The 143,759-nt window shown below is 46.8% G+C and overlaps 4 protein-coding genes and 1 pseudogene across 4 annotated transcripts; all 5 read left to right on the forward strand.

Moving 5' to 3' along the window:
* The first annotated feature begins 12,592 nt into the window (after window positions 1–12,592).
* On the forward strand, window positions 12,593–13,546 carry LOC146356407 (vomeronasal type-2 receptor 26-like). The gene has a single exon (XM_084830097.1). It carries the CDS (start codon window positions 12,593–12,595, stop codon window positions 13,544–13,546), a length of 954 nt encoding a protein of 317 aa, XP_084686223.1.
* Window positions 13,547–39,120: 25,574 nt separating this feature from the next.
* LOC146356408 (vomeronasal type-2 receptor 26-like) lies at window positions 39,121–40,046 on the forward strand (annotated as a pseudogene).
* Window positions 40,047–60,673: 20,627 nt separating this feature from the next.
* Window positions 60,674–75,468, forward strand: LOC146356409 (vomeronasal type-2 receptor 116-like). The gene is made up of 5 exons (XM_084832618.1): window positions 60,674–61,222; window positions 63,385–63,612; window positions 63,980–64,106; window positions 69,417–69,585; window positions 74,442–75,468. The coding sequence occupies exons 1-5, from the start codon at window positions 60,713–60,715 to the stop codon at window positions 74,449–74,451; spliced, it is 1,044 nt and encodes a 347-aa protein (XP_084688744.1). The 5' UTR covers window positions 60,674–60,712; the 3' UTR covers window positions 74,452–75,468.
* Window positions 75,469–75,943: 475 nt separating this feature from the next.
* On the forward strand, window positions 75,944–77,624 carry LOC146356410 (vomeronasal type-2 receptor 26-like). Its single transcript, XM_084830098.1, has 3 exons — window positions 75,944–76,002; window positions 76,409–76,527; window positions 76,720–77,624. The coding sequence occupies exons 1-3, from the start codon at window positions 75,944–75,946 to the stop codon at window positions 77,622–77,624; spliced, it is 1,083 nt and encodes a 360-aa protein (XP_084686224.1).
* Window positions 77,625–79,129: 1,505 nt separating this feature from the next.
* LOC146356411 (vomeronasal type-2 receptor 26-like) lies at window positions 79,130–98,236 on the forward strand. Its single transcript, XM_084830099.1, has 6 exons — window positions 79,130–79,329; window positions 80,613–80,739; window positions 83,629–83,920; window positions 93,408–94,223; window positions 97,072–97,299; window positions 98,174–98,236. The coding sequence occupies exons 1-6, from the start codon at window positions 79,305–79,307 to the stop codon at window positions 98,234–98,236; spliced, it is 1,551 nt and encodes a 516-aa protein (XP_084686225.1). The 5' UTR covers window positions 79,130–79,304.
* Window positions 98,237–143,759: the final 45,523 nt, after the last annotated feature.

Consider the following 143,759-nt stretch of genomic DNA (forward strand, 5'->3'; position numbering starts at 1 on the left):
TGGACTAGATGGACTCTTGGTCTGATCCAGCAGGGCTGTTCTCATGTTCTTATGTTCTTATTTACAAGGTTAGATTTGCTGCTCCTTACAAACATACAAACTAGGGCTGTGCATCGCTTTGGTGCCGAATCCTGAAGCAAAACATGGTGCTTCAGAGGTGCCTCATTGAGATCCCAAGTGGATCAGACCAGCACTGAGGTGGTCCAAAGTGAAGCAGGTCACCGCCAAAGTGCCTCTGTCTGCCTTAGAGATTTGGAGCTACTCTGATGCCTTCTGAAGCCCAGACAGCCTGTTTCTAAAAATATCAACTTGGAAAAGATCAGGGAAGGGGTGAGGAGAAGGGAGGAAGGGAGGGGGCAAATGGTGAGCTTAAGTGAATGGCATCTCTAGTTGCCAAATGGGGGCTGAACTTGACCTAGCAGTCTCCAATCAGTAACAGCCATCGAAGGATGGTGGTATATATTGGAGATCAGACTGTGTTTGTTTCATTGAGAGAGAGAGAGAGAGACAGAGAGAGAGAGACAGAGACAGAGACAGAGACCTGGCTAGAGTTGGTTAGTTGGCTAGATATGTGTGGTGTCTGTGTGTGCTGTATTGCAGCTTTGTCACTCTTCTTATTTCCCACCCAGCCATTCTCAATTCAACTATCCCCTTTCTTTCTGTTCTAGATTCGTTATTTAAAACCCCCAAACCATTTAAAAAGTGCTTTAGTTTCCTCCTTTCCTTGCCTTGTTCTTTGTCTCCCCACCTTCTAAACTCAACTGTTCTTATTAATTTTTCCCTTTCTTGATTTCTAGATTAGTTATTAATTGTTTAGTAAAGACTACTTTAGTTTCTTGCCTTGTTTCATCTTTGTAGTTTCTTTCTTTCTTTCTTTCTTTCTTTCCTCCTTCCTTCCTTCCTTCCTTCCTTCCTAGATCATTTATTAAAAAAGAAAGAATTTTAAAAGAATTTTAAAACCCCCAAACCATTTAAAAATACTTTAGTTTCCTCTTTCCCTTGCCTTGTTCATTGACTCTCCCCCACCCTGGCCTTCTAAATTCAACCATTCTTATTAGTTTTCCCTTTCTTTCTTTCTTTCTTCTAGATACAAAGTACTTTAGTTTCCTGCTTTGCCTCCTTTTTTGTAGTTTTCCATTTCTTTTCAGAACCCCTCCCTCTCCCCACCACTCTCTCAATATAACCCCTTTCCCTGTTCTTGCCCCCACACACCCTTCTCAATTCCTGTTTTCCTTCCCTTCCCATTTTTGAACTCTAATAGGGATGTACAAAAGTTCTGCCATGGATCTTGGGGAGGCCGAATGCCAGCGCATTTGGCCCCCCGAAATCAGTGGTGGAATGGCCTGCCAACCCCCGCCACCCCCCGCCACCCCCCTGGGATGAGACTTACTACGCTATTTGCGTTCCCCTTATTTGCGTTCCTCATCTGGGATGAGATGCTACGCTATTTGTGTTCCCCTTATTTTCGCCGTCTTAGTCTACATAAATGTTTACGTAGACTAAGACGTGCCAAAATAAAGAACGCAAATGGCGGCGGCCATGGCCACCACCATTTGCGTTCATGTGCTTTTTTTGTTTTTTTTTAATCAGCCACGATAGGCTATGTAAACATTTACGTAGCCTATCACGGCTGACTGCAGGGACGCAAATGGTGGTGGCTACGGCTGCCGCCATTTGCGTCCCTGCTAGCCAGCGGCTAGATGTCCGGCTGCTGGCGGAGCCGGCCGGTGGCTCCGCAAAATCGCTGCGGAGCACAGCCAGCCAGCCAGGATTCCAGGGGGAGGGACAGAACGCCTCCCCCCCACCATCAACATAATCCGCGGAAAGGTAAGTCACTTTCGTATATCCCTAACTCTATATATTTTCCCTAAAAAAATACTACTAATAAAAAAACTTTTCTTTGCTTGTAGGTAGTTCTGTATTTGCTTTTCTTTTGCTTGTGTGTGTGTAGGTGTGTGCTTGTGTCATAGTCAAGCAAACAGTGTGTGGCAACGCACTACACACAAGTCCACATTTCGAAATACAGTGGGCAAAACACTACACACATTAACATATATTATTTAAATTTAATACTACATCATGTGGCAAAGCAAGCCCACGATGAGGGATATCCGGGGTCTTGGCATGGGGCAGCTGCTGGGTGAGGTTCTGCAGGGACCCTCCTGTGCAACCAGTGAAAAATTATAGATCTTTACTTTGAGAATTTGTGTTGAAAAAAGCACATTTTACCTCCACCTAGCACAAAAAGAACTCTGGCAGCCTGTTTTCCCAGGTAATGTGTATTCCATTCAGCCAAAGATGGCCTGAGGTCATCTGCTGTGAAGGTCAATAAAGTAGGACTAGGGGAGAGGGGTTATTTGCACTTCAAAGACACCTATACCAGAGATTAGGGATAGTGACCTCCTAATAACCACTGAAAAACAGAACTCCAACCTTTGGCATGAGTTTCTGAGAACAGCAAATTTTATCTGTGCCTAGCACAAAAAAACTACTGGAACAAACTGTATGATGTTTGGCAGGTGGAATTCCCTCCTTGGGAGCTGACAGATCCCCAAATTTTATGCACTTCTCTGGAACAAGTGACAAGTTACAGCTCTTTGCTTTGAGAGTTTTTGTTGAAAAAATAAACATTTACTTGCACCTAGCACAAAAACTACTATCCCATACTGTCTGAAATTTGGCAAGTGGACTCACCTCCATGGGGGCTGCAAGGTCCCCCCAATTTCATGAATTTGTTGTGAAAACTGTAAAAGCTATGGCCATTTCTGTTTTCCAAGGCAAGTCAGCAGGAAAATTATAAATTAAAAGAATTTGGATATCTGAATTTCGCTTTGGCTCTGAAACCAAAGCAAAGCCAATTGGGTCCAAAGTGGTCCAAAGTGAAGAAGGGCTGCTACGGAAGATCTGAATCAGCTTCTAAAGCAAAGTGGGGGGGGCGTGCTCAGCCCTAATAAACCATTCTGTGAGGAATGGCTCTTCTGAGATTTAAATTGCCTTGAAAGGGCCTTAGATGTATGGAAGAAAGTAAATAACATTTTGATTCCATTGGATGGAGGATGACAGTGTGACTGATCTATTTTCATTCCATTTATTCTTTTGCAGTTTGCTAGATCCAAGGTACTGGCACATCCTGGCCTTCTTGTTTGCAGTTCAGGAGATCAATCAGACTCCCAGGCTCTTACCCAACGTCACCCTGGGCTATGATGTCTATAAGTCTTACTTCGATGGAAGAACCACTTCGTATGCGATGCTCCAGCTGGTTGCTGGTGGGGAAAGCAATCTTCCAAACTACAGCTGTGGGAGAAAGCATCACCTGCTGGCTGTCCTTGAAGGAGCTGAATCTGACCTCTCCATCCTGATTTCAACCATTTCGGGCATCTACAAAATCCCACAGGTATGAATTGGGAGTGGAGAGGATGCCAGTGCATGGAAAAGTGAGCTGACCACTTGCTTGGCTTGGATTCTGCTTCTAGGCACCTCTGCCCATTGGGAAAGCTGGTCCTCTGAAGTGTGTGCTGGAGGTGAGTAGTGGCAGTGGTGGAGCTTTTGAATGGGAGCCAGTGCATCAAAAAGTGACATTGGAGGAGGACCAGTATTAGTTCTAGCCTCAGATGTTGGAATGGTGAGACAGTTGCCTAGGGATCGCAGGCTCAGAACCCTTCCAATGCAGTTTTCAGCTATCATGTCAATTACCAATTTAGAAATCTTCCAGGGTTCATCCTGACCTTCCAGGGTCCTTAAGCGTTTGTTGAAAAGATTACTCACTGCTGAGGTTTCACTACAAGATAGGGAAGTTGGCATGACACACATGACAACAGGGGAGAAGTTAAAGCTGGGGTAGGTAACATGCATACAGCCCCCTCCTGGTCACCGCCATGATTCTGCTGCTGCATTTCCCCACAGCCTGCCAGTCTGATTATTAAGCATGCCGGAGAATTCCGCCATGGATCTCGGTGAGGTTGAATGCCAGTGCCTTCAGCCCCCCGAAATCTGTGGTGGAATGAAGCCCCCCGCCCCCCCACCCCACAAAATGGGCCTGGAATGGAGTCTCCCTTTGTCTGCCGTTCCAGTGCTCCTTGAAGGGCAGCCACATCTGCAACCACCATTTGCATCTTTCGAATGGCCGTGATAGGCTACATAAATACTTATGTAGCCTATCATGGCAAAAAAAGGGAACGCACATGGTGGCGGCTACGGCAGCCGCCATTTGCGTTCCCTTTTGCACCGTGATAGGCTACATAAATATTCACATAGCCTATCACAGCTAAAAAAGGGAATGCAAATGGTGGTCGCTGTAGCCGCCGCCATTTGCGTTCCTTTTGTTTTTCGCCATGATAGGCTACGTAAATATTCACGTAGCCTATCACAGCTAAAAAAGGGAACGCAAATGGTGGTCGCTGTAGCCGCCGCCATTCGCGTTCCTTTTGTTTTTCGCCATGATAGGCTACGTAAATATTCACGTAGCCTGTCACAGCTAAAAAAGGGAATGCAAATGGTGGTCACTGTAGCCGCCGCCATTTGCGTTACTTTTGTTTTTCGCCATGATAGGCTACGTAAATATTTATGTAGCCTATCACGGGCCGGCGTAGGGACGCAAATGGCTTCTCTTACACAGGACGCCATATGCATCCGCAGCAGCCCGGCAGCGGCTGGAGGCCCCGCTGCGGGTTGGCCCGGCCGGCGGCCCCGTGGCCTGGTTGCGGAGCGGAGCCAGCCAGGCAGGATTCCGGGGGGGAGGAACGGATCGCCTCCCCCCACCTGCAGAACCCAGCGGAGCCAGGTAAGCGGGGTTTCGTACACCCCTAGTGATTATGCTGGGAAACATGATGTGCTCTTCCTGCACAGTTTTCTTTCCCAGCAGAATCACTTGGGGTTTGCTTACTTGTTTCATTCATTTAGATTGGTCTACTCTAAGTAGGACGTTTGTCGGATTCTAACCTTGGATTTCAGCCATGTGACTTGTTTGGATGATAGCGGTGGGTTTTAGCCCCTGCAGGCTTCCACTGGGACAATGAACCCCGCAGATACATGTCATGTCAAAACTTCCTGACTCTAAGAGCAATATGACAATGGAACCAATTACCTGGGGAGGTAGTGGGCTCTCCCACACTGGAGGCATTCAAGATGAGGCTGGACAGCCATTTGTCAGGGATGCTCTGACATGGATTCGTGCATTGAGCAGGGGGTTGGACTCGATGGCCTTGTAGGCCCCTTCCAACCCTACTATTCTATGATTCTATGATCTCCAGTATCAGAAGCAGTATGCCTATGTACACCAGTTGTCCTGCTCTGGGTTTCAGATGGGCACTGGGAACAGAATGCTGGACTAGATGGACCATTGGTCTGACCCAGCATGGCTCTTCTTGTGATGTTACCCACCCCTGAGTTACAGGCACAACCCCAGAGCCTTTTCTGCTCATGTTGTCAATCCATGGCTGTAACCCCTGAAAGAGGCTCAAATGGGATCCCAATGTGTTTGACGGGCTGTGGGGTGCCTGATCCTTCTATGAAACAATTGCAGCTTCATGGGCATGTCTGGTGGCACCAGTACCCTGTGGACCCACAAAGATGCCCACGCCTTAGCTAAAGGCATGGCCCCGCAGCTTTTCCTGCTCATGTTGCCCCTCGTTGGCCGTAATTCCTGAATAAAGGTCTAGTGTGTACCCAGAACAGTTTCAGGAACAGAGTTGTCTGTAGGAGGGCTAAATCTTCCCTTTGCGGAGGGCTCACTTGAGGCAAGGAGCAGGTTCACCCTACATCTAGTGGTGTCTTCAACTGTACAGCTCTGCTGAATTCTGCATGAGTGAAAGATTAGCATTCGCTCCAATGGGGAAAAAAGAAAGGGAGTGCTTTTGGGATGCTGTTGTTTGGAGACAATGTGGAGTGGATTGGGTTCCACTGGCAAGGAACCCAGTCTACTTCTTTGGCAACTCACACACAGAATGGCTGCACCAAGGAGGATCCTTGGGGAATTTTGAGACTGCACCTCAGCATATACCCCACACCAATTGTAGTGACAGACATTTTGTTACATATTAATAATTTCTGGTAAACAATTATTTGATCTTTATTTTATGTTTTTTTTTCATTATTTATGGTGCATTAAAAACAAGGTGTGAACAATAAAGCAAAATACAAACTGTGCAGAATAAACAAAATTAAAACCAGCAATGAAACAAAACTATACAATATCTTGAACAGATGGAGAGAGAACAAAAGCTAAATGCCAGTGTTTTTTGTTGTTTTTCCTTCCCTCACTAGATGAGTTATGGCTTTGTTCCAGATGTTCTTAACAATAAAACTGAGTTCCCTTTTGTCTACCGGATGGCCCCAAGGGAAGAAATCCAGTACCCGGGGATCGTCCAGCTTCTCCTGTTTTTCGGATGGACGTGGATTGGACTCTATGCTCCAGACACCGACAATGGAGAGAGCTTCATGAGGGCCTTGACACCCCTCATGATCAATAATGGGATTTGTGTTGCCTTCTCAAAAAGACTACCACGAAATATCTTGTACCAAATGTCTGAGAATGAACTACCTGTCCTGTGGCCAACAGTCAAAGTAATAGTTTTCTATGTGGACTCTCACTATGGCTTTTTTCCAATTATCATTATCCAAAGTACACTTGAGATGAAACAAAGTGGGGCAAAACTCTGGATCACAACAACTTTTCAGGACATCAACATGATCTTGTCTGATGAACCTTATTATTTTCCATCCCTCCATGGTTCTTTGTCATCCATAAGGAAGACCCCAAAGAGGACAAAATACGACTACTACGAACCATTTTCTTTAGCTACTAAACATTTTTGGTGAACAGCCTTCCACTGTTTCTATTCGCAGCATGTGTTATCCAAGAAAAGTTGGACAAGATGCACAGAGAAAGAGCAACTGGACATGCTGCCCCATGAGGAGATAGACAGGGCTCTGTCTCAGGACAGCTTCAGTACCTACAACAGTATCCAAGCTGTGGCACTTGCCTTAGATGCTGCATACTCATCCCGAGAGGAACGGATGTTGATGGTGGGTGGAGGAGGCAGGCCAGAACAACAAAGGCTGCAGCCATGGCAGGTATTGCCGTTTCCTTTTGCAACACCACCACCAGTGGAGGCTGGTGGCTCCTATTTCAGTCTGAGAATCCGCTCTGAGAATCTTTATTTATCTGAGAATCCACTCTGGGTTTCAGTCACAAGTCCAACCTCTAAAGGAGCTATCCAAAGTTCTGAACCCTAGTCCCCGAAATAGTTTCAGCACCTTGGATAGCTGCTGTGGAGTTCTGACTGAAACCCAGTGCAGATTTACTGCTCAATTGAAATAAGAGCCACCAGCTTTCACTGACCACCGCAACTGGCAAAAGATTCAGGATGAAAATGACTGAGCATCTTTTAAAGCGTGTAATCATGCGTACTGTGTGGCAATGCCAGCAACAAACAGACCTGATTTTGATCCCTCCTTTGCATTCTCGTCTCCCCAGGGAGTTATTCTGAGTGGTCCAGAGATTATTAATGCAGTCTCCCAAAAGGGTCTCCTGGACCCATCAGGAAAGAGTGGTTATCTTTTTTCTTTTTCTTTTTTTGAAGAAAGCTGAGGATAATATCATTGTCTTTGCAGTAAACTTGTTCTTGTAGGAGATTCAATTGGGGTGTTTGATGTGTCTTCCTGTTGTGAGATCCAATATTGTGCTTGATGAGGCCGGCAAGGCAGTTGCAGTGAGGCACCCGACCACGTGCTCTCTCACCCCTCTCTTCATGGCTAATAAAAGCAAGCTGGGGGGTAAGGGTGGGGTGGAATGTTTGAAGGCTCTCGACTTCCCCACTCAAGGAATGAGGCATCATCTCTCCATCATTTTTTTTAAAACCGCAACTGGATATATATTTGCTATTTCTTTACAAATGTATGCATGTATGCACATATGTTTGTATTTCTATACTACCCAATAGAGCCTTCTGGGTGGTTCCCCAAAATTACAAACCACAAATAGATGACAATAAAAATGCAATATAAAATCTTTAACATACAATGTATGCATTTTTTTTTTCAATTTAATCCTCCAAAACAGATACAGTAAGATACTACAGCTGATAAAAGAAACTAAGATAAATGTGCCATAGTATGTCAAAAAATGTCTGGGAGTAGAGGGCAGTCTTAACCCTGGCACCAAAAAGATGACAGTGTTGGTACCAGGTGGACTTCTGTGGGGAGAGTATTCCATAATCAGGGTGCTACCAGTGAGAAGAGCCTCCCTTATTGCCACCTTCTAAGCCTCCCTCAGAGGAGGCATTCTGAGGAAGGCCTCATATATTGATTGCAGTATCCAGGTAGGTTCAAGATGAATGAGGCCTTAGAATCTGTGAAATTCCATAGGGATGTACGAAAGTGACTTACGTGTTCACGGCTTATGTTGATGGTGGGGGGGAGTCATTCTGTCCCTCCCCCCGGAATCCTCAAATGGCTGGCTGTGCTCCGCAGCAGCTCTGCGGAGCAGCCGGCCAGGCCCGGCCAGGCCAGAGCCGTCCGCAGCCAGATTTCCAGCTGCGGAGGGCTCTGGGTAAAAAACAAAACAAAAAACAAAAAAAACCAACCAACCAAAAAACCAAAATGAGTTTGCGTTCCTTCTTTTTGGCCGTCTTAATCTACGTAAATATTTACGTAGACTATGACGGCAAAAATAAAGGGGAATGCAAATAGTGTAGCAGGCACTATTTGCATCCCTTTTTCATTCACCGTTTTAGCCTACATAAATCTTTATGTAGGCTAAAACGGCAAATCAAAAGGGGATGCAAATAGTGCCTGCTACGCTATTTACATTCCCCTTTATTTTCGCCATCATAGTCTACATAAATATTTACGTAGATTAAGATGGTAAAAAGAAGGAACACAAATGGCGGCGGCCGTAGCCACTGCCTTTTGCGTACACAGTTGTTGTTTTTTAAACCCACCCAACCATGATAGGCTATGTAAAGATTTGCATAGCCTATCTCATCATTTTTTTCTTTTTTTTTAAACCTAGCCATGATAGGCTACGTAAACCTTTACGTTACCTATCACGTCTTTTTTTTTTTTTTTACACACAAGCCTGGAAATGGCGGCGGCGGCGGCAGCTGGTCAGAAGACCGGCTGCTGCCACCACCACTGAAGCCGCCACCGAAGCCGCCGCCGGAGCCGCCGCCACCCGGAAGATCCGCCCCAGGTGAGTCTCGTCCGGAGGGGGATCCGTGGGGGGGCGGGGGGGCAGGCCGTTTCTCCACGGAGTTCAGGGGGCCGAATGCACTGGCATTCGGCCTTACCGAGATCCGTGGCGGAATTCTCTGACATCCCTAAAATTCCAGTGGAACAGAGTTTGAAAATCTGTACATCCCTAGAAAAGATATTGAGTATGTTTTCATGTTTTTTTAAATGCTGCCTGGTTTTTCTGTCATTCTAGCTTCACACATTTTTAAGAGATGTCCAGTTTTCTAATGCTTCTGTGAGTGGACTGCATCTGGATGAGAATGGGGAGCTGGAAGCTGACTTTGAATTCATGAATTGGGTGCTGTTTCCCAATTCGACTCGAGGTAGAGTGAAAATCGGGAGTATGAAGAGACAAGCATCCACAGAAAGAAAGCTCACCATTAACCCAGAAACCATTGTGTGGCCCAGGTATTTTAATCAGGTAGGGGGAATGCTTAGTGTCATATTTTGGGCTTGTGGCAACTGTTAAGCTCTAATAATATGAGGTTAATCCATATGAGTTGTCTAAGAGGGGTTTGCCCCACTTCCGCCCGTGGCCTGAAGCCCAAGTCCACCTCCATTGCCACCGGCCCCGTCACCATTGCCACTTCAAGAGCAGGAGGAGGAGGCACTGGTGACAGAGGAGGAGGAGGAGGAGGCCCAGGTAAGGAGATGGGGGTTTGCACCGGGGTGTCAGGGGGTTCCGAAGCTGGATTCAGCCATCTGAGTCCCACTTCAGGTTTGGGGCCAAGTTGGGTCAGGGTGCCCTGAATCAGCCTGAAGAGAATTGGGCCCACCTGAGAAGCAGCCAAGAGGCTTCCGAGATGGATTGGGGGTTCCCTGCTTGGGCTGCTGGATGGTGTCTAGACAGTCATAGGATTTTTTTTTTTTAATTTCTGGGAACCGCACTCCCTCCCCCTACCCCCCCCCCGCCTCATCCCTGGCACAGTTCTTCCCTGTCTCCATGCTTGTAACCACAGTGTGGAGCAGGCAAATAAGGAGCGTTCCCGGAGTCAGGGAGGGGAGGAGACCATGGAAGCATTGTTGTGATGTTTTCTGTGCATCATCCAGCCTCCCCAGAATCCCCCAGTGAAACAGCCAAAAGTGACTGTCCAGCCACAAATGCAGGGCATCCAGAGCATGCAGGAGAGGATCCTCTGTGCTCCAGTGGCCCTGCATTGGATAGTCTGTCTCTGATTTCAGAGGTGGCCAACTATCATGATAGGATTGCACCCTTAGTTTATATTGCTATTGTACCTGTTACAAGGGCTATGCACCGCTTCAACCCAAGGCCTGAGGCCTGAGTCGAAGCGGGCTGCTTCAGGTCACTTTGTGCCCCTTCCGAGGTGAAGCAGAAGGGGCACAAAACGACCCAGAGTGGATCGGGGGCTCTCCAAAGCAATCGGTGGGCTTTGGAGCTTGGGGGCCCTGGCCCAGCTCCCCCAGCCCAGCCCCTTCGGCACCTCCACGTCCTTACCTGAGCCAACTTCTCCTCGCCACCTCCTCCACCTTGCTGCCTACTCCACCTTCACCTTCGCTGCACCGCCGCCACCTTCTCTGTCACCGCTGCCATGCCACCACCGCTGCTGCTGCCTTCGCTGTTGCTGCTGCCTTGTCTGCCACTGCCCTCCACCACCATCTCCTGTGGCCGGGATGCGTGGCGACTCTTCTTGCAGGGAGTCGCCATTTTTAAAATGACAACTTCCTGGAACTTCCAGGAGGTTGCCATTTTAAAAATGGTTACTCCCTGAAAGAAGACGAGTCACCGCACGTTTGGGCCTCAGGAGATGGCGGTGGAGGTGGGAAGCGGAGAAGGCAGCAGTGGTGGCAGTGACAGAGAAAGTGGTGGAGAAGGTGGCGGTGGCATGGTGGTGATGGAGAAGGCGGTGGCTGCGGTGGAAGAGGCAGCCCAGGCATGGAGCTGTGGGGTTACACAGGGGCATCAGGGGGGACCCAAATCAGGGTTCACCATCCAAACCCTGCTTTGGGTTCGGGGATGAGGTGGGTCGGGGTCCCCCCAAATCTGCCCAAGTTGAATTGGGCCTGCCTCAGAAGCCGCAAAGCGGCTTCCGAGTGGGATTGAGGGGTCCCTGCACAGCCATACCTGTTACCTTTCAGTTTTGCACTCTGTGTTCAGTCTACTTATGTAGAAAAACTGGGATAAAATCTTGAAACACACAAATGAAACTGCCTAAAGAGCATCCTGGGATCACTTGGGGCCACTAGGGGTATAGATCTCATCAGGTCCATTCCAAAGTCTTACTTTCCATAGACACAAGTGCTCATAACACTTCTTCCTTTCTGCTCTTTCTCTTTATCACTAGACTGTGCCTCATTCCAGGTGCACCGAGAGCTGTCACCCTGGATATACCAAGGAGGTCCAGGAAGGAAAGCCACCTTGTTGCTATGCTTGCATTCCATGTGCAGAAGGGACAATCTCCACTCAGGAAGGTAGGTGACCTCAGAGGAAGGGGAGTTTCCTTGGGAAATAGGGCAAATATTTGAGTTTGTTTTTTTCCCTCAACACCACATTAATAATCAGAGGCTCTCTTCTGGATCCCCCTGCCATCTGAAATGAGATGACTGGTGACCAGATAGAGGGTGTCCTTCATTGAGGGACTGCAGTAATGGTATGCCCTCCCCAGGAAGGCTCATCAACTGTGAGGCCATTCTAGTGACAGGTGAAAATGTCTTTCTTCACTGAGAGAAGTTCAAGATGCAACATTTGAAAACCTCTGCCTCACAGCAACCCCCAACTCTCTGTTAATCAGACCACTCTCCTGTCCATAGTCGATTCACTCTTCTACTCCTTTGAATCCCTTCAGAAAATTTTTCCATGAAACATTAAGATCAGTAGACTTTATGAAAGATTGCTACTCAGGGTTTAAAACTTAGTGGACCGCTCTTGGAAGTAGCCAGACTGATGATGTAGGTGGCGTATTGGGCTTGGAGAGGAGAGGAGAGACCCAAATTCAAATCCTTATTCAGAGACAGGACTTACTGCCTTGGACCACTTGTTACGACTTAGATAAAAACAGGATAACCACATAGATAGTACCCTGAAACATTGTTTAGCTATACAAAGTTGCTACTCCATGTTTGAACAGAATAGGAAGCTGTCTTTATACCAAATCAATTCATCAAGTCCAGTTTTGTGTTATCTGACTTGCAGAAGCCCCGTAATGTCTAACAAGGATTTCCTGGCCACACCGCCTGAGATTCTGCTGTGAGGCCACAGACTGTATGACCTGAACACAAAGTAGGTCCTCTACCAGGGAACATAGATGTCTCTCCCTCCCCTGCTAAGAATTCTTGTTTCCCGACTTCTCCCACTTCCCCATCTTTGCTCAGAATGTAACAGAACACCAGCAGTTCTGTATGGATGCCTGATATTCATCATGCTGAAGTGATTTTCTTCTTTTCAGATGCAGACCATTGCACCAAATGTCCAGAAGATCAGCATCCAAACAAGGACCACAATCAATGTGTCCCCAAGGATATAACTTTTCTGTCCTATAATGAAACATTGGGGATCATTCTGACTTCCTTTGTCCTATTCTTATTCCTAACAACAGGTTTCATTTTAGTAGTCTTCATTAAATTCCTCAAAACTCCAGTAGTCAAATCTAATAACCGTGACCTCTCCTACATTATCCTTATCTCCCTCCTGCTTTCCTTCTTGTCCTCCTTCCTCTTCATTGGTTGGCCAAAGAAAGAGACCTGCCTTCTCCGACAAACGGCCTTCAGCATCATCTTTTCTGTTGCTGTCTCTTCTGTGTTGGCCAAAACGATCACTGTGGTGCTGGCCTTCCTGGCCACAAAGCCAGGGAACAGGGTGAAGAGATGGCTGGGGAAGAGTCTGGCAAACTCCATTGTCAGTTCTTGTTCTGGTCTCCAAGTTGTCATCTGCACCATCTGGCTGGGCATCTCTCCACCCTTCCCTGACTCTGACATGCACTCTCAGCCTGGACAGATCATCCTGCAATGCAACGAAGGATCTGTGATGATGTTCTATACTGCGCTTGGCTACATGGGCTTCCTGGCTGCCATCTGTTTCATGGTGGCTTTCCTAGCCAGGAAGCTGCCTGCAGCCTTCAATGAAGCCAAACTGATCACCTTCAGCATGCTGGTCTTTTGCAGTGTTTGGGTTTCATTTGTGCCCTCCTATCTGAGCACAAAGGGCAAATACATGGTTGCCTTGCAGGTCTTCTCTATCTTGGCCTCCAGTGCTGGCTTACTGGGCTGCATCTTCATTCCCAAGTGCTACATTATTTTACTGAGACCTGACCTGAATACAAAGGAGCATCTCATGATGAAAACCAGGCATGGCATGTGATCTTTAGTACTAGAGATGCGTTAGCATTTTGGTCTGACCAGGATTGGATAAGAACCATAGCTTCTGGTGGGGACAAGTCTGGAATGTATCCATGGCCTGTTGCTTTCCAGTGGGATCCAGGTAGATCCAGAAATACTGGGCAGCCTTCCTTGCACGGAGAGGGAGCTCTTAAAAAAATGTAACTTTTTACTTTTGGGGTCACATCGCTCTAGCAGTGAAGAATGGAAAGATGCCTGCACATTTGTTAGTTGAGGAGAGGAAGATGCACAGTTGAGGCCCATGGTTTGCTTTTTAAAGAAAACTATGGATTAGGAGGTTCTGGAGGGCTCCAGATCTGATCTTGAAAGAGAGACCCAAATTGCAGGGCCCAAGAACCTTCCTCTTTTTGCCATCTCAGAGCCTAGCAAGGGGAGGGAACAGGTGGCCTTCTATCCCCTGTGTTACAGTAGCATCACCACCACTGCAGAGGGCCAGAGTGGATTACTCCAGTCTCCAAACCAGCAGGGATGAGGTGACAAAGGGAGCAAACAGGGTCTCTCTGCTAACCCTGGCCTGGCTCCAGAGGCTGAGCAATTTGTGCAAAATGAGTTGCTGAACTACTTGAACACCTGAGGGACCAGCCATTTTCCTCGGGGCCACCATACCCTGCCCAAATCTACTTCTATCACTGTTGGTGTGACCATCAAATGCATTACTCAAACATATTTCTTCATTTGGAGACAGAGAGGAAGGTGGGCAAAGATCCCCTCAGGACCCTGCTTCAGCTGGACTGTTCCTCCCATCTCTTACAGGGCCTGTTACCATTTACTGCCCTCAGGAATGGATCATTATTAGTTGTTCTTTTCAGTATTCTTTTTTAGTGGTTTGTATTAATTATTTTTTAGGGCTCTGCACCGCTTTGGCCTGAATCCCAAAGCAGACCGGAGCAATTCGGGACAAACCGGTGCCGTTCTGAGTTGGATGGGAGCATCCCGAAGCATCCCAAAGTTGGTTGGAACACTCCGGAAGCACTTTGGGCTGCTTTGGCCTGATCTGGGCTGCCACCTGCCCTGCAGTTTGCAAACCCTGCTCCTTATCTAGACCCATGGGGTGCGCCAACAGCCACCGCGTTATTGGAAGGAGTTGCCATGGTGATACTTCTTCTTCTGGAAAGTAAATGTTGCATAGACTGCAGCCATAAAGGGGCCATCTACACATTTTTAGAGGCATAAATGGGAAATTCTTTATGGGTCCAGGTAAGGAGGAGCAGAGGGCTTGAGTGTCTGGGCAGGGGCTGGGTGTCGGGCTTGTGAGGCTGTGTGGGGAGGGCATTTCAGCTGTCTGGATTGCACTTCAGATCCAGAGGCCAAAGTAGGTTAGCTTGCCTCCAGATCAGCTCAATGTGGGTCAGGGATGATTCAGAAGAGCCTTCAGAGTGGGTCAAGGTGTCCCTGCACAGCCCTAGCATTTTTATCTTACTTGTAAGCTGCCCTGGCAGTAGTTTATCCTCCAAGGTGAGATATAAATGAAACAAAGGAAGGGGGAAAGGCATGCAGGCATGCAGGCAGGCAGGAAAAAAAAATCTGTTGTTGAATTCTGTTCCTGATAAAACAGAGATGCTGCATTACTTAATAGTTCAAACAGGAAATAACAAGAACAAGTTCAACCACCATAACATCATTGTGTTATGCTGCAGATCATTGAGGAATGTTTTGTAGATCTCTGATTATATGAATAATTAAGAATAAAAGCCTTGAAAAAGCACACTTGGATTGTTTTCCCTCCTCTGAGATCATCCAGACAAATAATTGTTTGCATTGTGCACAGGACCCAGCAGTCAAGAAACACACAGACCAAGACATTGACATCATGCCCTCACTAACAAAAAAAACATTTTCCCATTTCCCCATTTTAAAAAATGCATCCGAAGGAAGAGTTTAGTATAACTACAAAGCCAAAATATTGTATTTTGAATGCTTGTGGAGTCCAATGAAGCCGTTATTTTACTGAGCCCCCATATTTGTTTAATAAAACTGAAGATACAAAGACAAAGCTTCAAACTTTCTGCTTTCTCCCCAGAACATCCTAATAATGAGCAGTTTAACACAATCCTTTCCTCAATTATCTTGCAGGAATGGAATTCTCTCTCTCTTTTTCTGGCTATGGATTTAGAAAGCCTTATGGTTGGCCAACCAGGCTATCTGTAGGGGTGGACGAAAGTCCCTTACCTGTCGTCGAAGGACGTTCGCGGTGGGGGGGAGGCGCTTCGCTGCTCCCCCCGCGAAGTTCAGGCCGGGGGGGGAGGCTTCCCGCCTTGCCCCGGCCGAAATTCAGGCCGGAGGGGAGGCTTCCCGCCTCGCCCGGCCGCGAACGCGAAAGTTTAAAAAAAGAAAAGAAACGCCCCCTGATAGGCTACGTGACGATTCACGTAGCCTATCACGGCTAGATCTGCAAAGTCAGCCGTGATAGGCTACGTCAATCGTCACGTAGCCTATCACGGGTGACTTAAAAAAAAAAAAAGCGCGTACGCTAATGGCGGCCCCCATAGGGAGCCGCCATTCACGTTCCTTATTTAGTCACCGTAGTCTATGTAAACATTTACGTAGACTACAGCGACCAAATAAGGAACGGGAATGGCGGCTCCCTATGGGGGCCGCCATTATCCGTACGTGCTTTTTTTTTTTTTAAGTCACCCGTGATAGGCTACGTGACGATTGACGTAGCCTATCACGGCTGACTTTGCAAATCTAGCCGTGATAGGCTACGTTAATCGTCACATAGCCTATCAGGGGGCGTTTTTTTTTTCTTTGATTGGAATGGCGGCGGCGGCAGCCGGTCAAAAGACCGGCTGCCGCTCCCGCCCCGCTCGAACACCCGCCGAACCGCCGGCCAGACCCGCCACCGGGAGGGACATTCGGTGAAGGTAAGTCCTGTCCCGGGGGGGGGTGCGGGGGGGGGGTTCGGAGGATTTCTCCCTGAAACTTGTTCGGGGGGCCGAACATGTTGGCGCTCGGCCCCCCGAAGTTTCGGGGAGAAATTCTCCGCCATCCCTAGCTATCTGCCCATCCATTTCCTCTCCAAGGGCCAAAGCAGAGTGGGGCCTGTCCCAGCCCTGTCAGCCAAGATCCTTTCAACTTTCAGGGGGGTTGCAGATAGGGATGTCGCGGGTGCCCTACTGGGTCCAGGAATTCATCAGGCTCCCCCTGCCCGCAACCCCCAGACTGAGCCCGCCGAGATGCTGTCCTTGCTCGCCTCCCGTTTGTGCCTGCTCACGCTCTCCAGGACTCACCGCGATCCCGTTTGGTGAGCACCCACCATTTTCCTGTCTTTAATTGCTACGTAAAACAGGAAGTTGAAAAAGTGCACATATTTAAATATGTGCAGTTTGTAGCTGGGAAAGCTAAATAAGCGCAATATTAGAGGGTTCTTACATCCCTAGATGCAGATATCAACAACTCTGTTGGAAGGAGTCAGACTGTTAGGTGCTTGTAGACTAGGCTTGTCTGCTCTGAATGGCAGGACCTCTCCAGGGATTCAGACAAAGGTCTTTTCCAAGCCCTGCCAAACCCAGGGTTCCTTGCAAGCCCTGGAGATGTCATGGATAGAACCTGCAGCCTTTTGCGTGCAAAACAGGTGCTCTGCCATTAGGCTCCAGCCCATCGCTGCTAAGGTAAGCAGAAACTCAACAACAGTGGAGGAAGGGGGGGCAACTGTGGCTCTCGAGGATGGGTCTGAGGCACAGCAGGGACATTCCCATCATCTGCTGCTACCTGAGCTCCTTTGTCTCAATAAATTGGGTAGAGGGTACCAGAGCCTGATGCAAACAAGGCACTGAGCCATCGCCACCTCCCTGACATTTGACTTAGGCCCATTTTCCTGCATGGAGATGTTCCCCACCAATCTCTACAATGGGAAATCATCATCTCCCCCAGACCCCCACTGCAACTGACCAGTCATCTCCCCAGGAAAGAAGGGGCATGGAGAACAATGAGTCTTTTACATGCTCTGGAAATGCCAGCTTTGGCTTAGACTCTGAGCATGTCTGCCCCCCACCCCCAGGATAGAAGTTTCTCTTGATTGCAGGAAGGAAGAGCCAGAAGGGAGAGAGGGATGTGATAACTTGACAGTTGGGCTTCCCTGGGTACCCCCCACCTTTGTCTGGGGCTGCTGCTCCTGCTTGGTGCCGAGCTTGGACACCTGCCTGGGAGGGTCCCTCTGAGAGGAGGAGAGGGGCACATGGGGGAAACCTGTTTCCGAAAGGACTATGTTGATTATGAAGTTCATATGAAGGTTTTTCATGGGTAATGGTCAGGCCAGGCTCACCTGTCCCCCAATACAGGTGCTCACCTGTCTCACCTGGCCCATGGCAAGTGTGGAGTTTTTACTCCCAGTGAATGGAGAGTTCAGGAAGTTGCAGAGCTGATGCCACTTCTTCCACATATAATTATCAAAATCATAGTGATTTCCTCTTCTTCTTCCAAACCTGAGGGTAGTTCCCCAAAGTTCACCTTTGAGTCCACTGACATAAGCAGCAGATTCAAGAGCAACATTGGGTGACATCTTGCATCCAGGTGCAAAGGAACTGGTACATAAATGCCTCCTGTACCATGGAGAGCCTACCAGAATTATCCGGTAAGTCATCCCAATTATGAGTTACTGTCCACATTATCAATTGCTGTCATTTTTTTGCCTTTGGGGATCCATCAACATGAAGGGAGAATTCAGTGCTCAGCCTGCTCGTTCATTCTTAAAAGTGTAGGAACATCTTACAGGACAATTCAATCAAGGTCAATTAGGACCATTTGACCAGAGCACGGCCACCATCCCAGAAGCTGAAACTGTAACCAATAGGGATGTCAGAGAATTCTGCCATGGATCTCAGTGAGGCCAAATGCCAGTGCATTAGGCCCCCCGAAATCCGTGGTGGAACAAAGCCCCCCACCCCACCCACCCTGCAAAATGGGCCCAGAACGGAGCACCTACCTGCTGCCATCCGCGCTGCATTGAGAATGGCGGCTGCATCTGCGACCGCCATTCGCTTCTTCCATATAGCCATGATAGGCTACATAAATACTTATGTAGCCTATCATGGCTAATGCAGGGATGCCATTTGCGTCCCTGTGGAAGCCATGATAGGCTGCGTAAGTATTTACGTAGCCTATCATGGCAAAAAAAAGGGAACGCAAATGGCGGCAGCTACGGTGGCCACCATTTGCGTTCCCTTTGTTTTTGCCGTGATAGCCTACGTAAATATTTACGTAGGCTATTATGGCAACAACAAAAAAGAACGCAAATGGTGTAGTGGCTGCCATTTGCGTTCCTTTTTTTTTTTTTGCGTAACAGGCTATGTAAATATTTATGTAACCTATCACGGAAAAAAAGAAAAAAGGAATGCAAATGGTGGCCACCGTAACCGCCGCCATTCGCGTCCGCTGTTATTGTTGGTTTTTTTGCCGTGATAGTCTATGTAAATATTTACATAGCCTATCATGGCAAAATACAGGGAAGTAAATGGCGGCAGCTACAGCAGCCGCCATTTGCGTCCCTGCAGGCTGCCCAGCGGCCAGATGTCTGGCTGCAGGCGGCCCCGGCCGGCGGCTCTGCGGAATCTCTGCAGAGCGGAGCCAGCCGGAGAGAATTTCGGGGGGAGAGACGGAGTGCCTCCCCCCCACCACAAATGTCACACTTCGAAAAGGTAAGTGACTTTCATACATCCCTAGCAACCAGCCTTTTGAACTGTGAAGTATGTTGTAGGACAAGGTGGTCTTTGTCCCTTCTTGATAATGTGCAGAAGAAACATTTTTTTTAACTTTTAAACATGTGGTCAGATACAAGCTGTGGCTAACAGGGCACAATTCCCCCTCTCTATCCCCTCCCCCACATTACTGCCTATTAAGGTGGCAAATGCTAGTCTGGAAACCAGGTCCCCTGAGGAACATTTGAAAGAGCTGGGGATCCTTAGCCTACAGAAGAGAGGAAGGGGAGACATGAAAGAGTCTTCAAATGTCTCAGTAGAGCTGCCAGGCAGAAGATGGGGCATAGAATCATAGATAGGGAGGTATGGATCCCTTACCTGCTGTTCCAGTGGGGGGGTCCACAGGGGGGAGTCGATCCATCCCTCCCCCCGGAATCCATCCTGGCCAGCTCTGTTCTGTGGCAATCCTGCGGAGCTGGCCACCGGCTCCATGTTGCTGGCAATACAGCCCGCTGCCATTGCTATGCCGTATCACTGGGGTACAGTAAGTGAGTCTCCAGACGCAGATGGTGTGGTGGGCACCATTTGCAGCTGTAAGGCTGGTAGATTAGCCTTAATGCAATTTAAACATTGTTGTTACATTGGCCATTCTACAGTCCCCTGGTACAGAGGCTGATCGTAGGAACATGATGCATATTTTTGTTAGAAGATCAGCAAATGCACATCCCAGTTCTTTAAGAACTCTAGGATGGATACCATCTGGTCCAATGATTTCTTTGTTTTCAATTTCTCAGTAAGGTCAAGAACGTGATCATTTTTCTCCACTATTTGACTCATTTCCTCAGACTCCCCTCCTGAAAACATCAGTTCAGGAACAGGTATCTGTCCTAAATCTTCAGTGAAGACAGATGAGTTAGTTAGCTTCTCTGCAATCTCCTTATCCTCCTCCAGTACTCCTTTAACTCCATTGTCACCCAATGGTCCAACTGCCACCCTAGCTGGTTTCCTACTTCTGATATATTTCAAGGATTCTTTATTGCTGGCTTTGATGTTATTAGCAATTTGCTCCTCAAATTCATTTTTGCATCTCTTATTGTCTGTTTGCATTTCCTTTCTGCAGGTCTGTGCATTTCCTTTTTGTTCTCGTCATTTGGGCAAGACTTCCATTTTCTGAAGGAAGCCCTCTTTTCTCCAATAGCTTCCTTGACTCCACCCTTTAACCTTGCTGGTGACCTCTTGGAGTTGGTGCTACCCTCCCTAAACTGTTGTATAGATTCTAACTGAGCTTCCCTTATGCTGACTTTGAGGAGGGATGTTGGAGGAATCCATCCAGGGGGTCAAGTTCGCTGAGCTTTCAGCAGCTCAGCCCCCAGGATGCTGGCTCACTTACCTGAAAGCTGGCCGGACTCGATCTGTATTGAGTCAGGCCAGCTCACAATTTTGGGGGTGGTTTTCTTCTTCTCAAAAATGGTGTTTATGTAGGGATGAACAAAAGTTACGCCACGGATCTCGGGGAGGCCGAATGCCAGCGTTGCCCTTATTTTCGCCGTAGTCTACGTAATCTTTACGTAGACTACAGCGACCAAATAAGGGACGCGAATGGCGGCTCCCTATGGGGGCCACCATTAGTCATACGCGCTTTTTTTTTTTTAAGTCACCCGTGATAGGCTACGTGACGATTTACGTAGCCTATCACAGCTGACTTTGCAAATCTAGCCATGATAGGCTACATTAATTGTCACGGGGGCGTTTTTTTTTTCCTTTTCTTGGAATGGCGGCGGTGGCAGCTGGTCGAAAGACCGGCTGCTGCCCCCGCCCCTGTCGAAGCCCTGCTGAACCGCTACTGCGACCTGCCACTGGGAGCGACATTCGGGAAAGGTAAGTCCCATCCCGGGGGGGGTGCGGGGTGCGGGGGGGTGTGGAGAATTTCTCCCCGAAACTACTTTGGGGGGCCAAATATGTTGGCACTCGGCCCCCCGAAGTTTCGGCAAGAAATTCTCTGACACCCCTACCGCTGTGCCTGTGAGAGACGAGTGAGCTCCTCTCCCACGGGTTGTTGCTCTTCCTCAGAATCAGAACTGCTCTGGGAATCTATGGGCTCAGTCTCCACCCTGACATTGAGAGCTGCCATACTGCAACCCTTTGAAGGAGCTGAAATGGCAACACGATGAGGGAAGGGGCTTCCTTGGGCATCCCCACCTGTGTCTGGGGCTGCTCCTGCTGGGTGCTGAATTTGGGCATGGTGAGAGGGTGCCAGGCTAGGAGGGTCACTCTGAGAAGTGAACACCTATGAAGGTGTTTGACAGTTAAAGGTCAGGCCAAGCTCACCTGTCCAGCCCCCACCCCCACCAGCCCATGATAAGAGCGTGGAGACACACTGATAAGTTCTCACAAACATGTCTTTCCCCAGCTGAATGGAGAGCTGCAGAGGGGATGCGACTTCTTCCACATGTAATTGTCAACATCACAGTGATTTGTTCTTCTTTCTGTCAAACCTCAAGGGATTTTCCCAAATCTCCCCTTGGAGTCCACTGACATAAACATCAGATTCAAGAGCAACATGGGCTGACGTCTTGCATCCAGGCACAAAGGAACTGGTGCATAAATTCCTCCTGCACCGCAGAGAGCCGGGGAGGGGGTTTAGGGCAGGTGAGGAGGCCTGTGTTGGTGTGAGACTCACTTGCTCTTCAGATGTGAAGCGTTGGCTGGTTGGGTTCCATCCACATTAGGAAAGCCTCCATCGCATTGATCTTGCAAGGAGGCTTTTTCTCATTATTCTTCAGTTTACTCGAGAGGAGCAGTCACAAGAATGGAGGCTATACCAGGTGTATCCAGAATGATTCTCCTCTTGCTGCTGCTGCTGCTGCCCCAGGTGACCTGTGGGATGCTGAAGGCCAAATGCCCCTTGACACTGGAGAGGGAGACAGAAGGCCCATCGAATCATTACAGGCCAGGAGACCTCCTCATTAGTGGGGTCATCTCTGCCACGTATGCTAGATTTCTACCACGCACTTTCAACAAGCCCCCCTCTACCAGGATTTACCGGTAAGTCATGCTGTCTGGGCTGGAGCTACTGCTGCTCCACTCGCTACTAATTTCATGAGCTCCAATCATCCCTAATTACCTGTTACTGTCTCCAATATCTGCTACCTGGTAAATTGCTCTCTGATTTTGCCTTTGGGGATCCATCAGTATGAAGGGAGTGGACAATCTTCTGGTTCATTTTTCAAAATATAGAAATGTATTATAGGACAAGTCGATCTAGGGTATGTTGCAGGACAAGGTGTCTTTCTGCCTGCTTGTTAATATAATATGTAACATATTGTTAATATGTAGAAGAAACATCCATTGTCATTCTAAAACATGTGAATAGACACAGGCTGTGGCTAAGGGGTCAGAGCATGTATCCCCCCCCCCCTCTATTCACCAGCCCCATAACGTCCTATTAAGGTTGCAAATGCTAGTCTGGGAACTCAGTCCTCTGAGGAACAGTTGAAAGAGCTGGGATATTCAGCCTGAAGAAGAGAAGATGAAGGGGAGACATGAAAGAATCTTCACATCTCTGTAGGGCTCTCATGCAATGGAACAGACCTGGGGTCTATCTCCACCAATGATTTACTCTGAGCTGGCTTTGTGTTGAGGGTCATAGAATCATAGAATAGTAGGGTTGGAAGGGGCCTATAAGACCATTGAGTCCAACCCCCTGCTCAATGCAGGAATCCAAGTCAGAGCATCCCTGACAGATGGCTGTCCAGCCTCGTCATGAACGCCTCCAGTGTAGAGAGCCCACTACCTTCCTAGGTAACTGGTTCCATTGTCGTATTGCTCTAACAGTCTGGACATTTTTCCTGATGTTCAGCCAGAATCTGGCTTCCTGTAACTTGAGTACTTTGTTTCATGTGCTGCACTCTGGGAGGATCGAGAAGGCTATTCTATCTCCCCTCAGTCTTCCCTTCTCAAGGCTAAACATGCCCAGTTCTTTCAGTCTCTCCTCACAGGGCTTTGTTTCCAGTCCCCTTATCATTTTCGTTGCCCTCCTCTGAACTGTTAGGGGTACATGACATTGTGGCCATCCAGCAGCCACCCAGGAGCTTATCCCAGGAAAGTGTGCTTAAAGTCTGTTTTCCTTAAGCCAGGTTCTTCCTGGGTGTGCTCCAAGTCAGGCATGCTAGCCCTGCCCAGAGGTGTGCCTTTCACTGTGACCCTGGTCAAGGGGTGTTTCCAGTCCCTGTGATTCCCCACACAAGCCAATTAGTGTTTACTCAGAAGTAACTCCCATTGTGCTCAATGAGGCTTGCACACATCAGAGTTTATGGAGAGCCCCTGAATTGAAATACAGATTTTAAAGCACTGATTCCCTGAGGCCTGCCTATAAAGTGCTTTACCAAACCTGTGATTCTCCGTGCCTTGGTTTATTGCCTTAGGAAGTAACTACTCCACACTTTCCTCATGGAGATGCTGTGCATAGAAAGGGGACTGGTTTCCCATCCCTGTGTCCCCGTCCCCCATTTTCCCAGCACAAGCATATCTGTGCACTTGGAAGTGACTCCCATTGTGCTCAATGAGGCTTGCTCCTGAAATGCAGGTGCATCTGGATTTTCTGGGGAAAGGAAAAAGGGAAGGGAGAGACGAGGAAAGCCCCTCTTGTATTGGTTGAGTAGCCCCTGCTGTTCAGATGATGTTCACTCCAACCCCCACCCCCACCAGGAAGTATGTTCTGTGAAGTGATTTTTATTGGTGCAGAGCACTTGCTCGTGGAGCCCTGCATGGACCAAAGCACAGCAAAGCTGATTCATTTTTTAAAAAATCTGGTACTCCTCCATTTGGGCACAGTTAGAACCAATGGATAGAAATATCAGGGAAGCAGATTTAAGAACAAGAGGAGAAACTTCCCCAACTTGGTGCCCTCCAGATATTTTGGACTATAACTCCCTACATTCCTGATCATTATCTATGCTGGCTGGGGATGGTGGAAGTCCAGAACATCTGGAGAACACCAGGTTGGGAAGTCTACATTAGGAGAAACTTCTTCATGGAACAAGCTATTCAGAAGTGGAACTGGCCGCCTCAGGAAGTGGTGGGTTCTCTCTCCCTGAATTTATTTAAGCAGAGGCTGGATGGCCACCTGTCGGGGATGCTGTTCATATGTCCTACACTGCAGATCTTGCACTGAGCAAGAGGGTGAGCTAGATGACCTCCAAGTTCCCTTACAAGCATAAACTGCTGTGATTCCTTTCCTAGTGATCTCCAACATGGAATTTTCCTTTTTCACAGCAGTGACAAACTAGATCAACATTTGCTTTGAGATATCAACTGTAAGTTTGGATCTCATCAGTACATATTTGAAGATAAGGAGTTTTGCCACAATGTGCAGAACTTTATACTTTCTTTCCTTGAATTGAATTTCCATTTTGATGCCCATTCCCCCAGGCTGAAGGGATCATTTTGGAAGTATCGGCAATCAATTTTGTAAAAATGTATATGCATATTTATTCATGTATTTATCTATAACATTTCTTGGCCTCCTTTCAGGGCAGAAGCTCTCCCAAGGCAGCTACCATAACATAATACATAACAGTTACAATATTAAAAGCAATAAAAAACCATAAGCACAATAAAGTGGCAATAAAATCAACAATAAAAGCCAGCAATAAAACCACCTACAACAACAACAGCAATAACAGCAGCAACAACAGTTGTATCAAGAGAAGGACATGGTAAAATAATATGTTCTCAAGGCCTTCTTAAAAGCCTGTGATGACAGAGCATGGTGGACCTCCAATGTCAACTTTTTCCAAAGGTGTGGGGCCTAACTGTAGAGTTAGATCACCCACCTAACTTCTCTCATGGGTGGACAAAGGAGAAAGGCCTCTCTTTCTGATCTTAAGGTGTCGACAGGCTGATATAGGTGAAGGCGGTCCTTCAAGTAACTTGGTCCCAAACCATTTAAGGCTTTAAAGGTCAAAACCAGCACTTTAAATCAGGTTCAGAAACACATTGTGTGTGTGTGTGTGTGTGTGTGTGTGTGTGTGTAACAGATTATGTTACAAAACACTGCAAATACTAAGGCATTAATATATTTTAGTCACTGGACACCCTAAAAGCTATTTACCTAGGGACATGGTGGGCTCTCCCACACTGGAGGCATTCAAGACAAGGCTGGACAGCCATCTGTCAGGGATGCTCTGATTTGGATTCCTGCATTGAGCAGGGGGCTGGACTCAATGGTCTTGTAGGCCCCTTCCAACCCTACTATTCTATGATTCTATGATGATTCTATGATTCTATTACAAACATTAAAAAGCATTAAGACCATAAACTAACTTACATCAATAAAACATCTAGACATGTTGTTTGATCAGTCGCTTCCAACTCTTTGTGACTTCATGGACCAGCCCACACCAGAGCTTCCGGTCAGCCGTTGCCACCCCCAGCTCCCCCAAGGTCAAGTCCATCACCTCTAGAATATCATCCATCCATCTTGCCCTTGGTTGGCCCCTCTTCCTTTTGCCTTCCGCTTTCCCTAGCATCAGCATCTTCTCCAGGGTGTCCTGTCTTCTCATGATGTGGCCAAAGTACTTCAGTTATGCCTTTCATATCAGTCCCTCAAGTGAGAAGTCTGGCTTTATTTCCTGGAGTATGGACTGGTTTGATCTTCTTGCAGTCCAAGGCACTCTCAGAATTTTCCTCCAGCACCACAGTTGAAAAGCATATATCTTCCTTCGCTCAGCCTTCCTTATGGTCCAGCTCTCGCAGCCAGAGGTTACTACAGGGAATATCATTGCTTTAACTATGCAGACCTTTGTTGTCAGTGTGATGTCTTTGCTCTTAACTATTTTATCAAGATTTGTCATTGCTCTAAATAGCCTTTAAACTTACAATAAAGGAGATCAGTTTACAAGCACTCGAACACCAAGATATTACGCTGTTTTAGGTGCTGGAAATGTGTCACACTTTGCTTATCATTCCAAAACTTCCTAAATGGCTCCCATCCCTGTTCAAATGGATTTATCCCATATTTTCCTCGCTTAGCCCAAAGAACCTGTGTAATTTTGCTTAGGGTAGCCAAATCCCACATTTTAATGTACACTCTTTTAGTCTAGGTATTTCCTTTCTTTTCCAATATTTGGCATAAAGAAGACCTGCTGCGAAGATCATGTAAAATAGTCAGTTTTCTTTGTTCTTTGGTACTCCATCTTTCAGATGAGTTAATAAACAAATACTAGGATCAAAAGGTATAATATATAGCAGAATATTACTAACATAAAAAATAATTTCATTCCAGAATTGCTTGCCTCAGAATAAGTCCACCAACGATGTATAAAGTCTGTTCTTCCCTTTCAACACCTCCAACAAATATCCTTGCAATGTCCATAGATCTTAGATAACCATAGAGGAGTCCTGCACCACTGGGTCAGAAGCTTGATTGAATTTTCTATGAAAGACATAGAGGTGTACAGCTATTGAAGTTATTCCAAATAGATGTTCACATTTGATCTAATGTTCTTTTTCCAAGTATCTTCTCCCATCTTGGAATACAATCTGGGCCAGATCTACATGGCAACGAATGTGAGGCACTTTCATGTTGAATGCAGAATAAACGCTACCTCAAAACCTGCTTTTCACAGGTCAAACTGCACTTTAACCAACCTTACTTTGCAGTTGAATTGGTGGAGTCCCACTAGTAGAACCCCATGGATGCTGCTCAGCCAGTGAGAGAGGTGTGCTCACGCCCCTCTCCATGCTGCACTGCTCAGGGAAGTTTAATGGAAGAGATGAGTAATGTCAGATAGTTTATCCTACGCCTCTCCTCCTTGCTTCCACTGACTGAAAACCAGCAATACTGAAGCCTGGGGATGGACTGACAGGTGGGGAGACAGGAGGCACCTAGGTCCTGCATGGAGGGAAATTGCTGCTGCTGCTGGCTCTGTTTCCCTGACCCAAACTTAGCCTCTTCCTCCTCCCCCCACAAACACACAGGAAAATCACACACACAGGGGACTGTTCTGAAAGGGAGACATGAATGAATCAGCAGCTGCTATCTGTGAAGAGAAAAAGCAAATTGCTGGATTACTGGTTGCCCTTTCTCCTTCCCCTCTGTGTATTCCTTAGTTGTAGGTGTATTGCACTACTGTGACATTGCAGGTGTATCACCACTGCAAAATTGTAGCCACCTGCCCTTTCTCCTTCCGCTCTGTGACGTCTTTATTGTGCACTACATATAAACTGGCTACTCCGCTGCTGTGAATGAAACAGGGCTACTGCTATTATGAATGGGAAAAAGAGGCTACTCATTGTGAAAGCAGCCCTACTGCAGATGAGGAAAAAGAGGGAATTGGGAGGGGGGCACCCCTTGGCCACCCCACTAGCAAGTCAGAGCCACATCACAGAGCCAAACCCAGGATCTGATGTGGAGGGACGGGGCATACTTCAGGGGAACTGCCTGGGAGCCACTTCATCTAAAAAATATGGAGTAGAAGGGCTTTTGGAAAATGTTGTGGGTTGTTTTTTTTGTTTTTTTGCAGCTATTCTTCATGAAAAAGATAGCTTAAGATGTTCCCATCTATCCAGTTCATCCTTTATTTTAGTTTCCAATACATCATAATTTAGTACTTCTAAGTGTTCATTTCTGGTGGAAAACTCATTCCCAAATATTTTGCTGACATTGTTAAGTTAAAATTTTCTCTTACTTTCCAGTATTATTATTTCCTGTTCTGTAACATAAAAAGTTAACACACTGATGTAATAATATTAATCCTATAGCCAGCTATTTATCCCCATATTTTTTTAATTGATATTTCAAGCTTTCAGGATTCCCCTTTTGACCTGGACCCCCTGAGCAACTCCTTAGGGATCTCTTGCCTCCTTAAGAGTCCTACTTTCCTTCTTTTACCTTCCTGTTTCCAATAACATGGAGTTTAGACTGTAGACATGGGGAGATTGGCACTCTAGACACAAGGTTTAATCACAACAGTTTACTGGTAAATTAAAGCAAGCAAATTACACCTAAAGGTATTTACACAATAGAGCTGAGTGATTAAATAAAAGGCATTAAGAGAAAATAAAAGTTGCAAATGCAAGTTCTCTTACCCTAGCTGTAGTTAGACTTCTCCAGGCTGCTTCTTCCTGCTCCTTCTTCAGGCTCTGGTCTCCCCAACTCTGCTCTGGGCTTTCTGACTCTTTTTATACCCAAAACCAAATATCCTCCCTCAAAACCAAAAGTACTGCTTCAAACCTGAAGAAATGAAATGTAACTGGGGAAATGAGGCTGAAACTTAACCGGGGAAATGAAACTACTCCTCTCAGGGATACTCCCTCCCAACAAAAACCCCAGGCCTCTGGGCCTGGCCTTTTTTTCTTTTCCTTGTCTCTGTAGGCCTCAAACCTCCACAAGAGCCTTTTTTATTATTCCATTACAGAACAACCCAAGGATAAAAAAGGCTAAGGGTGGGAGTTCAAGAGGTCTGTGAACGTACAGATAATGTTGCCCCGATCAATACTGAACTGGAAATCCCTTTAACTGAATTTTTAATAGTTGTTTAGGAATTCAGTAAAACAGCTGGCTGTAGCAATACTTTTTTAAATTTTATTTTAACCACCCTAAATAATTAGGTGGTGACAGCAAACTTGGCGAGCTCACTGCTCACTCTGAATTGTGGAGCATTTAGGAACAAGTTGCAAAACACAATTTCCAATACACACCCTAAATGCATGATTTTTTTTAACTTTAACAACACTTTCCATCAATTTATCTGGAACAGATATTAAACTAACAGGCCTGTCATTTCCTGGATTCCCCTTGGATCACTTTTCAAAAATTGCCATTACATTGGTACAGAGGCATTAAATTGCCTCTGGTACAGAGGCCGATCTTAAGGAAATGTTACATATGTATCTTAGAATATGAATATGTAATAATTTCCAACAATTAAAAATTGGGAGTAGATGTGATTTTAGTTTCTGGAAGTGATATGCTTCAGCTGCTGTGTGTATTTATTAGAGGGCAGTGGAAGGAGAGCTCTTATGACTTCACTTAGAATCATAGAATAGTAGGGTTGGAAGGGGCCTATAAGACTATCTAGTCCAACCCCCTGCTCAGTGCAGGAATTTGCAATTTCAGATAAGAACAGTGGACTACATTCCAGGGTTGCTGGGAGTGGCACTGTCTCAGGTTTTAGCTACCCAGAATGCTACACTATTGAGCAAACAATGAATGTGAAAATATAAATACAGATGACATGAGGCTAATAGCTTTGTAGAGTCTTTGCAGAGACTATGTGTTTTCAATACCATAAGGCACAATATAAATGCTAAGAGTTATATGGCTGCAAAGAAATTAGCCTCCTCCATCCAAGAGGGCTCCTGGAATTTACTTGTTGTTGTTGTTGTTGTTTTGTTATTGTAACACAAATATTGAAGGATACAGGGTGCAAAGCACAGAATAAACCTGAGAGAAAGTGACTTTCTACACCAAGCTAAAATCCTGGGGCTTTCTGCTTCTGTTTTCTATGCAGGATCATGACAGGCTCCCTTTACACATGCTTCCCTTCCCCCTTTCCCCCCTTATCTGTGTGTTCTATATGCTTCATTATACAGCCACTAGATGGTGCTGTGGTCTAGTCCCTCTTATTGCATGATGTCATCTTTTCCCAAGGAAACTCAACGTGCTGTAATTTGATAGATCTTTATCTCTGATCTTTTAAAAATGGGATAAAGGTCATTTAGCACGGGAGATGCCCTGGAGGTGGATGACGTCATGTGAAAGGACCCACAAAAGTCCCTGAGTAACCAATCTCAATAGCAGGATAAAAGCTCTGTGTGGAGAAGCCCACAATCCCCTGAAATGTAGCCCAGTATAGAAATATCAGGGCAGCAATCTCAGAAGACATGCAGAGCAAATTACTCAAGGAGGAGTTCAGAGATAGCAAATTTAGGGAGGTCATGCAAACTCCTCCCTCCCCATCTCGCTGTCATATACATACTCAAACAATCAATATTTGTTCCGTTACTTATTCTCTAATTTAGAAGCAGGCTGTTTGATTATACCACAAGTGCATCCAGGTGCCCCACATTCAGTTAAGGTACAAATATGACCAAAGCTGCAACTCCCCATAGCAGAGCCTTCAAGAACCTGGTGCCCTTCATTTGTTTTGGACTTCAACTCCCATTAGCCCCAGCCAATGGTCAGGAATATTGGGAGGAGTTGTAGTCCAAAACAATTAGAGGACACCAGGCTGGGGAAAAGATGACAATGTGACTTCTTTTTTTTCTCTCTTTTTCCAGGAAAGAAGACACAGGTTACTGGAAAATCCTGTGCTTCTTGTTTGCCATTCAGGAGATCAACCAGAATGCCAGACTCTTATCCAACATCACCCTGGGCTACAGTATCCATGACAACTATATCAATGCCAGACTGACTTCCGATGCCTTGCTAGACCTGCTTTCTCCTGGAATGGCAAATGTTCCCAACTACAAGTGTGGAAGACGGAATCACCTGTTGGCTGTTCTGGAAGGGACCAACTCTGACATCTCCATCCAGATGTCAACCACAGTGGGCATCTACAAAATCCCGCAGGTATGTGTGTTATTATGGGGGGGGCGGGATTTGCAGTCTGAGACTCACACTGCTTGGAGTCCTTTCCAAACAAATGATAATCTTCTTTGGAGAATGTGAATGGGAGCTACACTGCCACCATGAATAGAGATGATCTGGAGTGTGACAGCTCCCCTACCCACCCACCTGGTTGCTGGTTCCCAATCTGTATGGATGGAGGCATGCTGGCTATTTGTGCTAGAGAATTCCTGCATCATGTACACTTTCCTCTGCATTCATATCCATATAGCTAAGAAAGCAACGGGGACTTAGAGATTCTAGTGAAGGGGAGGGGGCTACTTGGCAGCTATTGATTCTCCCTAAGGGTCAAGTATCCTCCTCTTTTTGGTTCTGTTACTTGGGCACATTAAATACTGCTGGGAAAGTGGAATGAACTGTTGGGAACTTGCTTCTTTCATGAAGACTCGAGTCAAGAGATGCCCCTAAATGTAGGGAATCTTCATTTTTTGTTTGTTTTGTTTGTTTTGTTTACCATCATTATTAAGCTTGAAAATCTCATTTGCCATGAAAGTAAAGCTACTCAGTTCAATTCATTTGAAGTATGGGGCAGATAATTTCCAGTCAATAGATCTGCTCTGATTTCTGAAATATCCACTGAAGAACTGGAATTTAGTTCTAAAACAAAACTAACTGCCAGCCTCTTTCTTTCTTTGCCAGGTCACATACGCTTCTGTTTCTCAGGTTCTGACTGATAAAACTCAGTTCCCTTTTTTCTACCAAACAGTCCCCAAAGAAGGAACCCAGTACCAGGGGATTGTCAAACTGCTCCTGCATTTCAGATGGACGTGGGTTGGTCTCCTTGCTCCAGAGACAGACAACGGAGAGAGTTTCATGAGTACCTTGACACTTGAACTCATCAGGAATGGTGTTTGTGTCTCTTTTTCACAAAGCATCTCAGGACTCAATGCGGACCAAATGGCGTTTGGTCAGTTTCCATTCCACAAGTTGAGAAAAGTCAATGTCATTGTTCATTGTGCAGAGACAACTTTCTTCTTAAAAGGAATACTCATTGTGCAAAGAATTATTGAAGTCTTCATAAAACCTATTGTGGGAAAAGTCTGGATTGTAACAGCTTTGTGGGACATCACCTTGGAGTTAAAGCATAATGATCTGTATGTCCAACAAATTCATGGTATCTTCTCCTTTTTTATAAAAACAAACAAAAGGTCAAGCTATACTGATTTTTCACACTTTTACAGTTCTATCAAACAATTTATGGAGAAGGCCTTTACTTGTTCATATTCAAAGCATGCATTATCTGTGAAAGGATGGATGAGATGCACAGAAATGGAGGAACTGGAGGCCCTGCCTCAAGAGGAGATTGAGAGAATCCTGTCTTTAGACAACTACATCATTTACAACACCATCCAGGCTGTGGCCCGTGCCTTGCATGCTGTGAATTCATCTCGATCCAAGAGGAGGGTGATGGATGGTGGAGGCAGGCTGGGCATGCAAAGAGTACAGCCATGGCAGGTATTCCTTTTCCCATCCTAGTTATCCATGCTGAACATGATGATCAATTGTACAATTCCAGCACGATTGCCTTGGATTTATAATCTGGGAATATAAGAAAATGAGGTGAACTATTGGATATTTTTGGAGCAAACCCAGCTGTAAAACTCCCTGTGCTGCTCCCTCTTCTGCCCTGCCCCCCTCCCGACATTGGCCTCTGAGGACTCAGCCCATCCAGTCAGAGCCATGTCATGGTACAACTCATCTGTGTCTGCCCTGTCCCTTTCTCCTGCTCCACCACTGGAGTCATGTGGTCATTTATAGTATAGGATGTTATATTTTTCAGTGAATGAAACTGTACACATTAAGTACTGATCTTCTGAAGAAGCTGTTTATGGTGAAACGGGATTGAAACTGGATTCCTCCTGTCATGACTGCATGTGTATTTCAATGTTTTCCTATGTTGTTTCACGTGTTTCCTTTGCAACCAGTATGCTAATTTCCTGGTCAGTTTATCTTGTAATTTAATTAGTGGCATTCACACTGCATCAGTTTTGCTACAGTTTTGGTTTATTTACCCCTTCCTGGTTGTTACTAATTTCATCATTACTACTTCCATTTTCATACAGTTCTATTCTTTTTAGCCTTGTTTCATTTAGATTGCATTCACCTGGTGCCCTAGTTTGTGGTTTTTCCCACCACTGGAGTCAGACATCTTGCTGTCTTTTTTCTGATCTTTCCTTCCTCCTGACTGGGATGCTATTTTGGCACTTTTCTGGCTCCACTGGGCACCTCCCTCCCTCCCTGTTTTGTCCATGGGAGTGTCAGTGTGTGCAGTGCTGGCATCTCTACTGGTGTCTGGATATATATGGGTGACTGATGTGCTGATACATTTGGATTGGTGTGTATGTTTTAAATGTTACTGGTACCTTTCCTATTGTGCCAAACAGTACCTTCCACCATCATTTTGTATTAAAGTTAGTTATCTTTTTTTTCTAGCTTTGCAGAAACATTTCTTCCATCCTCTTATATATCATTTTCTGGTGATATATATATATATATATATATATATATATTTAAATCAACTCATTCAATGTGTGAGGCAAGGAATTCAGATTCCCTCCCAAACACATACTAAACATATATTATATACAGCTCAATCCTCTATGTGCCTCTGCAGAAGCAAGCCCTACTGAGTAAGTCAAACTTAATCCCAGGTTGGTATGCAAAGGATCACAGACTTATTGTTGAAACAATGTGTGTTTCAACAGAAAACAATCCTGCAGCTCCCCTCATGGCTGGCTAGGGCATTCCAGAATTTGTATGACTTTTTCTGTCTAAACATGCTCAAGATTACACCCTTAATTACATAACTGACAATTTTCTGCCTTTTAACGTTGCCCAAAAGGTACACCATGAAGGCGCTGGCCTCTCTTTGCTTGAGGGTAAGACCAGGACCAGATTGCAGAACAGGTTTATATGTCTATTTATTATATTATTATGTATTACATTTCTGCACCGCCCAATAGCCAAAGCTGTCTGTGCAGTTTACAAAAGATTAAAACCATAAAAATACAATGGAAAACATAATATAAAAGCAATATACATGAAAACAATTAAAATGATGAACAATAGAAATCTCATATGCTGTCAAATGCCTGGGAGTAGGAGGAAAGACTTAATTTTGTGCCAAAAGGATGACACTCACTGGGGACTCTCACTGGTTAGAGTTTTCTATAATTGGGGGCCCACCACTGAAAAGTCCCTTGCCTTGTTGCCATCTGCCAAACCTCTCTCGGAAGAGACACCTGGAAGGATAGCCTCAGATGATGAGCATAGTGACCAGAGAGGCTTCAGTTCCCCAACCTGCTAAAGCAGACAAAGGGCATTCCCACTTGAGTCTAAGGATGGCAGAGAATTTCTTCACGAATCTCTGGGAGGCCGAATGCCAATGCATTCGGCCCCCCAAAATTGGTGGTGAAATTCACCGCCCACCGCCCACCGCCCCCCCCCCCAGGGATGGGACTTACCTCTGTCGAATGTCCCTCTCGACGTTGGGCCCCAGCAGCGTTTCGGCGGCGTTTTGGCGAGGGTGGCGGCCAGTCTTCTGACTGGCTGCCACCGCCGCCATTTCCCCGTAAAGTTAAAAAACAAAACACGTGATAGGCTACGTAACGATTTACGTCGCCTATCATGGCTAGATTTTCAAAGTCAGCCGTGATAGGCTACGTAAATCGTTACGTAGCCTATCACAGGTGACTTAAAAAAAAAAAAAAAGCGTGTACGCAAATTTGCATTCCTTATTAGGGCACAGGTAGTCTACGTAAATCTTTACATAGACTACCCGTGCCCTTATAAGGAATGCAAATGGCGGCACCATTGTGTGCCGCCATTTGCGTATGCGCTTTTTTTTTCTTTCAAAGTCACCTGTGATAGGGTACATAACGATTTACGTAGCCTGTCACAGCTGACTTTGAAAATCTAGCCGTGATAGGCTACGTAAATCGTTACGTAGCCTATCACGTGTTTTTTGTTGTTTTTTCCCATAACTTTTTTATTTTGCGGCAGGGGAGACGGGGCGCTCCCCCCCAGCCAGAACTTCGGCAGGGAGGGATGGGATGCCTCCCCACCCATCAAGAGTTTTCGGGGGGAGAAACGAAGCGCCTCCCCCCCACCCCCAAAAAAGCTGCGGGACGAGGTAAGGGACTTTTGTCCATCCCTAGTCTGGAACGAGCCCTGAACCATAGGAGATACGAATGTGAAATGGGCAGAACTGAGAAACTGAGTATTTTCCTCAACACTGGTGTTTTCTCTACCCTTCTAGCTTCACCCTTTCCTGAGAAAATCCCATTCTTACAATACTTCTACGGACGGAGTATATTTGGATGAGGATGGAGACCTGGTGGCCGACTTTGACATCGTGAACTGGGTGAAGTTTCCCAATAGCTCTGTTCTTAGACTGAACTTTGGGAGTATGGAAAGACAAGGAACCCCAGGCCTAAAGTTCACTATTGACCAAGATGCCATTGTGTGGCCCAAATGGATGAACCAGGTGGGGACAATTCAACAGGTTCCAGGTCAGTCTTCCCTAACTGGTTCCCTCCAGATTGGTTGGACTGCAACCAGTGCTGGCTTCAGGGTTTTGAGGACCCTTGGCCAGGGCACCTTCGGTGGCATATGCCCTGTTTCAGAGGTTCTCTCATACTATATTGTCAGTATATTGGGAACCACGGACTACCTGTCTACTGTGTATGTGGTCAGATTTCTCATAATACCTGCTACCATCTTGTTGTTGTTCAGTCGTTAAGTCATGTCCGACTCTTTGTAACACCATGGACCATAGCACGCCAGGCCTTCCTGTCCTGTGCTCTCTCCCGGAGTGTGCTCAAGTTCATATTCATTGCATTGGTGATGCTATCTAGCCATCTCATCCTCTGCCATCCCCTTCTCCTTTTGCCTTCAATCTTTCCCAGCATCAGGGTCTTTTCTAAGGAGTTTTCTCTTCACATTAGGTGGCCAAAATATTTGAGCTTCAGCTTTAGTATCTGTCCTTCCAATGAGCAGTCAGAGTTGATTTCCTTTAGGATGGACTGATTTGACCTCCTTGCAATCCAGGGGACTCGTAAGAGTCTTCTCCAGCACCACAGTTCGAAAGCATCAATTCTTCAGCGCTCAGCCTTCCTTATAGTCCAGCTCTCACAGCCATACATTACTTCTGGGAAAACCATAGCTTTGATTAGACAGACCTTTGTTGGCAAGGTGATGTCTCTGCTTCTTACTATGCTGTCTAGGTTTGCCATAGCTTTCCTCCCAAGGAGCAAGCGTTTTTTAATTTCATGGCTACAAATACTTCACTATTGATATGGGTGATACACAATTCTGTTTCTTAAGGAACATTCTCTCAGGCAAGAGGTGAACAAGCAGTGTGTGTGGTGCAAAGGAGGAGCAGATCCAAGGCACTTTTCTCAATGGGCCTCTCCTGGGCTTTAGAACCTCAGCAGGGGCCCCACCTTGCCCATCTGTGATGCCAGCCCTGACCAGAACTTCCATTATTCCCAGCCAGCATGGGCATTGTCTGGGAATGATGGGAGTTGCACTCCTCCACATGTCATGGGCACCAGCCTGGGGAAGACCACTTCAGGTGGGGATGTCATTTCAAACTAGCAGATGCTCTTCAAGTTATCAGAGAGGGGACAGCCTTTTCCCAACTCTGCTTCCCAAGTGTGCTCCAGATGGAATTCCTTGAAACACTGGCTGCCTTCAGGTTACTTGGTACTTAAACCATTTGTCCATTTATGTAGCACTTTCGGTTTGTATGGCACTTGATGGACTACAAGAGGACAGACCCCTTAAAATTGGACACAGTAAACTGGGAAGCCACAGGGAATGTTTTTGGTGTCATGTGATCAAGCTTAGTTATGGGCTTCACATTCAATTCTAGAGGACCTGTTGGGTCCTCCCAACTCCCGTTTCTGTAGCTAACACCTTTTCCTTGATGGTCTTTGTTTTTCTGCTCAGCCCCTGCCTCCTTCCAGGTGTGTGGAAAGCTGTCGCCCTGGATTTGTCAAGGTGGTTCAGGAAGGAAAGCCGGTTTGCTGCTATGCCTGTGCTCCCTGCGCAGAAGGGACCATCTCCGCCTGGGAAGGTGGGTGAATCGAGGGAGAAGGCAGCCCCTGGGGAGGAGGAGGACATAGGTTCATCTGAAAGGAAAAGGCATTTCTACACTTGGACACTTTTTTGCAATTTCCACAGTTTATTTCACAAAGCAAGTTGACCTGAGTACTGGTACTCAGTACTGAATACCACCAGCCTCCAAGTCTCTTCTGCACTCTCCATGCAACAGCTCCCCCCCCCCCCAGGACATCTTCCCCAGAAACTGGTGTACATAGGCACACTGCATCTGATACTGGAGGTGGCCCTTTTAAAGTGTCCAAGATGGAGGCCATCACTACACCTTGTGGTAGCAAATTTCATAGTTCAGCTATGTGCTGTGTGATGAAGGAGTTCCTATTATCTCTCCTGAATAGCCCAACTTTCAGCTTCATGGCATGAACCTGATTGAGCATAGCTAGAGCACAGCTGGAGGCAGAGCTTTAAAAGTCTTGGATGTTGATGATGGGAGTTTTATTTTAACTCTCACACATCAGAACCCCCAAGAAATGCTTGCAGAACCCATGACAAGCTTTCTGTGTATTTTCCTCCATCTCAATCAAATTGTGGTCTCAGCTGTGGGAGGGTGGGAAGAATAACTAATTGTTCAGCCAAGTCATTGTGGATCATTGAACATAAATTTTAAGTTATTAAAATTTAATAACAACAATGAAATTTTGTTAATTTCCCTAACAAAAGTGGAGATATTTGGCAACTTTCTCAGTCATATTAATACTCCTGGATCTATTCACATGTCCAACCCCCAATCTATATGATGGGGCTAAAGCAGCACTGGGGAAATATATCTTGTGGGGGGCTGGACAACCTCCCACCAGCCCTCCACATACAGTATGGATGCACTGAGAGGGCCACACCCCTGACATCTCATTTGTGGCCTATGTGCTGGGTGGATCATCCACCCAGAGCATCAGCTGAAAGACCCACCTTCACTGTGTTTGGTGCTTTCCCCATTTGGGGAAAGCTTGTGCTCAGCAAAACCACCTTGACTGAGCTGGAGGCTGAAGAAATGCTCTAGCCTCTAGCCATAACACATCTGGGGATGTTTCCCCAATGGGGATTGCCAGATGCCCAGCCCCTGGCTTTCTTCGTAGACAGGCTGTCAAGTTGTATTCCCAGTCAATTATTGTTATTATGCAAACTACAAACAAACAGTCATTGCCACAGACTACAGACAGTATCCTCTTCCAGCAATGAGAAACAGGCTTTCCTAGCAGGCTTTGCATAATGCAGTATCACATAGAACTCAGGTAGCTACCCAGGATAAAGCAAAATAAAAAAGAGGTCCTGCAAAATTGACACTGGCTACTACAGGCTACCCTTCGCAACCTAAGTGGGTTACCAAGTCCGCCCTCAAGGTGGGTCTTTCCATAGTGTCGCCTCCCTTACTGCAACTCTCTTGGAGTGTTGCATAACCCTGCACTGCACCTTCCTTTTAATCTGATGTCTAACTCTGGGGGCCCTTATCCCTACCCCCTCCTCCTTTTCTTATGAGCCTGCATTTCTGTGGGTTCAGAGGGCTTGGCCTGGTTGTCAGCTGGGCTTCATCCTCTCTTTTGTTACTCCTGAAACCTTGGCAACACCTTCTCACTCCCCCTCCTCATCTCTCTCAGAATCAGTTCCCATGTCTTCTTGGGGAACATCTGCAGAGGGGCTGGGTCCAATCCCTACAGGGATAGTGCCTCAAGGGCAAGTCTTTGAGCACTGTACACCATTACCGTGGACAACATATGGGTAAAAAGGAGGAGGAGGAGGAGGAGGAGGAGGAGGAGGAGGAGGAGGAGGAGGAGGAGGAGAAGAAGACTCGGCCAGCACTGGAAAGAGCTGGCTGACTTCCCCTCTTGCCCATATCCCCCGCTGTTATCTTCTATTACAGGTCAGAGTTAACAGAAGGGATTCTGCTGCCCTCTGGAGGAGTCCATGAAGGTTTTGCAGGCCAGATTGAGAACCTTCATGCATCAGATTAGGCCAGTGGGCCAGAGGATTTCCATCCCTTGTTTAAATTCATGTTTAAACACAGGACAGTGGGTTGTTGACATGGGAGAATAATCAGAACCAGCAGGCCTGACCATGTCATTCATGAAATAAAAGTGTGCTGCCAATCACAATACAAAAATATATCCCATGGAATGTAAATGAACAGTGATCGGTAAGGATGCAAGGGGGATGTTTCTCTTTCCAGATGCAGAACATTGCACCAAGTGTCCAGATGATCAGCATCCAAACAAGGACCGAAATCAATGTATCCCCAAGGTTACAACCTTCCTGTCCTATGAAGAAACTTTGGGGAAGATCCTGGCTTCCTTTGCCCTATTCTTGTCCTTAACCACAAGCTTTGTGTTAGGAATCTTCACTAAATTCCTAGAAACTATAATAGTCAAAGCCAACAACCGGGACCTCTCCCACATTCTCCTCGTCTCCCTCCTGCTTTCCTTCTTGTCCTCCTTCCTCTTCATTGGTCGGCCAAAGAAAATGACCTGCCTTCTCCGACAAACAGCCTTTAGCATCATCTTCTCAGTGGCCATTCTTCCATCTTGGCCAAAACGATCACTGTGGTGCTGGCCTTCCTGGCCACAAAGCCAGGGAACAGGGTGAAGGGATGGCTGGGGAAGAGTTTGGCCAATTCCATTGTCATTTCATGTTCCGGTGTCCAAGTTGTCATCTGCACCATCTGGCTGGGAATCTCTCCACCCTTCCCTGACTCTGACATGCACTCCCAACCTGGACAGGTCCTACTCCAATGCAACGAAGGGTCCGTGGCCATGTTCTATACTGCCCTTGGCTACATGGGCTTCCTGGCTGCCATTTGCTTCACGGTGGCTTTCCTAGCCAGGAAGCTGCCTGGAGCCTTCAATGAAGCCAAGCTGATCACCTTCAGCATGCTGGTCTTTTGCAGTGTTTGGGTCTCTTTTGTGCCCACGTACCTGAGCACCAAGGGGAAGTACATGGTAGCTGTGCAGGTCTTCTCCATATTGGCCTCCAGTGCTGGGCTACTGGGCTGCATCTTTCTTCCCAAGTGCTACATCATTGTATTGAAGCCAGATCTGAATACGAAGGAGCATCTCATGATGAAAACAAAAGAACAACTCTGATTCATCTTGTCATCAAACGACCCAGTATTCTCCTATTTTTTTTATGCGGTAGTCTGTGCTTGGCAAAAGAGAATGCATTCCAATTTCAGAAAAGGAGAAACTTTGTTGCCATTTTAATTCTGCTAGCTATGCTTTTTGTTTTAACTGTTTTATTCCAGCTTTGAATGCTCTCTGTTTTTAACTGTTTTAGCATTTTAAAGCACCTTGGGGTCCATTTTCAGGGCCAAAAAGTGGTATCAAAATATTTATATGAATCAATCAATCAATCTTAGAAACCAGGCCTGGCCCTCAAGGCAGAAATTTTTATGTGACATGGGGTCATTACCTCTCTCTGGGTCCAGAAGTGTCAGAAGGTAAATGCTTCCAGCAGCCTCTTAATTTTTACCTTCCCATTTAATTTCCTATTTAAATTGCTCTCCCATGTCCACTTATTTCTTTATGTCCCACAGTGTGCAAAAAACAGATTATGCAGAAGAGAGAGGGAGGCAGTCCCTACCCACAGTGTTCAAGAGAGGGAAAAGAAGGGGTCAGATACACATCGGCAGTGAACGAAAAGGATTTCCCCACTGCTCCGCTTTGGCTGGTGTCAGAGTAAGATCCTTCAGCTCCCCCACCCCACTCCACCCCGGAACCTGAGCTGGAAATTGGAAGTCTTTCTATCTCCTCTCCTCCTTGGGATACAACCTAGAGCTCTTTCACCAGGCAGCAACCCAGTCAGCAGCAGGGAGTTTTTCCTCTGGCTGAGCCTGCCCCAGTTTGCCTGCCCCCCCTTTATGGGCCAAGACTAGGTTAAACTGCTCCCCCATTGTTTCCTGCCCATCCTCAGTGTGTGCATCCCATGAGTGGCCTTGGCAGAGGAGCCAGAGTGGGTCCAGGAGCAGCAGGAGAGCTTGAAGTATCTGAAAAGTTTTCTGGAGGTGTTTTGCAGAGGGGTGTGACACTGGGAACAAGGGATGGCTCCAGAACGTGGCTTGCACAAGGAAACCCATGGGAAAGGTGGATGGGATTCCTTGAGAGGTGTATGTATCTCCTGGACCACTGGCAATGTGGGATTTTGGGCTGGTGTAGAGATGCTCATGCTCTACTTGGCAGGTGTAGACATCTCCATGCAGAGGTGTCACCTACAGCAGTAGCTGCATCTGCTTTGCCCAATCTCCATTCTGGAGCTCTTCTCCTCCCATCTGTTCTTCAGCCACATGATCTCAATCTCCAGGGGAACATATTCTGTCACGGAAAGCTTGCATAAACAGGTATGTGTTCAGGAAGTGCTTCAAACGTACCACATGTTCTGCCCCATGAACTGCAAGGATTCCAGAGGGTGGGTGACACTGCCGAGAAGGCCCCGCTTTCAAAATGTCATATAGCAACATTCTGTTGGAATATCACTCTCCTTTTTGATTTGGCTTCTAGTTGTATGCCGGATCTGTTCATTTTTTCAAGGGTCCAGAATTTCAGGCCTTTGTCACTATGTCCAGAGTCCACAAAATGTTGAACCAGTGGGGCTTGCAGAGTGTTATTTCTAATGCAGCTCTTTTGTTCATATATTCTTGTTTGGACCATTCTTGTGATCATACTGACATAAAAGTGATTGCATGGACATAGATAACACCTTTCGAGTTACAGTTAAACAAATTCCTCAAGACATATTTTCTGTTATCTGAAAACCCATTGATCTTGCTGCACGCACCACAGTGGTTGCTTGGAAAGTTACCACTGATGTTGTCTATAGTACCTCCCAATGGAATAAAGTGACTTTGTCTATTTAGACAACTGTGGCCTTCCACATCTCTCACATTTGATGCCTGTTTGTATGCAAACTGAGGTTTTTCTTTATATTTTGGGGTATAGATACCAGATGCCAGTGCTTCAATATGGTCTGTTGGACTTGGCTCTAGTAGCCATCCTGCATACCGGACTGGCCTAAATGATGGGCTAGGTGGGAGGCTGCCAGGTTGCCGAGCTGAGGGGGTTCCAAGCTGAGCTGAGGGGGGCTCCAAGCTGAGCTCACACACACTGTTTGCTTCTCCACAGAGCGCTAGCACACCCGCACACATGCACAGACACGAAAGAGCAAAAGAAAAGCAAGCAGTAAACTACGAGCAAAAGTGTGTGTGTGTGTGCATGTGCATGTGTGTTGGGGGGGTAACTTTAATCCTAACAGAAGAGAAAGGGGTGTTTATTCATTCATTCATTCTTTCATTCATTAGAGAAAGAGATCAAAAATGGGAAGGGAAGTAATACAAGAGCTGAGAAGGGGATGTGGAGGGGAGCCAAGAACAAGGAAAGAAAACTACTCTCTCACTCTCAGTCTCTCTCTCTCTTTCTCTCCCCCTCTCCAGAATCAAATAAAGGGCAAACTAATGGTTGAGCGAGAATTGAAAAGGGTGTGTGCATGTGGGGCGGGGGGAGATAGCAAATACAGTGAAATTTTCTGGGTTTTTAAATGAACAAACAACAAGAATGATGAGTAAACCTATTACAGAAGGGTGGCGTGGGGTGGGGTGGGGTGAAGGGGAAACAAATGGTAGCCATGCAGGTCTCCTCTGTCTTCTTTGCCCATGGTGCTGGGTTACTGGGCAGTATTTTTCTTGCCAAGTGCAGTACTACATTATTACACTGAGGCCTGATCTGAATATAAAGGAGCTTCTCCTGAGAAAAACCAAAGTATAAATCTGATTCATATCAATCAGCCCAATATTCTGCTATTTTTTATCTGGTGTTCTGCATGTGGGAAAAAGGCTTCATTCCAGCTTGGAAATGCCCTGTAGCTGCCTTTTTGCCATTTCAACCCTGCTAGCTGTGCTTTTTGTTGTGATGGTTTTATTCTGGCTTTTAATGCTCTCTGTGTTTAAGCTCTTTGAGACTGTGCCATTGTTAAATGCCTTGGGGTCTCTTTTCAGTGCCAAAAGATGGTATCGACATGTTTCTACATATGAATTAATAAATCTGAGAAACCAGTGTTTCTACATATGAATTAATAAATCTGAGAAATCAGGCCTGGCCCTCAGGGCAGAACTGTCAACTTGACATGGGGCCATCATCCCGCTCTGACACCAGCCCTAGAAGAGTCAAACGGTGAATGCTTTCATTAGCCTATTAACATTTACCTTTTTGTTTAAATTTGGAGAAGAATTCTCAGTCCAGTTTACTCCCAAAGCAACACCTCTGAAACTATTGAGCAGCCCATCTTCGTTTCAATGAGCCCACAGATAAAAGGACTTTGGGGCACTGTTTGTGGCACATTTGCAGCGCTCCGGCAGCCTAATAATTTGGACTTTTTTTTTTACTGTAAGCAGCCTGTGACCTGGTTTACATATGACAGTGGCAATTCCAGGGTTATTCAGCCCAGGATTTGCAGTGATGAGCAGAATGCTCACTTTTTTTTCTTTCTTTCTTTTAAAATCAGCAACCAGGAACTCCCAGGGAGTATTATCCTGGGTTATTTCATGACCTCTGAACCCGGAAAGTTTACGTTAACCCAACAGACCATGATGCCCCCAGAGTTGGCTCTTCCATCCTTCCACTTTGAGTCTGCACTTCTGGCTGCCTCCCCGGGGACATGACCACTTTGGACTGATCCAGATGCTATTACAGCAAAAGGGCAACAGATTCTGGCTATGACTCTACAAGTGTTAGCAATGGAAAGAGCCGCTTGTAGCCGCTGGCCCACACTTGGTTGTGACTCTTGGTTGGTGTGTGGGGAAATATTGCAAAATGGCTCCCAGTGTGCAAAAAACAGGATGTGCAGAAGACAGCAGTGAGGCAGTCCATGACCAGAGTGCACAAGAGAGGGGAAGGGATGGATCCAGTAGACATTAGGGGTGAACAAAATGGGTCTCCCCTGCTTCACTTTGGTGAGGTCAGAGGGAGGGCTGGCAGTTCCACTGGGGAACCTGAGAAGGGAATTGGAGCTATTTCTGTCTCCTCCTTTGTATGCAACAGGAGCTCTTTCACCCGGAATAACCTAGTCAGCACCGGGGGGGGGGGAACAGCTGAGCCTGCCCCAGACTGCTTGCCCCCCTTTAGGGGGCAAGACTAGGTTAAATTGGGTGCATCTCACCCATGCTTCCCATATTGTTCTGTCTGTCCCCAGGGAACAAGGGATGCCTCGAGAATGTGGCTCACACAAGAACATCCTTGGGAATGGAGGATGGGATTCCTTCAGAGATATAGGTATCTCCTGGACCCGAGCTGGTGAGGTTTGATACAGGGCTATGGACATTGCATTTCCTTTCCAGGTTGATTTTGATAGAAACTCGTTTGTCCAACCATGACCTGTAAAATAACTTCATGACACACGTTCAAGCAGCACTCTATGTTTATTAAGCACGTTTGCAAAGGTGGGTGTCCTAGCTGAGTAGGCACACCTGACAATCAAAGCACACAGTTTTTATTCTCTTTCCCCAGCCGCTGAGTCCCTCCCTCGTTTCCCCATTGGCTAGGTAACTTTCCGATCCGCCTATTCACATTATCTCCTTGACATGTCCCCCCTCCCTTTACATACATCGCATGTACATTATAATGACCTTATTAGCTATGCAGGGTGTGTAACATAATATTCATGAGCTCTTTAAGCACGTGCAGTTCTATAATAACCACGTGTCCTAACTCTGGGTTTTTTTATCTAATTTTCTAATGTGGTTTCTACTTTGCTTAGCTAACCACACTTCTAACTTCATTTTAAGTTTCTTACCACAAAGTACCTTAGACGCTTGTTTCCACACCCTGTCTCAGCTCAGTCACTGATCCAAACCATTTGCGACTTATTTAATGCAGAAGCAACACTTTAACCCTTTCTTACAATTTCTCTATGGGAAATGGGAGAGAAATGAATTATCTCTCTTCCCGCCTACCCATTTTCTCCTTCTGACAGCTTAGGTGGGCTGAAGCTCAGATGGGGCTAATCCTCACCCGTTCCAGAGAGGAAGCCTTTAATTCACTGATTTATGTTGGGGTTTTGGTGGTTAGACACTGTCAGTCTGTTATCCCTCATGGAAAAGAAGCTATCAGGTGCTCAGCAGGTCTGCCTGGCATTGAGGGTAGCAGGTGTTGCAGGGGGAGGACAGAAAGGGACTCCCTTTATGGTCAAGTCTCAGACTTTCTTGGCCACTGGGATATGCAGCCTCACATGCCTCGCAGAGTCCCCTCCTCTGTCCTTCACATATTGCAGGTTGAAGCCTTTGGCCACGTCCACCTGGTGGCATCCACCTCCAGATTTGGGTATCCATCCTGCCTGGGGCCCCTTAGGGTCAGATCCAGGCTCCATCATCCTTGCAAGCATATGCAAAGCTTTGGGGCTTCTCTGCTGAGAGGAGTCTGCGGCGCTTCTAAGGTTGTGCTAAGAAGGATGTGCTCTAAGCATCACAGAGGCACACATGGAAGCAGTGCAAATTCTACCCCAAATCCTCTGGGGGATGGTGCCACTGACCCTGATGTCCAGCAAACTTTGAGGCCTAGAAGTCTCCAGTGGGGCCCATTGCACAGAGCATGCCACTTGTCCAGTCTTACATGCAGCGCCGGGGAGGTGGTACACCCTTTGCAGGGCAGATCTGGGGTTAATTTGGCCCACTGTGCTGTTGCCTGCAGAGTCTCCTCCTGGACCTTCCCACTGTGCAGACAGCAGGAGGCCAAACAATCTTCCCTCATCCCCTTGGCACCCATCTGTTTCTGAGTTAGAGTTGAAACTCCCTCTAGTCCCTGCTTGAGCAGTTCTCTGGGTCTCTTTCCTCCAACAACAGTCTGGCCAGCACAGGGCCCTTTTCTGATTGGCAGAGATTCTTTGGGTTGCTCCAGAGCGACTACCCACCAACTCCTTTGAAGGAGCAGAAATGGTAACTGGACAGTCAAAGGGGCTTCCCTCGGCTACCCCCACCTGTGTCTGGGGATGCTGCTCCTGATGGGGGCTGACTTTGGGCATGGTAGATGGACACCTGCCTGGGAGGGTCCCTCTGAGAAGGGGGGGGCACATGGGCGAAGCCTGTATCTGAAAGGACTGTCTTCATCATATGCATCATAGAATCATAGAATAGTAGGTTGGAAGGGGCCTACAAGGCTATCGAGTCCAACCCCCTGCTCAATGCAGGAATCCAAGTCACAGCATCCCTGACAGATGGCTTTCCAGCCTCATCTTGAATGCCTCCAGCGTGGGAGAGCCCACCACCTCCCCAGGTAATTGGTTCCATTGTCGTATTGCTCTAACTGTCAGGAAGTTTTTCCTGATGTTCAGCCAGAATCTGGCTTCCTGTAACTTGAGCCCATTATTCCGTGTCCTGCACTCTGGGATGATCAAGAAGAGATCCTGGCCTTCCTCTCTGTGACAACCTTTCAAGTACTTGAAGAGTGCTATCATATCTAGGGATGTACGAAAGTCACTTACCTTTTCGAAGGGTGATATTCGCGGTGGGGGAGAGGCACTCTTTCCCTCCCCCCGAAATTCTCTCTGGCCAGCTCCACTCCATGGAGATTCTGCGGAGCCGCCAGCTGAGGCCGCCCACAGCCGGACATCCGGCTGCTGGGCAGCCTGCAGGGACGCAAATGGCAGCTGCCATAGCTGCCGCCATTTGTGTCCCTGTATTTTGCCGTGATAGGCTATGTAAATATTTACATAGCCTATCAGGGCAAAGCAAAAAACAAAAACGGACGCAAATGGCGGTGGCTACGGTGGCCGCCAGTCACGTTCCCTTTTTTTTTTTTGCCATTTTAGCCTACATAAATATTTAAGTAGGCTATTACGGGAAAAAAAAATAAAGGGAACGCAAATGCCGTAGTGGCCACCATTTGTGTTCCCATTTTTGGTGTGTGCCGTAACAGCCCACGTAAATATTTATGTAGGCTAAAACGGCAAAAAAAAAAGGGAACGCAAATGGCAGCTGCCATAGCCGCCGCAGTTTGCATTCCCTTAGTTAAGCCATGATAGGCTACGTAAATACTTAAGTAAATACTTAACACATGGCGTCCCTGTGTTAGCCGTGATAGGCTACGTAAGTATTTATGTAGCCTATCACGGCTACATGGAAGAAGCAAGCGAATGGTGGCCGCAGATGTGGCCGCCATTCGCAAGTCAGTGTGGACGGCAGCAGGTAGGTGCTCCATTCTGGGCCCATTTTGTGGGGTTGGGGTTGGGGGACCTTCGTTCCGCCATGGGTTTTGGGGGGCCGAATGCACTGGCATTCGACCTCACCAAGAACCGTGGTGGAATTCTATGACATCCCTAATGCTATGTCCCCTCAGTCTTCTCTTCTCAAGGCTAAACATGCCCAGTTCTTTCAGTCTCTCTTCATAGGGCTTTTTTTCCAGTCCCCTGATCATCTTTGCTGCCCTCCTCTGAACCCTCTCCAGTTTGTCTGCATCCTTCTTAAAGTGTGGTGCCCAGAACTGGACACAGTACTCCAGATGAGGCCTAACCAGTGCTGAGCATAGGGGAACTAGTACTTCCCAGGATTTGGAAGCTATGCTTCTATTAATGCAGCCCAAAATAGCATTGGCCTTTTTTGCAGCCATCACATTGTTGACTCATATTCAGCTTGTCATCAACAACATATGAAGGTATTTCATGGTTAAAGGTCAAGCTAAGCTCACTTGTACACCACCACTACCACTCAAACTGGCTCATGGCAAGAGTGTGGAGCTGCATCGGTAAGTTCTCTCAGACTTGTTTTTCTCCCGGTGAATGGAGAGTTCATGAAGTTGCAGATGTGATGCAACTTCTTCCACATATAATTATCAAAATCATAGTGATTTATTCTTCTTCTTCCAAACCTGAGGGGTGTTTCCCAAAGCTCCCCTTGGAGTCCACTGACATAAGCAGCAGATTCAAGAGCAACATGGGTGACGTCTTGCATCCAGGTGCAAATGAACTGATGCATAAATGCCTCCTGCACCGTGGAGAGCTTGGGAAGAGGTTTAGGGCAGGTGAGGAGGACTGCATGGGTGTGTGAGATCTACCAGCTATCATTCTCTTCAGATGCGAAGCCTTGGCTGGTTGGGCTCCATCTGTATTGGGAAAGCCACTGAAGACTTTCTCTAGCAAGGGGGCTCTGGCTGCCTCTTATCATTCTCCCAGTTGGCTGAGAGGGGCAAGACGGAGGCTGTGCCAGGCATATCCAGAATGATTCTGTTCTTTTTCCTGCTGCTGCTGCCACAGGCGACCTGCAGGATGCTCAAGGCCAAATGCCCCTTGATGTTGGAAAGGGATACAGAAGGGCCGTTGAACCATTACAGGACAGGAGACCTCCTCATTAGCGGGGTCATCTCGGCAACCTTCGCTACATTTCATCCATACTCTTTCAACAATCCTTCATATACCAGAATTTACCGGTAAGTCCTTATATCTGTGATGGAGCCATTGTTACTCCACCTGTTTCTAATTTCATGAGCTCCAATCATCCCTACGTCCCACTTAGTCTCCCTTATCTGCAACCTGGTAAATCCCTGTCCAGTTTTGCTTCTGGGGATCCATCAACATTCAGGGAGAAGTCAGAGCTCAGCCTGCTGGTTCATTTTTAACATGCAGTAACATCTTACAGGACAATTCTGTCTAGGTGAATTAGGACCGTTTGACCAAAGCACAGCCAACGTACCAGAGGCTGAAACTGCACATGGCTGGGCTCTTTCTGAACTGTCAAGTATGTTGCAGGACAAGGTGATCTTTCTCCCTTCTTGTTAATGGGAAGAAGAAACATCCTTTTAAACTTTTAAAGATGTGAAAAGACACAAACTGTGGCTATGAGAGCCAGTGTGGTGCAGTGGCTAGAGTGTTGGACTGGGAGTCAGAAGATCTGGGTTCTAGACTCCCTAGTCCTCACTCGGCCATGGAAGCTCACTGGGTGACTTCGGGCCAGTCACAGCCTCTCAGCCCAACTTACCTCACAGGGTTGTTGTGAGGATAAAATGGAGAGGAGGAGTATCGTGTACGCTGCCTTGGGTTCCTTAACAAGAAAATAAGGCGGGATAGAAATGTAATAAATAAATAAATAAATAAATAAATAAATGAAGGAAGAGCACTGCTTCTCCCTCTCTATCTCTCCCCCGTAGCCTATCACGGCTGACTTTGACGTAGCCTATCACGGCTGACTTTGCAGATCTAGCCGTGATAGGCTACGTGAATCGTCACGTAGCCTATCAGGGGGCATTTTTTTTTTTTTTAACTTTCGCATTCGCGGCCGGGCGATGCGGGAAGCCTCCCCCCCGGCCTGAACTTCGCGGGGGGAGCAGCGAAGCGCCTCCCCCCCACCGCGAACGTCCTTCGAGGACAGGTAAGTGACTTTCGTCCACCCCTATTCTCAGGGAAGAGAGCAGGCCTTCATTCTTGACACACCAAATGAAGGTTATTGACATGGGAGCATCACACCAGAAAAATATAACAGGGATGGAATGTAAATGGACACAGATGGGCATGGATGCAACAGAGATGTTTCTCTTGTTCTTTCCAGATGCAGACCATTGCACCAAGTGTTCAGATGGTCAGCATCCAAAGAAGGGCAGGGATCAATGCATCCCCAAGGATATAACCTTCCTGTCCTACGAAGGGTAGGGGTGGATGAAAGGCACTTACCTGTCGTCGAAGCTTGTTCGCGGTGGGGGGGAGGCGCTTCGTTGCTCCCCCCGCAAAGTTCAGGCCGGGGGGGGAGGCTTCCCGCCTCGCCCGGCCGAAATTCAGGCCGGAGGGGAGGCTTCCCACCTCGCCCGGCCGCGAACTCCATTGTTTAAAAAAAAAACCAAAAAAAAACCGCCCCTGTGATAGGCTACGTGACAATTAAGGTAGCCTATCACGGCTAGATCTGCAAAGTCAGCCATGATAGGCTACGTTAATCGTCACGTATCCTATCACGGGGGCGTCTTTTTTTTTCTTTTATTGGAATGGTGGCGGCGGCAGCCGGTCAAAAGACTGGCTGCCGCTCCCACCCCGCTCGAACACCCGCCGAACCGCCGGCCGGACCCGCCGCCGGGAGGGACATTCGGCGAAGGTAAGTCCCGTCCCTGGGGGGGTGCGGGGTGCGGAGGGGGTTCGGAGGATTTCTCCCCGAAACTTGTTCGGGGGGCCGAACACGTTGGCGCTCGGCCCCCCGAAGTTTCGGGGAGAAATTCTCCGCCATCCCTAACGAAGGGTATCTGGGGATTGCCCGGGCATCCTTTGCCCTGTTCTTGTCCTGAATAGAACAGAACAAAATAGATTAGTAGAGTTGGAAGGGGCCTATAAGACCATCGAGTCCAACCCCCTGCTCAATGCAGGAATCCAAGTCCATCCCTGACAGATGGCTGTCCAGCATCATCTTGAATGCCTCCAGTGTGGGAGAGCCCACCACCTCCCTGGGTAATTGGGTCCATTGTTGTACTGCTCTAATAGCCAGGAAGTTTTTCCTGATGTTCAGCCATAATCTGGCTTCCTGTCACATGAGCCCATTATTCTGTGTCCTGCATTCTGGGATGATCAAGAAGAGATCCTGGCCTTCCTCTCGGTGACAACCTTTCAAGTACTTGAAGAGCACTGTTGTATCTCCCCTCAGTCTTCTCTTCACAAGGCTAAACATGCCCAGTTCTTTCAGTCTCTCCTATTAGGGCTTTGTTTCCAGTCCCCTGATCAACTTTGCTGCCCTCCTCTGAACCCTCTCCAGCTTGTCTGCATCCTTCTTAAAGTGCGGTGCCCAGAACTGGATACAGTACTCCAGATGAGGCCTAACCAGTGCTGAGGAGGGGAACTAGTACTTCCTGGGATTTAGAAGCTATGTTTCTATTAATGCAGCCCAAAAGAGCATTTGCCTTTTTTGCAGCCACATCACATGGTTGGCTCATATTCAGCTTGTGATCTACAACAATTCAAAGATTCTCCTGGCTTGTAGTGTTGTTGAGCCAAGTATCCGCCATCTTGTAACTGTGCATTTTCTTTCATTTTCCTAGGTGCAGAACTTGGCATTTATCCCTATTAAATGTCATTCTGTTGTTTTCTGCCCAGTGCTCCAGTCTATCCAGATCACTTTGAATTCTGCTTCTGTCCTCGAGGGTATTAGCTATCCTGCCTAGGGATGTTGGAGAAATCTGCCATGGACTCCAGTGAGGCTGGATTCTTTGGAATCTGGCCCCCTGGAGTTCGTGGCGGAATGGACTACCCTCCCCCCACTGCCACCACGCGAAATCCCCCCAGGACAGACCCTACCTGGTAGTGGATGCTCTGGGTCAGGTCATCCTCCTTCCTCAGCTGGCCTGAGGAATGAAATGGCAGCCATCGTAGCGGCCGCCATTTGCATCCCTGCCTGTGGCCGTGATTGGCTACGTAAGTATTTACATAGCCTATCACGGCAAAGAGCAGGGATGCAAATGGTGCCTGTTACGCCATTTGCATCCCTGCTCTTTTCATGATAGGCTACATAAATACGTACCTAGCACATTCCAATTCCAAAGAAGGGCAACGCCAAAGAGTGTTCAAACTACCGCACCATTGCGCTCATTTCACATGCCAGCAAGGTGATGCTCAAAATCCTACAAGCTAGGCTTCAGCAGTATGCGAACCGAGAACTACCGGAAGTACAAGCTGGGTTTCGAAGAGGCAGAGGAACTAGAGATCAAATCGCCAACATTCGCTGCATCATGGAGAAAGCAAGAGAATTCCAGAAAAGCGTCTATTTCTGCTTCATTGACTATGCTAAAGCCTTTGATTGTGTGGATCACAACAAACTGTGGCAAATTCTTAAAGTGATGGGAGTACCAGACCACCTTACCTGTCTCCTGAGAAACCTGTACGAGGGTCAAGAAGCAACAGTAAGAACCAGACATGGAACAACCGAGTGGTTCAAAATTGGGAAAGGGGTACGACAAGGCTGCATATTGTCACCCTGCTTATTTAACTTATATGCAGAGTACATCATGAGAAATGCCGGGTTGGATGAATCAGAGGTCGGAATTAAGATTGCCGGGAGAATTATCAACAACCTCCGATATACAGACGATACCACCCTAATGGCAGAAAGCGAAGAGGATCTCAAGAGCCTCTTGTTGAGGGTGAAAGAGGAGAGTGCAAAAGCTGGTTTGAAACTCAACATTAAAAAAACTAAGATCATGGCATCTGGCCCCATCACTTCCTGGCATATAGAAGGGGAAGAAATGGAAGCAGTGACAGATTTTACTTTCTTGGGCTCCAAGATCACCGCAGACGGTGACTGTAGCCATGAAATTAAAAGACGCTTGCTCCTTGGGAGGAAAGCTATGGCCAACCTAGACATCATAGTAAGAAGCAGAGACATCACCTTGCCGACAAAGGTCCGTCTAATCAAAGCTATGGTTTTCCCAGTAGTAATGTATGGCTGTGAGAGCTGGACTATAAGGAAGGCTGAGCGTCGAAGCATTGATGCTTTCGAACTGTGGTGCTGGAGAAGACTCCTACGAGTCCCCTGGACTGCAAGGAGGTCAAATCAGTCCATCCTAAAGGAAATCAACCCTGAGTGCTCATTGGAAGGACAGATAATGAAGCTGAAGCTCCAATATTTTGGCCACCTAATGCGAAGAGAAAACTCCCTGGAAAAGACCCTGATGCTGGGAAAGACTGAAGGCAAAAGGAGAAGGGGACGGCAGAGGATGAGATGGCTAGATAGCATCACCGATGCAATGAATATGAACTTGAGCACGCTCCGGGAGAGAGCGCAGGACAGGAAGGCCTGGCATGCTATGGTCCATGGGGTCACGAAGAGTCGGACACGACTGAACGACTGAACAACAACAACAAGCCTATCACGGCCTAAGGCAGGGACTCAAATGGTGGCCTGTGTAGTGGCTGCCATTTGAGTCCGCAGCGCAGCAGCAGTGGCTGGAAGTCCGGCTGCGGCCAGCCCTGGCTGGCAGCTCCACAGCTGTGCTGCGGAGCGGAGCTGGCTGGGGAGGATTCAAGGGGGGAGGGAGGGATCGCCCCCCTCAGTGGATGCCCCGACTGGAACCAGGTAAGGGATTCATACATCCCTAAACCCGCCCAGTTTTGTGTCATCTGAAAATGTGATCAGCATTCCCTGCCCCCCCTCCTCCAAGTCATTAATAAAAATGTTGCACTGGGCCCAGGACTGAGCCCTGCAGTACCCTGCTCATTACCTCTCCCTGTCAGGAATTTCTTGAAGGGGCCATGTTTTGCAGAATTTGTCTCCCAACAAATATTGGGGAAATTGAAATCCCCTATTACTACTACATCATGGTTCTTTGAATCTGATCTCATTTTTTGATCAGGTAACCTCCCTTGTGGACTGTGGGAATGCTGTGGACATAATTAGGGATGTCAGAGAATTTCACCATGAATCTCGGGGAGGGCAAATGCCAGCGCATTAGGCCCCCCGAAATTGGTGGCAAAATGGTCTGCCCCCCCTCCCCCCCCCTGGGATGGGACTTACCTTGGGCGAATCCTCCTGGTGGCGGCGGCTCCGGCGGCAGTTCGGTGGTGGTTCGACGGCGGCCGCGGCGGCCGGTCTTCTGACTGGCTGCCACCGCCGCCATTTCCAGTAAAAAAACACAAACCAACAAAAAAAGTGATAGGTTACGTAAAGATTTACGTAGCCTATCATGGCTAGATTTTTAAAAAAAAACACCGTGATAGGCTACGTAAAAGTTTACGTAGCCTATCACAGCTGATTTAAAGGGGGAAAAAAAACACACGCGTACGCAAATGGCAGCGCCCATGGGCGCTGCCATTTGCGTTCCTTATTTTGACACGTCTTAGTCTACGTAAACATTTACGTAGACTAAGACGGCGAAAATAAGGGGAAAGCAAATAGCATAGACGCTACGCTATTTGCGTTCCCCTTATTTTCGCTGTAGTCTATGTAAATGTTTACGTAGACTAAGACGTGTCAAAATAAGGAATGCAAATGGCGGCACCCATGGGCGCCGCCATTTGCGTACGCGCATTTTTTTTCTTTTAAATCAGCCGTGATAGGCTATGTAAACATTTACGTAGCCTATCACGGCTGACTGCAGGGACGCAAACAGCGGCGGCTATGGCCGCCGCCATTTGCGCACCCGGCCGGCCAGGATTCGGGGGGGAGGGATGGAGTGCCTCCCCCCCGGCCAGAATTTCGGGGGGGGGGAGGGACGGAGCACCTCCCCCCCACCTCGAATCAAATTTCCTTAAAGGTAAGTCACTTTCGTACATCCCTAGACATAATATACCTCGACTTTAGCAAAACTTGCGACAAAGTGCCCCATGATGTCCTGATGAGCAAACCAGCTCAAAGTGGGCTAGATGAAACAACAATCCGGTGGATCCACAGTTGACTACAGAATGGGACTCAAAGAGTGCTTATCAATGGGACCTTCTCAAACTGGGGAGAGGTAATGAGTGGGGTGCTGCAGGGCCCAGTCCTGGGCCCAGTACTCTTCAACATTTTTATGAATGTCTTGGAGGAGGAGGTGCAGGGAATGCTGATCAAATTTGCAGATGACACAAAACAAAATTGGGCAGGATACCTAATACTTTGGAAGACAGAAACAAAATTCAAAGTGGTCTTGATAGACTGGAACACTGGGCAGAAAACAACAGAATGACATTTAATAGGTAGAAATGCCAAGTATGCACCTAGGGCAAAGAAACCAAATGCACAGTTACAAGATGGGGGATACGTGTCTCAACAACACTACAAGCCAGAGGGATCTTGGAATACTAGTTCCCCTCTACTCAGCACTGGTTAGGCCTCATCTGGTGTACTGTGTCCAATTCTGGGCACTGCATTTTAAGAAGAATCCAGACAAACTGGAGAGGGTTCAGAGGAGGGCAGCAAAGTTGATCAGGGGACTGGAAACAAAGCCCTATGGAGAGAGACTGAAAGAACTGGGCATGTTTAGCCTTGAGAAGAGAAGACTGAGGGGAGATATGATAGCGCTCTTCAAGTACTTGAAAGGCTGTCACAGAGGGGAAGGCCAGGATCTCTTCTTGATCATCCCAGAGTGCAGGACACAGAATAATGGGCTCAAGTGACTCAAAGCCAGATTCTGGCTGAACAACAGGAAAAACTTCCTGACTGTTAGAGCAATACGACAATGGAACCAGTGACCTAGGGAGGTGGTGGGCTCTCCCTCACTTTAGGCATTCAAGACGAGGCTGGACAGCCATCTGTCAGGGATGCTCTGACTTGGATTCCTGCAATGAGCGGGGGGTTGGACTCGATGGCCTTGTAGGCCCCTTCCAACCCTACTATTCTATGATTCTATGACTCTATGAAATAATAAGCTGGGTCCTCTAGTGCCATTGCCTTCAGAGTCTCCTGGACATCTCCACTGTGTGGGTCCCACGTCTGTCTTTGAGGGAGCTGAGATGTCCACAGCAGCAGGAGGCCTAATGAGCTTCCCTGATACCCCCCCATGCTTTACTTGGAGTTGAAACTCTATCACCTTCTTGGGCAGTTTTCTGGGTCTCTTTCCCCCAGCAACACCCTGGTCAGCACAGGGCCCATTTCCCATTGGCTGAGCTTCCCTAGGCTCCAGAGCAACCACCCACCAACACCTTTGAAGGATCTGGGATGGTAACTGGACAGTGGAAGGTGCTTCCCTATGCTACCCCCACCTGTGTCTGGGGCTGCTGCTCCTGCTAGGTGCTGAGCTTAGGCATGGCAGATGGGCACCTGCCTGGGAGGGTCCCGCTGAGAAGAGGAGGGGGGCACATGGGCGAAGCCTCTACCCAAAGGGTCTGTTGTGACCATATGGGTCATATGAAGGTGTTTCATGGGTAAAGGCCAGGCCAATCTCATGTGTCCAAGTCTCCCACCCCACCCCACCCCACCCCCAACTACCTATAGAACCAGTGTGGAGCATCATCAGTGACTTCTTGCCAAAAGGGGTTTGCTTGTTTTTCCTGCAGCTGAATGGAGAGTTCAGGAAGTTGCAGAGGTGATGCAACTTCTTCCACATATAATTATCAAAATCATAGTGATTTATTCCTCTTCTTCCAACTCTGAAGGGAGTTTTCCAAAGCTCCCTTTTGAGTCCACTGGCATAAGCATCAGATTCAAGAGCAACATGGGTGATGTCTTGCATCCAGCTGCAAAGGAACTGGTGCACAAATGCCTCCTGCCCCACAGAGAATTTGGGGGAGGTTTCAGGCAGGTGAGGAGGACAGTGTGGGTGTGAGATTTACCTGCTGTCATCCTCTTCACATGTGAAGCCTTGGCTGGTTGGGCTCCATCTGTACTGGCAAAGCCACTGAAGACTTTGCCTTGCAACAGGGCTCTGGCTTCTTTTTCTCATTCTTCCAATTGGTTGAGAGGAGCAAGTTGGAGGCTGTGCCAGGCGTATCCAGAATGATTCTCCTCTTGCTGCTGCTGCTGCCCCAGGCAACCTGTGGGATGCTGCAGGCCAAATGCCCCTTGACATTGGAGAGGGATGCTGAAGGGCCATCGAATCATTACAGGCCAGGAGACCTCCTCATTAGTGGGGTTTTATCTGCTACGTTTGCTACATTTCATCCATACGCTTTCAAGAAGCCTCCCTCTACCAGGCTTTTTGAGTGAGTTATTCTGTGTGCGATGGAGCTATTGCTGCTCCACTTGCTACTATTTTCACCCCTAATTACCAGTTAGTGTCCCCTTTACTGCATTCACCTGGGATACATTTGAATTGTAAAATATGTTGAAGGACAAGGTGGCCTTTCTCCCTTCATGGGCAGAAGTAACATCCTTTCTAACTTCATATGAACAGACACAGGCTGTGGCTTAGAGGGCACAGCCTGTTTTGTGTCCTATACTGCCACAGTGTCCTATACTGCAAATCCTGCATTGAACAGAGGGTTGGATTCAATGGCCTCCAAGTTCCCATCCAAGAGTAAAATGCTATGAGTCTTTCCTAGAAATCCCCAATGTGGAATTTGATTTTTTCATAGCAGCAACATGCTAGATCAATATTTTCATTGAGTTATGCATAACCGTTTCAAATCCCATCAGCATAGATATGAAGTTAGTGTTCTTTCTTTCTTTCTTTCTTTCTTCCTTTCTTTTTGCCACAATGCATAATTTTATTACTTACTTACATGGAGTTGCATTTGCCATCTTGTTGACCATTTCCCTGGGTTGGAGAGATTTTTTTGGAAGTTCTTCACAATTTTTTGGTTTGTTCGTTTTAGTTACCCTAAATAATTTCAGTGGTGTCAGCAACCTTGACCACCTTGCTGCTCACTCCAAATTCCAGACAGTTTATAAGCAAGGAGAAAAGCACAGGTCCCAATTCAGATCCCATATGCTTGATATTTTTAGCTTTAACAACACTAAACACCAATTTCCCTGGAAGAGACAATAAGCTAAGGTGGCCTGTTATTTCCTGGATTCTTCCTGGATCCTTTTTTAAAAAAAAAAAAATGGCATTCCATTGGCCACTCTGTGGTCCTCTGGTACAGAGGCTAATCTTGGGGAGGTTACATATGTAGCTTAGAATATGTATATGAAATAATTTCCAACTATTAGAAATTGGAAGACGTGTGATTTTAGCATCTGCAGATCACGTGTTTCTTCTGCTGTGTGTATTTGTGGGAGAGGGTGGAGAGAGAGCTCCTATGACTTCACATGATTTCATGTTCAAGAGAATAACAGTTAACTGCATCCCAGGGTTGTTGTAAGCAATACTGTCTCAGCTTTTAGCTACCCACAGTACTAAGATATATTGTATGCCCTTTTGGTGTCTTGGAACTTTCAAATAAACTGTGAGAATGATTATATAAATGGGGCTACTATTAGGCTAGGAATAAAAAAAAAAATGCCTTGTAGATATGACACATTTCCAGCTCAATTTAGCACAATATAGAATTGCAGAGGTGTAGTGAAATTACCTCCCGCATACAAAGGTGCTCATGTAACTGAGTTGTTGTTGTTGTTGCTGCTGCTTCTGCTGTTGTGTTGTTGTTGTTATAACACAGGTATTCTGGGGGGGGGGGTGTTGGGGTGGGAGGCTAAAACTGAGACAAAGTGCCTTACAACCCCTCGGAATGTAGCCCAAACCAGAAATCTCACAGCCGACATTCCAGAAGAGATGCAGAGCAAACTAATAGAGGAACAGCTGCAAGAGACTGTGACTCAAGTGAGGCCATCACACACACACACACACAGAATAAAGATTTGTGCAGGTATTTACTTTCTAATTTAGAAGCTAGTTGGTCTTTAATACCACAATGGCATCAAGGCATCCTTCATTTAAGTAGCAAATATGACCAAAGCAGCCACTCCCCATGGTCCATCCTTCCCTAACCTGGTGCCCTTCAGATCTTCTGGACTTCAACACTTATAAGCCCTAGCCAATGGTCTGGAATGTTGAGAGGAGTTGTAGTGCAGAAGAAGAGGAAGGCTCCAGACTTTTCTCCTTCTCTCATAATATTAGAACCCGGGATCAAGATATGTGCAAGATATGATGATGGCCACCCATTTGGATGGCTTTAAAGGGGGGTTGTACAGTTTCCTGGAGGAAAAGGCAATCCCGGGCTCCTAGTCCTGAATACTACCTCCACTATCAGAGGCAGTGAGCCTTTGTACAGGAGTAGCTGGGGAACGTGGGCGGGACGGTGCTGTTGCCCTCATGTCCTGCCTTTGGGCTTTTCTTGAGCAGCTGGCTGACCACTGTGTGAAGGGAATGCTAGACTGGATGGACCCTCCATCTGTTCCAGCAGGGCTCTTCTTATGTTCTTATTTAATGAACCCTAATCCCAACCCATTGTCCAGTCACTATTTCTCCCTTAATGTAAAGGGTTGCATATACCAAATTCCTTCACTGGAATGCACATATGAATGGGGTATCTATTCCAATGGATCATGGCTATTGACCACATGGAAATATTCCATGGATGCCTCAACGCAAGGAAAGCACTAACTGGGGATTGGCTGTTGTGCTTCTGGCTTTGGATCAGGACCACTGTTCCCATGAGGAAAGTTCAAGAAAAGTATTGTGGACATATATATTGTTCAAAAGGCTCATGCAGTCAAAGAAGCAACAACTTAATACTTCAGTTTCATTGCTGACAGAATGACAACGTGACTTTTTTTTTCCAGGAAAGGAGACACCGAATACTGGAAGATTCTGTCCTTCTTCTTTGCCATTCAGGAGATCAACCAGAATCCCAGACTCTTATCCAACATCACCCTGGGGTACAGCATCCATGACAACTATATCAATGCCAGACTGACTTCGGATACCTTGCTAGACCTTCTCTCTCCTGGGCAGGCAAATGTCCCCAACTACAAATGTGGAAGATGGAATCACCTGTTAGCTATTCTGGAAGGGACCAACTCTGATATCTCTATCCAGATTTCAGCCATGTTGGGCATCTACAAAATCCTACAGGTGTGTGTGTAGGGGTGGTGGTGGGAGGTATATTCAGGCTTAATTTCACTCTACTCGCAGCCCTTTTCAAACAAGGGAAAACCTTCTCCAGAGAAGTTAAATGGGAGCTACACTCCCTCATGAATATAGGTGATCTGGATACACAGTGGGGTGGAAATGTTAGAGCTCCCCCCACCCCGAGATCCCAATCTGTATTGAGGAAGGCATACTGGGTATTTCTGCTAGAAAAAGCCTGCACTCAAGGGCCAATCACATGAGTAACATCATGTATACTTTGCTTTGCATTCATACACTCATAGCTAAGAAGGCAACAGGTACATAGGGCTGCTTCACACGGAGCTTTTATCTTGCTATTGAGATGACTCACTCATGGAAGTCTATGGTTTCTTTTCATGACATTGTTAACCAACAGGGCACACCCAGAGTTATTTCCTGCTTATTTCATAACAAAAGATCTGGAACTAATAATGAACCATTTGTTTAAGTCAGAATGTAACACGATTGAAACAGCCTCTACATTATGCTGTTTCATTGACTTCTACGGAACCCTGAACGTTAAAAGCTTCCTCTCTCAGCAGTCTTGTGGTGGCTTTCTGGGAGCCCATGATAAACATGGAAAAGATCCAGAATGTAAGGACTGTGGGGGTTTCCTTTAGTGTAAACGCAGCCAGATAGACACCAGTGAGTGGTGGGATGGAAAATACTTGGCAGCTGTCAATCCTCCCTAAGAATCAAGTGTGCTTCTATTCTGGGTTCTGTTTCTTGGCCACATTAAATACTGCTGGGAAAGTGGGATGAAGTGTTGGGAACTTGCTCCCTTGATGAAGACTCAGGAGATGCCCCTAAACTCCTCCTCCTCTTCCTCCCCCCTTCTCCTTCCCCTTCTATACCATCCTTATGAGGCCTGAACATTTCATTTGTGATACAATTAAAACTATTTGTTCAATTGATTTCAAGTATGGCACAGATAATTTCCAGTTAATAGGCGTTATCAGGTCAGATTTTTGAAATACCAGTTGAAGAACTAAAATTTGATTGTGCAACAAAATAAACCCCCTTTCTCATACTTTCTTTGCCAGGTCACTTATGCTTTTGTTTCTCATGTTCTGAGTGATAAAACGCAGTTCCCTTTTTTCTACCCAACGGTCCCCAAAGAAGGAACCCAGTACCAGGGGATTGTCAAACTGCTCCTGCATTTCAGATGGACGTGGGTTGGTCTCATTGCTCCAGACAATGACAATGGAGAGAGATTCGTCGGGACCTTGTCCCATGAGCTCATCAGGAATGGTGTTTGTGTCGCTGTCTCACAACGCATCTCAGGACTGAATGCGGACCAAAGGGTGTTTGGTCAGGTTACATTCCACAAGTGGAGACAAGTCAATGTCATGGTTTACTGTACAGAGACAACTTCTTTCTTAAAAGGCATATACATTGTGCAAAGACTTATTACATTGTTCATAAAACCAATTGTGGGGCAAGTCTGGATTTTAACAGCTTTGTGGGACATCACCTTGGAGCTGAAGTCTACTGATCTTTATGTCCAACGTAATCATGTTATGTTTTCCTTTTTTATAAAAACACACAAAAAGTCAAACGACAATGACTTTTCACACTTTTACTCTTCTGTCAAGCAGTTTGTGGAGAAGGCCTTCACTTGTTCATATTCAAAGCATGCATTGTCTGTGCAAGGCTGGATGAGATGCAGAGAGAACGACAAACTGGAGGCCGTTCCCCAGGAGGACAAGGAGAGAATCCTGTCTGCAAACAGCTACATCATTTACAACACTGTCCAGGCTGTGGCCCGTGCCATAGATGCTGCTTATTCCTTCAGCTCCAAGAGGATGGTGGTGGAGGGTGGAGACAGGCTGCATGTTCAATGGCTACAGCCATGGCAGGTATTCCTTTTCCTGTCAGAGATATCTCTGTTGAGCATGACGATCAGTTGCAGAATTCCCATATGATTGCCTCGGATTTAAAATCTAAGAATAGAAGAAAATGTGGTGAGATGGTGGGTATTTATTCAGCAAAACCAGCTGCAAAACTCCCTGTGCTGCTCACTCTTTCGGCCTCTTTATACCAGCCTCTGAAGACTCAGCTCATCTGGGCATAGCCCCACCATGGGTGTGAATCTGCTGTGTCTGCACTGGCCCATCCCACATGCTCCACTAGATTACAGAAAATAAAATTAAAAATAAATGGCTTGCTGAGTATGACCAGGCCCAGATTGCAGAACAAGTTCATCTCTAATTCTTTAATATGGTATTATTTTTTTTATTACATTTCTGTATCACCCGATAACCAAGTTCCCTGGGCAATCTACAAAAGATTATATTATAAGGTTTAAATACAATATAAAACATAATATAGAAACCATTTATTTGAAAACACATGCACACAGAGACAAACACATACATCAACAGTCGATATCTCACATGCTGTCAAATGCCTGGGAGTAGGGGAAATTCTTAACCTGGTGCCAGAAGGATTTCAGAATTCCCACCGCCCCAGTGCCCAAACTCAGGCAATCTGACACTGGACACCCAAATCCATGAGATTTCTTTATTGCAGGAAATTCCATGGCGAAAGCTTAATAATTACACTCTTCAGAAATCATAAAGGTGATGGTCAGTAGCTATAGACTCTATGTAAGTCCAAGACACTCCAAAGCTAAACGCTACTACCATGACTAAGATCCTCATCAATGTGGTTTCCCTGTTGCCATCTCTATGGTTCTGAACAAAAGTGAAGGGACTCTGGTTTCCTGGTGTACCTAACCCAAGCAATCTTCCCACGGGGTTCCAAACCCCAGACAAGGAATGGGAAGGATTCCTGGAATGACCCCTCAGTCAATCAAGGAAGACATCCCTGAAAGGCCTAAACCAAACCACACCCATAGAGAGTCCAACTTTGAATCTTTTGTTAATAACTCCAGGCTACATGATTGAGGTCTATCAAGAACAAGGGAAGGTTAAACCCAGACACACAAGGAGATCCATGCCACCACTTTCACATTGGTAACTCCACACTGCATTCGTTCATGTAGAGGAAGGTCCAAAAGTCGTAGATCAAACCCAGCCTGCCAGTAGGCTGTGCTGATGACAGATAATGACACACAATCCACAGCAAACAACAGCTGAAGTCTATGAAAAGTCCCACAGTACTTTTCAAGGCAAGTCTTTAGCAATCCAAAGTTCCAATTAAGGGAGAGTCCATGTGCAGGGAGTCTCCAAAGGCCCAGACGATGATGGATCCAAACAGAGAAGGCTTCGGGCAATGAGGACAAGACATTCCTAGCAAAGGCTCTTTGCCTTTGCAGCAGCTTAAAAGTGACTGTAGGATACCCCCTCTGGATCCCTTGACAGACAAGGGCCTTTAGCCTTCCAGCAAGGCTCCAGTCTGAACAGGGCTCTCAGCCCTTCAGCAGTGACGCTTCAACCTGGGCGATCCTTCTGGAAACCCCACCCCTGCACTGTCAGGTTCTCATGGACAGCTTCCGGCCTCCCTGCCTGCCATGGCTGGACCAGAAGGTTGACAGGAAGTCGGGTGACTCCCCCTGGCTCTGCTCTGACAACACAGACAGCAATATGCTCACATAGATTATGAAACTCCAGAGGCTGAATAGGCCCAAGCCGTTCCAGGCTACTTTTCACAAAAACCTGGCTATAACTGACAAGGCCCACTGCTGTGCTGAAAATGGGCCCTGACAAAGCATGATACTCACTGGGGAGAGTGTTCCAAAACTGGAGGGCCACAAACAAAAAGGCCTTCTCCCTTCTTGCCATTCTCCAAACATCCTTTGGAGGATGCGCCTGGAGGAGGTTTTCAGATGACGATTGCAGTGTCTAGGTAGGACTCAGCTCCCTAAAACTGCTAAAGCAGACAAATGACATTCAGAGATGAAAACAGGTTTCTTGAGAATGTTGAGGGTTAACTCGTCCAGTTGAGTCTGGAACCAGCCCTGAGCCATACGACATTCGAGTGTGAAGTGGGGAGAACTGAGATCTTGAGTGTGGTTTCTTATTTCACTGATGCTGTTGTTTTCTCTCTATTATTCTAGCTTCACCATTTCCTGAGAAACCCCTATTTTTATAATACTTCTATGGATGGAATATATTTGGATGAGAAGGGAGAGCTGGCAGCTGAATTTGACATCATGAACTGGGTGAAGTTTCCCAATCACTCTGTTCTTAGAGTGAAATTTGGGAGCATGGAAAGACGGGGATCCCCAGGCCTCAGGTTCACCACTGACCAGGATGCCATTGTGTGGCCCAAATGGCTCAACCAGGTGGGGACAATGTAACATGTTCCAGGTCAGCCTTCCCTAATCCCGGTGGCTTGCCTTCAACCTGCAGGTTCCTTGGGACTTAAATGTTTGGTCCATTTATATAGGACCACTAGCCTATGTGGCACCTTATGGATTACAGGAGGACAGATTCCTTAAAACTGGAAACAACAGAAACAAGAGAGGAGGGGGAGGAGAAACCCCAGGGGGACCAACCTGAGCAGAAACAAGCAGGTGTTTCAGGTGGATGTGCTTAGGTTTCACGTTCAATCTGAGATGCCCTGTTGGGTCCTTTCAACTCTGTCTCTCACTCATGTAGTTAAATTGGCCCTAACTCATTCTCCTTGATGGTCCTTGTTTCTGTGCATAGACCCTGCCTCACGGTAGGTGTGTGGAAAGCTGTCGCCCTGGATTCGTCAAGGTGGTTCAGGAGGGAAAGCAGGTTTGCTGCTATGACTGTCCTCCCTGCGCAGAAGGGACCATCTCCACCAATGAAGGTGGGTGACTGAAGAGGAAAATGCATCCCATGGGGAGGAGGGCAAAGGTTCATCTCAATGTATTCTTAAAGGCATTTCCAAACTTAGATCATTTTCTGCAATATCCATAAGTTTATTCACACAGTTGGTCCCAAGAAACGACCTTGGTCCTTGCATCTCCCAAGATGCAGCTCCATGGGATCAACCCCGGTTGAGCACAGGTGGAGGCACAGCTTAAAATGTGCTACATTTGGAAGATGGGGATTTTTGTTCACCTCTCCCACATCAGTCCCCTGAGAGAGACAGCCAGCACAGTTGAAATGCTTGCAGTGCCCAAGCCCAGATGTCAATTTATCTTCTTTTGTCATAGCCAAATTGTGGTCTACACTTCCCTTAAGCTGTGGGAGCATGAGAATGAGGCACTGCAGGTCATGGAACTGTACTTTCCCTAATAAAAGAGGCAATCCTTGGCATGGTTCTGTAGACTTAAAAGGCATTCACTACAAACATTCCTGGATCCTTTCACCTTACCAACCCTCCAATCATACAACAATATATCTGGGTTAAAGATGGGTGTGGAACTCAGTTTTGTTGGAGAACTGGACAACCTCCCATCGAGCCCTGCCCAGACTGAATGACCTCAGCAAGAGGTGGAGGCAAAGGCACCCTGTGGGCCTGGCTTGGAGCCCGGTTGTCTGATTGCCTCCCTCACTCCACTGGCCCCCTTCCTGTCAAATATAGTCTTTTATTTTCCCCGAAATTGAGCACAGTGGGGCTGAAACTGCTGCTTCTGCTCTCTGCTGCTTCCCTGCTGCTTCTCTGCTATCTGATCTGCTGTCTCTGATCAGACTGCAGTTTCAAGCGTCTGCACATGCTCTGTTTTCCTTTGTCCTTAAACAGACCTGTGGGGTGAATCATAGAATAGTAGGGTTGGAAGGGGCCTATGAGACCATCGAGTCCAACCCTCAATGGTGGGGGCGGAATCTTTATGGAAACAGGATGAGAGGTGCTTCCTGGTTATATCTGGATTTTCTTGAAATTGCTTTGGTCCATCTGGGATCAGGGGCACACGAAGTAAGAAAAGCATAGGATACAGCACCCATAAATTCACTTTCACAGGTCACATGTCAAGCGCTGCTCAATCCAGGTGGGTGGAATACAGCTGTATTTGTGTGTGGGAAAGAGGAGGAAGCTTTTCTGCAGAAAAAAGAGATCAGGGCTGGAGAAGGGCTAGCGATTGCCAGTATGTCAAGTGCAGGCAGCAGGAGGAGCCTTTAGCGTCAACATTTTGCAGTTGTGTTACTGTGATCTGCTGAAGAGTAAACAATATAGAGAGCAGAAGGAGAAGGGGTGGCCAGCACTGGGAGTCCCCCCACACTTTAATTCTATGTGGCTCAGTCCTACGTGTGTGTCTGTTGTTGTTCAGTCATTCAGTCTTGTTCGACTCTTCATGACCCCATGGACCACAGCACACCAGGCCTTCCTGTCCTCCACTCTTTCCCGGAGTGTGCTCAAATTAATATTCATTGCATCGGTGATGCTATCTAGCCATCTTATCCTCTGCCGTCCCCTTCTCCTTTTGCCTTCAGTCTTTCCCAGCATCAGGGTCTTTTCCAGGGAGTTTTCTCTTCGCATTAGGTGGCCAAAATATTGGAGCTTCAGCTTCAGTATCTGTCCTTCCAATGAGCACTCAGGGTTGATTTCCTTTAGGATGGACTGATTTGACCTCCTTGCAGTCCAGGGGACTCGTAAGAGTCTTCTCCAGCACCACAGTTCGATGGCATCAATTCTTCGGCGCTCAGCCTTCCTTATAGTCCAGCTCTCACAGCCATACGTTGCTGCTGGGAAAACCATAGCTTTGATTATACAAATCTTTGTCGGCAAGGTGATGTTTCTGCTTCTTACTATGCTGTCTAGGTTGGCCATAGCTTTCCTCCCAAGGAGCAAGTGTCTTTTAATTTCATGGTTACAGTCACCATCTGCGGTGATCTTGGAGCCCAAGAACACAAAATCTGTCACTGCTTCCATTTCTTCCCCTTCTATGTGCCAGGAAGTGATGGGGCCAGATGCCATGATCTTAGTTTTATTAACGTTGAGTTGCAAACCAGCTTTTGTACTCTCCACTTTCACCCTCAACAAGAGGCTCTTGAGATCCTCTTCACTTTCTGCCATTAGCATGGTATCGTCTGCGTATCTGAGGTTGTTGATAATTGTCCTGGCAATCTTAATTCTGACCTGTGATTCATCCAACCCGGCGTTTCACATGATGTACTCTGCATATAAATTAAATAAGCAGGGCAACAATATACAGCCTTGACATACTCCTTTCCCAATTTTGAACCAATCGTTTGTTCCATGTCCGGTACTTACTGCTGCTTTTTGTTCCTCGTGCAGGTTTCTCAGGAGACAGGTAAGGTGGTCTGGTACTCCCATCTTTTAAGCATTTGCCACAGTTTGTTGTGATCCACACAATCAAAAGCTTTAGCCTAGTAAATGAAGCAGAAATAGATGTTTTTCTGGAATTCCCTTGCTTTCTCCATGATCCAGCAAATGTTGGCGATTTGATCTCTAGTTCCTCTGCCACATCCAAACCCAGCTTGTACTTCCGGTAGTTCTCGGTTCACATGCTGCTGAAGCCTAGCTTGTAGGATTTTGAGCATAACCTTGCTGGCATGTGAAATGAGTGCAATTGTGCGGTAGTTTGAACACTCTTTGGCGTTGCCCTTCTTTGGAATTGGAATGTAAACTGACCTCTTCCAGTCTTGTAGCCACTGTTGAGTGTTCCAAATGTGTTGGCTTATTGAGTGCAGCACTTTAACAGCATCATCTTGTAGGATTTCAAATAGCTCAGCTGGAATACTGTCATCTCCACTGGCTTTGTTGTTAGTAATGCTTCCTAAGGCCCACTTGACTTCACTCTCTAGGATGTCCGGCTCAAGTTCAGTGATTGCACTATCATGGCTATCAGGGACATTCAGATCCTGTATAGTTCTTCTGTGTATTCTTTCCACCTCTTCTTAATCTCATCTGCTTCTGTCAAGTCCCTGCCTTCTTTGTCCTTTATCATGCCAGTCTTTGCACAAAACATTCCCTTGAGATCTCCGATTTTCTTGAAAAGATCTCTAGTCTTTCCTATTCTATCGTTTTCCTTGATTTCTTTGCATTGTAAAATTTTTATCTTTGCTGTTTTAAATCTGTATTTTAAACTCCTGTACTGCTGCTAGGTTTTATTGTGGTTGTATTGTTATATTGTGGTTTTAATGTTCTATATATTTTAAATTGTTTCATTGTGTGTTGTTTGGTTTTAGTTTTTGTGAACCGCCCAGAGAGCTTCGGTTATTGGGCGGTATAGAAATGAAATAAATAAAATAAATAAATAAATAAATAATTGTTCATTTAAGAAGGCCTTCTTGTCTCTACTTGCTATTCTCTGGAACTCTGCATTCAGCTGCATATATCTTCACCTTTCTCCCTTGCTTTTCACGTCCCTTCTTTCCTCAGCTACTTGTAAAGCCTCATCAGACAGCCACTTTGCTTTCTTGCATTTCTTTTTCTTTTGGATGGATTTAGTTGCTGCCTCTGTCCTGAACAATGTTACAGACCTCTGTCCATAGTTCCTCAGGCACTCTGTCTATCAGGTCTAATCCCTTAAATCTATTCCTCACCTCCACTGTATATAAGGGATAATATTTACGTCATACCTGAATGGTGGTTTTCCCTACGTTCTTCAATTTAAGCTGAAATTTTGCGACAAGAAGCTCATGATTTCAGCCACAGTCAGCTCCAGGTCTTGTTTTTACTGACTGTACAGAGCTTCTCCATCTTTGGCTGCAAAGGACATAATCAATCTGATTTCGATATTGACCATCTGGTGATGTCCATGTGTAGAGTCACCTCTTGTGCTGTTGGAAAAGAGTGTTTGCTATGATCAGCATGTTCTCTTGGCAAAACTCTATTAGCTTTTGTCCTGCTTCATTTTGTACACCCAGGCCACACCTGCCTGTTTTCCCGGTGATTTCTTGACTTCCTACTTTAGCATTCCAATCCCCTATGATGAAGAGGACATCTTTTTTTGGTGTTAGTTCTAGAAGGTGTTGTAGGTCTTCACAGAACCGATCAACCTCAGCTTCTTCGGCCTCAGTGGTTGGGGCATAGACTTGAATGACTGTGATGCTGAATGGCTTGCCTTGGATTCGTACTGAGATCATGCTGTCGTTTTTGAAATTGTACCCCAGTACTGCTTTTCCCACCCTTTTGTTGGCTATGAGTGCTACTCCATTTCTTCTAAGGGATTCTTGCCCACAGTAGTAGATATGATGGTCACCTGAATTAAATTCGCCCATGCTTGTCCATTTCAGTTCACTGATTCCCAAGATGTCGATGTTCAGTCTTGCCATCTCATGTTTGACCACCTCCAGCTTACCTTGATTCATTGACCTTACATTCCAGGTTCCTAAACAATATTGTTCTTTACAGCATCGGAATTACTTTTCACCACCAGACACATCCACAGCTGAGTGTCCTTTCGGCTTTGTCCCAGCCACTTCACTCTTTCTGGCGCTGCTTGGAAATTCCCTCTGCTCTTCCCCCATAGTACATTGGACACCTTCTGACTAGGGTTGGTGGAGAATTCTGCCACAGATTCCAGTGAGGCCAGATTCTAAAAAATCCGTGGTGGAATGGCCTCCTGCCCCCCGGCCCCACCCCACAGAATCCCCCCGGGATGGCACTTACCTGGGGCGGATGCAGGGGATTTGGCGGCGGCGGTTCCGGCGGTGGCTCCGGCGGCGGCGGCTCTGGTAGCTAGTCTCCTGGCTGGCTGTGGCAGGGCTGCTGCCACCGCTATTGCCGTCCTTGTACCATGATAGGCTACGTAAGAATTTACGTAGCCTATCACGGCTAACCTAAACAAAAAACAATGCAGCGTATGCAAATGGTGGTGGCTACGGCGGCCGCCATTTCTGTTCTCTATTTTTCACAAATTTATCTTATGTACATATTTACGTAAGATAAAACAGCAAAAAAAAGAGGAACGCAAATAGCGTAGTGGACGCTATTTGCGTTCCTTTATTTTTTGCCGTTCTAGCCTACATAAATATTTACATAGGCTAGAACGGCGAAAAATAAAGGAATGCAAATAGCGTCCACTACGCTATTTGCATTCCCCTTTTTTTCGCCGTTTTATCTTACGTAAATATTTACGTAAGATAAATTGGCGAAAAATAGAGAATGGAATTGGCGGCCACCGTAGCCGCCGCCATTTGCGTACGCTGCATTGTTGTTTTGTTTTGTTTTTAGGTTAGCCGTGATAGTCTACGTAAATTCTTACAGAAATCTGGCTGCGGACGGCCCTGGCTGGTTGCTCCGCGGCCTGGCTGCGGAGCGGAGCCGGCCGTCGAGGATTTCGGGGGGGAGGACCGGATCGTCTTCCCCCCGTCGAGGATTCCACGGGGAGGGATGGAGCGCCTCCCCGCCTCACCGTGAAAGATTCCGCGAAAAGGTAAGTGACTTTCATGCATCCCTACTTCCGACCTGAGGGGCTCATCTTCCGGTGTCATATCTTTTAGCCTTGTGATAAGTTCCATGGGGTTTTCTTGGCAAGAATACTGGAGTGGGTTGCCATTTCCTTCTCCAGTGGACCACATTTTGTCAGAACTCTCCGCCATGACCTGTCCGTCTTGGGTGGCCCTGCATGGCATAACTTATGGCTTCACTGAGTTACGCAAGCCCCTTCACCACAACAAGGCAGTGATCCATGAAGGGAATGTGTGTGTCTACTCAGAAGTAAAGCTCACACTGCTCAGGGGAGGCAGTATGCCCAGGTTTTGCAACCATGAAGTGTCATCCTGTGCCTTTTACTCAGGAGTAAATCCCATTGTATTCAGCAGGACTTTCTCCCTGGTGGGAGCCCAGGGAATCACAGCCTTGCTCTGTCTGCATTTCCTTTCCATGGCTGGAACTTTATATACCATGAACCTCCCACCACCACCACCATTTTCAGTATACCCCGGGATTGCCAGACATGTGTGATGTTTCTTAATCACATACCAGCATCATATTAGAACTTATGGAAGCTGACTGAGGGAGAACAGAAAGTACACATTCATGAATGCCAGATACAGGCTACTTACTGTGAATGGTGAAAGCTAGGAACGGTGCTGTAATCCTTTTTTTAAAAAATGAGAAAGGCAGGCTACCTACTCTGAGTGGCGAAAGCAACCACCTTGCAACCCAGCTTCTCAAAAATATGCAGCTGCTTTATTCTGAAAGGGAAACACATTCTGCTGACTGTGTGCTCTACTGTCCATTGTGGAAAAGAGTGAAGGGCGGAGGAGCAGCCCCACCCCTTGACCACATCATTGCCAGGTCACAGCCACATCAAAAAGGCATGGCCAGGATTTAAGGCGGGGAGAATGGGGCACACTGCAGCAGAACCACCTGGACTGGAGTCGCTTTAAGAAAATATTACCGACTAAAAGGACTTTCCAAAAATGTGGCTTTTCAAGAGGGAAGCTGCTGGTTGGCTGTAAAGTGGTGACACTGCCATCTGCCACAAATGACCCTGATGTGCTCTCCCTCGGCATTAAATCACCCATGTAGATTGCCTCTGGGTCCTTTTAAAAGATGGCATCCAGTGGGGCTGAATGTTTGAACTCTCTGGGTGCCATATTTAGACTGAAATTTATATACACACACAAAGAGTAATAGCAGGTAAGAGAAGAGGAATCTGGGCAGGTGATCAGACAGCTCCAGATCTAATCAACATCAGAAATCATTCTTTAAACCCACGCATGTGTGGTTCACTGGCAAGCGAGTTAAGAAATCCTCATTGTCTTCTCAACCTTAGCAGAGACAGAGAGAGGAAAGCAAATAACTAGCAATGAGATCACCATCATAATATTTTATAAAATGCTCTTCCCATGAGGCACCTCTCTCTCTCTCTCTCTCTCAATGTCTCTGTCTCTGTCTCTGTCTCTCTGTCTCTGTCTCTCTGTCTCTCTCTCTCTGTGTGTGTGTGTGTGTTTGCTTGCTGGACATGGACACCACTTCAACTTCAGATTCCAGCAGCCCCCCAAACAGTATTTATTACTCATTTGCTTTCATTCTTTTTCTTTTTCTTTGTGCTATTTTTACAATGCTATCTATCATCTATCATCTATCCTCTATCCTCTATCCTCTATCATCTATCATCTATCATCTATCATCCATCTATCTATCTATCTATCTATCATCTATCTATCCTCAGAAGTAAGCTCCATTTGTATTCAAATGGACTTGATCCCAGGTACGGACCACCGCCTTACCATCTGTACTGGTGGGAAGTTAAATTCTGTGGTCGTTTCGGCAATGCTTCTACATTTGTTTCTGCGTATACAAAAACTGGGCAACTTGAATTATTGTGTTTAACTGTTAGTTTGATGTGGTACGTCATTGGGTGAACAGTATTCTGTGGTGAGTCTATGTTGCTCTATTTATCTTTTTCTGCTGCTGTCTAAAACAGTCTGTGAAGACAGAATTGGGGGTATTGTCTAGGGATGTCAGAGGAATCCATTTGGGGGATGGAACACATTGAGCTTTTGCCATGTTGCTCCCTGCCCCGGACTCTGACCCGACCCTCCATTATCTGGCCCAAATTGGCCCACACCAGGTCTGGCCAGCTGGGGGATTTTCCGCCTTTGTGTGGTGGCACCAGCAGCAGAGGGTGGGATGGGTGGGTTTGCTATGGCCCATAGTGCTTCCCTCTCACCCTCTTGCCACCACTGCCACCCGCAACCATCGTCCCTCGGTCTCTGCTGGGGCCAACCAGAAAGAAAAAAGGAATAAGGAGGGATGGATGGATGGATGGATGGATGGATGGATGTGGAAAAAAAAGATTACGATCGCAACCTCAGTCTTTCAGGAGAGCTGACAGAATGGTCCCGCTTCCCCCTCTCATATCCCTCAGCACAGCCTGCTGGAGTGGAATTTGGAGGCCATCTTTAAGGGTAGAACTTTTACAAGGAGGCATACAAGATTTAAAAACAAACAAACAAACAAACTTTACAAATAGGCAAGTTATGAAAAATGAAAACATTTCCTCCTCTTTATTATATAGAGATAGAGATAGATATTATAATTTTATATATATTAAACTGGGTGAACTGTATCCTATACAGAGAGAGAGACAGAGACAGACAGACAGACAGACAGACGGAGGTATAATTATACTGTTCATACCTCGGTTTTCTTCTCCTAAGGAACTTCCATCTCCAGGCATTCCAAACTGCCACTCTTGACATCCATTTAGCAGCACCAATACTGATGAGGGCAGAAGCCAAAATGTTTAGCTGAAATACATTTTTTGAATAGTCTTTCTATCTTTCGTATATTCAGTACGGAATAAGATCGAAACCATCCATGAGTTAATCTTGGATGAAAATGTTGATCTGGTATGCATCACAGAGACTTGGCTGGGGGAAATAAGCGGGCCTGTATGGACTCAGCTTCACCCAGTCGGGTACTCTGGGGTAGAACAGGTAAGGAGAAGTGGATGGGGAGGTGGCATAGCAGTGGTCCACAAAGATAACATTCCCCTAACCAGACTCACTGTGAAGGAACTGGCTCACATCGAATGTGTATACCTCAGCCTTGGGGCTAGGGACAGGTTGGGGATTCTGTTAGTGTACCATCAACCCCGCTACCTAGCACAGTCCCTAACTGAGCTCATGGAGCTGGTCTTGAAGCTGGAGTCAAAGTCACCCAGGCTTTTGTTCTTGGGTGACTTTAACTTCCCTCAACAGGTCCAGCTTGCTCAGGAGTTCATGGCGACAGTGACAACCATGGGCCTGTCCCAGATGTTCAAGGGGCTGAAGCATGAAGCTGGTCACATGCTTGGTCTCATCTCCAGTCAGGAGAATGATCTGTGGGTGGAGGTTTAATCTGCCTCCATATTGTCATGGATGGATTACTGTCTGGTCAGGGCTGGTATCACAACTACGACCCACCTCTGCAGGGGTGGAGGACCAATTAAGATGGTCTGCCCCTGAAGGCTAATTGGATCCATTCTGATTCCAAAATGCCTTGGGGGGCTTCTTGGCTGGTGCTGCCACTGACCCTGTTGAGTCCCTGGTCTCTTGTGTGGAAAGAAGATCTGACCAGGGTGATTGACATGGTCACTCCTAGACATCCCCTCATACCAGCTTCCAAACAAGCTCCATAGTTTAGAGAAGAACTGAGGGAGCTGAAGCGGTAAGGACGATGTCGATGACTAGAGTGCAGATGGTGGAAAACTCAACTTGAATCTGATAAGACACATCATAGGAATCATTTGAAGACCTATGAGGTGGTGATACATGTAGTGAAGAGAGTTTCTACTCTACACATTTTGCATTCACAAACTCATGCCCAGCTGAGCTGTTCAGGATGGTTAGGGAGCTGAGTCAGCCCTCTGACACCCCCGGAATTCAAACTTAGAGCCTTCGGTATCTTGAATGAGTTTTTTGCTGATAAAATCTCTTGGATATGAGCAGACTTGGATGCTGTCGTGGGGACAGAAATCAAGAGTGGGGTGTCCAGCAGCTCTGCTTGCATGATTAAACTGGATCATTTTCAGCCAGTGACTTCTGATGATGTGGTCAACCTGCTTGGTTTGGTCCAAAACACAACTTGCCCTCTCAATCCTTGCTCATCCTGGCTTGTAGACTGGGGGTGGGGGGTGGGGAGAAATGGTAAAGCAATTTCTGCTAAATATTATTAATTTCTCCCTAAGGGAAGGTAATGTTCCATTGTGTCTGAAAGAAGCAATTGTTCGATCACTTCTGAAGAAGCCTTCCCTTGACCCCCTAGACTTTAATTATCATAGGCCAGTAAGTAATTTGCCATTTTGGAGCAAGGTAATTGAGAAGGTGGTGTCCATTCAACTCCAAGCAGTATTGGATACAACTGATTACCTGGACCCATTTCAAACCGGCTTCAGAGTGAGATACGGAGTTGAGACTGCCATGGTCACCTTGGTGGAAGATCTTCACCTGGCAATCGATGGGGAGAGTGCAACCCTACTGATTGTTTTGGATCTCTCAGCAGCATTCAATACCATTGACCATGATATCCTTTTGGATCACCTGAGGGAGCTGGGGGTCGGGGCACTGCTCTGCAGTGGTTCCGCTTCTTTCTCTCAGGACAGTTCCAGATGGTGTCACTCGGGCATAGTTGTTCCTCGAAAAAGGAACTATTATGCGGAATCCCTCAGGGCTCCAATCTATCCCCCAGTGCTGTTACCGGAAGCCACTGGGAGAGATCATCAGGAGGTTTGGGGTGGACTGTCATCAACATGCTGATGACACCCAAATCTATTTCTCATTAACATCCTTATCCAAGGAAGGTATGACTCCTCTAAAGTGACTGCCTGAAGTTGGTGATGGGCTGGATGAGGGAGAACAAGCTGAAACTGAATCCAGGCGATACAGAGGTGCTCGTTGTGAAGGGTCCTAATTCGGGGATTGAGGTATGTCAACCAGTTCTGGATGGGGTTGCACTCCCCCTGAAGGAGCACTTTCGTAGCTTGGGGGTGCTTCTTGGCCCAACCCTGCTCCTGGCACCCCAGGTGGAGGCAACGGTGAGAAGTGCCTGTTATCAGCTTTGGCTGATACACCAGCTACGCCCATTCCTGGAACATGTGGTAATAATGGTGGTGCACGTGCTGGTAACCTCTAGGCTTGATTTCTGTAATGCATTGTACTTGGGGTTGCACAGTACTTAAGGTTGCCTGCATATTTACTTCAGAAACTTCAGCTGGAGCTGGTACAAAATATGGTGGCCAGGCTGGTCTCTGGGATATCCCGTGGAGATCATATTACAGCAGTTTTAAAATCCTTGTTTCCGAATGAAAAATGCAGCGCTGGTTCTTACCTTTAAAGACTTACATGGTCTAGGTGCAACTTACTTTTCGGAGCGCCTTCTCCCCTACATCCCAGTCCGCCACTTAAGGTCCTCTGAGGGCTCTCTGCTGCAGCTGCCTAACATGAGATTGGCAGCCACATGCAAGGGGACTTTTACCTTTGCCGCCTTTCAGTTGTGGAATGACCTGCCGGTTGAAATGCACCCGCTGACCTCTTTGAAGGTTTTTAAGCAGGCATTAAAGACTCTATTTTTCTGGCAGGCCTTCCCTTTTTAGAACTCTTGTTCCTTTTGCTGACTTTTGTATATTGTTTTAAGCTGTGTTGTTTTAAGCTGAGTTGTTTGATTTTTTTTTTTAAATGTTTGTACTTCAAAAGTGTATTTAGGTATATGTTGTTGGTATATATTGTCTGTATGCTTTTATGTAAATGGTTGTTAAACGTTGCATATTGTATTTTAATGTTTTAACTTCTATAAACCACCCAGACAGCTTTGGCTATGGGACAGTATATAAATGTACTAAATTATATGTGTGTGTGTATGTGTGTGTGTGTGCACGTGTGTGTGTGTGTGTGTGTATACATACATACATACACACACACACGCACACACACACACAGATAAATATGGATATGGATATGGATATGGATATAGTCTGGAAGCAGCTGGTTACAGAAACTCATCTTCTTATATTTAAAAAGATTTGTTTATAAATTTACTTAAGAGTATTCTTATCCCAGTTCTCTCCCTAAAAGGCTCCTAGAGCAGCTCACAAATAATAAGTGAAAGAAGACAGTCCCTACCCATGGCTTACAATCTAAAAAGACATGACACACAAGGAAAAAGGACTAGGAAGGCATGAGGAAAAAGTTAAGTGTGCAATCCTAGGGTGTGCAAGGGAGAAGGCTGTGTTGCAATCGAGGTACGTTTGGCTCTACCCATCCAAAAAACCCCTTTGGCTCCGCCCCACAAGACCCCGCCCCATGACCCTACCCCATGACACCCTTGGCTCTGCCTCTGCTGAGCAGTGTCTGCCCTACCAGTAAGATCGTGCTCAAGCTGCCACTGGCAGGAGGGCCATGCTTCTCTGACATAATGTCATTCCCGGCTTATGTACTGGGTAGATCATGCAAACAGCCCCTCAGCAGAGATCCAGATTCACCGCATATGGTGTGGTGTTTCCTCCCATTTGGGGAACACTTCTGCTCAACAGAAAACCTGCCCCAGCTAAGCTGAAGTTGAAGAACTGCTCTAGCCGCCAGCTCATCAGGAGATGCTTCCCCAACGGGGAAAGTTAGTGCCTCGTGGGAAGGCTCTTGGGGCTTTGCGCAGTGCGCACCACCCCCATGCGGACTACTTCAGGCAAGCAAGACACACTCAGCCAAGACTGGGAGGAGACGGCCAAGTCTTCTGTCTCCCGCTTCCCCTGCTGTTATTACCTATCACAGATCAGAGATAACAGGTGGGTTTCTGCTGCCTCCGGGGGGAATTCATGAAGGTTTCATGGGCCGGATGCAGAACATCCATGGCCACATTAGGCCTGTGGACAGGAGGTTCCCCATCTCCTGTATAAAGTCACATTTAAACACAGGAGCCTATGTTGTATACATGGGAGCATGAAGACGAACAGCAGGCCGACCAACCCCTGCATGAAATGAATGTGTGCTACATATCACACCATAACACATATATCTGATAACATGTAAAAGACCAGGGCTTGACAAGGATGCAAGAGGGATGTTTCTCTTATTCTTTCCAGATTCAGATCATTGCACACAGTGTCCAGATGATCACCATCCAAACACAGACCGAAATCAATGTATCCCCAAGCTGAAAACCTTCCTGACCTATCAAGAACCTTTGGGGATCATCCTGGCTTCTTTTGCCCTATTCCTGTCCTTAACCACAGCCTTTGTGTTGGGAATCTTCATTAAATTCCTAGAAACTCCAATAGTCAAAGCCAACAACCGGGACCTCTCCTACATACTCCTCATCTCCCTCTTGCTTTCCTTCTTGTCCTGCTTCCTTTTCATTGGTCAGCCAAGGAAAGCAACCTGCCTCCTCCGACAAACAGCCTTTAGCATCATCTTCTCGGTGGCCATCTCTTCTGTCTTGGCCAAAACAATCACTGTAGTCCTGGCCTTCCTGGCCACAAAGCCAGGGAACAGGGTGAAGGGATGGCTGGGGAAGAGTTTGGCCAATTCCATTGTCATTTCCTGTTCTGGTGTCCAAGTTGTCATCTGCACCATCTGGCTGGGAATCTCTCCACCCTTCCCGGACTCTGACATGCAGTCCCAAACTGGACAGATCCTACAACAATGCAATGAAGGGTCTGTTGCCATGTTCTATAGTGCTCTGGGCTACATGGGCTTCCTGGCTGCCATCTGCTTCACGGTGGCATTCCTAGCCAGAAGACTGCCTGCGGCTTTCAATGAAGCCAAGCTGATCACTTTCAGCATGCTGGTCTTCTGCAGTGTGTGGGTGTCCTTTGTGCCTACCTACCTGAGCACTAAGGGGAAATACATGGTAGCTGTGCAGGTCTTCTCTATCTTGGCCTCCAGTGCTGGGTTACTGGGCTGCATCTTTCTTCCCAAGTGCTACATTATTGTACTGAGGCCTCATCTGAATACAAAGGAACATCTCATGATGAAAACAAATGAATAAATTTGATTCTTGTTCTTACCAAACAACCCAGTATTCTGCTCTTTTTTACAGCATAGTCTGTGTTTGGCAAAAGACGCTTCATTCCAATTTCAGAAAACCACAGAAGAAAATCCTTTTGTCCTTTTTTTTCTCTGCTACTATGCTTTGGGAACCTGAGTTTGGAGTTGGAAGTCTGGCTATCTCTTCCTTGGGATGCCACTTAAGAACATATGAAGAGCCATGCATGATGAGGCCAAGGGTCCATCTGTTCCAGCATTTTGTACACACAGTGGCCAACCAGCTGTTGACAAGGATCCCTCAAGCAGGACACAAGCACAATACCCCCCCAATGTTTCCCAGCAACTTGTGTACATAGCCTCATTGCCTCTGGTCCTGGAGGTATCAAATAGCCATTAAGACTATGATGGCTAAATCCATCCCTGTCAGTGGAGCCCCAGGTAGACTTGGTAGCATGGAGTACTTGGGGTCAGCTTCAGCTGATCTGCCTGGTATGGCCTTTCCTGGACAGGGATAACCTAGCTGCAGAAGTGTACATGCTGGGAACTTCCTGATTAAACTTCTTGAATGCACTTTACATGGGGCTGCCCTTGAAGATGACTCGAAAGCTGCAGCTGGTGCAAAATACAGCAGCTAGACTGTTGAATGGCACATCTTGTACAGATCACATAACAACAGTCTTAAAGGAAATGCATTAACTGCCAATACACTTGCTGTCGGTATCCATCCATGGTGCTAGTGATGACATTTGAAGCTGTAAGCAGCTTGGGATCTTGATATTTGAGGGAGCGACTCCACCTATATATGCCTGCCCAAGGACTGAGTGAGATCATTTCGAAGAACCCTCCTCTGTGTCACAGCAGTGCGAAACTAGGGATGCAACAGGTGCCTGATTCAGTCCAGGAAACTGCTGGACCCGCTCCTGCCCGCACCCCCCGAACCCCGCTAGCCAAGCCCCTGCCCCTGCTATCCCTCTGGCCACACCCGGTGAATGGCCTGCACTCATCCCAGCAGCCTCGTCAACCTTCGTGGACACCATTTTTGGAGAAACAAAATGGCAATCGCAAAAATGCACAAATTTCTGTGCACACATTAAAATGCCCATTTTTGCGAATGCGCATATTCAGATATGTGAAAATGCACATTTTTGTGAATGCACATAGTTGTGTATGCATGAAAATGAACATTTCCAAAAAATGCACATTTTTGCACAAGCACTAATGTGTGCCTTCGCAACAATGCACATTTTACACATGAGAATATGCACATTTGTAAAAATGCACATTTTCACACATACAGAAACATGCAAATTTTTGCGGTCACCATTTTATTTTATTTTTAAATGGCTACCGCGGAGCTCGATGAGGCTGCAATCAGCAGGATGTGTCCATAGACTTATACGCAAAATAGAGCCATGAATCTTGCATATTAACCTATGGACACATAGACTTATATGCAAGATTCATAACTCTATTTGCGGAAGTGACGGACTCGACCTTGGGAGAGCTGGGGGTGGCGACGGCCAACAGGAAGCTCTGGTGTGGGCTGGTTCATGAAGTCATGAAGAGTCGGAAGCGACTGAATGAATAAACAACAACTATGGGCACATCCTCCCAATAGGCTTTTTTTTTCTTTTCTTTTTTTAAAAATACATGGCAATCGGCAGGGACAGGGAGGAGGTGAATGGCTCTGGCTGGCAGGAAGGAAGGTAAGCACCCCCAAGCCAATCCCTCCCCGCCTGGAATCTGAGAGGAGCGGAACTGGTATGGAGGATTCCGGGGGAGGGGGAGGGGGAGGAACCGATCGCCTCCCCTCCCCATGGGTTCCCCACCAGAACAGACAGTGGGGAATCTGCACACCCCTAGTTTCCATATACAGCCTCCAGCTTTGGGGCAAATGAGGGCACAAGTGGATGCCATCACAGTTTTCTGTGCCAACACTGAGTGACCAAGTATTTATTTTATTTTTTGTGTTAAATGCCCTTTCTCCCTCATGCATTAACCAATCTTCCTGAAAATTTCAGGTTATTTAAAATACACATCCCTGTCTGGCCAATGTGATTTTCAGGAAGATTGGTGAAACCCACTTGATGTTATTAAGGTTAGAATAACCAACCTGCTGGTTTTCATTTAACATTGTGGAATCCTTTTTTGACCGATGATGGCCTTATCTACTGGAGGCACAACAGTGCCTCCGATAATAAGGGCAGAATGATATTGGCAGTTTTATTCTCATTCCCTTTTCTAATTATGTCTAACATGGCATTTGCCTTTTTTACAGTAGCAGCACACTGAATTTTATTTTCATCCACTACAACCCCAAGGTCTCTTCGTTGGTTGGTCCCTGCTAGCTCAGATCCCATCAGGTTAAGCTTGAAGTTTGGATTTTTGTACCCCAAGCTGGAGCTCTTTCACCTGGGAACAACCAGTCACAGATGGGGGTAGGGGTAGGGGTTCCATTGGGTGAGCCTGCCCCATATTGCCTGCCCCCCACAACCTCTTTAGGGACAAGACTTGGTGCGTCTCAGCCACGCCCTCCCCCCATTTGCTGTTTCCATCCCCAGTAAACAATGGAACACTCTGGAACATGGATCACATAAGAACATCCTTGGGAATGGTGGATGGGTTTCCTTGAGTAGTGTAGGTATCCTCTGAACCCTGAGCTGGTCAGGGTTGACAAAGGGCTCTGGCCATTGCATCTCCTTTCCAGGATGATGTCTTTATGGGAAAAGGGAGAGAAATTAATTAACTCTGTCCCCCCCATCCCTAGTTCCATCTTGAGGTGGTGGTGGTTAGACACTGCTAGTTCATTATCCCTCGTGGAATAACAGGTGCCCAGAAGGTCTGGTGACCTGGGGTTGGGAGTAGAGGGGGGAGGGGTTGGGGGGAGGACAGACAGGGCCTCCCCTCATGGTCAAGTCTCAGCCTTCCTTGGCCACTGGGGGCTTGCAGCCTCACGGGCCACCCAGAGTCCTCTCCTCTGTCCTTCCAGTCTTGCAGGTTACAGCCTTTGTCTATGTCCACCTGCTGGTATCCACCTCTACGTCCACCTCCAGCTGCAGGTTTCGATGCTGCCCGGGACTCTTTGGATCAGATCCAGACTCCATCATCCTCGCAAGGTTATGCAAGGCTTTTGGTCTCCTCTGCTTAAAGCAGCCTGTGGATCTTCTAAGGATGCACTAAAAAGGATGTGCCCTAAACATCACAGATGCACATGCACACACATGGAAGCCGTGCAAATTCAACCCAGAATCCCTTGGGGGATGGTGCCACTGTCCAGCAAACTCTGAGGCCTAAAAGTCTAGGGTGGGACCCATTAAGCAGAGTGCGCCACCTTTCCTGTCTCACATGTGGCATTGGGGGAGGTGTTGCACACTGTTGGGGGCAGAACTGGGCCCACTTCTGCTCCTGCCTCCAGTCCAGAGGCTCCTCCTGGATATCTCCACTGTGCAGGTCCCACGTCTTTCTTTGAGGGAGCAGAAATGTCTGCAGCAGGATGAGGCAAAAGTGGGCTTCCCTGCTCCCCTTGGCCCAAAGCTGTGTCTGAGCTGGAGCTGAAACGCCCTCTGTCCCCTGCTTGGGCAGTTGTCTGGTCCCTTTCCCCCAACAACAGCTTGGTCAGCACAGGGCCCTTTTCCAATTGGCAGAACTGCCTTGGTCTCCAGAGCCACTTCCCCTGCCCCTTCAAAGGAGCTGGAATGGTAACTGGACAGGTGAAGGGGCTTGCCAGGGCTACCCCCACTTGTGCCTGGGGCTGCTGCTCCTGCAGGGTGCTGAGTTTGGGCATGGCAGAAGGGCACCTTCCTGGGAGTGTCCCTCTGAGAAAAGTAGGGGGCACATGGGCAAAGCCTGCGTCCGAAAGGACTGTCTTGATCATATGGTTCATATGAAGGTGTTTCGTGGTGGAAGTCCAGGACGAGCTGACCTGTCTAACCACCCCTGCCCCCAGCTGGCTCGTGGAAAGAGTGTGGAGCCTCATTGGTGAGTTCTCGCCAAAAGGGGTTTGTTTGTTTTTCCTGCGGCTGAATGGAGAGTTCAGGAAGTTGCAGAGGTGATGCAACTTCTTCCACATATAATTATCAAAATCATAGTGATTTATCCTACTACAGGGACATTTCCAAAGCTCACCTTCGAGTCCATTGACATAAGCAGCAGATTCAAGAGCAACATAGGGTGACATCTTGCACCCAGGTGCAGAAGTAAAGATGCATAAATGCCTCCTGTACCACGGGGAGCTTGGGAGGAGGTTTAGGGCAGGTGAGGAGGACTGTGTGGGTGTGAGATTCACCTGCTATCTTCCTCTTCAGCTGTGAAGCCTTGGCGGGTTGGGCTCCATCTGTACCGGCAAAGCCACTGAAGGCTTTCTCTTGCAAGGGGCCTCAGGCTTCTTCTTATCGTTCTTCTGGTTGGTTGAGAGGAGAAAGGTGGAGGCTGTGCCAACCATATCCAGAATGATTCTGCTGTTGCTGCTGCTGTTCCCCCAGGCAACCTGTGGGATGCTGCAGGCCAAATGCCCCTTGATGTTGGAAAGGGATACAGAAGCCCCATCGAATCATTACAGGCCAGGAGACCTCCTCGTTAGCGGGGTCATCTCTGCTACGTTTGCTACCTTTTATCCATACACTTTCAACAAGCCTCCCTCCCCCAGACTTTTTGAGTAAGTTATTCTCTGTGTGATGGAGCTATTGCTGCTCCACTTCTCTGAAGGGAAGTGGTAGCTTTGGTCATAGATGCTAGATATTTTAGACTACAACTGCCATCAGCCCCAGCCAATGGTCAGGAATGTTGAGCCGAGTTGTAGTCCAGAAAAAGAGGAAGGCATCAGACTTTTCTTCATCTCTCATAATCCTAGAACCCAGGATCCTCCCATGAAGCTGATTGGTGGGAGATTCAGGACAGATAAAAGGAAGGGCTTCTTCAAACAAGCTGCATTCCTGCCACTAGATTTGACCTTTTTACCACTCCATAGCAGTTTGCTGGCGAAATTCAATAACAAAAACGCAGATGTTTTGCTGCCAGCACTGTGAACTTTGGTGGTGCAGCAGCAGTGAGGGGCAGCTGGGGCTGCACCGGCATGCTGGTGGCGGGGTCTGCATGTAGCCAGCAGGCCACACCAACCCCTGATATGAATGATCTTTTCTTTGGAGAGAAACAGAACAAAATGTGCCAAGAGAGAAGGCCAGGTGTACAAATGATTGCATTCTTTGTTGAATGGTCCCTGAATCAAGCTACTAACCTTTCTTGTTTGCTTGGCTTCATACTCTATGGGTCATATCCAAAGACCAGTTGAAGGCTGGGTTATCTCCTAAAGGAAATTGGCCAAAGCTAGTTCTTATTTGGCTGTACATGCTGCATTTACTGGAAGCTACTTGGTCAGTATTGGCCTTTTCCTCCGGGAATGTGTCTAACCCCCTTGAAATGACTTCTTCACGCAGATCTCAGTTAAACTATGGAATTTGCTACCTCAAGATGTAGTGATGTCCACCAATTTGGGTCGCTTTAAAAGGGGTCCACAAATATAGCCTTTCATCCACAAATTCCCGGGTGAAAAGGCTATCAATGGCTACTAGTCCTGATGGCTACATGCTACCTCCAGTACCAGAGGCAGTGAGCCCATGTATGCCAGTTGCTGGGGAACATGGGCAGGAGGGTGCTGATGCACTGGTTTCCTGCTTGTGGGCAACATGTTATCCTAACCCATTGCTTTCCCCTCAGTGTGAGGGGCTGCACGTGCCAAATGTGCGCACTGGAACATCAGTATGAACGGGAATTGTTTTTAATTGATCATGGCTATTATCCCTTGGAAATATTCCATGGAGGCCTCAGCACAAGCAAAGCATTAAGTGGGTATTGCCTTTGGATCAGGACCACTGCTGCCACGAGGAAAGTTCAAGAAAAGTATTGAAGATGTCTATATTGTCTGAAAGGCTCATGCGGTCAAACAAGCAACAACATCATACCTCAGTTTCATTGCAGACAAGATGACAATGTGACTTTTTTTCCCCCAGGAAAGGAGACACAGAATACTGGAAGATCTTGTCCTTCTTCTTTGCCATTCAGGAGATCAACCAGAATCCCAAACTCCTACCCAACATCACCCTGGGCTACAGTACCCATGACAACTATATCAACGCCCGACTGACTGCGAATGCCTTGCTAGACCTGCTGTCTCCTGGGCAGGCAAATGTTCCCAACTACAAATGCGGGAGACGGAATCACCTGTTGGCTGTTGTGGAAGGGACCAACGCTGACATCTCCATCCAGATTTCAGCCATGTTGGGCATCTACAAAATCCTACAGGTGTGTGTGGGGTGGGGTGGGGAAGGTGTTTGCATCACTGTACTTGGACTTGGAGTCCTTTCCAAGCAAAGGAAAAACTTCTCCAGGGAAGCTAAATGGGAGCTACACTCCAGCCATGAATATAGGTGACCTGGATCCACAGTGGGGTGCAAATGTTAAAGCTCCCTTACCCCTGTATGGAGGGAGGAATACTGGGTATTTCTGGTAGAAACATAAGAACATTAAAAGATCCCTGCTGGATCAGACCAAGGGTCCATCTAGTCCAGCATTCTGTTCACACAGTGCCCAACCAGCTGTCAACCAGGAACTCACAAGCAGGGCATGAGCACAACAGCAGCCTCCCTCCCATGTTCCCCAGCAACTGGTGTACATAGTCTCACTGCCTCTGGTACTGGAGGTAGCATGTAGCCATCAGGACTAGTAGCCATTGATAGCCTTCTCCTCCAGGAATTTGTCCAACCCCCTTTTAAAGCCATCCAGATTTGTGGCCACCACATCTTGTGGTAGCCAATTCCATACTTTAACTATGTGCTGTGTGAAGAAGTACTTCTTTTCATCTGTACTCGCTCTCCCACTAATCACCTTCATAGGATGATCCCAGGTTCTAGTATTTTGCGAGAGGGAGGAAAATGTCTCCCTATCCACATTCTCCACACCATGCATCATTTTGTACACCTCTATCACGTCTCCCCTTACCCTCATTTTTTCCAATCTAAACAATCCCAGTTCTTGTAACCTTTCCTCACAAGGGAGTTGCTCCAGCCCCTTGATCATTTTAGTTGCCCTTTTCTGCACTTTTTACAGTTTTTTACATTTTTTTTCTCTTTCTCTCTCTATATATTAGATATTGTGACCAGAACTGTACACAGTATTCCAAGTGTGTTCGCACCATCGATTTGCACCTCGGATCGGAGATAATGGTGGGAATTCCCCATCATTCACCCAGAAGCAGTGGAACCCCCGCTGCTACCTTTGATCGGTGGTCGGAGATAACCATGACCCTGTTGTTATCTCTGGCGATGACAGTGGGGGTTCCCCTTCATTCGCACCCCAGCTGCATAACCCCCACTCTTATATCAGGTCAGAGAAAGCAGTGGAGATGGGGGGAAGCTGGGGCATTGGGACTAGGGATGTATGGACTGTCCAAATCCTCTCCCTCTGTGCTTTGTAGATTGTCAGGCACCTTGTGTTCCATTGTCTGCTCACAGACGGATGCACATTTTTTCCCATCACACGGACAAATACACAAATAATTGCGTAAGAGGTTTCGTAACAATGTATATAATTTACCTTGATATGTAACATTTAGAGTATTGTCCCCCATTCCATTCCACTTTTCCTCAGTAGAAATGTATGTGTTTTCCTTCTAATTTGTTGTTGTTGTTGTTCAGTCGTTAAGTCGTGTCCGACTCTTCGTGACCCCATGGACCATCGCACGCCAGGCCTTCCTGTCCTGCGCTCTCTCCCGGAGTGTGCTCAAGTTCATATTCATTGCATCGGTGATGCTATCTAGCCATCTCAACCTCTGCCATCCCCTTCTCCTTTTGCCTTCAGTCTTTCCCAGCATCAGGGTCTTTTCCAGTGACTTTTCTCTTTGCATTAGGTGGCCAAAATATTTGAGCTTCAGCATCAGTATCTGTCCTTCCTATGAGCAGTCAGGGTTGATTTCCTTTAGGACGGACTGATTTGACCTCCTTGCAGTCCAGGGGACTCGTAAGAGTCTTCTCCGGCACCACAGTTCGAAGGTATCAATTCTTTGTCGCTCAGCCTTCCTTATAGTCCAACTCTCACAGCCATATGTTGCTACTGGGAAAACCATAGCTTTGATTATATGAATCTTTGTCAGCAAGGTGATGTCTCTGCTTCTTACTATGCTGTCTAGGTTTGCCATAGCTTTCCTCCCAAGGAGCAAGCGTCTTTTAATTTCATGGCTACAGTCACCGTCTGCGGTGATCTTGGAACCCAAGAAAATAAAATCTGTCACTGCTTCCATTTCTTCCCCTTCTATATGCCAGGAAGTGATGGGGCCAGATGCCATGATCTTCATTTTTTTAATGTTGAGTTTCAAACCAGCTTTTGCACTCTCCACTTTCACCCTCAACAAGAGGCTCTTGAGATCCTCTTTGCTTTCTGCCATTAGCGTGGTATCGTCTGCGTATCTGAGGTTGTTGATAATTCTCCTGGCAATTTTAATTCCGACCTGTGATTCATCCAACCCAGCGTTTCTCATGATGTACTCTGCATATAAGTTAAATAAGCAGGGTGACAATATGCAGCCTTGTCATACTCCTTTCCCAATTTTGAACCAATCGGTTGTTCCATGTCCAGTTCTTACTGTTGCTTCTTGTCCCTCGTACAGGTTTCTCTGGAGACAGGTAAGGTAGTCTGGTACCCCCATCTCTTTAAGAATTTGCCAGAGTTTGTTGTGAGCCACACAATCAAAGGCTTTAGCATAGTCAATGAAGTGGAAATACACGTTTTCTGGAGTTCTCTTGCTTTCTCCATGATCCAGCAAATGTTGGCGATTTGATCTGTAGTTCCTCTGCCTCTTCGAAACCCAGCTTGTACTTCCACTAGTTCTCGGTTCACATACTTCTGAAGCCTAGCTTGTAGTGTTGCAGAAATCAGAGTCAGAGAGACCACGGAGTGAAGGAAAAAGAGTTTTTCTTTATTAATGCGTGGGCTTTATGGCTGGAATCACTTTGAAAGTGCCAAAAAGCCCCGAAGTACATCAGCAAATTGTTTTTATAGATATTGTGACACATAGGCAAAATCTCCCCCGCCCTTTTTCATGTGGTTTTGCAGTATTCAGCATTTCCTCTCCTAGCACAATTGTTTATAGCCCAGGAAATGGGTTATAGGACATGATAAACAGAGAACATGATAAACAACTCTGACCTTAGCCTTGTTGACAAGATAAAAAAATCCTGCATCTTTTCTTTTCAGCTTGTAAAATGTATTCAAAAGAGAAAGAGCTCAGCAAAAACATGAGGCATGAGTCTACTTAGTCTGACCCTCTACATTGCTACTACAGTAGGATTTTGAGCATAACCTTGCTGGCATATGAAATGAGCGCAATTGTACGGTAGTTTGAACACTCTTTGGCATTGCCCTTCTTTGGGATTGGAATGTAAACTGACCTTTTCCAGTCTTGTGGCCACTTGTTGAGTGTTCCAAATTTGTTGACATATTGAGTGCAGCACTTTAACAGCATCATCTTTTAGGATCTTAAATAGCTCAGCTAGAATACTGTCATCTCCGCTAGCTTTGTTGTTAGTAATGCTTCCTAAGGCCCACTTGACTTCACTCTCTAGGATGTCCGGCTAAAGTAGGGATGTCAGAGAATTCCATGATGGATCTCGGTGAGGCCGAATGCCAGTGCATTTGGCCCCCCGAAATCCATCGCGGAATGGCCTGCCACCCCCCCGCCTCCCGCGGATCCCCCCCGGGATGAGACTTACCTGGGGCGGATGTTTACCTTACAAGGTAACTCCTTTGACCCTTCATTATACAGATCCTGTGGGTTAAAATAGGGGCTGGTTTCCTATCTGTGTGTTCTCCCCTGTCCCCTTTACCAGCACAACATATGTGAATCTATTCGGAAGTAACTCCCATTGTGCTCAGTGAGGCTTGCAGATGCATCTGGACGTTCAGGGGAAAGGAGAAAGGGGGGTGGGGAGAGCAGGGGAAGGCTCTCTCACTGGTTGAGCAGCCCCTGCCAGTAACTTGAAGTTCACTCCACTCCCAATCCGGAAGTATGTTCTGTGAAGCCTTTTTTTTTTTACTGGTGCAGTGAACCTGCTCATGTAGCCCTTCATGGACCAAAGCACAATGAAGCTGATTCCTTTTAAGAAATCTGGTACTCCTCCATTCTCTATTGTATTGCCCCTGCAGTAGGCCTCTTAATTTAGAGGTGCACAGACAGTGATAAGCCAGATCCAGGTTTGCTTACAAGGAGCCTTTATTGAGTACTTACAGCTAGGGATGTCAGAGAATTCTGCCACAGATATCGGTGAGATATCCCCTGAACTCTGTGGCAGAACAGCCTGCCACCCCCCGGCCCCCCTGCAGATCCCCCCCAGGACGAGACTCACCTGGGGCAGAAGTTCCGGATGGCGGTGGCTCCAGTGGCGGCTTCGGCGGTGGCTGGTCTTCCGAACGGCTGCTGCCGCCGCCGCCATTTGCAGTCTGTCCCCCCCCCCCATTCGTGATAGGCTACGTAAAGACTTAGGTAGCCTATCACGTCTGTTTTGTTTTTTTAAAAAAAAAATGTATGCAAATGGCGGTGGCTACGGCCGCTGCCATTTGCATTCCTTATTTTTGGCCGTCTTAGTCTACATAAATATTTACGTAGACTAAGATGGTGAAAATAAAGGGGAACGCAAATAGCGCCCACTACACTACTTGTGTTCCCCCTTATTTTCGCCATCTTAGTCTACGTAAATATTTACGTTGACTAAAACGGCCAAAAATAAGGAACACAAATGGTGGTGGCCATAGCCGCCGCCATTTGCGTACGCGTTTTTTTTTTTTTAATCCAGACGTGATAGGCTATATAAGTCTTTACGTAGCCTATCACGGCTGAATACAGGGACACAAACGGCGGCGGCTACGGCAGCTGCCATTTGTGTCCCTGCTAGCCAGCGGTCGGATGTCCAGCTGCTGGCGGAGCTTGCTGGTGGCTCTGTGGAATCCCTGCGGAGCGGAACCAGCTGGCCACGATTCTGGGGGGAGGTGCAGAGCGCCTCCCCCCTGGCGAGGATTCCTGGGAGAGGGACGGAGCACCTCCCCCCCCAGCGGAACCCAGCAGAGCCAGGTAAACAGGGTTTCGTACACCCCTACTTACAGCACACAGGCATACCCAATGATTGGATCAGACAGCTTCTCTGAACCCAGAGGCATAGGGTAGAAGGGGTTTTATACTGCACATGTCAGCAGTGAGGCAGCATGATGGAAGCAAGTGTTAATTAGCGTTCATCTGCAACTTTCCCAGCTTAGACTAACAGCACTTGGTCAGAAGGGACACAATCAGAACTTTTCCAGCACAGACACCTGCAGCTTTAAGGCACACAAGTAGGGATGTCAGAGAATTCCGCCATGGATCTCGGTGAGGCCGAATGCCAGTGCATTCGACCCCCCGAAATCCATGGCAGAACGAAGGCCCCCACCCCCCACCCCATGAAATGGGCCCAGAATGGAGCACCTGCCTGCTGCCGTCTGCGCTGACTTGCAACTGGCGGCCGCGTCTGCGCCCTCCATTCACTTCTTCCATGTAGGCATGATAGGCTACATAAATACTTACATAGCCTGTGACGGCTAATGCAGGGACATCATTTGCATCCCTGTGGAAGCCGTGATAGGCTCTGTAAGTATTTACATAGCCTATCACGGCAAAACTAAGGGAACACAAATGGCTGCGGCTACAGCGGCCGCCATTTGCGTTCCCTTTTTTTTTTTTTTTTTTGCCGTTTTAGCCTACGTAAATATTTACATAGGCTATTACGGCAAAAAAAAAAAAAAAGGAACACAAATGGTGTAGTGGCCGCCATTTGCATTCCTTTTTTTTTTTGCTTGCCGTGATAGGCTACGTAAATATTTACGTAGCCTATCATGGCAAAATACAGGGATGCAAATGGCGGCGGCTATGGCAGCTGCCATTTGCATCCCTGCAGGCTGCCCAGTGGCCAGATGTCTGGCTGCAGGCGGCCCCGGCCGGCAGCTTTGCGGAATCTCCCCGGAGTAGAGCTGGCCGGAGAGAATTTTGGGGGAACGGACGGAGTGCCTCCCCCCCACCGTGAATGTCACCCTTCGAAAAGGTAAGTGACTTTCGTACATCCCTACACACAAGCTTCACTTCCCAGGCACGTTCTGATAAGACACTGCCGCTCGTTAGTATGGAATGTGCTGAGGCCACACTATCAAACTTTGACTCATCCTGATAAATCAAGAAGCCTGTTAGGGAAAACAGCAGCCAACTGAACCACAGTCAGAGAGCATTATGGGTCATCTAATCCCCTCTACAACTACTAATAGCTTGGTTCAGGCCTGAGGCCTTACATCTTCTCCCTCCATTGACGTGGAAACATGGCCAAGAACTGTACTCAGTATTCCAATTGTGTTTGCACCATAGATTTGTATAAGGGCAATATGATATTGGCAGTTTTATTCTCAATTCCTTTTCTAATTATGTCTAACATGGAGTTTGCCCTTTTTACAGCCACTGCACACTGGGTTGACATCTTCATTGAGCTGTCCACCACAACCCCAAGATCTCTTTCCTTGTCAGTCACCATTAGCTCAGATCCCATCAGGTTATACTTGAATTTGGGATTTTTTGCCCCAGTGTGCATCGCTTTACATTTGCTTATGTTGAACTTCATTTGTCATTTATAATGCCCATTCTCCCATTTTGGAGAGATCCTTTTGTAGCTTTTCACAGTCCCTTTTTGTTTTAACCACCGCAATTAAATTTATGTAATCTGCAAACTAGGCCACTTCGCTGCTTACTCCTAATTCCAGATCAATGATGAACAGGTTGAAAACATTGGACCTAATACAAATCTCTGTGGGAGCCCACTCTTTACTTCCCTCCACTGGGAGAATTTCCCATTTATTCCTGCTTTCTGTTCTTGAACCAGTCACTGATCTGTAGGAGGACCTGTCCACTTATTCCATGACTGCTAGGTTTGCTCAGGAGTCTTTGGAGAGGGACTTTCTCAAAAGCCTTTTGGAAGTCCAACTAAGCAATGTTTACCAGATCACCCCTGTCTGTAGGTTGACTGACACTCTCAAAGAACTCTAAAAAGTTAGTGAGATGGGCTTACCATTGCAGAAGCCATGTTGATTCTTTCTAGGCAGGGCTTGTCCTTCTAAATGCCTACTCATTTTATCTTTAATAATGCCTTCAACCAATTTACCTGAAACAGACATTATCGTAACTGGCCTCTAGTTTCCTGGATCTCCCTTGGATCCCTTTTTGAAAACTGGAGTTACTTCGGCCATCTTCCAATCCTCTTGTATAGAAGCTGATCTTAGTGACATGTTGCATATTTTGGTTAGGAAATCAGCAATTTCATATTTGAGCCCTTTGAGAACTCTAGGATGGATACCATCTGGATACTTGGTGATTATCTGCTTTCAATTTTTCCATGAGGTTGAGAATTTCATCTTTGTTCACCATTATTTAGGGATGTACGAAAGTCACTTACCTTTTCGAAGGGTGACATTCGTGGGGGGGGGGAGGCGCTCCGTCCCTCCTCCCGAAATTCTGGCTGGCTGGCTCCGCTCCGTGGAGATTCCACAGAGCCGCCAGCCAGGACCGCCCGCAGCTGGACATCCAGCCGCTGGGCAGCCTGCAGGGACGCAAATGGTGGCGGCCATAGCCGCCGCCATTTGCATCCCTGTATTTAGCCATGATAGGCTAAGTAAATATTTATGTAGCCTATCAAGGCAAGCAAAAAAACAACAACAGCAGACACAAATGGTGGCGGCTATGGCGACTGCCATTTGCATTACCTTTTTTTCACCGTTTTAGCCTACATAAATGTTTACGTAGGCTATTACGGCAAAAAAAAGGGAACGCAAATGGCGGCTGCTGTAGCTGCCACCATTTGCAAGTCAGCACAGACGGCAGCAGGTAAGTGCTCCATTTCGTGCACCTTTCGTGGGGTGGGGGGCTGGGGCTTAGTTCCACCACAGATTTTGGGGGGCCGAATGCAGCGGCATTCAGCCTCACCGAGATCCGTGGCGGAATTCTCTGACATCCCTACCATTATTTGCCTCAGTTCCTCAGATTCCCTTCCTCAAAACATCAGTTCAGGCACAGGTATCTGTCCTATATCTTCTGCAGTGAAGACTAGGGATGGCGGAGAATTCCGCCATGGATTTCAGTGAGGCTGAATGCACTGGCATTCGGCCCCCCGAAATCCGTGGCAGAACGGCCTGCCACCACCCGGCACCCTGCAGATTCCCCCCGGGACGAAGCTTACCTGAGGCAGATGTTCCGGACGGCGGTGGCTGGTCTTTCAACCAGCTGCCGCAGCCTCCATTTGTGTCTGCTGTTTGCCGTGATAGGCTACGTAAGTATTTACGTAGCCTATCACGGCAAGCAAAAAACAAAACAAAACAAAAAACAGCGTACGCAGATGGCGGCGGCTATGGCGGCTGCCATTTGCATCTCCTATTTTTCACCATTTAAAATATTTACGTAGGCTATTACGGTGAAAAAAAGGGGAATGCAAATAGCGCCCACTACACTATTTGCGTTCCCCTTTTTTTTCACCATAATAGCCTATGTAAATATTTACGTAGGCTAAAATGGCGAAAAATAGTGGACGCAATTTTCGTACGCTGTTTTTTTTGTTTGTTTGTTTGCCTGCCGTGATAGGCTACATAAATACTTATGTAGTCTATCATGGCAGCCTGCCTGGATGCAAATGGCAGCTGCTGTGGTGGCCGCCATTTGCGTCCATACCAGCCAGTCCATGGCTGGAACTCCAGCTGCGGACGGCCCTGGCCGGCTGCTCCATGGAGCCGCTGCGGAGTGGAGCCGGTTGGGCAGGATTCCGGTGTGGAGAACCGGATCTCCTCTCCCCCTGTCGAGGATTCCAGGGGGAGGGATGGAGCCCCTCCCCCCCACCAATCCGCCAAAAGGTAAGTGTCTTTCGTACATCCCTAGTGAAGGCAGATGAAAAGAATTATTTCAGCTTCTCTGCAGTTTCCTTATCCTTCTTCAGTACTCCCTTAACTCCAGTGTCATTCAGTGGCCAACTGTCTCCCTATATGGTTTTCTGCTTCTGATATATTTAAAAATTATTTATTGTTGGCCTTGATGTTTTTAGTGATATGCTCTTCAAAATGCTCTTTTGCATTTCTTATTGTCCGCTTGCATTGTCTTTGTGGAAGCTTGTGCTACCTTTTGTTTTCCTCACTTGGAGAAGTCTTCCATTTTCTGAAGGAAACTCTCTTTTTCTAATGGCTCTATTAACCTTGCTCGTTAACCATGACAGTGATCTTGCAATCAAGGGCAAATGGTATGATTAACATTACTTATGTTTTGCTCTGGATTCATATGCTTTCAGCTAAGAAAGCAATGGGAAATTAGAGTCACCAATGAGGGGGGGAGGGAAACTACTTGGCAGTTGCCAATCCTCTATAAAACTCCTATTCTGGGTTCCACCTCTTGGCCACTATATATAATGTTGGGAACTTGCTTCCTTGATGAAGGCACTGGAGATGCAAAACATAGGGAATCTTCATTTTTGGTGTGTGTGTGTGTGTGTGTGTGTTTTGTATACCATCATGATGAGGCCTGGACATTTCCTTTCAGAGTATTTGTTCAGAGTATTTGTTTGAGTGATTGTCACTGTGGCACTGATAACTTCCAGTCAATAGATGTAATTTGGTCAGATGTCTGAAATATCCAATGAAGGACTGAAATGTGATTCTGAAGCAAGATAAACCACCCTTCTCATCCTTTCTTTACCAGGTCACTTATGCTTTTGTTTCTCACGTTCTGAGGGATAAAACCCAGTTCCCTTTTATCTACCAAACGGTCCCCAAAGAAGGAACTCAGTACCAGGGGATTGTGAAACTGCTCCTGCATTTCAGATGGACGTGGGTTGGTCTCATAGCTCCAGACAACGATAATGGAGAGAGATTTATCAGGACCTTGTCTCATGAGCTGATCAGGAATGGAGTTTGTGTTGCTTTCTTACAGCGCATCACAGGACTGAATGAGGGCCAAATGGCACTGGGTCAGTTTCTGTTGGATAAGTGGAAACAAGTCAATGTCATGGTTTATTGTGCAGAGACAACTTCCTTCTTAAAAGGAATATACATTGTGCAAAGAATTATTGCATTGTTCATCAAACCAATTGTGGGGCAAATCTGGATTGTAACAGCTTTGTGGGACATCACCTTGGAGCTGAAGTCTACTGATCTTTATGTCCAACATAATCATGTTATATTTTCTTTTTTTATAAAATCACACAAAAGGTCAAATGACAATGACTTTTCACACTTTTACTCTTCTGTCAAGCGGTTTGTGGAGAAGGCCTTCACTTGTTCATATTCAAAGCATGCATTGTCTGTGCAAGGCTGGATGAGATGCAGAGAGAACGGGAAACTGGAGGCCCTGCCCCAAGAGGACAAGGACAGAATCCTGTCTGCAGACAGCTACATCATTTACAACACTGTCCAGGCTGTGGGCCGTGCCATAGATGCAGCGTATTCATCCAGATCCAAGAGGATGGTGGAGGAGGGTGGAGACAACCTGCATGTTCAAAGGGTGCAGCCATGGCAGGTATTCCTTTTCCCATTCCAGATATCTCCATTGAGCATGACCGTCAGTTGGAGAATTCCAGTATGATTGCCTCAGATTTAGAACCTGAGAATAGAGGAAAATGTGGTGGCATGGAGGATATTTATGCAGCAAAAACAACTGCGAAACTCCCTGTGCTGTTCCCACCTTTGGCCTCCTTACACCAGCCTCAGAAGACTCAGCCCATCTGGTTGTAGCCCCATCATGGCTGCAACTCCTCTGTATCTGCACTGGACCATTCCACATGCTCTGCCAGATTACAGATAACAACAACAACAACATGGCTTACTGGATATGACCAGGCCCAAATTGCAGAACAAGTTCATCTCCAATTAATCATAGAATCCTAGAATCATAGAATAGAAGGGTTGGAAGGGGCCTACAAGGCCATCGGGTCCAACCCCCCGCTCAGTGCAGGAATCCAAGTCAGAGCATCCCTGACAGATGGCTGTCCAGCCTTGTCTTGAATGCCTCCAATGTGGGAGAGCCCACCGCCTCCCTAGGTCATTGGTTCCATTGTAGTATTGCTCTAACAGTCAGGAAGTTTTTCTTGATGTTCATCCAGAATCTGGCTTCCTGTCACTTGAGCCCATTATTCGGTGTCCTGCACTCTGGGGTGATCGAGAAGAGATCCTGGCCTTCCTCTCTGTGACAGCCTTTCAAGTACTTGAAGTGTACTATCATATCTCCCCTCAGTCTTCTCTTCTCAAGGATAAACATGCCCAGTTCTTTCAGTCTCTCCTCATAGGGCTTTGTTTCCAGTCCCCTGATCATCTTTGTTGCCCTCCTCTGAACCCTCTCCAGTTTGTCTGCATCCTTCTTAAAATGTGGTGCCCAGAACTGGACACAGTACTCCAGATGAGGCCTAACTAGTGCTGAGTAGAGGGGAACTAGTACTTCCCAGGATTTGGAAGCTATGCTTCTATTAATGCAGCCCAAAATAGCATTTGCCTTTTTTGCAGCCACATCACATTGTTGGCTCATATTCAACTGTGATCAACAACAGTTCCAAGATCCTTCTCGCTTGTAGTGTTGTTGAGCCATGTATCCCCGATCTTGTAACTGTGCATTTGGTTTCTTTTTCCTAGGTGCAGAACTTGGCATTTATCCCTATTAAATGTCATTCTGTTGTTTTCTGCCCAGCACTCCAGTCTATCCAGATCACTTTCAATTTTGCTTCTGTCTTCAAAAATATTAGCTATCCCGCCCAATTTTGTGTCATCTGCAAATCTGGTCAGCATTCCCTGCACCTCCTCCTCCAAGTCATTAATAAACATGTTGAAGAGCACTGGGCCCAGGACTGAGTCCTGCGGTACCCCACTCGTTACCTCTCCCCAGTTTGAGAAGGTCCCATTGATAAGCACTCTTTGAGTCCAATTCTGTAGCCAACTGTGGATCCACCGGATCGTTGTTTCATCTAGCCCACTTTGAGCTAGTTTGCTCATCAGGAGTTCATGGGGCACCAAGGGAGATTCACATTACTTGATCAAAAAATGAGATCAAATTCGTCTGGCAGGATTTGTTCTTGACAAATGCATGTTGGCTTCGAGTAATCACTGCATTGTTTTCAAGGTGCTTACAGATGGATTGCTTTATGATCTGCTCCAGAATTTTCCCAGGGCAATAAAAATAAAATAATAAAATAATTATTTTATAAATAAAATAATAATTTATTATTTTATTATTATTTATTACATTTCTGTGTCACCCAATAACCAAGCTAGCTGGGCAATCTACAGAAGATTAAACCTAAAAGATACACTATAAAACATAATATAAAAACCATTTATATGAAAACACTAAACGAAACAAAACAAAAAACCATCAACAGTAAAAATCTCACACACCGTCACATGCCTGAGGGTAGGGGAACTGCTTTACCTTGTGCTAAAAGGATGTCAGGATTCCTGATCCCCCTAGCGCACATGCGCAGGCAATCGGACACCAGACACCCAAGTTAGTGAGATTATTGTAAGAAATTCCATGGTAAAAAAAGGTTAATGGTTATACTCCTCAGAAATCATATAGCTGATGGTCAGTAGCTATAGACTGTATGTAATTCCAGAACAGTCCAAAGCTCAACACTGCTACTGTGACTGAGATCCTCCTCAACATGGTTTCCCTGTTACCATCTGCACAGTTCCGATCACAAGGGAGGGGACTCTGGATTCCTGGAATACCTAACCCAGGCAATCCTTACATGGGGTTCCAAACTGCAGACAAGAAATGGGCATGATTCCTGGAATTACTCCTCAGTCGATCAAGGGATAAATTCTTGAAAGCCCCCCCTCAAAAAAAAAAAGAACACCCAGAGAGAGTCCAACTTAGAATCATTATTTAATAACCCCAGGCTACATGGTTGAGTCCTATCAAGAACAAGGGAAGGTTAAACCCACACACGCAAGGAGTTCCAGGCCACCGCTTTCACAGTGGTAACTCCACACTGCCTGCGTTCAGGCAAAGGAAGGTCCTAAAGTCGTAGATCAAATCCAGCCTGCCAGTACGCTAAACTGATGACAAACAAAGACACATGATCCACAGCAAATGAGGGTTGAAGTCTAGGAAAAGCCTCACAGTACTTTTCACGGCAAGTCTTGAGCAATCCAAAGTTTGAATTAAGGGAGAGCATGTGCAGAGAAAAAGAAAAATAGAAAAAGTGACATTCAGAGATTAAAGCAGTTTCCTCATGAAAGTTAAAGACACTCATGCAATTGCGTCTGGAATCAGACCAGAGGCATATGAGATTTGAGTGTGAAATGGGCAGAACTGATATTGAGTGTTTTGTTGTTGTTGTTTCAGCAATGCTGTTATTTTCTCTTTACCACTCTAGCTTCACCCTTTCCTGAGAAACCCCCATTTTTATAATACTTCTATGGATGGGATATATTTGGACGAGAACGGAGAGCTGGCAGCCGATTTTGACATTGTGAACTGGGTGAAGTTTCCCAATAGCTCTATTCTTAGAATGAAATTTGGGAGTATGGAAAGATGGGGATCCCCAGGCCTCAGGTTCACCATCGACCAGGATGTCACTGTGTGGCCCGAATGGCTCAGCCAGGTGGGGACAATGTAACAGGTTCCAGGTCAGCCAATCCAGGTGGATTGCCTTCAAACACAGGCTGAAGGTTCCTTGGGAATTATACTTTTGGTCCATTTATATAGGATCACCAGCCTTTATGGCACTTTATAGACTACAAGAGGGCAAGTCCCTTAGAACTGGACACAAGAGAAACAAGAGAGGAATGGGAGGAGAAACCCCAGGGGAGCAAACGGAGCAGAAACATGCAGGGGTTTCAGTTGCATATGCTTAGGCTTAGTTATGGGCTTCATGTTCTATCTGAGATACTCTGGTGGGTCCTTTCAACTCTTTCTCTCGATCCTGTAGTTAAATTGGCCCTAACTTATTCTCCCTGATAGTCCTTGTTTCTGTGCCTAGACCATGCCTCGTGGCAGGTGTGTGGAAAGCTGTCGCCCTGGATTCGTCAAGGTGGTTCAGGAAGGAAAGCCGGTTTGCTGCTATGACTGTCCTCCCTGCGCAGAAGGGACCATCTCCACCAATGAAGGTGGGTGACTGAAGAGGAAAATGCATCCCATGGGGAGGAGGGCAAAGGTTCATCTGAAAGTATTCCTACAAGCATTTCCAAACTTAGACCATGTTCTGCAATATCCATTAGTGTTCTTTTTCACACAGTTGGTCCCAAGAAATTCCCTTGGACCCTCCATCTCCCAATATACAACTTCAAGTTGAGCACAGGTGAAGGCACGGCTGAAAAAGTGTTGGATGTAGATGATGGGAGTTTTTTGTCACCTCTCCCACATCAGATCCCCCAAGAGAGACAGCCAGCACAGTTAAGATGCCTGAAGTGCCCAAGGCCAGCTTTCTGTGAATCACCCTCTGCCACAGTCAAACTGTGGTCTGCCCTTCCCTTAAGCTGTGGGAGCATGAGAATGAGGCATTGAGAGCCATGGAACTTGAATTTCCTGAAAAGAGGTGATCCTTGGCATCTTTTTGAAGACTAATAAGGCATTCTCTAAGAATAGTCCTGCTGTCCTGGATTCTATCTAACCCCCCCATTCTTACGACAATATAACTGGGTTAAAGGGTTGTAGAACTCAGTTATGATGGAGAGCCGGACAGCCTCCCACCCAGGTCCGCCCAGACTGAATGACTTCAGCAAGAGATGGAAGCATGCTTTGGGGCCCAGTGGTGGAGCCCGGTTGTCCGATTGCCTCCCTCAGTCCACTGGCCCCTAGACGGAAGCTGCTAGTTAGCTTTGAATTGGTGACAGCATCATCTGTCACAAATGACCTTGATGTGCCCTCCCCCTGCATTAAATCCTCCATATCGATTGGCTCTGGGTTAGGGATGGTGGAGAATTTCTCCCCGAAACTTCGGGGGGCCGAGCACCAACGTGTTCGGCCCCCCGAACAAGTTTCGGGGAGAAATCCTCCGCCCCCCCGCCCCCCGCCCCCCCCCCGGGACGGGACTTACCTTCCCTGAATGTCCCTCCCGGCGGCGGGTCCGGCTGGTGGTTCGTCCGGTGTTCGAGCGGGGCGGGAGCGGCAGCCGGTCTTTTGACCGGCTGCCGCCCCCGCCATTGCAATGAAAGAAAAAAAAAAAAAAGTCCCCTGATAGGCTACGTGACGATTCACGTAGCCTATCACGGCAAGATTTGCAAAGTCAGCCGTGATAGGCTACGTGAATCGTCACGTAGCCTATCACGGGTGACTTAAAAAAAAAAAAAAAAGCGCGTACGCGAATGGCGGCCCCCATAGGGAGCCGCCATTCGCGTTCCTTATTTAGTTGCTGTAGTCTACGTCAATGTTTACATAGACTACGGCGAAAACAGGTAGCTAGTAATGAGATCACCTGCATGATCTTTTATAAAAAGCTGTTTGCATGAGACTGTGTGTGCATGCATGTGTGTGTGTGTGACAGTTAGGGATGGGCGGATTCCCTGCCTGCCGGTCCTCCAGGGAATCCACCCTTGTGGGGAGGCAACCCGTCCCTCCCCCCGGAATCCTTGCTCTGCGGCGATTTCATAGAGCTGATGGCGAGGAGGATCCGGCGGGGGAGGATTCCTCATGGAGGCAGAGGTAAGTACTCTGTTCCTCCATGGACTCTGGAGGCCGGATTCAAAAGACTCACTGGGCCTCACTGGTGTCCATGGGGGAATTCTCCGCCATCCCTAGTGTGCATATCTGTGTGTGTGTTTCTGCTCGCTGGGCAGTGGCCAGACACAGACATCACCTCAGTTCACCTCAGATTCAAGCATCCCCAAAAACATATTTATAACTCTTTTCCTTTCATTCTTTTCTTTTCTTTTCTTTTTCTTCCGCTGCTCTTTTTACAATGTAATCCTATACATGTCTACTCAGAACAAAGCTCCATTGAGTTCAAAAGCACTTGCTCCCAGGTAAGGACCTCAGCCTTACAATCTGTACTGGTTGTAAGTTAGACTCTGCAGATGTTTCAGGCATGTAATGCCTCTACATTTGTTTCTGCATTTACCAAAATGGGGCAATGTAAATTAACGTTTTTTAACTCCTATGTTTGATGTGGTATAGGACTGGGTGAAGACAGTATTCTGTGGTGAATGTATGCATACCCTGTTGATCTTTATATGCTGCTGTGTAAAACAGTCTGGGAAGACAGAACTGGGGATGGTGTCTAGGGATGTATGAAACACATACCTCGTTCCATTGTAGGGCTTCTGTGGTGGGGGGAGGCGCTCCATCCCTACCCCCAGAATCCTCCCTGGCCAGCTCCGCGGAGCCACCAGCCGGGGCCAGCTGCAGCCAGAATTCCAGCTGCTGCTGGACTGTTGCAGCCACAAGTGGCCGCTACACCAACCGCCATTTGCGTGGCTGCCAAGCTGTCATAGGCTACATAAGTATTTACGCCCCTGCTCTTTGCCGTGATAGGCTATGTAAGTATTTACGTAGCCTATCACAGCTTGGCAGCCACACAAATGGCGGCTGCTACGACGGCCGCCATTTGCGGCCACAGCAGCCCGGCATTAGGCGGGAGACCAGCTGGAGCCACCACATCCGCCGGAGCCACTGGAGCCACCGCATCCGCTGCCAGGTACACTCCATCCTCGGGGAATTCCAGAGGGTGGCGGGGCAGGGGAGGTCATTGAACCACAGATTCCAGGGGGCCGGATTCTTAAGAATCCGGCCTCACTGGAGTCCATGGCAGAATTCTCTGACATCCCTAGGGATGGTGTCCAGGGAAGTCGGAGAAATCAGTTTGCGGGGTTGAACTCAATGAGGTTTTGCCAGCTCACCCCCCACCCCCGCCCCGGACTCTGACCTGACCATCTGCCAGCCGGCCCAACTTGGCCTGCCCCACATCTGGCCAGCTGGTGGATTTTCCGTGTTTGTGTGGAGGCAACAGCAGCAGAGGGTGGGATGGGTGTGCTATGGCCCATAATGCTTCACTGTCACCCTCCTGCCACCGCTGCCACCCGCAACCATCCTCTCTTTCTTTCTTCTTGGGCCAATGGGAAAGAAAAAAGAAATAAAGAGGGATGCAGAAAAGGAAAACACATTGAGATCACAACCTAAGTCTTTCAGGAGGGCTGGCAGAATGGTCCCGCTTTCCCCTCTCATCTCCCTGAGCACAGCCTGCTGGGATGGAATTTGGAGGCCATCTTTAAGGGCAGTACTTTTACAAGGAGACATAGGATTTTTTTTTTAAAAAAAAAACCTTTACAAGTATGCTATTTTTGAAAAAGATAAACTTTTTGTCCTCCTATCACACACACACACACACACAAACACACTTGGATGAATTGTATCCTACATATATAGAGAGGGTGGGGGGACAGAGGGAGGGGGAGAGAGAGAGAAAGAGAGATAGGTTGGTGTAAAGCAGCACAACAGCAAAGCAAGAAGGAGGCTCTGGATGAACTGTGGATGCTGCCAGTCTTATGGCAAAATGTATCAGAGAGATAGAAAGATTAACAACAGCGTATTCAAATATATATATATATATATATATATATATATACACATACACACATATATATGTGTGTGTGTGTGTGTGTGTGTGTATATATGTAAGCTAAATATATTTAAGCCTGGAGACGAAAATTCCTAAGGAGGAAGAAAGTGGAGATATAATGCCTACGAACTGCCTCCAGATTAAGGCAATTGGGACTAAGAGTTCTCAGTGTATAGATCCAGAAATTTCCCCTTTTGTCAAGCATGCCGTTGTCTTTTGTTTGTACTGTTGGAAGCCACTGTAAATATGAGAGACTATGGACTTCTTCACATGCAGCTTTTATCCTGCGAATGAGATGGCTCCTTCACGGAAGTTTGCGGGCTCTTTGCATGATGCAGTGATCATCCCAGGCATCTCCTGCACTAAATGCCCTTTGTTCCATTTTTAATAGATTGCAGATAATGAGCTATCAAATAACCGTTGTGTTCCTCTTCAGTTTCCTCTGTGACAAGAGGAAAAATGGCAAGAAGAGGAGCGAGATCAATGAAAGATAATGGAGGATTCAGATATGGGGAGAAGGAGGGGGGAAACAGAGGGGGAAAGGCAGCGGGTGTCAAGAGAGTCCATTGTGATCCTGCCTTTAAAACGGAAGCAGAAAGCCCTGTTTTAAAGGCAGGATTTTAGGCTGGTGTAGAGATGCCCTATGTTATGTGTAGGTGAGTTGAAATGTCTTGCAACAGGCTGCTCCAGGGTTTTGGTAAGTATCACAGATTTGTAGTTATGGAATCTTGTCCTTAGGTCCATTGTAGTTTTCCCTGCATATAGCATCCTTTCTTCTTCTTCTTCGCCTTCGCCTTGTCTTCCTCTTCCTCTTCGTCTTCTTCTTTTTTCAAATAAATCACATTCATAGAACTGCATGTTAACAATTGTCTAATGCAGTAAGTTTTGTTAGTAACTGTGCTCCAGAAAGAAGTGCTTTCATGGAGGTAACTGCACGTAATGCAACTCTTTCATTTGCAAGGATCTTGTTGAAGTGCAACCTTAACGAACAATTTACGCACATTGGGTGGTCTTCTGAATGAGATGCATGGTGGAGAATTCATGACTTCTGTTCTTTGTTTCTTCTGACACCCTTCTTTGGGATGCAAAGGCTAACTCTTCAAAAGAAAATTGCATTCCCTTTGTTGGGGACTACCACCTTGCTGCCCCTAATTACCACAAGATAATGAAAGATAATTGTGTTATATCCTATTTTTTTCATTTAACACAATTATCTTTCATTATCTTGTGGTAATTAGGGGCAGCAAGGTGGTAGTCCCCAACAAAGGGAATGCAATTTTCTTTTGAAGAGTTAGCCTTTGCATCCCAAAGAAGGGCGTCCCTGGATATTACTGATGCTCCACTGATGTTGTAGACAATGATGTGACTAGTGGATCTGCAGTGCTGGAGATGTTCTTGAAGTTTGTTGTATCTCCCTGGGAAGTTTTCTTTGTTATTACAAATGTGTTTATCCTAAGAGCCAAACTATAGATGGCCTGGATGACATGATTGGAAATTAAGGTACAGGTGGGAATCTGTAGATTTTTGATATAAGTCTTGTGACAATTTGATGGTTTTCAATGGTTAAGAGGACATCCAGGAAAGGTAATTTTGGGTTTTCTGTTCTGGTCTTACTGGGAATTTTTTATCATTGGGTGGATAGTGTTGATAAACTTGTTGAAAAAAAAATCCCCAAGCTATCCCTTCCATAAACCCAGATGACAAAAAATGTGATCTATGTAATGCCACCATACACTAGGCTTGTAGGACACAGTTCTGCAGATCATTTCTGTCAGTTGTCTCATGAGTAGATTAGGCATAGGATGGGGTCATACATGTTCCCATTGCTGTACCTTAGAGTAGTAAATAGTGATTGCCATTGAACATGAATTTGTTACAACTGAGTATCAAGGTAGCCATGGATATTAAGAGTCCAGAACTGGGTTCATCAGAGGTTCTGCTGCTTAAGAAACATGTTAAGGCAGAGAGGCCATCTTTCTGGGGTATGTTGGTGTATGAAGAAGTAACATCAAAAGTTGTGATGATGGTATATTGTTAAATCAACATTCTTCATTTGTTTTTCCATCTTCATAAGAAAATCTGTGGTGTCCTTAATGTCCTTGACATTAGTGTCCTTGAAGGATGTCACTGGACTAGTGGTTGAATTATGGAGTAAACATAGAGTGAAATTCTTCCAGTGACAGTATTGTTGCATGAAATAACAGGCCTTCCTGGGTTGTTGTTTTTATGGATCTTTGGTACCATGTAAAAACTTCCTGCTGTAGGGGTGGGGTTAATGAAAAGATCAGCCATTTCTCTGCCCAGTAAGCTTTCATGAAGGAATTTATGAATAAAGCTGCCATTTTTAAAAAGAATTAGGTCAGCTGTGATGTCATGATCAAGACGTTTGTGTGTACTGCTGTCCTTGAGTAGCCTCAGACCTTCAGAAATATAATCCTCAGTCTTCATCACATCAACCATTCCTCCTTTATCAGCTGGTTTTATGACTATGTCTTTTCTATTTCAGAATTGGTTAAGGGCCTCTCTTTCTTCTCTTGTTTGTAAAACATATGTCTAGGTTCTGTTTTAAAGTGATTTAAGGAAGGTTTCCAATACAGAATTTCTATTTGGGTTTGGAGTCCATGTTTTTGGGGGAAGAACTTGCAAGAGAGGATAATGGCATGGGCTCAAAATCTGACTTTTGTAATCATAAAGGAAATATTCTTTTAACCTCCATCTTCTTTCAAATGCCTTAACATCAGCATTCATTTGGGTCAGGTCAAGCTCTCTAGGTGTAGGGCAGAAGGCTTAAATTAGATCCACCATAATAGTTAAAGGTACAGGGATGGGTCTATAGACTGAGAAGTCTTAGTTCCAAAGGCCTTAACCTGGAGGACAATTCATGGGCATTATACCACTCACACCTCTGTTTTCTTCTTCCAAGGCACTTTCATCTCCAGGCCTTCCAAACTGCCACTCTTGACGTCCACTTAACAGCACAGCTACTGATGAGGGCAGAGGCCAAAACATTTAACTGAAATACATTTTTTGAATACTTTCTTAGTCTTTCTATCTTTCATTCATACACACATGCACACACACATATACATATACAAACAGCAATGTAATCCTGCCTAGGAGTGTATGAACCCCACTTACCAGTCCGCTCTGGGGTCTACTGAGGGAGGAGGTGATCCGTCCCTCTCCCCGGAATCCTCTCCAGCCAGTTCCACTCTGTGGCGAGTCCGCAGCGCTGCCAGCTGGGGCCGTCCGCAGCTAGACTTCCATCCGCTGCCGGTTGCGGCCGCAAATGGCGTCCAGCGTAGGGGATACCATTTGCATCCCTGCTGTTTGCCATGATAGGCTACATAAATATTTACATAGCCAATCATGGCAAAGGGCAGGGACGCAAATGGTGTCCGCTACGCCGGATGCCATTTGCATCTGCAGCCCGGCAGCAGCTGGCTGCGGAATGAAGAGGATGGACCCGGACCGGCCAGCACCAGGTAGGGTCCGTCCCAACCTTAGCTCACGGGGTGGCAATGGGGAGCAGTCTGTTCTGCCATGGACCCCGGGAGTCCTAAAGAATCCGGCCTCATTGGAGTCCGTGGCGGATTTCTCCACCATCCCTGGTCCTGCCAGGGCTCACAGAGTATTCGTCTCAACACTTTTTCTTGAGCTGGGTCTGTATTGGCCCCAAGAGTGTAGTCAAGTCATTTGTAGTGTTAGAGGGGCCTAGAGATCCATAATGGCTTGCTTAAGTTCATTATTGGTGCAATTCCCTTGCTAGTAACCCTCTGAGCAAATGAAGATGAGTCAAAAGGCTGATAGAGGCCTCAGCACATTCCATACGAATGAGCAGAGTATCTAATCAAGATGTGCCTGGGAAGTGAGGTTTGTTTACCTTAAAGCTACAGGTGGCTGTGCTGAGAACCAAGCACTGTGAGTCTATGCTGGGAATGAACGCTAGATGGCACTTGCTGTTGTTATGCTGCCTCATTGATAACATGTAGAGTATAAGACCCATTGTACCCCATGGCTCTGGATTCAGAGAAGCTGTCTGGTCCAACCATTGAGTACACCTGTGTGCTGTAAGTTAGTCAATAAAGTACTCCTTGTAAGCAAACCTGGGTCTGATTTATCACTATCTTGGCACCACTCTATTAAGAGGTTGAAGCCCATGGCCAGGGCAATACAGGGTCACAGCCGGGTCCTGACTTGTTGCTGTGGGACAGGCCTTTGGAAGCCCTTGACAGGCTGTCACATGAGTCCTAGCGCTGCTGCTGCTGCTGCTATTGCCAGGCTGCAGTAGCGGTCACCAGGCTCGCTGCTGCTCTCTCATCTTGCAGAACCTCCCACCCATCCAGGTAGATGTGGGTTGGTGCTTTAGGCACTGCCGGCTGCAACTTAGGCAAGGCTGAGGAAGCTCCACAGGGCACTGCCCCACTCCTGCTGCTGCCTTGTATGCTGGGCACCCTGCCCTGCCCCTGCCTCTGCTTGCTGCATTCAGACCCTTTGGGGAGGGCTGCGTGGCGCCCCGCCCTGTCGCCCTCCTACCAAGCCATCCCCAATGAGCAGCGCTGCTGAGCTCAGCTCCTGCATGGCAGGAGCACAAAGGGATTCCCTTTCACCCCGTGTGGCCCTGCAGGAGCTCTCAAGAACCCAGGGAATTTGGACATCAAAGGAGTGAATTAGGCTGCCTTGGAGACACTGTAAGAATGAGATTTGTTGTTGTTGTTGTTTATATATATGACCCACTTTAGATCTCTCTCTCTCTCTCTAGAATGGGCTCCCCTCTCCTTGTTTTTTTGGGGGCCGCGGTGGCTTAGTGGTTAAGACGCTGAACTGCAGACTGGAAGGTCGGCAGGACAGCAGTTTGAGACCCAAGTGCCGCGTGACGGAGTGAGCTCCCGTCTTCAGTCCCAGCTCCTGCCAACCTAGCAGTTTGAAAGCAAGAAATTGCAAGTAGATAAATAGGTACCGCCTCGGCAGGAAAGGTAACAGCGTTCTGTGCACCTCGGTGTTCAGTCATGCCGGCCACATGACCACGGAAGCGTCTTTGGACAGCGCTGGCTCTTCGGCTTAGAAACGGGGATGAGCACCGCACCCTAGAGTCGGACACGACTGGTTGGGGACACCTTTACCTTTTTACTCCTTGTTTTAGTCTGGGCAAACTTAAGAGGACACCATCCACTGGAGGCTTACTTAGGAGGAAGGTGCCCATTCAACTTAGCAGGGAGGTATTCTGAATTAAACATACATTGGGCTGCAGTGGCTCAGGAAAGAGAGTGTAGCCTGCTTGCACCGGGGTTGGCAGCGGCTTCCTCAGGCAGGGCTCCAACTGCTACTGGTGGTGACATGAGCTGCCAGGGGACTGGAGCTGCTGCCGGCTCCAGGTTAACAGAAGGCTGTGAGCAAGGGAGCCATGGTCGCTGCGGGAAGGAGAAAGGGAGTTTGGAGATTGGGTGGTATGTTTCCCTCCCTCGTCTTGGCTGTCTGCATGGAGAGAGCACCTGACTTTGCACACTCCCCTCCTGCTGTTCCCTTCCTTCCCTTCCTCATGAACTTGTCTTCCCCCCCCCCCCAGCGTGGAAATAGAGAGCTGGGAAGAAAAGCAAAAGCTCCAGCCAGGAGGAGGAAGAAAGGGAGAGGGAGGGGAAGAGAGAGAAGGAGGAGGAGGAGGCTGGGTCTAAGAAAGCTCCTGCAGCCTTTCTGTTTCTGTTGTTGTCGTTTTTTCTTCTGCTTTTCCCTGTGTGCTTACTGGGAGGGAAATAGGGATGTCAGAGAATTCCGCCACGGATCTTGGTGAAGCCGAATGCCAGTGCATTCACCCCCCGAACTCCGTGGCATAACGGCCTGCCCCCCCGCCCCCCCGACGGATCCCCCCTGGGACGAGAGTTACCTGGGGCAGATCTTCCAGGCGGCAGCTGTGGCGGCTGGTCTTCTGACTGGCTCTGCTGCCGCCATTTGCAGTCTTGTAAAACAAACAAACAAACAAAAAACGATGTGATAGGCTACGTAAAGATTTACGTAGCCTATCATGGCTGGGCTTAAAAACACACACACACACGCAAATGGCGGTGGCTACAGCTGCCGCCATTTGCATTCCTTATTTTTGGCCATCTTAATCTACGTAAATATTTACGTAGACTATGACGGCGAAAATAAGGAGAACGCAAATAGCGTAGCGGGTGCTATTTGTGTCCCTTTTTGATTCGCCATTTTAGCCTACATAAATATTTACGTAGGCTAAAACAGCAAATCAAAAAGGGATGCAAATAGCGCCTGCTAGACGGCCAAAAATAAGGAACGCAAATGGTGGCGGCCGTAGCCGCCACCATTTGCATACGCGGGTTTGTTTGTTTTTTCCCCAGAGCCCTCTGTGGCCGGAAATCCGGCTGCGGATGGCTCTGGCCTGGCTGGGCCTGGCCAGCTGCTCCGCGGAGCTGCCACGGAGCACAGCCGGCTGTGGAGGATTCCGGGGGGGAGGAACGGATCGCCTCCCCCCCCACCATCAACATAATCCGCGGAAAGGTAAGTGACTTTCATACATCCCTAGAGGGAAACCAAGGCAGGTGGAGTCTATCTGTGTTGTGACACTGCACAGTACATGATCTTGTGGAGGGTATATTAAGAGAGAGAGAGAGAGAGAGAGAGAGGTGCAGGCACCTGGAAGTTAATGGGGGATAAACACTCATGGATTCCTGACAGGCCTCTTTCATTTCTTTATAATAACAAAGCAGCCTGTTTGGCTGTTGCATCTGAAAGAAGCAGTGAGTCAGTTTATGTCTCTTGCGTGTGCGTGTGTGTGTGTGTGCGCGCACGTGTGCGTGTATGAGAGAGTGCATCGGTGTTAGGGTTCGCGGAGAATTTCTCCCTGAAACTTCGGGGGGCTGAGCGCCAACGTGTTTGGCCCCCTGAACAAGTTTCGGGGAGAAATTCTCCGCACCCCCCCCCGCACCCCGCACCCCCCCCCGGGACGGGACTTACCTTTGCTGAATGTGCCTCCCGGTGGCGGGTCCCGGCGGCAGTTCGTCGGGTCTTCGTCAGGGGCGGGGGTGGGAGCCGATCTTTCGACCGGCTGCCGCCGCCGCCATTCCAATAAAACTAAAAAAAAAAAACCACCCCCGTGATAGGCTACGTGACGATTAACGTAGCCTATCACGGCTAGATCTGCAAAGTCAGCCGTGATAGGCTACGTAAATCGTCACATAGCCTATCATGGCTGACTTTGCAGATCTAGCCGTGATAGGCTACGTTAATCGTCACGTAGCCTATCACGGGGGCGTGTGTTTTTTTTTTACTTTTAATTTCGCGGCCGGGCGAGGCGAGGCGCCTCCTCCCCGGCCTGAATTTCGGCCAGGCGAGGCGGGAAGCCTCCCCCCCCCCCAGCCTGAACTTCAGGGGGAGAGCACCGAAGCGCCTCCACCCCACCACGAAAAGCTGCGAGACCAGGTAAGTGGGTTTCGTGCACCCCTAATCGGTGTGTGTTTATGTTTTATGTGTCTGCGCACTAGGGATGTTAGAGAATTCCCCCACGGACTCCAGAGAGGCCGGATTCTTTAGAATCTTTAGAATCCGTCCCCCCGGAGTCTGTGGCAGAATGGAGCAATCCACCCCGCCACCCTGCGAAACTTCCCTGGGATGGATCTTACCTGGTGTTGGCTGTCCGGTCCATCCACTGCCTCTGGTCTGCAGCCGCGAATGGCTGCCCTGATCTGCGGCCACCGTTTCTCTCCCTACTTGAGCCATGATAGACTACACAAGTATTTACATAGCCTATCACGGCAAAGAGCAGGGATGCAAATAGCGTCCGCTACGCCATTTGCATCCCTGCTGTTTTTGTGATAGGCTACGTAAATATATACATAGTCTATCACGGCTAATGTGGGGATGCAAATGGCGGCTGCTACAGGGAGGATTCCAGGGTGAGGGATGGATTGCCTCTCCCCCACCACGGATGGCCCCACCGGGAACAAGGTAAGGGATTTGTACATCTACTGTGCACTGTATATTGTAAAAGGAGAACCATGTGTTCGTATTTGAGTTTTCTACCATGGAAGAGATATAAATCTTTTGCTCCCAGTAAAGCCTGGAAGATGATTTCCACTAAAATATGTAGTGAAAAATGGTTTTTCATTATTACTGTACATTGTTGAATCTCTCTCCCTCTCTCTCTGTATGTGTGTATGTTGTGTCTGATTTCAGTAATGGGAGCAGAGGAGAAGGCTCACTAGGGACAGCTACTCTGGGACCCATTGTGGCCTTGAGCTGGCCCTTGTTGTGTGACTATGAGGATATCATCATTAGCAGTGGCAGTAGCCCTTGTTTTGCAAACAAGGGAATGTGAGTCCAGAAGAGAGCTTTTATATAGTGTGATTTCTCCAAGGTTGAGACATTGCTCAGAAGGCCACATGAACGGTTGGACCCAGACTTAGTCATGCTTAGAGTAGAATCACTGAAATCAACAGGAAAAGATGGTCATGGCTTATGACTATCTTAAGGTCCTCTGTTTTCAGTGAGTCTACTCTAAACATGACTAAGTCTGGATCCAACTAAAATACCATAAGAGATGACTGAACTATGGATTCTGGACTTGTGAAAAAGGAAAAGAAAAAGAAAAAAAAAGATTAACTCAGTGGTCGAGGAGGCCAAAGAATGTTGAAAGAAACCAAAAAAGTGATCAACAATCCAGACGGCTGCTCTAGGGAAAATATTACAAGGTGCGTTTCTGACACTGTGGGTGATCACCTGGAACTTCTGGAAGCTATCATTGTCATGTTCTTGCTCAATATCAAAAGACATGCCCTCATCCTGCATACATCACTCAACAGAACTCCAAAAAGACTGAAAGCTCATTTTTATTGTATAATCTTACAAGGTTGTATAATCTTAGAAGGGGGCATGGCTGTGAGGGGGCATGGCTGTGAGGGGGTGTGGCTGTGACTATTATGAAGGGACCCTGCACGTCTGAAGTTGCCACTATACTACTCTCTCTCTCTCTCTAGTCTGGAAACAGCTGGCTACAGACACGCATCTTCTTATGTTTAAAATTATTTCTTTATATATTTACTTTGTTTACAGTATTTTTATCCCAGTTCTCAGCCTAAAAGGCTCCTGGAGCAGCTTACAAATAATAAATGAAAGAAGACAGTCCCTACCCACGGGCTTACAATCTAAAAAGACATGACACAAAAGGAAAAAAGGACTAGGAAGGGTTGAAGTAAAACTTAACTGTGCAAACTTAGTGTGTGCAAGAGAGAAGGCTGTGTCACAAACTAGGTAAGGTTGGCTCTGCCCCCTCAAAACCCCGCTGGCTCTGCCCCCCAAGATCCCACCCCATGACCCCACACCCAAGACCCCCTGGGCTCCACCTCTCCTGACCTACTCTCTGCCCTGCCTGTAAGATTGTACACAAGCCGCTACTGCTGGGGGGGCATGCCCCTGACATCATATCATTTCTGGCCGATGTGCTGGGTAGATAATACAAACAGTGCATCAGCAGAGGTCCAGATCATGGCATATGGTGTGGTGCTTCCCCCATTAGGGGAACGCTTCTGTTCAACAAAACTCCCCCAGCTAAGCTGAAGTTGAAGAACTGCTCTAGCCTCCAGCTCATCTGGGGATGCTTCCCCAATCGAGATAGTGCCTTGTGGGAAGCCCTTGGGGCTTTGCGCACTGCAGACCATCCCCATGGGGCCAGCAAAACACACTCAACCAAGACTGGGAAAGGCAGCATAGTTCCCTGTCTCCTGCATCCCCTGTTGTTATCACCTATCACAGATGTGAGATAACAGAAGGAGTTCTGCTGCCCAGTGGAGGAATTCATGAAGGTCTCATGGGCTTCATGGAGAATCTCCAGGGGGTAGGCCTGCAGACATGGGGTTCCCTAGGTCTTGTATAAGGTCGTATTTAAACACAGGAGTGTGCGTTGTTGACATAGGAGCATGAAGAGGACCAGCAGACATGACCAACCCCTGCATGAAATTTATTTGATGGCATGTAAAAGAGCACGTCTTGATAAAGATGGAAGAGGGATGTTTCTTTTATTCTTTCCAGATTTAGACCATTGCACACAGTGTCCAGATGATCACCATCCAAACACAGACCGAGATCAATGTATCCCCAAGTTGAAAACCTTCCTGACCTATACAGAACCTTTGGGGATCATCCTGGCTTCCTTTGCTGTATTCTTGTCCTTAACCACAGCCTTTGTGTTAGGAATCTTCCTCAAATTCCTAGAAACTCCAATAGTCAAAGCCAACAACCGGGACCTCTCCTATATTCTCCTCATCTCCCTCCTGCTTTCCTTCTTGTCCTCCTTCCTCTTCATTGGTCGGCCAAAGAAAGTGACCTGCCTTCTCCGACAAACAGCATTTAGCATCATCTTCTCGGTGGCCATCTCTTCCGTCTTGGCCAAAACGATCACTGTGGTGCTGGTCTTCCTGGCCACAAAGCCAGGGAACAGGGTTAAGGGATGGCTCGGAAAGAGTTTGGCCAATTCCATTGTCATTTCATGTTCTGGTGTCCAAGTTGTACTCTGCACCATCTGGCTGGGGATCTCTCCACCCTTCCCTGACTCTGACATGCACTCCCAACCTGGACAGGTCCTACTCCAATGCAACGAAGGGTCTGTATGCATGTTCTATACTGTCCTTGGCTACATGGGCTTCCTGGCTGCCATCTGCTTCATGGTGGCTTTCCTAGCCAGAAGGCTGCCTGGGGCCTTCAATGAAGCCAAGCTGATCACCTTCAGCATGCTGGTCTTTTGCAGTGTTTGGGTGTCCTTTGTGCCCACGTACCTGAGCACCAAGGGGAAATACATGGTAGCTGTGCAGGTCTTCTCCATCTTGGCCTCCAGTGCTGGGTTACTGAGCTGCATCTTTATTCCCAAGTGCTACATTATTGTTTGGAAACCTGATCTGAATACAAAGGAGTATCTCATGATGAAAACAAACAAATATATCTGATTCACGTTGTTACCAGACAACCGGATATTCTGCTCTTGTTTAAAGTGTAGTCTGTGCTTGGCAAAAGAGGCTTCATTCCAATTTCAGAAAAGCACAGGACAAAACCCTTTCACCTTTTTAATTCTGCTAGCTATGCTTTGGGAACCTGAATTGGGAGATGGAACTCCTTATGTCTCCTCCTTGGGATGCAATCTAAGATCATAAGAAGAGCCATGCTGGATGAGACCAAGGGTCCATCAAGTCCAGCATTCTGCTCATGAAGTGGCAAAACAGCTTTTGACCAGGACCCCACAAGGAGGACAAGAGAACAACACTACCCTCCCACCCATGTCCCTCAGCAACTGGTGTACATGGAATCCCTGCCTCTGCTACTGGAGGTAGCACAAAGCCATCAAGACTAGTAGCCATTGATAACCTTTTCCTCCAGGAATTTGTCTAACCCCCTTCTAAAGCCATTCAAATTGGTGGCTATCACTACATCCTATGGTACTAGTGAATTCTATAATTTAACTTGCAGACTGATGATGTGGACAACATGCTCAAATCAGTCCATCCCATCACATGCAAGCTTGACCCTTTCCCATCTTGGCTAATATGACCTAGCAGGGGTGGATTGACTGGGTGGGTCCAGGGAGTCCTAAATGCTTCGCTTTGTCAGGGGGTGATGCCTGCCACCTTGAAAGAGGCTGTACTGCACCTCTCCTGGAGAGGTCCTCCCTGGACCCAGAGGTGTGTGAGTACTATTGCCCCATTGCTAATACCATCTTTGGGGAGCAAGGTGCTTGAGTGTGTGGTGGCTGGGGAGATTCAGACGTTCTTGGAGGAAACGGATTATCTCGACCCATTTCATTCTGGTTTCAGGCCAGGGTACGACACTGAAACAGCCTTGGTTGCTCAACTGACAACCTACTCCCGGTGAAAGGCAGGGGGAGTGCAACCCTGTTGATCCTCCTGGATGTCTCAGCAACTCTTCTTCATACCATTGATCATGGTATCTTACAGGAACAGCTCTTTGGGACGGCTCCTACCTGCATGGCTGATTCCAGAGACTGGTATTGGGTAGGGCTGTGCATGGACCCCCAGTACTCTTTGGATTCTGCTTCAGATCTTCAGAAGCGACCCCTATCCACCAATTAGCCTGCCCGAGGACTGAGATCTGTTGGAGAAGGCCTCCTCTGCATCCCACTAGTGCGAGACATACACTATGGTGGGACTTGGGAGAGGGCTTTTTCTGCTGTGGCACCCCAGTTGTGGAATGCCCTCCCTTTGGAGGCCCGATCGGGGCAGACACTGGTTCCATTTCAGCGCCAAGTTAAAATGTGGCTTTTTTACCAAAGCCTTTGAGGTCTAATTGGATTCCCTGTGTTTGCACACTGTTTTAACTGCTTTATTGTTTTAGATTCTAAATCGGTATTAGGTAGCTTAATGATTCAATATGGTTTTAGCTATTTAAATTATTTATTATTTTATACTGTTTAAATTGATTTTCTCAGTACACTGCCCTGGGATCTTAATGCTATAGGGTGGGATAGCAATACTATAAATAAATAAATAAGTAAGTAAGTAAGTAAGTAAGTAAATGCTGTGTGAAGAAGTACCTCCTTTTGTCTGTCCTGAATCAGCTTCATGGGATGACTGCTGGTTCTAGTACTTTGAGCGGGGTTAAAAAATGTATATCACCTATATCATGTCTCCCCTTACCCTAATTTTTCCAACGTAACCAAGCACAGCTGTTGTAGCCTTCTCTCACAGGGGAGACGTTCCAGCCTCTTGATCATTTTAACTGCCCTTTTCTGACTTTTTCCAGCTCTACGATATCTTTGTGTGTGTGTGTGTGTGTGTGTGTGGTGACCAGAATTATTCATAATATTCCAAGTGTGGTCACACCATATATTTGCATGCAATCATCAAAGAATCTTCCAGTTTAATAGACCAGAAGAGAAGGCTATCTCACATTGGTACAAAATCCACAAAGCTAGGAAATTGGAAGCTGACGCTGATGCCTGACATGCCCCATGATTAGCGATGGGAAAGAAATCCTCCACGGACCCCAGTGGATTCAAAAGAATCTCCCCCCCCCAAGTCTGTGGGGGATCAAAAGACTTACCTCTGCCTCTAGGAGGAATCCTCGCCAGCTGGATCCTCCCCGCTGGCCGGCTCCAGAGAGCCAGCGATACGGCCGCCATTGCCATATTGCTGGCTGGGCGGATTGATGCAAATAGCTTCCACTATGCCATTTGCGGCCATAAAGATCTTAGTTCTCTTAATCAGAGGTTCTGCTGTTTAAGAAATACATTAAGGCAGAGGGGCCATCTTTGTGAGGTATGTTGATGTATTAAGAAGTAACATCAGAGTTTGTGATGATGGTATCATTGTTAAATAGATGCTCTTGATTTAGTTTTCCAATTTTCATAAGGAAACCTGTAGTGTTAATGTATGAAGGAAGTTTATGGACTAGTGGATTAATTATGGAGTCAATATAGAGTGAAATTCTTTCAGTGACATTATTGTTGCATGAAACAACAGGTCTTTCTTGTTTTTTGTTTGTTTTTAAATTGATCTTTGGTAGCATGTACAATCTTCCTGCTGTAGGGGTGGGGTTAATTAAAAGATCAGCAAATTCTACGTTCAGTACGTTTTTATGCAGGAATTTATGCACAAAGTTGGCTTTAAAAAATGAAAGAAAAAAAGGTCAGCTGTGATATCATGATCAAGAAGTTTGTATCTACTGCTGTCATTTAGTTGTCTCAGCTGGTTTTATGACAACGGCTTTTCTAAATCGAAGTTGGTTGTGTGTCTCTCTTTCTTCTCTTGTTAGGTTGCAAAAGACATCAAGGTTTATGTTCATCAGTTCTTTTTTTAACTGATTTAAGGAGTGTTTCTAATATAGGATTCCTATTTCAGTTTCAGTCAAATAAGCACAATATTAGAGGGAAATTACTGTGACTTTCCCAGCTCCAGACTGTGCATATTTAAATATCCACATTTTTTAACTTCCTGTTTGATGTAGCAATCAAAGGTGCAAAAATGGTGGGCTCTCACCCAATGGGATCGTGGTGAGCCTGGGGAACTTGCCAAGCTCGTGGGTGGCCCAAGCGTGGGTCCAGGGGGGGGAGCAGGGGTGCCACCTTGGCGAGTGCCCAGAGAAACTGATTTTAACATTTTGCAATTTTAATCATGCTAGATGTTCTTCCCATTCATGGATCACTGCCTTGTTGTGGCGAAGGGGCTTGCATAACTCAGTGAAGCCATAAGCTATGCCATGCAGGGACATCCAAGACAGACAGGTCATGGTGGAGAGTTCTGACAAAATGTGGTCCACTGGAGAAGGAAATGGCAACCCACTCCAGTATTCTTGCCAAGAAAACCCCATGGAACGTATCACAAGGCTAAAAGAGATGACGCCGGAAGATGAGCTCCTCAGGTCGGAAGGTGTCCAATATACTACTGGGGAAGAGCAGAGGGAATTTCCAAGTAGTGCCAGAAAGAGTGAAGCGGCTGGGCCAAAGCCGAAAGGACACTCAGCTGTGGATGTGTCTGGTGGTGAAAAGAAAATCTGATGCTGTAAAGAACAATATTGTTTAGGAACCTGGAATGTAAGGTCAGTGAATCCAGGTAAGCTGGAGGTGGTCAAACATGAGATGGCAAGACTGAACATCGACATCTTGGGAATCAGCAAACTAAAATGGACAGGCATGGGCAAATTTAATTCGGGTGACCATTATATCTACTACTGTGGGCAAGAAAACCTTAGAAGAAATGGAGTAGCACTCATAGTCAACAAAAGGGTGGGAAAAGCAGTACTGGGGTACAATCTCAAAAACGACAGAATGATCTCCGTACGAATCCAAGGCAAACCATTCAACATCACAGTAATTCAAGTCTATGCCCCAACCACTAAGGCCAAAGAAGCTGAGGTTGATCAGTTCTCTGAAGACCTACAACACCTTCTAGAACTAACACCAAAAAAAGATGTCCTTTTCATCATAGGGGATTGGAATGCTAAAGCAGGAAGTCAAGAAATCACCAGGACAACAGGCAAGCATGGTCTTGGTGTACAAAATGAAGCAGGACAAAAGCTAATCGAGTTTTGCCAAGAGAACACGCTGATCATAGCAAACACTCTTTTCCAACAGCACAAGAAGCGACTCTACTCATGCACATCACCAGATGGTCAATATCAAAATCAGATTGATTATGTCCTTTGCAGCCAAAGATGGAGAAGCTCTATACAGTCAGTAAAAACATGACCTGAAAACAAGCTGAATATGAGCCAACAATGTGATGTGGCTGCAAAAAAAGGCCAATGCTCATTGGGGCTGCATTAATAGAAGTCTCGCTTCCAAATCCCAGGAAGTACTAGATCCCCTCTACTCAGCACTGGTTAGGCCTCATCTGGAGTACTGGGGCCAGTTCTGGGCACCACATTTTAAGAAGGATGCAGACAAACTGGAGAGGGTTAAGAGGAGGGCAACAAAAATTATCAGGGGACTGGAAACAAAGCCCTATGAAGAGAAACTGAAAGAACTGGGCATGTTTAGCTTTGAGAAGAGAAGACTGAGGGGAGATAGGATAGCGCTCTTCAAGAACTTAAAAGGTTGTCACAGAGAGGAAGGCCAGGACCTCTTCTTGATCATCCCAGAGTGGAGGACACGGAATAATGGGCTCAAGTGACAGGAAGCCAGATTCTGGCTGAACATCAGGAAAAACTTCCTGAATGCTAGAGCAATATGACAATGGAATCAATTACCTAGGGAGGTGGTGGGCTCTCCCACACCAGAGGCATTCAAGACGAGGCTGGACAGCCATTTGTCAGGGATGCTCTGATTCCTGCATTGAGCAGGGGGTTGGACTTGATGGCCTTGTAGGCCCCTTCCAAACCTACTATTCCATGATTCTATGCAGTCCTTCAGCTGACTGTGGCTCAGATCATGAGCTACTTCTTGCAAAATTTCGGCTTAAATTGAAGAATGTAGGGAAAACCACTAAACCATTCAGGTATGACCTAAATCATATCCCTTATGAATATACAGTGGAGGTGAGGAATAGATTTCAGGGATTAGACCTGATAGAGAGAGATCCTGAGAAACTATGGATGGAGGTCCATAACATTGTTCAGGAGGCAGCAACTCAATCCATCCCAAAGAAAAAGAAATGCAAGAAAGCAAAGTGGCTGTCTGATGAGGCTTTACAAGTAGCTGAGGAAAGAAGGGAAGCGAAAAGCAAGGGAGAAATGGGAAGATATATGCAACTGAATGCAGAGTTCGAGATAACAGCAAGGAGAGACAAGAAGGCCTTCTTAAATGAGCAATGCAAAGAAATCGAGGAAAACAATAGAATGGGAAGGACTAGAGATCTTTTCAAGAAAATTGGAGATCTTAAGGGAACGTTTTGTGCAAAGACGGGCATGATAAAGAACAAAGAAGGTAGGGACTTGACAGAAGCAGATGAGATTAAGAAGAGGTGGAAAGAATACACAGAAGAACTATACAGGAAAGATCTGAATGTCCCTGATAGACATGATAATGTGGTCACTGAACCTGAGCCGGACATCCTAGGGAGTGAAGTCAAGTGGGCCTTAGGAAGCATTACTAACAACAAAGCTAGAGGAGATGACAATATTCCAGGCTGAGCTATTCAAAATCCTAAAAGTTGATGCTGTTAAAGTGCTGCACTCAATATGCCAGCAAATTTGGCACACTCAACAGTGGCTACAAGACTGGAAAAGTTCAGTTTACATTATAATTCCAAAAAAGGGAAATGCCAAAGAGTGCTCACCTACCATGCAATTGCCTTTATTTCACATGCCAGCAAAGTTATGCTCAAAATCCTACATGCTAGGCTTCAGCAGTATGTGAACCGAGAACTAACAGAAGTAGAAGCTGGGTTTCGAAGAGGCAGAGGAACTAGAGATCAAATCGCCAACTTTCGCTGGATCATGGAGAAAGCAAGAGAATTCCAGAAAAATGTCTATTTCTGCTTCATTGACTACGTTAAAGCCTTTGATTGTGTGGATCACAACAAACTATGGTAAATTCTTACAGAGATGCGAGTACCAACCACCTTACCTGTCTCCTGAGAAACCTGCATGAGGGTCAAGAAGCAACAGTAAGAACCAGACATGGAACAATCGATTGGTTCAAAATTGGGTAAGGAGTACGACAAAGCTTGAAACTCTTAATTAAGAGATTATAAGGACAGGCGAGCTCCAATGTATTTCCAACGTGGAAACTTAAGCTACCAGCAAGCACCACTTGCACAGCAAAGAGCAAAAGTATGGCAGTTGTAAAAATCTAACCTGAATTAAAATCAAGGACTTGCAGACTCTTACAAAGTGAATTTAGCTCAAGCGGTCCTTTCAAAGGAAGAAAAACGAACGAGTACTAAGACTATTTGCATTTTTGAATAAGTATTACTGCCTAATTAACTTTCTATTTCTTTAAATCATTGTTTGAAGGTTTTAATGTTTGAATTTACGTATATGGCTGAAAGCTATGTTTTTGTCCAGTTGCTTTTTTCTTCTGCATGACCCTGAGAAAGCAATGAAGTAGGGATGGCAGAGAATTCCACCACGGATCTGGGTGAGGCTGAATGCCACTGCATTCGGCCCCCTGAAATCTGTGGCTGAACAGCCTGCCCCCCCGCCCCCCCAAGGATCCCCCCCGGGAGAAGACTTACTTGGGGCAGATCTTCCAGGAGGCAGTGGCTCCAGCGGCGGCTTCAGTGGCGGCAGCTGCAGCGGCTGGTCTTCTAACCGGCTGCCGCCGCCGCCATTTACAGTCTGGAGGTTTGTTCTTTTTTTTTTTTTTACAGAGATGTGATAGGCTATGTAAGTTTTTACGTAGCCTAAAACATCTGGGTAAAAGAAAAAAAGGCGTACGCAAATGGCGGCGGCTACAGCCGCCGCCATTTGCGTTCCTTATTTTGGGCCACCTTAGTCTACATAAATAATTAAGTAGACTAAGACGGCGAAAATAAGGGGAATGCAAACAGCGTCCGCTACGCTATTTGCGTTCCCCTTATTTTCGCCATCTTAGTCTACATAAATATTTACGTAGATTAAGATGTCAAAAATAAAGAACGCAAATGGCGGCGGCCATAGCTGCCGCCATTTGCATACACAGGTTTTTGTTTTCCCCAGAGCCCTCCGTGGCTGGAAATCCCGTGGAACTGCCACAGAGCACAGCCAGCCAAGGAGGATTCCAGGGGGGAGGAACGGAGCGCCTCCCCCCCCATCCAGGATTCCGGACATAACATAATCTGCAAAAGATAAGTGACTTTCGTACATCCCTACGATGAAGTCAGAATAAATAAATCTTTGGCAGAAAGCCTGGAATAGGCTGGAATAATATCAAGTTGTGGGCTGACTGTTTGTAATTTATTAAAGGAGTATCTAAAGAGCCTCTTGTTGAGGGTGAAAGAGGAGAGTGCAAAAGCTGGTTTGAAACTCAACATTGAAAAAACTAAGTTCATGGCTTCTGGCTCCATCACTTCCTGGCATATAGAAGGGGAAGAAATGGAAGCAGTGACAGATTTTACTTTCTCGGGCTCCAAGATCACCGCAGACGGTGACTGTAACCATGAAATTAAAAGATGCTTCCTTCTTGGAAGGAAAGCTATGGCAAACCTAGACAGCATAGTAAGAAGCAGAGACATCACCTTGCCGACAAAGGTCCACATAATCAAAGCTATGGTTTTCCCAGTAGTAATGTATGGCTGTGGGAGCTGGACTATAAGGAAGGCTGAGCGCCAAAGAATTGATGCTTTCGAACTGTGGTGCTGGAGAAGACTCTTATGAGTCCCCTGGACTGCAAGGAGGTCAGATCAGTCAATCCTAAAGGAAATCAACCCTGAGTGCTCATTGGAAGGACAGATACTGAAGCTGAAGCTCCAATATTTTGGCCACCTAATGCGAAGAGAAAACTCCCTGGAAAAGGCCCTGATGCTGGGAAAGACTGAAGGCAAAAGGAGAAGGGGACGGCAGAGGATGAGATGGCTAGATAGCATCACTGATGCAATGAATATGGACTTGAGCACGCTCTGGGAGAGAGCGCAGGACAGGAAACCCTGGTGTGCTTCCGTGTCCATGGGGTCACGAAGAGTTGGACACGACTGAACGACTGAACAACAACAACAACAAAATGGCTGACACTTTTGGATGCTAAAAAATCAACAGCTTATGAAAAATCTTTCTTCTTTTTCTGTTCTTTTTGTGTTTGTTTGTTTGTTTGTTTGTTTTATCTCTTTTTTCTCCTTTTGATACTGAGAGAGATCTTTTTGGCATTGGAGGATCAATAACTTACTGGATATCCAGATAGATTAATTTATAAAGGAAGTAATGAAGAAGATATTTGAATGAGTGCTAAGCAAAGCACTCTGATACCAGCAAAGGATATCAGAATAACTCATAGCAGAGCGAATACCTGGGAGATGCCTACAGAACAATTAAGTAGAAATACGAAATCCAGGAAAGTCTCTCTAAAAGGGACTCCAATGGAAGCTACGAAATTATCGGTGAAAACAACATCTATAAGCAAGGAAGAGGCACCTGAGCAGAAGCAAGATATACAAAAGATGGCCTTGGACAAACAAACACAGACTATTATAGATGCTATAAGCAAAAAGATGGAGGCTTTTGAACTACACATAGAACAAAGGATGGGCACTTTTGAACAACGTATAGAAAAATGGATGGAGAGGCAAGTATTAGAAGTGAAAGAGGAGATTAAAGATGCGCATGAGGAATTGAGAGAAGAATTTAAGAAATTAGATGATGCATTAAATCAAAGAACAGAAGAGTTTAAAATAATGACAAACAGAGTGAAAGTACTGGAAAATAATACAGAAATTGTAACTAGAGTTAGAAGGTGACCAGGATGCCTTAGCTTGGTTTGAGTTTAAAGACAAGGAACATTTGTTACATTTTAGAGGGGTCGCAGAAAGTTATGGTAACACAGAACCTGACCTCAGAATGGAATTGGTACAGACTATAGCAGCCTTTTTGAGTAAAGAAGAGAAAATCATGGAAATGGAAATAGATTGAGTTTATAGACTGAATTCGACATATGCAAAAACGAAAGGTCTACCCAGATATATTATTGTCCATTTTGTAAAGAAAACCAGAAGGGATTCAATTCTCGAGAAGCACTATAAAACTAAACTGAAGATGGTGTGCAAAGAGATTATCATCATGAAAGAAATTCCTGGAAGCTTTTTGAGGAAAAGGAGAGATTATGCATTTTTAACAACAATCCTGAAACAGAAAGTTCATGTTTAGATGGGAATTCCCAGAAGGTGTGGTCTTCTCTTACAGAGAACAGAGATTAAAGTTGAACTCAGTTCAAAAAGCAAGAGAGTTCCTTTGAACTTATGGAAAAGACTGGACAGACCTACAACCTGATGTACAAGAAGAGGACAGCATTCAGGGTGCAACAGGTGGAAATTAAGAATGTACCTTAATCTTATATTTTCTAAAAAATGGATTATAAATTTTTAACCTGGAACATTAATGGGGCAAATGCTCCTCACATCTAATTTTCAAAAAGATTGTTGAAACCCATTTGATTTTATTGAGGTTAGAATAACCCAGCCCATTGATTTTCATTTAATATGCAGAACCCTTTTTTAACTGATTGCCTTATCCATTGGAGGCACAACTGTGCCTCCAATAATAAGGGCAGCACGATACTGGCAGTTTTATTCTCAGTTCCTTTCTAATCAAGTCTAACATGGACTTTGCCTTTTTTTATAGTGGCCCCACACTGGATTAACCTTTTCATCCACCACAACCCCAAGACCTCTTTCTTGGTTGGTCCCTGCTAGCTCAGATCCTTTCAGGTTATACTTGAAGTTGGGATTTGTTGCCCCAGCCTGGAGCTCTTTCATCCAGGATCAACCAGTCATCACCGGGGGGGGGGGGTGTCCACTGGCTGACCCTGCCCCCAGACTGCCTGCCCACCACAACGCAGTAAGGGGAAAATCTCACCCAAACCCTCCCCCCATATCCTCCTGTCCATCCCGAGTGAACAAGGGATGGCTCCAGAATGTGGCTCACACAAGAACATCTTTGGGGGTATTGGATGGGATTCCTTGAAAGGTGTAGGTATCTCCTGAACCCTGAACTGGTCAGGGATAAAAAATCTCTATGGACCTTGCACCTCTTTTCCTGGATGATGAATTTATGGGAAATGGGTGAGAAATGAATTAACACTCCCCCCACCCCATTCCCAGTTCCTCCTTGGGGTGGTGGTGGTGGTTAGACACTGTTAGTCTGTTGTAGGAGCCATCAGGTGCTCAGCAGGTCTGGTGACCTGGCATTGTGGGTGGAGGGTGGAGGGGTTCAGGGGAAGACAGACGGGGGCTCCCGTCATGGTCAAGTCTCAGCTTTCCTTGGTCCCTGGGAGTTTGTAGCCTCATGTCCCCCCCCCCAAGTCCTCTCCTCTGTCCTTCCAGTTGTCAGGAGTGCCCTAGCTGCCTCTTACAGTCCCCTCCAATATCCAACTCAAGACACAGATGACAAGGATTCTTTCCAAGGCTATATTCCTTTATTACTTAATGACTCTTACAGATACTAATCACTAGCACTGGGGATAGATAGCAGAGTAGCCTAAACTCCAGGTAAGGCAGTTGATCCCCGTTTGAAGAAGAAGCACGGGAAGACTCTGCACTTATGGGCTAGGGAGAGATCCTCCTTCTTTCCCTTGGGTCCACGGGACGTGGCCGTTGCTTGTGTGCCAAACGGGTGCTGCGCCTCCTTTCTGTGCCCTCCATCGCTCGTCACTCCCTGCATCTGCGTCGAGCATCTAACAAGCCCCCCTCCTTCACTCATTCACTGCCAGGGTCACTATCTATCCCAGGAATGCTGGCAGGAGGAATCTCTGCTAGCTGCTGTGCTTGTGAGAGATGTTGTTGTTGTTCAGTCGTTCAGTCGTGTCCGACTCTTCGTGACCCCATGGACCATAGCACGCCAGGCCTTCCTGTCCTGCACTCTCTCCCAGAGCGTGCTCAAGTTCATATTCATTGCATCCGTGATGCTATCTAGCCATCTCATCCTCTGCCATCCCCTTCTCCTTTTGCCTTCAGTCTTTCCCAGCATCAGGGTCTTTTCCAGGGAGTTTTCTCTTCGCATTAGGTGGCCAAAATATTGGAGCTTCAGCTTCAGTATCTGTCCTTCCAATGAGCACTCAGGGTTGATTTCCTTTAGGATGGACTGATTTGACCTCCTTGCAGTCCAGGGGACTCGTAAGAGTCTTCTCCAGCACCACAGTTCGAAAGCATCAATTCTTCGGCGCTCAGCCTTCCTTATAGTCCAGCTCTCACAGCCATACATTACTACCGGGAAAACCATAGCTTTGATTAGACAGACCTTTGTCGGCAAGGTGATGTCTCTGCTTCTTACAATGCTGTCTAGGTTGGCCATAGCTTTCCTCCCAAGGAGCAAGCGTCTTTTAATTTCATGGCTACAGTCACCGTCTGCGGTGATCTTGGAGCCCGAGAAAGTAAAATCTGTCACTGCTTCCATTTCTTCCCCTTCTATATGCCAGGAAGTGATGGGGCCAGATGCCATGATCTTCGTTTTTTTAATGTTGAGTTTCAAACCAGCTTTTGCACTCTCCTCTTTCACCCTCAACAAGAGGCTCTTGAGATCCTCTTCGCTTTCTGCCATTAGGGTGATATCGTCTGCATATCGGAGGTTGTTGATAATTCTCCCAGCAATCTTAATTCCGATCTCTGATTCATCCAACCCGGCATTTCTCATGATGTACTCTGCATATAAGTTAAATAAGCAGGGTGACAATATGCAGCCTTGTCGTACTCCTTTCCCAATTTTGAACCACTCGGTTGTTCCATGTCTAGTTCTTACTGTTGCTTCTTGACCCTAGTACAGTTTCTCAGGAGACAGGTAAGGTGGTCTGGTACTCCCATCACTTTAAGAATTTGCCACAGTTTGTTGTGATCCACACAATCCAAGGCTTTAGCGTAGTCAATGAAGCAGAAATAGACGTTTTTCTGGAATTCTCTTGCTTTCTCCATGATGCAGCGAATGTTGGCGATTTGATCTCTAGTTCCTCTGCCTCTTCGAAACCCAGCTTGTACCTCCGGTAGTTCTTGGTTCGCATACTGCTGAAGCCTAGCTTGTAGGATTTTGAGCATCACCTTGCTGGCATGTGAAATGAGCGCAATTGTGCAGTAGTTTGAACACTCTTTGGCGTTGCCCTTCTTTGGAATTGGAATGTAAACTGACCTTTTCCAGTCTTGTGGCCACTGTTGAGTGTTCCAGATTTGTTGGCATATTGAATGCAGCACTTTAACAGCATCATCTTTTAGGATTTTAAATAGCTCGGCTAGAATACTGTCATCTCCGCTAGCTTTGTTGTTACTAATGCTTCCGAAGGCCCACTTGACTTCACTCTCGAGGATGTCCGGCTCAAGTTCAGTGACCGCACTATCATGGCTATCAGGGACATTCAGATCTTTCCTGTATAGTTCTTCTGTGTATTCTTGCCACCTCTTCTTAATCTCATCTGCTTCTGTTAGGTCCCTGCCTTCTTTGTCCTTTATCATGCCCGTCTTTGCACAAAACGTTCCCTTGAGATCTCCAATTTTCTTGAAGAGATCTCTAGTCTTTCCCATTCTGTTGTTTTCCTCGATTTCTTTGCATTGTTCATTTAAGAAGGCCTTCTTGTCTCTCCTTGCTATTCTCTGGAGCTCTGCATTCAGTTGGGTATATCTTCCCCTTTCTCCCTTGCTTTTTGCTTCCCTTCTTTCGTGAGCTACTTGTAAAGCCTCATCAGACAGCCACTTGGCTTTCTTGCATTTCTTTTTCTTTGGGATGGATTTCGTTGCTGCCTCCTGAACCATGTTACGGACCTCCGTCCATAGTTCCTGAGGCACTCTGTCTATCAGGTCTAATCCCTGAAATCTATTCCTCACCTCCACTGTATATTCATCAGGGATATGATTTAGGTCATACCTGAACGGTTTAGTGGTTTTCCCGACGTTCTTCAATTTAAGCCGAAATTTTGCAAGAAGCAGCTCATGATCTGAGCCACAGTCAGCTCCAGGTCTTGTTTTTACTGACTGTATGGAGCTTCTCCATCTTTGGCTGCAAAGGACATAATCAATCTGATTTCGATATTGACCATCTGGTGATGTCCATGTGTAGAGTCACCTCTTGTGCTGTTGGAAAAGAGTGTTTGCTATGATCAGCATGTTCTCTTGGCAAAACTCTATTAGCTTTTGTCCTGCTTCATTTTGTACACCAAGCCATGCCTGCCTGTTATCCCGGTGATTTCTTGACTTCCTACTTTAGCATTCCAATCCCCTATGATGAAGAGGACATCTTTTTTTGGTGTTAGTTCTAGAAGGTGTTGTAGGTCTTCATAGAACCGATCAACCTCAGCTTCTTTGGCCTTAGTGGTTGGGGCATAGACTTGAATTACTGTGATGTTGAATGGTTTGCCTTGGATTCGTACTGAGATCATTCTATCATTTTTAAGATTGTACCCCAGTACTGCTTTTCCCACCCTTTTGTTGACTATGAGTGCTACTCCATTTCTTCCAAGGGATTCTTGCCCACAGTAGTAGATATAATGGTCACCTGAATTAAATTCGCCCATGCCTGTCTGTTTTAGTTCGCCGATTCCCAAGATGTCGATGTTCAATCTTGCCATCTCATGTTTGACCACCTCCAGCTTACCTTGATTCATTGATCTGACATTCCAGGTTCCTAAACAATATTGTTCTTTACAGCATCGGATTTTCTTTTCACCACCAGACACATCCACAGCTGAGTGTCCTTTCAGGTTTGGCCCAGCCGCTTCACTCTTTCTGGCGCTACTTGGAAATACCCTCTGCTCTTCCCCAGCAGCATATTGGACACCTTCCGACCTGAGGGGCTCATCTTCCGGCGTCATATCTTTTAGCCTTGTGATACGTTCCATGGGGTTTTCTTGGCAAGAATACTGGAGTGGGTTGCCATTTCCTTCTCCAGTGGACCACATTTTGTCAGAACTCTCTGCCATGACCTGTCCGTCTTGGGTGGCCCTGCATGGCATAGCTTATGGCTTCACTGAGTTACGCAAGCCCCTTCGCCACAACAAGGCAGTGATCCATGAAGGGGTGTGAGAGATGTGCGAGGTCCTATTCCACAGATTGCTGTTCTTCCTCATAATCAGAACTGCTCTGGAGCTCTATGGGCTCAGTTTCCACCCTGACACCAGCATTGCAGGTTGCAGCCTTTGTCTACATCCACCAGGTGGTATCCACCTCTATGTCCACCTCCAGCTGTGGGTATCCCTCATGTCTGGGACCCCTTTGGGTCAGATCCAAACTCCATCATCCCATCAACGGTAAGGAAATCTTTGGGTCTCCTCTACAGAAAGGAGCCTGACATGCTTCTAAGGACTAAGGATGGCGGAGAATTTCTCCTGAAACTTCGGGGGGCCGAGCGCCAACGTGTTCGGCCCCCCGAACAAGTTTCGGGGAGAAATTCTCCACACACACACACACCCCGCACCCCCCTGGGGACGGGACTTACCTTTGCCGAATGTCCCTCCCGGCGGCGGGTCTGGCCGGCGGTTTGGCGGGTGTTTGTCCTGGGTGGGGGCGGCAGCCGATCTTTCGACTGGCTGCCGCCGCCGCCATTGCAATAAAAGAAAAAAAAGAAAAAACGCCCCCGTGATAGGCTACGTGACGATTAACGTAGCCTATCACGGCTAGATTTGCAAAATCAGCCATGATAGGCTACGTCAATCGTCATGTAGCCTATCACGGGGGCGTTTTTGTTTTTGTTTTAAATTTTCGAGTTCGCGGCCGGGCGAGGCAGGAAGCCTCCCCGCCGGCCTGAATTTTGGCCGGGCAAGGCGGGAAGCCTCCCCCTCCGGCCTGAACTTTGCGGGGGGAGCAGCGAAGTGCCTCCCCCCCACCACGAACAAGCTTCGAGGACAGGTAAGTCACTTTCGTCCACCCCTACTAAGGACACACTAAGAAGGGTGGTGCCACTGCCCCTGATGTCCAGGAAACTTCAAGGCCTAAAAGTCTAGGCTGGGGGCCTTTGAGCAGAGTTCGCCCCCTTTCCAGTCTCACATGTGCCACCAGGGGAGGTGGGGCACACTGTGGGGGGCAGAACTGGGCTTAACTGGCCCTCTTGTGCTGCTGTATCCAGAGTCTCCTCCAGGACATCTCCACTGTTCGGTTCCCATGTCTGTCTTTGAGGAAGCTGAAATGTCCATGGCAGCAGGAGGCCAAAGGGGCTTCCCTCTTTCCCTCAGCCCCCAGCTGTGTTTGAGGTGGAGTTGAAACTCCCTTTGTCCTTTGCTTGGGCAGTTCCCTGGGTCTCTTTCCCACAGCAACCGTCTGGTCAGTACAGTGACCTTTTCTGATTGGCAGAGCATCTTTGGGCGTCAGATCAACCACCCACCCATCTCTTTGAAGGTGCTGGAATGGTAACTGGACAATCGAAGGGGCTCTCCTGAGCACCCCCCACCTTTGCCTTGGGTGCTGCTCCTGCTGGGTGCTGAGTTTGGGCATGGTAGATGGGCACCTGCTTGGGAGGGTCCCTCTGAGAAGAGGAGGGGGCACATGGGTGAAGCCTGTATCTGAAAGGACTCCCTTAATTAGATGGTTCATATGAAGGTGGTTCATGGGTAAAGGTCAGGCAAAGCTCACCTGTCCACTCACCCTCCACTGGCCCCTGGCAAGAGTGTGGAGCTGCAAAGATGAGTTCTTGCAAACATGTTTTTCTCCAGCTGAATGGAGAGTTCTCAGTTCAGGAAGTTGCAGAGGTGATGCAAGTTCCTCCACATGTAATTAGCAAAATCATAGTGATTTATTCCTCTTCTTTCAAACCTGAAGGGAGTTTTCCGAAGCTTCCCTCGGAGTCCACTGACATAAGCAGCGGATTCAAGAGCAACATAGGGTGATGTCTTGCATCCAGGTGGAAAAGTGCAGATACATAAATGCCTTCTGTGCCACAGAGAGCTTGGGAGGGGGTTTAGGGCAGGCGAGGGGGACTATGTGGGTGTGAGATGTACCTGCTATCAACCTCTTCAGATGTGAAGCCTTGGCTGGTTGGGCTCCATGAGTATTGGGAAACTCACTGAAGACTTTGTCTTGGAAGGGGGCTCTGGCTTCTTCTTATCAATCTTCCAATTGGTTGAGAGGAGGAAGTTGGAGGCTGTGCTAAGTGTATCTAGAATGATTCTGTTCTTGCTGCTGCTGCTGCCCCAGGCGACCTGTGGGATGCTCAAGGCCAAATGCCCCTTGACATTGGAAAGGGATACAGAAAGGCCATTGAATAATTACAGGCCAGGGGACCTCCTCTTTAGCGGGGTCATCTCTGCAACATATACTACCTTTAAACCATACACTTTCTACAAGCCGCAATCTACCAGAATTAACCGGTAAATTTCATGAGCTCCAACCATCCCTAATTATCAGTTACTGTCGCCATTACCAATTGCTATCATATTTTGTCTTTGGGGATCGATCAACATGAAGAGAGAATTCAGCGCTCAGCCTGCTAGTTCACTTTTTAAAAATGTAGGAACATCTGACAGGACAATTCAGTTGAGGCCAATTAGGACGATTTGACCACAGCACAGCAAACGCTCCGGGAGCTGAAAGTGCAGCTGGCCAGGCTCCCTTTGAGCTGTAAAGGGTGTTGTAGGACAAGGTGATCTTTGTCCCTTCTTGATAATGTGCAGAAGAAACACTCTTTTAAACTTTCAGACATGTGCACAGAGGCAGGCTGTGGCTCAGAGGGCAGAACTCCCCACCACCACCACCCATAACTGCTTATTAAGATTCCAAATGCTAGTCTGGAAAGGAAGTCCTCTGAGGAAGAGTTGAAATTGCTGGTGGCATGTAGCCAGTAGAAACACAGGTGAAGGGGAGACATGAAAGCAGTCCTCAGAAATCTGTACAGCTGCTATGCAGCAGATGGAGCAACCTTGGTCTCTTTTGCTCAAGACAGTATGGTAAGAACCACATGACATTAATGTCAGGGAAGCAGATTTGGGTTAAAAACATGAGCAGAAACTTCCCCAATGAGGCACTGTCCAGATACTTTGGACTACAACTCCCAGGATTCCTCATTCCTGACAATTTTCTGCTTTGCCTGGGATGGTGGGAGGTGAGGTCCCAAACATCTGGAAGGTACAAGGTTAGGAAGTCTGCATTAGGAGAAACGTCCTCATGGAACAAGCTGTTCGGCAGTTGAAATAGATACTTCAGAAAGTGGCGGGGTCTCTCTCCCTTGAGGTAGTTCAGCAGGGGCTGGAGGACCCCCTGTCAGACATAATGTTGTTGTGCCTGTACTGCAAATCTTGCATTGAGCAGGGGCTGGATTCAATAGCCTCCAAGATCCCTTCAAAGCATAAAATGCTATGTTTCCTTTACTAGAGCCAATCTACATTACAACTTCAAACTGGTTTCAAACCGGTTTATCTAAAGGGATCCTGCAGTTTCATGAGGGTACTGAGAATTCTTTGCTAGATACCCCTGACCCCTGCCCAAGTGGCCCCTCTTCCTAGAGCTACAATTCCCAGAATTCCTGTATTTGGTAGCCCTAATCACTAAAAACAGGTTTGAAACCAGTTTAAAGTTGTAGTGTAGATTGCCCCCTAAGATCCCCATGGTGGAATTTGGTTTTTTCAAAGCAGCAACATGCTAGTTCAACATTTTCACTGAGTTATGCACAACCATCTCCGATCCCATTAGCATTGATATGGAGTTAGGTTTTGCTTTTGGTGTTTTGTTTTTTTGATCCAGTGTGCATAACTCTATTACTTGCTTACATGTAACTGCATTTCCCATTTTGTTGCCCCATCCCCCAGTTTGGAGAGTTTTTTTGGTAGTGTTCGCCATTACTCTTTTGTTTTAGTTACCCTAAATAATTTGGTGGAGTCAGCAACCTTAGTCACCTTGCTGCTCACTCCTCATTCCAGATAGTTTATAACCAAGGAGAAAAGCACAGGTTTCAATTCTGATCCTACACGCTTGATATTTTCAGCTTCAACAACACTAAACACCAGTTTCCACAGAACAGACGATAACCTAAGGTGGCCTGTCATTCCCTGGATTCTCCCTGCATCCCTCTTTAAAAATTGGCATTCCATTGGCCACTCTCTGGTCCTTGGTACAAGGTAGTAATTTGGTACTATTACTACTTGGTAGTAATTTCCAACTATTAAAAATGGGAGGATATATGATTGTAGCATGTGCTGGTGACATCCTTCTGCTGCAATCTGTATTTGTGAGATGGGGATGGAGGGAGAGCTCTTATGGCTTCACATGATTTGCAGTTTGGGATAAGAACAGTGGACTACATCCCAGGGTTGTTGTGAGTGACACTGGCTCAGCTTTAAACTGCCTAGAATATTAGGGTACATTGTATGCCCAGAATGTGTCTCAGAACTACTGAACAAACTATGATGATGATAATACAAACAGGGCTAATATGCAGCTAATACAAAATAGGGTTGTTGATAGACATGCTTTCAGTTCTGTTAAGAACAACCTAAATGTAAAGAATTGCAGAGCTGTTGTGAACTTAACCTACCCAATACAAGGGGGCTCATGCAATGGAGTTCATGTTGTTGTTGTTGTTGTTGCTGTTGTTGTAACACAGATATTCTAGGCAGTATGTGTGTGTTTTTGGAGGGGGGCTAAACTTGAGACAAAGTGACTTGTATCACATTGGAATGCAGCCCCAAACAGAAATCTCACAGCAGAAATTTCAAAAGAGGTGCAGAGCAAATTAACACAGGAACAGCCACAACAGACAGCAACTCAGGTGAGGCCATGACAGCTCCCCTCCCCTCCCCTCCGCTCACACACACACACACACACACAGAGGGTGGGGGAGAGAGAGAGAGAGAGAGAATGAGAGAAAGGATTTGTTCAGGTATTTACTATCTAATTTAGAAGCTGATTGTTCTATCATACCAGAAGTGCATCCAGGCACCCAACCTTCATTTATGTAGCAAATATGACTAAAGCTTCCACTCCCCTTCAGAGAGCCTTCCCCAACCTGGTGACTTTCAGATGCTTTACACTTCAGTGCCCATCATCCCCAGCCACCAATGGTCAGGAAAGGTGAGAGGTGTTGTAGTCCAGAAGAAGAGGAAGACATCAGACTTTTCTCCCTCTCTCATAATACTAGGACAAAATGGGGTCATTCCATGAAGCGGATTGATGGGAGTTTCAGAACAGGTAAAAGTAAGGATTTCTTCAGCGCAGAGTTGAACTATGGAATTTGCTACCACAGGATGTAGTGATTAGGGGTGTATGAAACCCACTTACTGTTCCGGTCTGGGTGTCCACAGGGTGGGGGGAGGCTATCCGCCCCTCCCCCTGGAATTCTGCCCAGTCAGCCCTGCTCCGCAGTGAGTCCACAGAGCCATCGGCAGGGCCTGTCCACAGCCGGACTTCCGTCCACTGCCGGATTACGGCCGCAAATGGCATCCAGCGTAGGGGATGCCATTTGTGTCCCTGCTCTTTTTGTGATAGGCTACGTAAAGATTCTTTAGAATCCAGCCTCATTGGAGTCCATGGCGGATTTCTCCGCCATCCCTAGTAGTGATGGGCACCAATTTGGATAGCTTTAAAAGGGGGTTGGAGAAATTCCTGTGGGAAAAGGCTATCAATGGCTACTACTCCTGAGGGCTATGTGCTACCTTCAGTACCAGAGGCAGTATGCATTATGCCTACGTACACCAGTTGCTGGGGAACATGGGTGGGAGGGTGCTGAATGATGCACTTGTTTCCTGCTTGTGGGTTTCCCATAGGCAACTCATTGGCCACAGTGTAAACAGAATGCTGGACTAGATGGACCTTTGGTCTGACCCATTATGGCTCTTCCTATGCTCTTATTTAATGAACCTTAATCCTAACCAATTGTCGAGTCACTATTTCTCCCTCAGTGTGAAGGGCTGCACATACCAAATTTGAGCACTGGAACATACATATGAATAGGATTTGATTTAAGGTGATCATGGCTATTCACCCCGGGGAAATACTGCATGGATGCCTTAATACAAGCAAAGCATTAAGTGGGAATTGGCTGTTGTGCTTCTGGCTTTGGATCAGGACCACTGTTACCATGAGCGATACAAGAAAAGTATTTCAGACATATATGTTGTTCAAAAGGCTCCTGTGGCCAAAAAAGCAACTATTTAATACTTAAGTTTCATTGCAGACAGGAAGACAATGTGACTTTTTTTCCCAGGAAACGAGACACAGGATACTGGAAAATGCTGTCCTTCGTCTTTGCCATTCAGGAGATCAACCAGAATCCCCTACTCTTACCCAACATCACCCTGGGCTACAGTATCCATGACAACTATATCAATGCCAGACTGACTTCTGATGCCTTGCTAGACCTGCTCTCTCCTGGGCTGGCAAATGTTCCGAACTACAAATGTGGAAGACAGAATCACCTGTTGGCTGTTGTGGAAGGGACCAATGCTGACATCTCCATTCAGATTTCAACTATGTTGGGCATTGACAAAATCCCGCAGGTATGTGTGGGGTGGGGTGCGATGGGGTGGGGAAAGTGTTTGCAGGGTGAGTTTCACTACTTACTGTGCTTTCCAAACAAAGGAAAACCTTCTCTGGAGAAGTTAAATGTGAGCTACACTCCCACCATGAATATATGAGACCTGGACCCACAATGGGGTGCAAATGTTCAAACTCCCCTGCCACTGCCACCCCCCAAGATCCCAATCTGTATGGAGGGAGGGATACTGGGTATTTCTGGGAGAAACTTTAGATCATCAGAAGAGCCATGCCGGATCAGACCAAGGGTCCATCTAGTCCAGCATTCTATTCACACAGTGGTGAACCAGCTGTCAACTGGGAACACACAAAGAGGGCATGAGCACAATAGCACCCTCCCACCCATGTTCCCCAGCAACTGGTGTACATAGGCATACTGCCTCTGATACTGGAGGTGGCACATAGCCATCAAGACTAGTAGCCATTTATAGCCTTATCCTCCAGGAATTTCTCCAACCCCCTTTTAAAGCCATCCAGATTTGTGGTCACCACTATATCCTGTGGTAGCAAGTCCCATAGTTTAACAATGTGCTGTGTGAAGAAGTGCTTCCTTTGATCAATCCTGAATCTCCCACCAATCAGCTTCATAGGATGACCCCACTGGGTTCTAGTATTTTGAGAAAGGGAGACAAATGTCTCCCTATCCACATTCTCCACACCATGCATAATTTTGTAGGCCTCTATCATTTCTCCCCTTACCCTCCTCTTTCTCCAAGCCAAACATTCCCAGCTGTTGTAACCTTCTCTCAGAGGGGGGGATGCTCTAGCCCCTTGATCATTTTAGTTGCCCTTTTCTGCACTTGTTCAGCTCTACAATATCTGTAGATAGTGTACACAGTATTCCAAGTGTGGTCACACCATAGATTTGTGTAGGAGCAGTATGATATTGGCAGTTTTATTCTCAAATCCTTTTCTAATTATGGCTAACACTGAGTTTTCCTTTCTTTACAGCAGCCGCTCACTGGTTTGACATCTTCATTGAGCTGTCCACTACAACCCCAAGATCTCTTTCCTGGTCAGTCAGTACTAGCTCAGATCCCATCAGGCTATACTTGAACTTACGATTATTGGCCCCAGTGTGCATCACTTGCTGACATTGAACTGCATTTGCCATTTAGATGCCCATTCTCCCAGTTTGGAGAGATCCTTTGGAGCTCTTCACAATCCCTTTTTATTTTAACCACCCTAAATAGCTTGGTGTCATCCGCAAAATTGTCTCCTTCACTGATCACTCCTAATTCCAGATCATGTATGAACTGGTTGAAAACCACTGGACCCAATACAGATCACTGTGGGACCCCACTATGTATTTCTCTCCCTTGGGAGAATTTGCTATTTATTCCTACTCTCTGCTTTCTGTACTTTAACCAGTTACTGATCCACAGGAGGACCTGTCCTCTTATTTCATGACTGCTAAGTTTGCTCTGGAGTCTTTGGTGAGGTACTTTGTCAAAAGCCTTTTCGAAGTCCAAGTAAGCAATGTCTACAGGATCACCCCTGCCTGTATGTTTATTAACACTCTCAACAAACTCAGGTTAGTGAGACAGGACTTACCTTTGTGGAAGACGTGCTGATTCTTTTTCAGCAGGACTTGTCCTTCCATGTGCTTACTGATTTTAGCTTTATTAATGCCTTCAATCAATTTACCCAGAACAGACGTTAAGCTAACTGGCCTGTAATTTCCCTTTTTGAAAATTGATGTTACTTTAGCCATCTTCCAGTCCTCTGGTATAGAGGCTGATCTTAGGGACATGTTGAGCACTTTGGTTAGAAGACAGCAATTTCATATTTGAGTTCTTTGAGAACTCTAGGATGGATACAATCTGGGCCAGGTAATTTATTTGCTTTCGATTTATCAGTAAGGTTGAGAACTTCATCTTGTCACCACTATTTGCCTCAGTTCCCCAGACTCCCTTCCTGAAACCTCAGTTCAGGAACAGGTGTCTTTCATATATCTTCTGCAGTGAAGAAAGATGAAAATAATTCATTCAGCTTTTCTGCAATCTCCTTGACCTCCTTCAGTACTCCTTTAACTCCATTGCCATCCAATGGTCCACCTCCCTCCCTATCTGGTTTACTGTTTCTGATATATTTCAACAATTCTTTATTTTTCTTCTTGATGTTAGTGACATGCTTTTCAAAATGCTTTTTTTTTTTTTTTTTTGCATTTCTTATTGTCTCCTTGCATCACCTTTGTGGAAGTTTTTGCTGCCTTACGTTTTCCTTACTTGGGCAAAACTTCAATTTTCTGAAGGAAGCTGTCTTTTCTCTAATAGCTCCCCCAAACACAGACACACCCTGCTCATTAACCATGCCAGTGATACTGCTCTCAGTCTCATATGACGGACATCATGTATGCTTTGGTCTTCATTCATATGCAGAGCAAAGAAAACTAAGAAAGCAATGGGGAATTAGACACACCAGTGAGAGGGGAGGGAAACTACTTGGCAACTGTCAATCCTCCCTAAGGATGAAATGTGTTTCTATTCTGGGTTCTGCTTTTTGGCACATTATATACTGCTGGGAAAGTGGGATGAACTGTTGGGAACCTGCTTCCATGATGAAGACTCAGGAAATGCCCCGAAACATAGGGAATCTTCATTTTTTATATACCTTCATTATGAGGTCTGAATATTTCATTTGCCATAAAATTTAGTGTGTTTGTTCAATTGATTTCAAGTATTTCACAGACAATTTCCAGTCAATAGGTGTTATATGGTCAGATTTCTGAAATATCAAAGGAAGAATTGAAATTTGATTCTGCATCAAAATAAACCACCCTTGTCGTCCTTTCTTTGCCAGGCCACTTATGCTTTTGTTTCTCATGTTCTGAGTGATAAAACTCAGTTCCCTTTTTTCTACCCAACGGTCCCCAAAGAAGGAACCCAGTACCAGGGGATTGTCAAACTGCTCCTGCATTTCAAATGGATGTGGATTGGCCTCGTTGCTCCAGACACTGACAATGGAGAGAGATTTAGCAGGACCTTGACACTTGAGCTCATCAGGAATGGTGTTTGTGTCGCTTTCTCACAGCGCATCTCAGGACTGAATGCAGACCAAAGGGTGTTGGGTCTGGTTCCATTGCACAAGTGGAGACAAGTCAATGTCATGGTTTACTGCGCAGAGACAACTTCCTTCTTACAAGGAATATACATTGTGCAAAGTCTTTTTGCATTTTTCATAAAACCCATTGTCGGGCAAGTCTGGATTGTAACAGCTTTGTGGGACATCACCTTGGAGTTACAGTATACTCATCTTTATGTCCAGCATAATCATGTTATATTTTCCTTTTTTATAAAAACACACACAAGGTCAAACGGCAATGATTTCTCACACTTTTACTCTTCTGTCAAGCAGTTTGTGGAGAAGGCCTTTACTTGTTCTTATTCAAAGCATGCATTGTCTGTGCAAGGATGGATGAGATGCAGAGAGAATGAGAAACTGGAGGCCGTGCCCGAAGAGGACATGGAGAGAATCCTGTCTGCAGACAGCTACATCATTTACAAGACCGTCTGGGCCATGGGCCGTGCCATAGATGCAGCTTATTCATCCAGACCCAAGAGGACGGTGGTGGAGGGTGGAGACAGGCTGCATATTCAGTGGCAACAGCCATGGCAGGTATTCCTTTTCCTATCACAGATATCGCTGTTGAGCATGACAATCATTGTAGAATTCCAGTATGATTGCCTCATATTTATAATCTGAGAATAGAAGAAAATGTGGAGAAATGGTGCATGTTTAGGCAGCGAAACCATCTGTGAAACTCCCTGTGCTGCTCCCTCTTTTGCCGTCTTTTCACAGGGCCTCTGAAGACTCAGCCCATCTGGTCATAGCCCCATCGTGGGTGAAACTCCACTGTGTCTGTACTAGCCCATTTCACATGCTCCTCCAGATTAGAGAGTGGGGAAAAAATGGCTTACTGGGCCTGAGCAGGCCCAGATTGCAGAACAAATGTATCTCTATTTATCATTTTATTGTGATTTATTACATTTCTGTATCCCCCAATAACCAAGCTTCCTGGTCAATCTACAGAAGATTAAACCTTAAAAATGTGATATAAAACATAATATAGAATCCGTTTATATGAAAACAGTTTTTTAAATATATTTTTATTTATTTTATCTTTATAAATGAAATAAACAAGACCAAAATTACCAACAACCTGATCAATACTACCATTTCCCAACAATACAGTATTCTGATGAGGACACCACAATAACAAAAGAGAGAAGGAAAAAGAGAAAAAAGAAAAGGAAAAGGGAGGAGGAAAGAAGTGAAGAAAAAAGAAGATTCTTTCCCCTTCTGTCCCCCTCTCCCTCTCCGTCCCCTTTAAATAATTAAGTTTAAACTCCAATACCCCCTGCCTCCGATGCCATTCTATTTTAAAAACTATATATATAACCTTAACAATCTTACAGTTGAATAAACAACCTTACATTTCAATATCATACCATCAAAGAAACAGGTCTACAGTTCATTCCCAGTAGCCTATATTAATAATAGTAGTAATAATAATAATAATAATAATAATAAGAAATATAGTGTTATATAATAATAAAACTTAAAATAAACCTTCAACAATCAGTAATATATTTTATATATAAATGCATGTGCACGATTACCCTCAAACAATAAATTTAAAGAACAGTTTTAAAGAAATCAACAGTAAAAATCTCACATGCTGTCAAATGCCTGGGAGAAGGAGAATGTGATGCCAAACGAATGTTAGAATTCCCACCCACCCCAGCATCCACACTCAGGCAATCTGAAACCAGACACCCAAATCAGTGAGTTTCTTTATTGCAGGAAATTCCATGGCAAAAGCTTAATGATTTCACTCCTCAGAAATCATATAGCTGATGGTCAGTAGCTATAGACTGTATGTAATTCCAGAATAGTCCAAAGCTAAACATGACTATCGTGACGGAGATCCTCATCAGCATGGTTTCCCTGTTTCCATCTCCATGGTTCTGAACAAAAGGGAATGGACTCTAGATTCCTGGCTTACCTAACCCAGGAAATCCTAACATAGGGATCCAAACTAGGGCTGTGCACCGCCTCGTTACGAAGCCCAAATATTAAGGTGAAGCGGGCTGATTCGGAGCAAATTTCTCATGATACGAGGCAGGTCAGAGCAGTACCAAGGCACCAAGGTGAAGCGCCCCCCTCCAAAAAAGTTCCTCCTCTAACTCGTATATTCAGATCTCTCCTTAATGCCTGAGCAATCCAGACAGGCTTTGTCCAAAATGTATCAACTTCTGAATGCTCAAGTGGAGGGGTATGGGCAGGTGAAGGTGAAGGAGAGGGAGGGAGGGAGGGAGGGAGGGAGAATGCGAGCAGATGTGGGAATGTGGGGGGAGGCGGAAAGGTGAGCACAGGAGGAGGAAGGAGTGTGCTTTGACGAATAGGAACTCTCAGCCAGAACCAATGCCAGCAGTCTCCAATCAGAGAGAAGGAGGTGGACGAAGGGAGTATATATACTGTGGCGACAGGCTGCATTTGGTTATTGCACTAGCTATGTCTTTGGGAGAGGGCTGGTGTGGGTAGATGATCATGTGTGGGCAAGTGCAAGCACCTGTGCGTACATTCCTAAAAGTTGTTCCTTCAATTTATTTGAGTTTGATCATCATTATGCTTTCCTCAAAATTTACATTAAAAGGAAACAGCTTGGTTGTAGTGCAGTCATTCCCTCGCTCCTTGCTTGTCCATCCCTTTTGGGACAAAGTCTCTTGCAGCACCTCTTCCATCTAGGGATGTCAGAGAATTCCGCCACGGACTCCATGGACTCCACGGACTCTAAAGTATCCGGCCCTCTGGAGTCCATGGAGGAATGGCCTCCCCCCCTGCCACCCCACAGAATCCCCCTGGGACGGAGCCTACCTCGCGGCAGATGCGGTGGTGGCAGCGGCTCCGGCTTCTCTTCCAGCTGCTGCCAGGCTGCTGCAGCCGCAAATGGCGGCTGTTGTAGCAGCCACCATTTTCATGGCTGCCTTTTGCCATGATATGCTACGTAAATACTTACATAGCCTATCACGGCAAAGAACAGGGGCACAAATGGCAGCCGCTACACCATTTGCGCCGCTGCTCTTTGCCGTAATAGGCTATGTAAGTATTTAAGTAGCCTATCATGGCAAAAGGCAGCCACGCAAATGGCTTAGCGGCCACCATTTGCGTACCTGCCTTTTGTCGTGATAGGCTACGTAAATACTTACATGGCCTAATACGGCTTGCCAGGACGCAAATGGCGGCTGGTGTACTGGCCGCCATTTGTGGCCACAGCAGCCCGGCAGCGGCCAGAACTCTGGCTGCAGCCAGCCCTAGGGATGGGGGAAAATTTCTCCCCGAAACTTCGGGGGGCCGAGTGCCAACGCATTCGGTCCTCCGAAGGTTCAGGGAGAAATTCTCCCCCCCCCCCCGGAGTGGGACTTACCTTTTACGAATGTCGCTCCCGGCGGCGGGTCCCGGTGGCGGTTCGGCAGGTCTTCGTCAGGGGCGGGGGAGGCAGCCGGTCTTTCAACTGGCTGCCGCCGCCGCCATTACAAGAAAAGAAAAAAAAAACAAAACGCCCCTGTGATAGGCTACGTAACGATTAACATAGCCTATCACGGCTAGATTTGCAAAGTCAGCCGTGATAGGCTACGTAAATCGTTACGTAGCCTGTCACGTGTTTTTATATATATATATATATATATATATATATATATATACTTTATGGGGAAATGTTGGAAAAGCAAAATGTCCTCAAGGGGAGCTGGGAGGGGACAAGATTTCATGTTTCTGCATGGAAACAGCGAGAAGTTACAGCTCTTTGCTTTGGGAATTTTCCTGGAAAAGTCAAATTTCACCAGCACATAGCACAAAAGCCAGTGGGAGAAACTGCCCAGGCTTTGGGGGGTGCAAAGCCCTTGAGGGGGGCTGGGGGGGACAAGATGTGATGTGCATGTGTGGAAACAGTGAGAAGTTACAGCTGCTTTGAGAGTTTTTGTGGAAAACATCAGATTTTAACTCCGGATCGAACAAAAACCACTGGGCCAAACTATCTGAAATTTTGCAGGTGGCCTCCTCTCCGGGGGGTGGGGGGGTGGGGGGGTGGACAGGTCCCCAAATTTCATGCCTGAAACTGAAAATGTTGTGACTGTGTGTATTTTCCCATGCAAGTCAATGGGAAAACACCCACAGTGGGTGATCTGGATATCTGAATTGCACGTCAGGATCCAAAGCGGCTTCCAAAGCAGATTGGTGGGTCCATGCACAGCTCTGTTCCAAACCCTGGGCAAGGAATGGGAATGATTCCTGGAATGACCCCTCACTCAATCAAGGGATAAATTCTTTAAAGGCATAACCCACACTGATAGAGAGTCCAAATTTGAATCTTTTGTTAATAGCTCCAGGCTACATGGTCGAGGCCTATCAAGAACAAGGGAAGGTTAGGGTTGGTAACTCCACACTGCATGCATCCAGGCAGGCGAAAGTCCAAAAGTCATAGACCAAACCCACCCTGCCAGTATGCTGAGCTGATGACAAAGAAACACAATCAACAGCAAATGAGAATTGACATCAGTGAAAAGCCTCCAAGTACTTTACATCGCAAGTCTTTAGCAATCCTAAGTTCCAATTAAGGGAGAGTCCATGTGCAGAGTGCCTCCAAAGGCCCAGATGATGATGGATCCAAACAGAGAAGGGTTCAGGCAATGAAGATGAGACGTTCTTAGCAAAGGCTCTTCACCCTTCTATCAGCTTATAAGGGAAGGTGTGACTGTAAACATCCCCTCTGGAACCTTTGACAGACAAGGTCCTTTGGCCTTTCAACAAGGCCCCTGTCAAAACAGGGTGTCACTGCTCAGGCCTCCAGCTTTAACCTGGGTGATCCTTCTGGAAACCCCACCCCTCCTCTGTCAGGGTCTCACAGACAGCTTCCACCCTCCCTGCCTGCCACAGCCAGACCAGCAGGTGGACAGGGAGTTGGGTGACTCCCCTTGGCTCTGCTCTGAGAACACGGACAGAGATGAGCTCAGACAAATTCTGACATTCCAGAGGCTGACTAGGCCCAAGCCCTTCCAGGGTACTTCTCACCAAACCCTAGCTATAACCTACAAGGCCCATTGCAGTGTTGAAGCTGGGCCCTGACAAAGGATGACACTCACTGGAGACAGTGTTCCAAAATTGGAGGGCCACAACCAAAAAGGCCCTCTCCCTTCTTGCCATTCTCCAAACATCCCTTGGAGGAGGTGCCTGGAGGAGGGCCTGAGAGGACGATTGCAGTGTCTGGGTAGGACTCAGCTCCTTAAAACTGCTGAAGTAGAGAAATGACATCCAGAGATGAAAACAAGTTCATCGTGAAAGTTAAGGGTTAACTCCCCCACTTCAGTCTGGAACCAGCCCTGAGCCATAGGAGATTTGAGCATAATGGGTATAACTGCGATATTGAGGGTGGTTTCTCATTTCAGTGATGCTGGTGTTTTCTCTCTACCATTCTAGCTTCACCCTTTCCTGAGAAACTCCCAGTTTTATAATACTTCTATGGATGGAATCTATTTGGATGAGAATGGAGAGCTGGCAGCGGACTTTGACATTGTGAACTGGGTGAAGTTTCCCAATCGCTCTGTTCTTAGAGTGAAATTTGGGAGTATGGAAAGACGGGGATCCCCAGCAAGCCTCAAGCTTACCATTGACCAGGATGCCGTTGTGTGGCCCAAATGTTTCCCGCCTCCCAGCTGAGCAGAGCAGAGCAGAGCAAGCTGCTCCAGCTGGTCCAGGGACTACAGAAGCAGGCAAGCTCCCAGAGAGCGAGCGAACAGAGCGAGCGAACAGGGGGAGCAAACAGGAGTTGGCCAGGGGAGTTGCAGTGGTTGAAGAGACAAAGGAGACAAAGGAGACAGAGGCTAAGTGGTAAGTGGGTTGCAGGAAGCCCAGGGCGCTGCCCTTTATCCTTCTGACTGGCTCTGAGCTCACCAGGAGCTTCTGAGAGCTCCAACTGAATTGGAGGGGTGTGGCCTGAGTACTCCCAGCAGCTGACTGGGCGGGAAGCTTCAGTCTGTTTCCCGCCTCCCAGCTGAGCAGAGCAGAGCAGAGCAAGCTGCTCCAGCTGGTCCAGGGACTACAGAAGCAGGCAAGCTCCCAGAGAGTGAGCGAACAGAGAGAGCGAACAGGGGGAGCAAACAGGAGTTGGCCAGGGGAGTTGCAGTGGTTGAAGAGACAAAGGAGACAAAGGAGACAGAGGCTAAGAGGTAAGTGGGTTGCAGGAAGCCCAGGGCGCTGCCCTTTATCCTTCTGACTGGCTGTGAGCTCACCAGGAGCTTCTGAGAGCTCCAACTGAATTGGAGGGGTGTGGCCTGAGTACTCCCAGCAGCTGACTGGGCGGGAAGCTTCAGTCTGTTTCCCGCCTCCCAGCTGAGCAGAGCAGAGCAGAGCAAGCTGCTCCAGCTGGTCCAGGGACTACAGAAGCAGGCAAGCTCCCAGAGAGCGAGCGAACAGAGCGAGCGGACAGGGGGAGCAAACAGGAGTTGGCCAGGGGAGTTCGGCAGGGGAGGTCAAGGGGGAGGCCCCTAACATTTTTTTTTTAAAACTAACTTTTTCCCATTTATTTGTCTTGTAACACACACTTCCACACCAGTGGGACTCTGCTTTTAACCTCTACTGAGTAGAGGAGCAGGCACAGGCTAGTCTAGAACAATCACAAAGCTAGACACAAAAAGGGAAAAAGGGCTATGGAAGGACAAGACTCTCCAGTGGTGGTGACACAAGAGATTTGGATTCTAGGACCACAGGCTATACTTCCTGGAAGATGGGCTGTTGGTAAGGGATGGATTGCACCTCACAAAGGCTGAGAAGAATGTGTTTGGCCACAGCATGAAGAACTTCATCAGGAGGGCTTTAAACTGAATCCTACAGGGAAGGGAGATGTAAGGTTGGGGGTAACAAGGGACGAAGGCTCATGCACCACAATGGAGAGAACAGGTTGGTCTCTGGGACATCCCGTGGAGACCATATTACACCGGTTTTAAAATCTTTACACTGGCTGCCAATTTGTTTCAGAGCAAAATAGAAAATGCTGGTTCTTATCTTTAAGTCCTTACATGGTCTAGGTCCAAGGTACTGTAGGGAGCACCTTCTCCCTTATGTCCCAGTCCGCCACCTCAGGTCTCTGAGGGCTCTCTGCTGCGGCTGCCTAATGTGAGACTGGCAGCCACACACATGAGGACATTCTCCTTTGCCATCTGCTGGTTGAAATGTGCCTGCTGACCTCGCTGAAGGTTTTAAAGCAGGCACTAAAGACATTATTATTCCAGCAGGCCTACCCTTTTTAGTAGGGTTGTGCAAGGCTTCGGCCCAAGGCCCAAACCCCAAGTTGAAGTGGGTCGCTTTGGCACCCCCGGCCCAGCCACGCCAGGTCCTTACCTGAGCCTCCGCCACCACCTTCAGCGCCATCCTGGCCGCTGCCACCGCTGCACTCACTGCCATCCTCTCCACCTTCTTTGTCACTGTTCTCACCGCTGACAACTCCTGAGGCCATTTTTAAAATGGCAACTTCCAGGAACTTCTCCTGGAAGTTCCTCTCCTACATTCACCTCCTATCTCTGCTGCTTTCCATCTTATCTCTTTCCTGTTCATTGGCCAACCAAGGAAAGTGATTTGCCTCTCTGACAAACAGCCTTCAGCACCATCTTCTTGGTTTCCATGTCTTCTCTGTTGGGCACAACAATCATGATCGTGGCCTTCCTGGCCACAAAGTCAGGGAACAGGGCGAGGAACTGGCTGGGGAAGAGTTTGGCCAACTCCATTGTCATTCTTTGTTCCAGTATCCGAGTTGTCATTCCCTCCTTGTCGCTTGGCAGCTCTCCCCCATTCCCAGATTCTGACATGTGCTCACAGCCTGGAGAGATCATTCTGCAATGCAATGAAGGGTCTGTCACCATGTTTTATGTTGCCCTTTGCTACATGGGCTTCCTGGCTGCCATCTGCTTCATGGTGGCTTTATTAGGAAGGTAGCTGCCTGGGACC

This window comes from Heloderma suspectum, chromosome 2 (genome assembly GCF_057233095.1).
Source record: "Heloderma suspectum isolate Gila_16-S chromosome 2, 16-S_ref, whole genome shotgun sequence".
NCBI lineage: Eukaryota > Metazoa > Chordata > Lepidosauria > Squamata > Helodermatidae > Heloderma > Heloderma suspectum.

Excerpts from the sequence above, each read along its gene's own strand:
- LOC146356407 (XM_084830097.1), top strand. The coding sequence starts at position 12,593 with ATGCCTGATATTCATCATGCTGAAGTGATTTTCTTCTTTTCAGATGCA.
- LOC146356409 (XM_084832618.1), top strand. The coding sequence starts at position 60,713 with ATGGTTTACTGTACAGAGACAACTTCTTTCTTAAAAGGCATATACATT. Across the intron at positions 61,223-63,384 it reads AATGGCTACAGCCATGGCAG|CTTCACCATTTCCTGAGAAA; the intron begins GTATTCCTTTTC and ends CTATTATTCTAG. Across the intron at positions 64,107-69,416 it reads GACCATCTCCACCAATGAAG|AAATCTGGCTGCGGACGGCC; the intron begins GTGGGTGACTGA and ends AAATTCTTACAG.
- LOC146356410 (XM_084830098.1), top strand. The coding sequence starts at position 75,944 with ATGACCCTACCCCATGACACCCTTGGCTCTGCCTCTGCTGAGCAGTGT. Across the intron at positions 76,003-76,408 it reads GAGCAGTGTCTGCCCTACCA|ATCAGAGATAACAGGTGGGT; the intron begins GTAAGATCGTGC and ends TACCTATCACAG. Across the intron at positions 76,528-76,719 it reads CAGGAGGTTCCCCATCTCCT|ATTCAGATCATTGCACACAG; the intron begins GTATAAAGTCAC and ends TATTCTTTCCAG.
- LOC146356411 (XM_084830099.1), top strand. The coding sequence starts at position 79,305 with ATGGCTCTGGCTGGCAGGAAGGAAG. Across the intron at positions 79,330-80,612 it reads TCTGGCTGGCAGGAAGGAAG|TCTTGCAGGTTACAGCCTTT; the intron begins GTAAGCACCCCC and ends CTGTCCTTCCAG. Across the intron at positions 97,300-98,173 it reads GGCCCGAATGGCTCAGCCAG|CTGTGGGAGCATGAGAATGA; the intron begins GTGGGGACAATG and ends CCTTCCCTTAAG.